General features: G+C 42.5%; 3 protein-coding genes and 2 long non-coding RNA genes across 9 annotated transcripts; 2 read left to right on the plus strand and 3 right to left on the minus strand.

Moving 5' to 3' along the window:
• Positions 1-16289: 16289 nt before the first annotated feature.
• On the minus strand, positions 16290-35964 carry LOC109115890 (uncharacterized). The gene is made up of 2 exons (XM_088895112.1): positions 17704-35964; positions 16290-17596 (listed from the first exon to the last, which is right to left on the minus strand). The coding sequence occupies exons 1-2, from the start codon at positions 18156-18158 to the stop codon at positions 17581-17583; spliced, it is 471 nt and encodes a 156-aa protein (XP_088751238.1). The 5' UTR covers positions 18159-35964; the 3' UTR covers positions 16290-17580.
• Positions 35965-36096: 132 nt separating this feature from the next.
• Positions 36097-70726, minus strand: LOC104613241 (putative calcium-transporting ATPase 13, plasma membrane-type). 4 transcript variants are annotated; one of them, XM_010280977.3, is made up of 3 exons: positions 70287-70726; positions 38343-39461; positions 36097-38264 (listed from the first exon to the last, which is right to left on the minus strand). In XM_010280977.3, exons 1-3 carry the CDS (start codon positions 70388-70390, stop codon positions 36299-36301), a joined length of 3189 nt encoding a protein of 1062 aa, XP_010279279.1. In that variant the 5' UTR covers positions 70391-70726; the 3' UTR covers positions 36097-36298. The 4 variants fall into 4 exon arrangements, with proteins under 4 accessions (XP_010279279.1, XP_088751237.1, XP_010279278.1 ...); XM_088895111.1 differs by having other exon boundaries at positions 38343-39517; positions 70317-70723; XM_010280976.3 differs by having other exon boundaries at positions 36097-39461; positions 70287-70724.
• Positions 70727-79246: 8520 nt separating this feature from the next.
• LOC148804119 (uncharacterized) lies at positions 79247-82567 on the minus strand. Its single transcript, XM_088902041.1, has 3 exons — positions 80407-82567; positions 79920-80332; positions 79247-79839 (listed from the first exon to the last, which is right to left on the minus strand). Exons 1-3 carry the CDS (start codon positions 80708-80710, stop codon positions 79639-79641), a joined length of 918 nt encoding a protein of 305 aa, XP_088758167.1. The 5' UTR covers positions 80711-82567; the 3' UTR covers positions 79247-79638.
• An 8222-nt stretch (positions 82568-90789) lies between these two features.
• LOC104613240 (uncharacterized) lies at positions 90790-98654 on the plus strand. The gene is made up of 3 exons (XR_737917.3): positions 90790-91311; positions 91406-91460; positions 98456-98654. It is a non-coding gene; the product is annotated as an uncharacterized LOC104613240 (long non-coding RNA).
• A 34054-nt stretch (positions 98655-132708) lies between these two features.
• Positions 132709-136070, plus strand: LOC148804120 (uncharacterized). Of its 2 annotated transcripts, XR_016080577.1 has the most exons (3): positions 132720-134880; positions 134996-135233; positions 135323-136070. It is a non-coding gene; the product is annotated as an uncharacterized LOC148804120 (long non-coding RNA). The 2 variants fall into 2 exon arrangements; XR_016080576.1 differs by having other exon boundaries at positions 132709-134880; positions 134996-136070.
• The last annotated feature ends 8109 nt before the right edge of the window (positions 136071-144179 follow it).

Raw genomic sequence — 144179 nt, forward strand, 5'->3', positions numbered from 1 at the left:
CTATTGAAGTGAAGTTTTGCTGAATCCCCATCTTGGCACACCGATTCTGGAATTTGATGTCTTCAAATTGCTTTCCGTTATCCGAAATAAAGACTTTGGACAGTCCAAAATGGCACACGATGCTTTTCTAGAAGAAATTCTGCACATTCTGATCTGTAATGCTTACCAACGATTCGGCTTCCACCCACTTCGTGAAGTAGTCCACTGCCACGACCAAGAACTACCTCTGCCTGGTTGTCGGTGGAAAAGGACCGAGGATGTCGATTCCCCATTGTGCGAAGGGCCATGGGATAGTAAGATACTTCAAATCAGCAACAGGCTGATGGGGGATGCTGGTGTGCCTTTGACATCTGTTGCACTTTTTGACGAGCTCAAGTGCATCTGCCTTCATTGTGGACCAATAGTAGCCCTGTCTTAATGCCTTTTGGGCGAGGACTCTGCCCCCCAAGTGTCCTCCGCATAAACCTTCATGGATATCGCGAAGTACGAGCTCGACTTCTGAGGGTCACAGGCAACGTAGGTAGGGGAGCATGAAGGATCTCCTATACAGCCATCCGTCTATGAGGACGTACTGGGCTGATTGATGCTCTACCCTCCGAGCTGCATTGCGTTCTGTAGGTAGGGTCCCTTGGAGCAGATAATCAATGGGCGGATCAATCCAGTTCGGTTCTGCTTGCAACCCGAGAGCGACCTCTTCTGCCCCCCCGAGGATGCTGGGCCGAGGCAAGTCCTCGCTTGTACTTGCTAGTCGTGATAAGGCATCGGCCTCAACATTCTTGGACCTCGAAATTTTCCTGATGAAACAAGAGCTAAAGCTTGGTAGGATCTTTCTGACTTTGGTCAAGTAGACTGTCATACTCGAGTCACGTGCTTCATAGTCACCATTAACTTGGTTCACCACCAGTTCAGAATCACTATAGCCGATGAGGTGTTTTGTTCCCATTTCCTTCGCCAAGTTCAACCCAGCAATTAGCGCTTCATACTCCGCCTCGTTGTTTGAGGCCTCAAATCCGAACTAGAAAGCGTACTCCAGCTTCACCTCGCTTGGGCCATATAGTATCAGTCCCGCATAGTTTCCTCACTGGTTGGATGAGTTGTCAACATGGAGGATCCAAGGCTCCTCATCCCAGGTCGGTACTGATCTGACCGGGACCGGTGCTGCACTGGTCGACGCCTCTGCATGTTAACAGGCTCAGTCAGTTCAGGAGCTGGTGTGCTAAATGTGCATTATGCTATGAAGTCCACCAAGACTTGGGCTTTGATTGCTAGTAGGGGCTCAGACCGAATATCGTACTCGCTAAGCTCAATAGACCATTTCGTCAATTTTCCTATCACCTCGGGCTTAAGTAGGATGTGCCTCAAAGGTCTATTAGTAAGGATGACGATGGTATGGGCGTAGTTTTCGAGCTGCCACCACCAGCATGTACGCTAGTTTCTTGATATCAGGGTATCTGGTTTCTACATCTTGCAACACTTTTCTCACATAGTAGACGGGTCGTTGAACCGAATCTACCTATCTGATTAGTACCGAGCTGACCACCTCGTCACTCGCGGAGAGGTACAGCTTCAACACATCTTCTTCCTCAGGTCGGGTTAAAATTGGGGCAGTGCTTAGGTACCTTTTTAGCTCATCAAACACAAGCTGTCACTCTTCATTCCATTCGAAAGTCTCAATCTTTTTAATTGCTTTAAAAAAGTGAAGGTAGCAACCTGCCAATTTAGACATAAATCGGTTTAAGGCCACTATCCGGCCAGTTAGTCATTGTACCTCCTTGATTTTCTAGGGTGGTCGAATTTCTAAGATGGCCTTGATTTTGTTTAGGTTTGCTTCGATGCCACGTAGGTTCACTATGTAACCGAGGAACTTGCCCGACGTAACTCCGAAGACACACTTATTTGGGTTTAACTTAATGTTGTATTTCCTTAGAATTTGAAAAACAACATTTAAATCGTCGATTAAAGATCTAGAAATTTGGGTCTTCACGACCATGTCATCAACATAACATTCTACTTTATTACCAATCAATGTTTACAAGTGCTGGAAAGTTGCTCCACCATTTTTCAAACCAAATGGCATAACTTTATAATAGTATAGCCCGAGTTCAGTTACAAAAGCAGCTTTGTCTTGGTCAGCTGTGTCCATCCTAATTTGATTATAGCCGAAGTAGGCACATGAAACTCAGCAACTCATGCCCTGAGGTCGCGTCTACCAGGCAAGGGGAAACAATCCTTTGGGCAAACTCTATTCAGGTCGGTGTAGTCGATGCACATGCGCCACTTGCCATTGGCTTTCTTCACAAGCACGGGGTTAGCGACCCAGCTCGGGTAATGGACCTCCTTGATGAAGTCTGCGGCGAGGAGCTTCCCGACCTCCTCATCGACTACCCTCCACCATTCCAGGGCGAGGTTGCGTTTTCTTTGTCTAACTGGCTTGACTAAAGGGTCCACATTAAGTTTATGAGTTATTATACTAGAGTCAATTCTAGGCATTTCTGCCGCAGACCAAGCCAACACATCTAAATTGTTAGGTAAGAAACTTACTACTATGTTTGGAGCGGTTCGCTTATTAGTGAACCGATTTGGAGAGTCTTGGTCAGTTCGATCGCGGACATAGGTATGTGGACCGTCTCTTCCATCGGGGTAGCTCGCTCCTCGGTGTAGTCTACAAGTCGCTCCAGTTTGACACCTTCTACCAGTTTTGCCTTTCCTTGGAGGGCAGCCATATAACACTTCCGTGGCTCGACTTGATCGCCTCGTATCACCCCTACTCCGTACTTTGTCGGGAACTTCATCGCGAGATAGTAAGTTGATACTATTGCGCGTAAAACATGCATAATAGGCTGACCTATGATCGCGTTGTAGGGGGATGGAGTCATGACCACCAAGAATGTGTGCTCGAACCCGGACAATATTCGTTCACGTGCCTGATAACTTTGTATTTTGATGCCTTAGGGGCATCATTTCAGGGCTATTTTCGGCCTTAGAATAGTCAAAATGTCCCATTTTTCCAATTAAATTCAATATTGTGACCTCTAAGGGTCTTTGTGCAAATCTTGGGGAAAACTGGGGAATTTCAAGGCTGAAATGCAGTTTTTGGGAAGTTGGTGTGAAGTCCAACTGAGAGAGAGGGTGTTTTTGTGAAAATTTGTTGATCAGTGGCTCGAACAATCGGTTTACAAGTCTTTGAAAAGTTGCCCCGACATTTTTCAGCCTAAACGGCATGACCTTGTAGCAGTACAGGCCTAGTTTGGTTATGAAGGCCATTTTTCCCTCATTGGCAGGGTCCATTCTGATCTGATTGTAGCCTGAGTAAGCATCCAAGAAACTCAGCAACTCATGCCCTGAGGTTGCGTCCACCAAATGGTCTATCTTGGGAAGTGGGAAGCAGTCATTTGGGCAAGCTCGATTCAGGTCGGTATAATCAACGCACATGTGCCATTTACTGTTGGCATTTTTTTCCAGAACGGGGTTGATTACCCAGCTCGGGTAATGGACTTCCCTAATAAAATTGGCTGCGAGGAGCTTCCCGACCTCCTCGTCGACTGCTATCCAACACTCTGGGGCTAGGTTGCGTTTCTTTTGTCTAACGGGTCTAACTACAGGATCAATGTTCAGTTTGTGAATAATGACTCTGGGGTCTATGTCGAACATCTCTTCCGCGGACCATGTAAAAACATCTAAATTTTTAAGTAGAAAGCTTACTAGCTGAGATCGTAGAGGCTCCTCGACTGAAGCACCGATCTAGAGAGTCCGAGCTGGATCGTCTGTCAAAGTAGGTACAACAACCGTGTCTTCTATGGGTGTAGCTCGCTCTTCATGCTGTTCCGTAGGTCGCTCCAAATCGAGGTCGTCAGCCACCTTGGCTTTCCCTTTTAGGGCGGCGACGTAGCATTTGCGAGACTCAAGCTGGTCGCCCCACACTACCCCTACTCCGAAGTCCGTTGGGAACTTCATAGCCAAGTAATAGGTGGACACCACTGCGCGTAAAGCGTGGGTGATTGGCCGACCTATTATGGCATTGTACGGGGAGGGAGTCACGACCACTAGAAAAGGGTGGTCAAATCTCGCAATACTAGGCCATGATCTCGACCTCCACAGGTACTTTAACTCTCCCCAGGAGCCTGACTTCCTCTCCGCTGAAGCCCACCAAGGGAGTGTTCGCGGGCTTGAGGTCGCTTTCCCGAAGCTGAAGTTTGTCAAATGCGACCTTGAAGTGTATATTCGTCGAACTGCCAGAGTCAACAAGGATGCGGCTTACCTCGAAATCATTGATTCTCATTTTTACAACGAGCATGTCATCGTGGGGGTACTGGACTCCATGCGCATCATCTTCGGTGAAGAAAATTGGTTCCTCTACCCTTTGGCCGCTTTGGGGGATTCCGTTCTTCTCTTTCAATCTCCCGAGCCGAGGTCCTTGCTGCAGCTGAGGTGCAGCCCGCGACGATCAATCCGCTGGTGATCATTTGGATTGTTCCCTGAACTGGCCTCTCTTCGGGTGGCTGCCTCTATGGTTGCTCATTCTGCCTGTTGCTGGACTCGAGAGCATCTCTACCTTGCTCCCCCTGCCGTCCTGTTTTATTATCACTTTGTACAAAATTTCTTAAATACCTGCAACGGATGAGTTCTTCTATATCATCGCGGAGGTTTTTACAATTTTCAGTGCTATGACCGTGATCTCTATGAAAATGACAATACAGATTTTTATTTCTAGTATTTGGGTCTCCTCTCATCTGAGGTGGCCACTTCACATAAGATGCGTCCTTGATTTCCATGAGGATTTCTGCTCGCTTCGCGTTCATGGGCGTGTAGTTCATCCTTTCAGCTGGAGGAGCTCAGAAAGACTGGTCCGGCTTTCCTCCCCGAGTTGGTTCTTTCTTCCTCTTATTGTCCCCGTTAGTCGAGATCTCACCTTCTCTTTTCCTCTTCTCCGGTGGGTTCTCGTTTTTCTGGTTCATCTCCTCTTCTATTCCGATGAATCGGTCCGCAAGTTTGAGGAACTCGGTTACATCCTTGGGCTTGTTGGCAACTACATGCCACTTGAACTCTTTGTGGGTTATGCCTCTTTTGGCGGCCGTGAGCTTCACTGCGGGGTCTAGATTAGGTATCTACAGACATGCATCATTGAACATCTTGATGTAGCTACGGATAGATTCCCCCTCCCTCTGGACTATGCCGAGAAGGCTTTCTTGGGACCTCAGACACCTCTTGCTGGTGATGAAGTGTGAGGTGAAAATCTGCACGAACTGCGCCCAACTCTTGATTGTCCCAGGCATGAGGTTTCTATACCATGTGCGAGCTACCCCCTTAAACGTAGTAGAGAAAGCTACACACATGCAAGACTCACCTGCCCTGGCTAAGTGCATCTGTGACTGAAAAGAATCTACATGATCATTCAGACCGAATGATCCATCATACTTGTCCAAGGGAGGTACCTTGAAATCTTTTGGCATCGGGACGGCCAGAAGTTCGGGAGACAGGGGGGATGGCACAGAGAGGAGTAGAGTGGCTTTCACTGCTCCTGAGCTCGCTTCTTCCTTTCCTTTGAGGAGTTCGGGCAAGTTTTGGGTTGTAGCTCGATGAGCTCAGCAGCTCGATGAGCTCAGCAGCATCTCCGTTGCTTATTGGTCGGCTCCGCATTGGTGCTGCTGGTTTCCATGTTGTCCGGCACAGTTCTTGCGGGGAGTGGCTCGGACTACTGGCGGTGGCTGTGGATTGAGGGACCTTGTCTAGAGTCTGCGGCCAGGACCTCGAACTGATTTTCTATGAGCGGGATCTCGAACTCTGAAAGCCGAGGTGATGCAGGTTTGTTAGGCTGAGAATCTCCCGTCCTGACCATGCGCGGTGAGGTGGGAGTAACTGGTTTCTCCCTCGCGGGACAAGACTTGGCTCCTAGGGGGATTCTGGGTTTGGGAGGTTTCTCCCCGGCGAGAGGGGCGTTCGCTCCGGCGGTGAAGCTTAGCTTGCTGTGCGGCCGGATGCTGGGGTGGAACCGGCTGTTGGTTCTGAGGCAGTGCTGGAAACTGTTGTTGGTACTAATGCTGATAAACCTGGTGTAGCACTTGCTGCTGATACAGTTGGAATTGTTGGACTTGTTGCATTTGATCTTGCATAGCTTGCATGTAGTGTAAGAAGTCTTCAAATTGGTTTTGTCCGGTCATTGGGGGAACAATAGATGGTTCAGAGAAGGTTGCACCCGCCATGGAGGGGAGTAGAGCGTTCACAGGTGCCATGATCTGGGGCACGTTCAGAGTAGGAACTCTATCCATAGAGAGTGGCAGGGTGAATAGACCAACGCACACTGTCGGGATTTGAGGTTGCTCCTCGGAAGCATTCATGTTTGCACTGTGTCCGGCGTTGCTAGAGGAAGCCATGGAAATTGAACTTGAAGAATTTGGTGGAAGAAGGCTTTGCGAAGCGTTTCCCACAGACGGCGCCAATTGATGGTGCACGATCTGGTCACTCCTAGCTGGAAGTGGCTACGCTCCTAGCTGGTGTCGGACAAGAGGTACCTGCGAGGAAGAAGATGAAGGAACCTGGGGGCTCACCCGGCAGGAACACTCCGACGGTTAAGTTAGTGACCAGACTGAAATCTGGGAGAGAGAGAGAGAGAGAGTTGCAGAGAAATTAAAGAGCTAGAGTGATGATCACGCAATTACCTTCACCTCTGGGGGTCGGGGTCCTTATATACTAGTATCCTGACATGTCAGGTACAACCGCCTCTGAATCTCTACGGTGGCAATCTGTTATCAAATAACGGCTTGGAGTGGTTGGTCGTTATTTGTCAGAGCTGAGCTATCGGGCATAGGTGATCACTGCAGAGTACGGTCCTTCCAGACAAGAAACAACCTCCAGGGTTGGCAGGCACGACGCCGCCAGGCGAGAGTCGTGGGTGCAGTCTCCAGGTTTGGCAGGTACGGTTGTCAGGCAGAAAATCCCATGCGATACTCCGTACTGCTCTGCAGCGAGCTACCTTACACTGAGCTGCTGGTGATGTGCCGATGTGCTTCTACCCGAGGTAGATCTCCGAGGTAGTCTACTTAGTTTTGGACAGGAGCGAGCTTATTCAAGTTAGGGAGCTGACGAGCTTGCAGGAATCGAAAAGTTGGTGTACGCACTAGTTGTTGTAGCTCGGAGACTTCGATCATACTTCCAAGCTCATACGATCATCGTCCTCACCAATAAGCCTCTGAGGCAAGTCTTGCTCAAGCTCGAGGTCTCCGGTAGGTTGACGAAGTGGGCCATCGAACTCAACGAGTATGACATCCAGTACAAGCCGCGAACTGCTATCAAGGCCCAAGCCTTAGCCGACTTTCTCGCAGAATGCACTTTCAGCACCGAAGTCCCCACGTCGGACGAGCCCGAGCACAGCGAGGAAGCTTCAATCAGTGCGGCCTCTCTCCTGGTCAGACCGAACCCGACCTGGGATGAGGAGCCCTGGATCATCCATGTGGATGGCTCATCAAATCAGCCGGGTAGCGGGGCTGGACTCGTTATGTACGGGCCAAGCGGTGTGAAATTGGAGTATACGCTACGCTTTGAGTTCGCTGCGTCCAACAATGAAGTGGAGTACGAGGCATTGATAACCGGGCTGGCTCTAGCAAATGAAGTAAAAGCTAAGCACATCGTTATCTGCAGCGACTCCCAACTCATGGTCAACCAGGTCGCCGGCAAATTTGAAGCTCGCGAACCAACTATGGCCGCCTACTTAGCCAAAGCAGAGAGGCTCTGCTCAATTTTCAGCCCTACTTCATCAAGCAGATCTTGAGATCCGAGAACGCTGAGGCCGATGCCCTGTCCCGATTAGCCAGCACAAGAGATAACACCATGAGAACCGTGTACATAGAGAACCTGCCTCGGCCTAGAATTCTCAGGGGGGCAAAGGAGGTCGCTCCTGTCGTACAAGCAGAGCTGAGCGGGGTTGATCAACTCGCGAGCTACCTGCTACACGGGACCCTCCCTGCATATCACAATGCTACCAGAAGGGTAGAGCGTCAGGCAGCCAAATACGTCATGATAGATGGGCGACTGTACCGAAGATCCTATACGCTCCCTTATCTGTGCTGCTTACGACCTTCCGAAGCTGAGCTCGTGCTCCGCGACACTCATGAGGTTTGTGCGAAGGACACATGGCGGGTAGGGCTCTCGCCCAGAAGGCACTATGACAGGGATATTATTGGCCAAGGATGAAGGCAGATGCGATTGAGTTCGTGAGAAGATGTGACAAGTGTCTGAAGCATGCCAACATCCACCACCAGCCTGCTATCGACCTCAAGTACCTCACCGGCCCGTGTCCCTTTGCACAGTGGGGGATCGATATACTCGGACCGTTTCCACCAGCAACAGGACAGAGGAGGTTCTTAGTGGTAGCAGTTGATTATTTCACTAAGTGGGTGGAGGCCGAACCTCTCGCAATGATCACAACGCGAAGTGTGCAGAATTTCTTCTGGAAGAATATAGTTTGTTGTTTCGGACTACCCCGAGTGCTCATCTCTGATAACGGCAAACAATTTAAGGACATTAAGTTCCAGAACTGGTGTAAAGACATAGGAATACAACAAAATTTCACCTCGGTGGTGCACCCTCAAGCAAACGGTCAAATGGAGGTCACAAACAAAGCCATTCTCCGTGGACTGAAGGCACGTCTAGCCCGAGCTAAGGGGCTGTGGGTAGACGAGCTGCCCAACTTATTATGGACCTATCGAATCACGGTGAATACCGCAATGGGCGAGACCCCCTTCAACCTCACTTACGACATGGAGGCAGTGATCCCAGCCGAGATTGAGGTCCCTACACTCCGCCTGGAAGCATACGACGACGAAGCAAACCAGGATGAACTACGCACCAACCTCGACTTACTTGATGAGGTACGAGACCTCGCATACATTAGGACCATGGCCTACAGCAGAGAGTAGCTCGGTACTATAACGCTAGGGTCAAGAAGCGGAACCTCCGCGTCGGAGACGTGGTTCTTCGTAAAGTCATGGTACCCGAGCCCGGTGTTGGTAAGCTCAGGCCAAATTGGGAAGGACCCTACCGAGTAAAGCGGGTACTTGGGGAAGGAACATATGAGCTCGAAACCATAGAAGGGAAGCAGGTACCTCGGGCATGGAATATTGTCAACCTAAGGCAATATTACTTGTAATTACCGAGCTGAGTGGACTACAAGTCACTCCTCGAGCCTAAGGGCCAAAGCGCCGAGCTAATAAAAGAACCTCGGCACTATATAAGACCCAACTGCCTCCTTGGCATGGGCGAACTCCAGAAGTGAGTGGACCACAAGTCGCTCCTCGAGCCTAAAGGCCAAAATGCCGAGCTAAACCTTAACACTACAAGACCCAATCGCCTCCTTGGCATGGGCGAACTCTAGAAGTGAGTGGACCACAAGTCGTTCCTTAAGCCTAAGGGCCAAAGTGCCAAGCTAAACCTCGACAATACAAGACCCAGTCGCCTCCTTGGCATGGGCGAACTCCAGAAGTGAGTGGACCACAAGTCGATCCTTGAGCCTGAGGGCCAAAGCGCCGAGCTAATAAAAGAACCTTGACACTATATAAGACCCAGTCGCCTCTTTGGCATGGGCGAGCTCCAAAGAGTGGACTATAAGTCACTCCCTCAGCCTAAGGGCTAAAATACCAAGCTAATAAAGGACCCCGGCACCGTTAAAGACCTACTCGCCTCTTTGGCATAGGCGAAGTGCCAAGGCACCCCCAGCTCAGGTATGAATACCTGTAATGGTTGTTACGACATGTAGCTTGTGGGCAGATAGGTCGAGCGTATACCTTACAATATCGCTCACTTCGGCAAATTACTCCAAAGTACGAGGTGGTAGTTCGGGGTAACAGCTAAGGAACCCCTACTTCGGTCATCTAGCAAGATAGTTCAACAGTTCAAAAAAAAATCACCATGATCAGAAGATCAATTGCACAATACTTAACAAAAAATGTATTTCATTATAAAGAGTTCATTACAAAAGGGGGAAAGAAGAAAAAGAAGCTGAGCTCGTAGGCTCACAGTACAAAAGACTACTTGGGACACTCGTTGCTCTTACACGAAGCCTCGGTGGAGGAGCCAACCTTGTCATCGGCATTGGTCTCTGCAATGTCGTCACCGTCGCTCTCCGCTTCCGAGTCTGGGTCTTTAGCAGCTTCAAGGGCTACCTCCTTTGTGATTTGCGAGGTAGTGATGGCACTCACATCGAGCTGCGGGAACTCGCGCTTGATCAACCATCTACTGAGCTTGAAGCCTTTGCGGTAGCCCTCCGCCCCAGCCTCGACCAACTCTCCCTCGAACTCCTCCGAGCTCTTATAATCCTGGACGGCCTTGACCTTGGCCTCCTCCATGGACTGAAGAAAGATTTCAGTCCGCTCCATGACATCCGTCTTGAGGTTCTCCACCTTACGCTCCAGATCTGCCTTCTCTGACATCAGTGTCTCGATGAGCTTCTTTTGAGCTCGCACACTGTTCTCTAGATGATGGATCTTTCCGCGAGCTAAATTCAGTTCAGTATGAGCCTCATGAGATGAACTCTCAGCAGCTAGAGCCCACTTTAAGTGCTGCTCAGACTGGTAGGTCAAGGCATGCACGACTGAGTTCACCTGCCAAGAATATAAGTTAGTGCCGCCAAGGCTACAGATACAAAAAAAAAAATCGAAGTAAAACAAGACTTACCACCATGCAGTGGGTAGCCGCCCGAGCTCCGAGCTGAGTAGGCGTTAGCTCAGCCCAACTGGCGACCTCCTCGGAGTATATAGCCTCTTTGATCTTTTGAAGGCTATATTGTAGGGTCAAGATACTCCGAATTGATCCTTCGCTCCTCGAAGAAGCAACGATTGTCGTAGGGGCAGGTCCCGAAGATGTCTCGAATGCACGAGGTGGGACCTTCTCCGACTCCAAGTCGATCACTGGAGGCGCATTGGAAGGTTGTTCTGGCTCAGGGACGACGGGCTCTAGAGACTCAGTACGAGCTCTTTTAGTAGCTTGCTTCATCTTCTTTCCCTTCATCTGCCCAAGAAGCTTGTCTGCATTGAGATGCATGGGAGCTGCAACAAGACCTGGCGTTAGCAACGTCAACAAGAATGAAATACCGTCCAAAATAACTCTAAACCAAAGAGGACCTACTAGGACTCAAGCCAGCCTGCACGATCTTATCTTCGGCAAGGTAGTCCTTGCAGTGGAAGCCGAGCTCTACCCACGATTGGAGCGTCTCCCTTGTCTTCAGGTCCAGCCTAACACCGGATTCCTGAATGGCAGCCCTCCAATGAGTAGGGAAAGGTCACCCTGTGGGATTACGAACTACAAAATAACTTCGCTTCCAGGCCGGGATCCTATTGGGCAGTTCGTGTAAAAGTTTAAAGCTCAGGCGAGATGACAGGTAATAGGTTCGCCTATGTTCGGGAAGGACGCAGGAAGGAAGAATATTTCTTGATTGATAAAATAGAAGAAAAGATGTTGAGGTCAAGAGGTAGACAGTACTCATAAAAAAGAGAGATCGTCCCTACTACATTCCAAATTGAGTTCGGGTGTAATTGGTCTATAGTAATGTTGAAGAACTTCAGGACCTCGATGATCAAGGGATGTAAAGGTAAGCGAAGACCAGCCACGAGCTGCTCTTCGAAGATTACGATCTCATTATGATCGTGCTCCCAAGGGAAGTTAGTGATGGGGAGACTGTAGGTGTACTCTTCCGGGAGGTGGTATCGACCTATCAAAGCCCTATATCTACAGTCAGCGTCGAAGGACCGAACCTGTCTGATGCCTGATCTCGATGAGTAGACGCTGGATTATTCGTGGCCTCTCATGCCTCCCAGGATGACTCCACCTCGGGAGGACCGACCCGAGCCGAGGTACCTTCCTCGGGCTCATCCAAGAGACTATCAAAACTAAATTGCGACATAACTACGAATTGAACCAAAACTGAAAAAGAAAAGCTAGGGGAGACTCACCAAGAAGAGAGACCGACTGGAAGATTGACGAACTAGAAAACCCGAGCTGAGGACTCTAACTGCGACCTCAAGGTGAATGCTTGTGAACTTATGGCGGAGAAAATGACTGGGGTCCCCTCATATTTATAGCCGCAAGGTCTGGGATCAATGGTCGAGATCAAGAAGATCTGACGGTTCCTAAGAAAACCGGTTGCACGACTCTCAAGGTCAAAATCAGTTTAGCGCCTTTTTTGGCGTCTGTGGAGTCTATAGATCACGTGACGTCTGCGCGTAAACTGCACGCGACCTAGGTTATACTTGGTTGAGCCAAGCAGCCGAACTGGTCCGACTGGCGAACTGTCTGACTGGACGGCCTGAACCTCGACCCAAATCTACCCATGTCACCGTGAACTTCCTACACCAGGTCAGGACCCCTGGCCCGGGGAGTGGGGGGCAACTGATGGAGGGTGATTTGGCCTGACCTTGTAATGAGGGGACACGTGGATGTGACTCGACATAAGTGACAATTCAGCATAACGAGCTCGCTCCAACTCAGCATAACGAGCTCGCTATTACCCAACCTGACAGCTCGCCATGAATGGCAGCTCGCTACAAGATAATACTCCGTTGCCCCGAGCTAAGAGTCCCCCAAGTAGGGAGCACCTTGAGGTAAGACTCCCCAAGTAGGGAGCACCCTGAGCTAAGATTCTCCCAAGTTGGGAGAATCCCGAACTGAAGACACTTTGGGTTAAGCTCGTCAGCTCCCTAACTAGAATAAGCTCGCTCCTGTCCAAAACTAAGTAGACTATCTCGGAGATCTACCTCGGGTAGAAGCACCTCGGCACATCACCAGCAACTCGGTGTAAGGTAGCTCGCTGCAGAGCAGTACGACGTATCGCAGGGGATTTTCTGCCTGACAACCGTACCTGCCAAACCTAGAGACTGCACCCACGTCTCTTGCCTGGCGGCGTCGTGCCTGCCAACCCTGGAGGTTGTTTCTTGTCTGGCAGGACCGTACTCTGCAGCGATCACCTCTGCCCGACAGCTCAGCTCTGACAAATAATGGCCAGCCACTCCAAGACGTTATTAGATAGCAGATCGCCGCCGCAGAGATTCAAAGGCAGTTGCACCTGACATGTCAAGATACTAGTATATAAGGACCTCGACCCCCAGAGGCGAAGGTAATTGCGTGATCATCACTCTAGCTCTTTAATTTCTCTGCAACTCTCTCTCTCTCTCCCAGCTTTCAATCTGGTTACTAACTTAACCGTCGCAGTGTTCCTGCCGGGTGAGCCCCTCGGGTTCCTTCATCTTCTTCCTCGCAGGTACCTCTTGTCCAACACCAGCTAGGAGCGCAGCCACTTCCAGCTTGGAGTGACCAAATCATGCACCATCATTTCTCTTTCCTTCTTCTTCTTTCATCTCTCTTTTCTCTCCTATTGTACTTTCTCCATTGGCCACCTGTTTGTTGAAGATGCTCTATTCCTTGGATACATGTCGAAAGAGCTGAGGTGGGATTCTATCCAAAGTTTAGTGAATCAGACCATCCATAAAAATTGGAAAAGGGAGAGGTTCAACTGGGGTTAAATTGTGATGATGTCATATATACATATATATACTATCAGTCATATAAATACTTTATATAATATATTTTACAAATTTTATTATATTAAAATATGGTGGATGGATAACAAGTTCCTTAATTTTTAAAGCAAATGACCACGGTTCAAGTCCCATAGTTTACATTTTCTTTAATTAACATAAATAAAGAAGTGGGACCATGGGTTCAACTTTTGTAACATGCATTTTGAAATTTCAATTACTTAATGACTTAGATGGTTTCATGAAATTGGGACTAGTTCATCAATTTTTAGTTGAATTTAAACAATTTTGATTAGGCTAGGTTTGGAAAGGGGGTAAATACAAAATTGAAAGGTGTAAATTAACATTCCACTGGTTTGAAAAATACAAATCGGTTTATTTTTGCATGACTAATTTATGCTTTTCGCGTTTGACACCAAGATGTAAAACATTCGATGTAAAAAAAATGATCGTTTGATTATGGATTGTGCCATTTAACATCTTAACATATGCCTATAACATTTCTGGACCGTTACAGTTTGATTGTGGATTGTGGATTGTGCACTTTAGAGATGGCTCACAAACCTGCCTCCAAGGTTGCTGCCCAGTCCCTAGATCTGAATTTGACAGAATACTACCACCGTCACCCTTAAGCCCAATTCTAAGCCCTCCAACACCATAGCCGCTTCCCGAAACAACTTTGCCACCGTCACCACTTCCTCTCTTTTCCTCAACACCCAATTCACCAATCATGAGTCTCTCCCTTCCTTCTCAGAGTATTTCTCTCACTTCAACAAGGCCTACCCTGATTTCTCCTAAACCCATCTAGCTGACCGCATCAGAGCCCAGGAATACTCAAGGTTCTAAATATTGACACGGGCCGGTACGCCAGTGTCACTGTTTTTTTTATGTTTCATATTTTTTTAAAATTGGTTCAGAGGGGCCGGTTTAAGGCCCAACTACCCTTTAAACCAGTGGCTGACTCGATACAACCCTTGTAGGGGAGTATCAGGAAGCCATTGACACGATACATATCAGTCGATACGGGCTGATACGTGTCAATACTTTGAACCTTGGGAATATTACCACCATCACCATTTCACTGAAATATTCACTAAAATTCAACAGAAAAATGAACTAGAATTCATCCAAAATTCACTGAAATTTCACATAAATATTCACTGAAATTCTATAAAAAAATGAACTAAAATTCTACAAAAATCTACTGAAATTCCACATAAAAATTCAGAGGACTGTTCACTAAAATTCTACAGAAAAATCAAGTAACGTTCCACAAGAATCTATTGGATTTTCAAGATTATGATTCGGATTCGAATTATTTGATCTAATCTGATTTGATATAATAAAAAACTACATGATATAATATAAATAAACAGATAAACTTTTCCAATTCAATTTGATTTGTTGTGTTTAGGGTGGGGGGGTGGGGGTGTTCAAATCAGCTCTTACCAGATCAACTTTGGATTCGGTTCAGATCTGATCCGACTTATGTACAGCCCTACTTTGGGTCCGTCCCATAGAATTCTTGGCATTTGCCATTTGGCAAATGGTGGGCCCTTTTCAGGTTGGACACAGCTTTGTATTGGGCCATTTGCCAAGTCTAAGTGTGTATTTTATTTTTGGGTAAATTACAAAGACCTCCCTGTACTATGGGTTCTGTGACAAAGACCCCCTGTATTTTGTTTTGCGACAAAGACCCCGTTTTACTATGACCGCGAGACAAAAACCCCTTTCTGTTAGTTTTCCGTTAAAATCCGCCATTGCAATATTTTTTAATCCCTATATTACCCTTGTAAGAAAAACACTGTTCATTTTCTCCGATCTCACGATACAGGAACAGCAGCGGTGGTAATCCCTTCTACCTCAGATTCCTTCACATTTCTCTCTATCTCCCTCTCTCTCTCCCTCGATCTCTCTTCTTCCCCTTCCCTTTTGTCAGACTCTCCTTGGTCTTCTCTCTCCACCGCCTGAGCTAAGCTTTGGTTCTGCGATTCCGTCATGAGAAAAGCAAGAAAAGGAAGCTGCTCTTCAATTTTCTTTGTTTTTGGATTTTCTTGTTAATGTTTTGGGTCATGTGGGTTCTGAAACTGGCAACACGACAACTTTCGGTTAATGGGTTTTATCAAGTTTCAATTGAATTAACTCTGTTCTTTCCAAATTTTACTAATTATTTTGCAGGAGTATGCATAAAGTGGGTTAATTTCTTTTTTTGTTCCTCTATTTTTCCTTTTTTAATCATGCTTGCTTGTACTTTGTGAGCTTGGTCCTGTGTTTACCGCAACTTAGATGGATTTGATACTCCAGAACTGGGTTCCCATTCCTAGTAACTAGAGCGTTGTACAATGTTTTTGTTGGGTGATTCCACAATTGGGACGGATTTGGATTTGTCAAAGAGAAAGAATAAACCAACCATGGAATGATGGAATCTATTGAAAGCTTTTTTTTTTCCTTAGTGTTTACTGATTGAAATTTGGTTTTGACAGTTCTCGTTCGCAATAGGGACAGGAAGCGAACGATCGCGAGGTTTTCATTAAGGAGATCGAAGATCGGGTGGTGGGGAGAGGTTTGAATTTGATTATAAGGGAATGGGCCTCACAAGTCCCAATACCGAACCATACAACCGTCGCTGCTGTTCGGCATGTTCCTGTATCGTGAAATCGGAGGAGATGAATAGTGTTTTTCTTATAAAGATAGTGTGGGGATTAAAAAATATTGTAACAACGGATTTCAACAGAAAGTTAATAGAAGGGGGTCTATGTCTCACAATCATAGTACAAAGGGGGTCTTTGTCACAAAACAAAGTACAGGGGGGTCTTTGTCATAGACCCCATAGTACAGGGGGGTTTTGTAATTTACCCTTTATTTTTTTTGAGGATAAATCAGCTACTCTCGTGAAATCACAACCTTGCATTGTGTTTGTGAACCAAATACAACCAACGTTTTGTTGCAAATCAGGGTTCATGAACTAGAAAAATCCTCATTTTTTAATACTATTAAAGATAGCTTTTTGCAATGTTCAAAGAACCGGACTTGTCATAGAACTGACAAAGGGAGAGGTTCACGGGTCAAAGGTTCAACCGGAGTTAAACCAGAGGTCGAATCATGATGATGTGGCATATATGTATATATATTATGGGTTATATAAATACTATATATAATACATTTTACAGCTTTTAATATTCTTAAATATGGTGAATGGATGGCAAATTCTTTAATTTTTAAGGCAAATGACCAAAGTTCAAGTCTCTTAGTTTATACTTTCTTTAAAATATGTATAATAAAATAATATATATAATAAAGAGTCATTAAATAACATAAGTACAGAGGTGGATTAATGGTAATTAAGCAATATATGAGATTCATGGTTCAAGTTTTATTACACTCATTTTAGAATTGCAATTACTTAGTGACCCAAGTGGTTTCATAAAACTAGGACTGATTCACCAGTTTTTTGGTTAAACTGGATGGTCAGCTGGTTTTCACCAATATTTTAGACATTACGGCTCTTGGGGTGTAACTGAACCAGCCAGGGTCCTAGGTCATGGTTCAACCGGTCCGGCCAACCTAGTTCGGTTTTAACACTGGCTTTTTGAACACAACCCCATGGTCAAAAAGAAGGCTGATGTGGTCAAGTGATCCTATGTATCTCTAGCCATATTCCTATATTGTATAAAGTGCAATAGATATTTTATACACCTGAAAAATGTATAATTATATATACTTATTAACATATGTATTTTCACATGTTATATTATATTTTTAAGGGAAAATTCCCGATAGGTACCCTGTACTTTAGGCTGAGTGCCAATTTGTTACCTGAACTTTAAAGCACGACAATCTAGTTGGCGTTAACCATCCATTAAGTGGAATACAATAAGACAAAAATGTCCTTCGATCTGCCATCTCCCTCGCCTTCACCAAAATAGGCTTGTTCTCTCCGGTAACAAATTCTCCGACAAGAGTCTCTTTGAGTTTCCCATATCAGTTCTGCACAGAGTGACAACATTTTGGTCTGATGGGTTTGCTAGGATTGCTCTCCCACAGTACTCTTCGGCTTTAGCTAGATCACCCCGAACCTGTTTCCAATTAATCAAACAAAAGTCTGTCAAGATTGATTCCTTTCTTTTCTTTCTCTATAAAGAAAAAACAAGAATTGAATGGGTTCGTTTCCTCTTTTAAGAACCTCGCGTAATTCCCCAGAAGAAGTGCATTTGCAGGGTTCGCCTCGATCATCTTTTGATAATAAACATTTGTGCAATCATTCCCATAATTCGAATTTGAAAACCCAGAACCCCTTTCACCGTCTCCACCATTTGATCCTCCTCCTCCTCCTCCACCACCACATATCCGGCCACAATCACTCCCAACTCCACCGCCCACAGGAAGAGTTGCCAACCCATTATCCTTCACCCCAACAGCACACCCCTCATCCATGGCTTCCGTAGCTTCCCCCAAACTAGAGCTCGAAAGCAGCCGCTCCAAAGACGAAGCCCTTGACTTGATTCCCACCTCTTGTTCTTCCTCTTCTTCCACCGAAATTGAAGGCAGCCTAGTAAGGTTCCTCCCTAATGTTATCTTTTTCAACACCGCATGCTCCCGGAGATCAGTCTCCGACAGAGCTCTGCTCATCTTCTTCATGGAATCACCTTCTTATTAATTAATTATATAATTATATATACTTATTAACATATGTATTTTCACATGTTATATTATATTTTTAAGGAAAATTTCTCGATATGTACCCTGTATTTTAGGCCGAGTGTCAATTTAGTACCCGAACTTTAAAACGTGACAATCTAGTTGGCGTTAACCATCCGTTAAGTAGAATGCGAAAAGATAAAAATGCCCTTTGATCTGCCATCTCCCCCACCTTCATCTGCAGAGGCTTGTTCTCTCCGATAACAAATTTTCCAGCAAGAGTCTCTTTGAGTTTCCCATATCAGTTCTACATAGAGTGACAAAACATTCTTTGGCTTTAGCTATTCTTTGGCTTTAGCTAGATCACCCTAAACCTGTTTCCAATTAATCGAACAAAAGTCTGTCAAGATTGATTCCTTTCTTTTCTTTCTCTATAAAGAAAAAACAAGAATTGGATGGGTTCATTTCCTCTTTTAAGAACCTCGCGTAATTCCCCAGAAGAAGTGCATTTGCAGGGTTTGCCTCGATCATCTTCTAATAATAAACATCTGTGCGATCGTTCCCATGATTCGAATATGAAAACCCAGAACCCCCTTCATTGTCTCCACCATTTGATCCTCCTCGTCCTCCTCCACCACCACATATCCGACCACCATCACTCCCAACTCCATTGCCCACAGGAAGAGTTGCCAACCTGATGGTGCGCGATCTGGATACTCCTAACTAGAAGATGATCTGAACACAAGTTGCGTGACAAGCTGGACCAAGCTGCAAGATAATAGATCAGAGAACCCAGGGTGACTAAACCGGCGAGGTCGCTCCAATGCTTAAGTCAGTACTATATTATGGATGCAAGTTGAATACTTGAATGCTAAAGTGCTAGTGAGCAAATAATTGCGCATACCTCTCTTTTTTCTCCTCTCTGGGTCTTTGGGGTTGGTGGCTTTATATAGCATTGTTCAGTGTGGGCCTCGCGCACCATATCCGAGATTTCTGGGAGATCGTGCCTAACCAGTCCGAAATCCTTGGAGGTAAACATCATGCACATTGACCACCCTCTGGAACGTTCAGTACGTGGGCCAACTTCCAAGAATCGTGGGAGTGTCGGGATATGCATGCCAAATTTGTCGGCGAGCACATCTCGCAAGTTGCCACCTAGACCTCAGTCAGGCCGGGACACCCTTGAGGGAGGTTGCACCTTGCATCGAGGTCACTTCGGCCAGTGACGAGGTACTGCATGTCGGCCCTGGATGAGGTGCTTTTAACCAACCTGAGTTGTGGTTGAGGTCGCCAGGTCTGGGCGAAGAGAAACCATGATCTGGGACTCCGTCATTGCTTAGGTGGTGTCTATGTGTCAACTAGTTGTTCCAAGATGCCATGTTGTCATGGGAGTAGTTCTACTGCGGAAGAAACCCATGGGGCGTCCAAGCCAAGGTAGGCCAGGACAAGCCTTTGTGTGACACGAGGCTAGGAGTTGCCCGATGAGATGGCTGCACCAAGGTCAGTAGCACTGGATCATGACCTCAAGTCGCATGGCCGGGTTACTCGGCTAAAGCGGGACGACCATGATGAGAGGCGAGTGGGCGCCAATAAGAAGGAACTTCTGTATGCCGATGATGTAGGCACCTGGTGCCAATGATGATAGGCAATTGCTTGGGCCGGAATACACCCGTGCGCTATGGGCAACGGGGTAGCTCATTCAGCTTGGGCAAGGGGCTGGCGTGGTGAAGGGTCATACTTGAGCTAGGCCCGCTTGCCAAGCCTCCATTGAGTGTCGGTAGCGCAATGTCGGTCCATACATTGTTCCCATGAGCATGTATGCGGCCATGAGGAACCCTGGTAGCCATGCTAGCCATTAACCAAGGCTGCCCCGCAAGTGATGTTGGTCTAGGAGTGCCAAGGTTAGGCACCCAAGGAGGTCGACCACCCCTCCTCAAAGAGTACGTTAAGCTCTTGGAGGTCTGCCTGAAGATAACATCACTTTTCCCAAAAATCTTATAGGCGAAAATGACGGTGGTGTCCCTTAACGTAAGCCTGCCAAGCGTAGGCAAGGCTAAGCCTGTGTCAGACCGTGACAGGCTCCCCCACTCAATCCCTTGTCGTCCTCGACTATGGTCCTTCTGTGAATAGGCGCCTGTGTCCCGTGCCATCCACTTGTCTGCCAGTTCCTGGGCTCGCCTGGCCAACTCGGGTCTTGCCTATGTTGGTGTCCATTTATGGGGACAAAACCATATCACCATGTCGGCCTGCCTAGACTTCACCCCCTGTGTTGAGGTTACTCAAATCACGCAATGGCTATGCCGTTGAAATGTGTGAGAAGGGCCCTCGAAGAAATTGTGTGTGGTGCTTCGCGGAGGTTCACCCCATGTATCATCTTCACCTCAAGGCTCGACCGTCTTCTTGGTAGTTTTTCAGTAGTGCTACCGAACACGATGCGATAGGTCTACTCCTGCTATTGGCGTGTGTCCTGGGTGTACCCTTTCACCATGCTGGTCTGTAGACTTCACCTCGCTGTTTGCGGGTTAATCAAACCTAGCCATTGTGTTGCTGCCTCAAGGAGATCTAACCGCTTTGTGTGCGAGTGGTGGCAACTTTTACCCATGATGTTGCCGAACATGCACTCGCCTTGTGATGAGCTATTGTTGCTGCAAGTGTTCCACCTGTTTGTAGAACTGAGCATGTCCTCCGATGCATTGCTAGTGTAGGGCCGCCATGCTCCAACAACTAGTGTACCCACATTCCTATCATTCCATATTGTGGCTTCAACCGAGGACCCATTCTGTGCAAAAATGCCACTTCAGTGATATTCCTTGACCCACCGTCGACACAAACTAATTCGGACTGTTGTCCATGCCATAGTAGTGCCTTTGACAAACTACAGAACAATGACTCATCCGTCATGAAACCAAGATGTAGGCACACCACCCACAACTCACTAAAATGAACAACAACTGATGTCCGTGAGGAAGCATGGCACTCCCCCACTCAAACCACCACAATATACCTTCCATGAAAAGGCTCATGCTTCTGCCCCCGCATGAGCACAGCAACCAATGCGTCTGCCCCCGCAAGGGCGCTGTTTTGGGGTCATTGGAATGAGGACACGAATGAATGGCCTCTTGCCAGGCCTGATGCGAAGATGCTTGCTTGTGCCCAAGTGGAAGTGCCTAGGGACCACACCCCACGATGTGCTGCTTGTCGAGATGACCGCTTCAACTAGCTCTATGCTAATCTACTTTGACACCAACTACGGCAGTAGTTGGCTAGCTTGCTCTGATACCAATTGCGGCAGCAGTTGGCTAACTCACTCTGATACCAACTGTCATGAGGGTAGTTCTATAGCGGAAGAAACCCGTGCGGCGTCCAGGCCAAGGTAGGCCAGGACAAACCTTTGTGTGACGTGAGGCTAGGAGTTGCTCGATGAAATGGCTCCACCAAGGTCAGTAGCACTGGATCATGACCTCAAGTCGCATGGCCGGGGCACTTGGCTGGCTCTGGTCGGTCCATGGGAGGCGCCTCTTACGTGCTAAAGGGTGACGGCCATGATGAAAGGCGAGTGGGCGTCGATGAGAAGGGACTCTTGTATGCCGATGATGTAGGCACCTGTGTGCCAATGATGATAGGCAATCGCTTGGGCCAGAACACACCTGTGTGCTATGGGCAACAGGGTAGCTCATTTAGCTTGAGCAAGGGGCTGGCGTGGTGAAGGGTCATACTTGAGCCAGGTCCGCATGCCAAGCCTCCCTCGAGTGTTGGTAGCGCAGTGTCGGTCCATGCACTGTCCCCATGAGTATGTGTGCGCCCATGAGGAACCCTGGTAGCCATGCTAGCCATTAACCAGGGCCGCCCTGCAAGGGATGTTGGTCTAGGAGTGCCAAGGTTAGGCACCCAAAGAGGTCGACCACCCCTCCTCAAAGAGTACGTTAAGCTTTTAGAGGTCTACCTGAAAATAACATCACTTTTCCCAAAAATCTTACAGGCGAAAATAACGGTGGTGTCCCTTAACGTAAGCTTGCCAAGTGTAGGCAAGGCTAAGCCTGTGTCAGACTGTGACAATGTGTCATGATGTCATTGGAGGGCCAAATCCGCCCTCATCAATTGCCCCCCACTCCCAAGCTGAGAGTAGCTCGGCGAAGGGAGGAGATTGCTCCTTTTGGCCCAAGATGACTGATTCGATCAATTTGTAGTCGCAAGCGTTGGTCTGATTTACTTCTCAGATCGGAATAGTTCGAGTGTTTGCTGCCTTACGCAGGACCTTGTTGCCTTGATTCTCGGGCACGAAAGCGAACTCATCCTCTCAATGAGAGGTGAAGTAGGTACCCCGAGGACATCTACCTTATTAGGGATGTAACCGTCAAGGGGTTCTGCAATCCGACCATTACCTCGAAAGTGAAGCTTACCATGCTGTCCTCAAAGGGGTGTTCTAACTGCGTGATTGCTTTATTAGGTCACTCCACCTAGGTAGACTTTGACGCAGTGTCACTTGAACTGGTTCTCAAAAGAGTAGACAATGAGTTCGATGCGGATCCTAAAACCAAGGTAGAGGTCTACTGTGAAGAGATTAGCCAAGTTTGCATTTGTCATGGTGCCGAACTAGTATGCACACCGATGAGGCTAAACACGAATAGCTTTTTTATTTTTCCCTTGCCAAAGAGGTGACTAGGTATATGCCCGAGCTGACGTCAATAAGTGTCGATTACTAACGAAGTGTCGGGCTAACGAGCTAGGTGAAGGGATGAGAGATCCATCATATGGATGGCCAAACCCTGAAAGAAGATTGGGTGAAATTTAAAAAATTTCTCTTTCCCATGTGGGACCCAAACATTGATCTACACATCAGCCACATGGGTTTAGCCCAGCCTCTGTTACAAGGCCTGGCCGAATTCACTGTAGGAAACAATGAACCCCTGAGTCCATCACCATGGGCTCTTAATGGGCCCAACATTTACACTAAATGGTCATTGGGTCAAGCCATATTATAAAAACCCAAGGACTGTGGGCGGATGTGAGATTAGCCCATCAGGTATTACCCTCAATGGTCTTACACTTAACCTCTCATCCTATAATGATCAAACACTACCCGACAAGAGAGGACCTCTCCCTCGGCTACAAGGTACAGTGTTGCACTCTCTACTCACATGAATCCGGGAATTAAAACCTTTTGCAAACATTTTGAAACCATAATATATATATATATATATGTATATCTCTATATAAATATATTTTGCAAAACAAATTTCAACGGTTGAAATCAACTGTCAGCAGTTTTGGTTTCCATCAGAGAGACTGCATTCCTGATCATTTACTTTGTCCGACAAAGGGGCTGATTCTGTCACTATGATCACCCACTCATATGAATTCTCGGACTGTCCCAACATACCTAGGTTTTGACCCCCTCTAAGGATCTCACTGATTGACATATCTAAGCCAGCCCAATCCAACACTTAGTGCAGTATCATAATCGAGTCTAGGGGTTAGGTGTAACATTCCAGTTTTGCCCATTTATCTCCAAGGTCCAGGGCAATACTGGAATTCTAGTCCGGTTCAGGGTTTCAAGAAAACCCACACTGCATGTACCTTAGGACTCACCCTGGCAGTTGAGACAAGCCACCCCAACCAACTTGGTGGCACATCAGTGTCAACCTTGGCAAGATAAATCTCCCCAGATCTATCCAACGGATATGAAGATTTTAAACTAACACGAGTCTCATAAGTGTCTAATTTAAGAGTATTACACAAAAACACACCATAATAACATGAATCAAATATGTACTTTATTCATTTACATTAAATGTCATAATGTACATCATTCTGATTGGAGCTAAGGGCATACACTGTCTAACAACTCCCACTTGCACTTAGGTCCAATCGGGTATAAGCCAGAGTCCCATGCTTTCCACGTGTTTCTCAAACACTTTCTATGTCAGTGGCTTAGTCAATGGGTCTGCTATATTTTCCGCTGATGCTACCTTCTGAATCAGGATGTCCCCTCTTCCAACTATCTCCCGCAGTACATGGTACTTCCTCTCGATGTACTTCGACTTCGAGTGGGCTCGTGGCTCCTTAGCCTGAGCAATGGCTCCAGTGTTGTCACACAACAATGGAATGGGTGATGTGCTGGGTGGAACTACTCCCAATTCCTGAATGAACTTCTTTATCCATACGGCTTCTTTGACAGCTTCACTTGCGGCAATGTATTCGGTTTCAGTTGTGGAATCCACTGTGAACCCTTATTTGTTGCTTTTCCAGCAAATAGCACATGATCCTATCATGAAGATATAACCAGATGTAGACTTTCTATCATCTGGATCTGATTGAAAATTGGCATCAGTATACTCCTGGATCTGTAGTGAACTACCATCGAACACTAGACAAAACTCTTTTGTCCTTTGAAGGTATTTTAGTATGTTTTTCACTGCGGTCCAATGCTCTTGCCCTGGGTTAGACTGGTATCTGCTTACCACACTCACTGCCTGAGAAATATCAAGACGAGTGCACAGCATGGCATACATGATGCTTCCTACGGCTGAGGCATAGGGAACCTCTGGAGAGAGTGACTTCATGCCTGAAAGGAACATTTCCTTTCTTGGAGTTCTACATGTTGTATCTTTTGATTATTTTGTCAATGTAAGCAGACTGGGATAATCCTATTATCCTCTTCGATCTATCTCTATAGAGTCGAAGACCCAGTATATAGGAGGCTTCTCCAAGATCTTTCATGGAGAATTGCTGTGAAAGCCATACTTTCACTGTAGTTAACATTCCTACATCATTCCTAATGAATAGAATGTCATGTACATACAGAACCAAGAACGTAACCTTATCACCACTGGTTTTCCTATAGACACATGGTTCATCTGGATTTTGCTCAAAGTCAAACTGTTTGACGGTAGAGTCAAACTGTTTGACGGTAGAGTCAAACCGGATGTTCTAACTCCTAGAAGTTTGCTTAAGTTCATATATGGATTGGTTTATTTTACATACCATGTGTTCCTGACCCGCAGCTATGACACCTTGCGGTTGCTGCATATAGATATCTTCAGTAAGATCTCCATTCAGGAACGCAGTTTTGACATCCATTTGCCAAATTTCGTAATCATGGTACGCTACTATAGCTAGCAGAATCCTAATGGATTTAAGCATAGCCACGAGTGAAAATGTTTCCTCATAATCGATTCATTCTTTCTAAGTGTACCCTTTCGCCACAAAACGAGCCTTGTAGGTCTCAACCTTACCATCAGGGCCCTTCTTCCTCTTATAGATCCATTTGCAAACAATTGATTTTACCCCAAGGGGCGAATCTACCAGAGTCCAGACTCCATTGGTCTCCATTGAGTCCATCTCAGCTCTCATGGCATCTACCAACTTCAAGGAATCTATGTTCAACATGGCTTCCGTATAAGTCACGGGATCCTCCTCATTGGTTGTGGCTTCCACCAAGTAGCTTTCTTGATCATAGCCAAAATGAACTGGAGGCCTGGAAACCCGGATAGATCTCCTAGGTTGGTTATTTTCTGGAACTGGTGGGACATCTCCTACTACCCCTGGGCTCTCATCATCAAGAACAACTTCCTGATGATGATTATCCAGGATATAATCTTCTTCTAAGAAGTGGGCATTTCGACTACAAAACACCTTTTGCTCTTTTGGATCATAGAATAAGTAACCCACAGAGCCTTTGAGGTAGCTTATAAATAGGCAACGATTGGTCTTGGATTCCAATTTGTCAGCACCTGTTCCTTTAACATGTGCCGGACAACCCCAAATCTTCAAGTGTCTCACACTTGGTTTCTTACTAGTCCAAAACTCATAGGGAGTATTCGGAACGGATTTGGTTGGAACCCGGTTCAGCACGTATATCGTAGTCTCTAATGCGTAACCCCAAAAGGATGTGGGTAGCTCTGAGTGTACGAGAAGTGATCAGACCATATCCAATAAAGTCTGGTTCCTCCTTTCTAACACACCGTTTAGCTGTGGTGTTGTAGGAGGAGCTAGTTGTGATACTATCCCATTGTCCTTTAAGTAGATTCTGAATTCGTCAAAGAGATACTCATCACCTCGATCTGATCGAAGGGTCTTAATTTCTCTCCCTAACTGTTTCTCGACCTCTTGTCTGAATTCTTTGAACTTTTCAAAAGATTCAGACTTATGTCTCATTAGGTACACGTAACCATACCGTGAGTAATCATCGGTAAAGGTTATGAAATAAACATGCTGGTTACGTGTCCTAACATTTAGGGGACCACATACATCAGTATGTATAAGGTCAAGTGTGCATGTACATCTTTTAGGCTTACTATTAAATGATCGTTTCATCATCTTACCCTGAAGGCAATGTTCACAAGTTGGAAGGTCTACTACAGATAGAAAATCCAAAGGACCATCCTTTACCAACCTTGTGATACGATCTATATTAATGTGGCCAAGTCGGTAATGACATAGGCACGTGGGATTCACTATATCACGGGTTCTCTTCTTGGGGATTATTTCCGACGTAGTTTCGGTAAGGTTCATTTCTAGAGAAGGATGGAGAACATAGAGACCATTCTCAAGTTCTTTGTATGCGAGAAATTTGTTATTCCGTTTAATAGTAATCACATTACTGAATAAGATAGAATAACCATCCATGCACAATTTTGATACAAAAATCAAATTTTTTCTTAAATTTGGTACGAAAAGACAATCTTTTAGTACAATAATTCCTTCTTTGAAAACTAATTCTACAGTTCCTATGGTTGTAGTTGCAATTGTTGCAGAAGTCCCCAAGTAGAGTGTCACTTCTCCGTCACTCAGTCTTCTGCTTATCTTGAACCCCTGCAGTGTGTTACACGCATGAGTTGAAACCCTAGAGTCAATACACCAGGAAGCAGAAGGGACCAACAAATTGGTCTCTGTGATAAAAGATTCGAAATTACATTTCTTCTTAGTCTCCAGAAATTGAGGACAGTTCCTCTTCTAGTGGTCGGCCTGTTTGTAGAAGTGACAGGCATCCGATGCCTTATCCTTTTTCTACTTCTTAACTTTGTTATTTCTCTTCTGAGCCTTCCCTTTAGCCTTTTGCTTTCTCTTGCCCGATTTGCCACCTTCAACAAGCATGGCTATCGGCTTATCCTTCTTAATCAATTCTCCAGCCCTCTACAACATATTGTTGAGTTCCTGAAGGCTAACATTTAGCTTATTCATGTTATAGTTCATGGTAAACTAATTGAAGAAGGGAGACAAGGAATTGAGGATAGCATCAATTTTAGTGGCATGGTCTAGCCCTGACTCGAGAGCCTCCAGTTCATTAATATAACCTATCATCTTTAGACAATGGTCATGAACCTGTTGGTTCTCGATCATCTGTGCGGTCATAAACAACTTTAAGACCTTCTGACGAGTAGAACGGTTCTGCTCCTCATACATAGTCTTTAGACTATCCAATATGTCCTTGGACACTTCGATCTTATCAAATTATCGCTGTATCGGATTATCCAAAGAGGCTATAATATAACACCGGATAAGAGAATTTTTTCTCCTCCCATTTTTTATACTCTCTCCATCTGGCCTCAGAAGCCCTGTCACCCGGATGATCCGAAACAGGGTTTTTAGCAATTTTGTCCAATTTCTCGGACATTAGGACCAGCATAAGGTTACGAAACCAGTTAGCATAATTTGGGCCCTTAAGCTTGTTGTTGTCAAATAGTTTAGTGAATTGACTGTTTGCCATTTCTGATAAAGGGCAAAGCAAATATTAGTCCACAACCTTATTTGATTCATGTTACCTACATAGATATGGCTTTTAATCTATGTTTCACTTCCATTTATTCATCTCTGAGATTTCCCTCCTATCTCAGTGACGGAGACTGCGAATTATGTCTCTAGAAATGTGAGAAATCACATAGGGTGCATGGAGCCAACTATTTCAGCTGCATAACCCCACCACCTTTCTGTGAAGGATCATATCCACTCATCTTATGAGCTTTCCCTTTGGCCTCTGTCAGACAAGGTTCATTGCCATTTTATGTTAAACCTTTCTGTCCAGTGAGTGCTCATCCATCATATTTGTGAACGCCAAGGTACTGTGAGAGAGTCTACCATTTTAGGATAGGCCTCTCCCACATCAATCTATGACGCCCCTATCATCTTATGAAACAATCCAACAGATCCAGCAGCAAATGCATAGCCTAATTTTATGGTGCGTTTCCTCATTACTGAAGGACTCATCTTCATGTTAATGATGGAAGGCCTTTAGAGAGTTCATCATATAAATCTCCCTATCACATGCACTTATATTTTAGTGGAGGGAACGAAATATTATGCCCTAATTTAATTTAGGTCAAACCAAAGTGTATCCCACTAACTTTCATAAAGTCAGGTTTAGATGGGCCCTACATGGCTAGGGTTCCGCACGGCTCCTCTTGGGGAGGAAGCTGGAGTGAGGCCCACCACGAAGGGAGATCATCCAATGATCTGAAGGACACCATAGCAATGATGTGCACAAAAGCCACTATCGAATCAGCATGGGCCAAGTACTTATGGCCCATGAACGTTGCACATCACACATCCATACATCACATGCATGAAAAACATAATCGATCAAATCAATTAAATAACTATAAAACCCATAATTAAAGCCCATAAATTTTCATAATATTACTGATTAATATTATCTAGGTATATGGGCTGAATTGCAAAGAGCAGTTCGGCCCATATAGCTTTTATGTTGAAATTGGCTAAAGCAGTTTTAACATATTAAAACTGGGTTTTATAGATGTGGGTTGAATTGCATCTTGCAATTAACCATCAACTCCTGGACCCATGAGTGAAAAATTAGGGTTGAGAATAGCCCCCATCGAACCACAGATTCGGTCCAACCAGTTTGGTCCAATCTGGTTCGAATGGATCTAGGGTTTGATTTTTAATTCAAGATTTAATTCAAGAAAATTTGATCTGAAATTAAATAACTGAAACAAGACAATCAATAATCAGTAGGAGGGTTGTTCGTAGGACTGTTACCCTACAAAACAAAAATTAGATCGCAGCATGCAGTTTCCAAAACTGCAAACCGCAGATGGCTGAACCCATATCTGCGAAAATCTTTCCTCTACGCTTTCTACTTCAACTTCGAATGGAATAAAATAGAAAAACCTATTTTCTATTAACAATACATCAAACTTGAATTCCTATACATTCTGTTTAAAATTTTAAAAAAATTAATTACAGACCAAGAATGAATAGAACAACAGGTGCGTAGTTTTCTTACGCCATTAAAGAATTCGATCTCCACCATACGAACAGCCCAAAAATCAAGAAAAATATATAGAACAATTTTAAATATAAATCAGATTTAAAAATATTTAATTTCAGATCAATCACCCAAAAAACTAGGAACCATTTTCCCAAAAAATGCTAATTTGCGTAGATTCAGATCTGGTTAATTTTGGTTCAAGATTTGAACCTGGCTTTGATACCATTGAAAGGATGAGAGATCCATCATATAGATGGCCGAACCCTGCAGGAAGGTTCGGCGAAATTTCAAAAATTTATCTCTCTCCCATGTGGGAATCACATTCCCTATTTTAGAAAACTGCATTTTCAATTATCAATCTTGAAACAAAACCGGACCAGATCTGAAACCAAAAGGGAGTAAAGGGATATACGTGATACGGAGTAACAGTAACTCCCAATGAAGGTGTTCACGTCCAAGGAGAAAACCAAAGACTGCTTCCACCGAAGATGGCACGGTGCAGGATGAAGCATAATCAGCAGGACGGCTCTTCAGCAAGAACCGAATTCTTCAACAAGAACCGAATTCTTCAACAAGAATGTGATGGAGGGCTGATGAGCACGACTTTAGATTACCTTTTCTACCAAAAGGCAATATCAAAAACCTTTATTGATCACTCCCACAACTGGAGATTGAACTGATAGGAGCGGCAAGAGCAGGAAAGAGCAGAAGACAGGAGCAGTCAAATTGCAAATTCTTCTCTCTGTGTAATCTGCAAACTGAGTGTTGTATCTTGGACGTTCGCCCTACTCCTCTATTTATAGCCTTTAAAGAGAGCATCTCCTAATCCCATTAGGAGTTTCCTAATCCAAATCTTGTATTTGAATGTGGACTCTCTTTAAGAGATAAGGATAATCCCTTATCTTATCTACAGATAAAGATCAACCTTCCTAATCAAATTAAGAGTTTCCTTATCCAAATCTTTATTTGGATCTGGACTCTCTGAGTAGATAGGGATAATCCCTTATCCTATCTGCTGATCTAAATCCCAGAACCGCCCCAAATTAATTAATCTTATTAAGCCAGTTTGAATTGGGCTTTAGGCCCATTAAGTCTATGTGCTCACTTAACCTCCTAACTACTACCCAGTTGGCTGTCCTTGTATGGCATGTGACCTAAACATTGATCTACACATCTGTCACATGGGTTCAACCTAGCCTCTATTACAAGGCTTGGCCGAATTCACTGTAGGAAACAACGAACCCCAAAGTCCATCACCATGGGCTCTTAATGGGCCCAACATTTACACTAAATAGTCCTTGGGTCAAGGCAGCTTATAAAATCTCAAGGACTGTGGGTAGATGCAAGATTAGCCCATCAGGTATTATCCTCAATGGTCTTACACTTAACCTCTCAGCCCATAATGATCAAACACTACCCGACAAGAGATGACCTCTCCCTCGGTTGCAAGGTACAGTGCTGCACTCTCTACTCACATGGATCCCGGGAATTAAAACATTTTGCAAACATTTTGAAACCATAATATATATATGTATATCTCTATATAAATATATTTTGCAAAACAAATTTCAACGGCTGAAATCAACTACCGGCAATTTTGGTTTCCATCAAAGAGAGTGCATTCCTGATCATTTACTTTGTTCGACAAAGGGGATGATTCTGTCACTATGATCACCCACTCAGATGAATTCTCGGACTGTCCCAACATACCCAGGTTTTGACCCCCTCTAAGGATCTCACTGATTAACATATCAAAGACAGTCCAATCCGACACCTAGTGCAATATCATAATCGAGTCTAGGGGTCAGGTGTAACATTCCAGTTTTGCCCATCTATCTCCAAGGTCCGGGGCAATACTAGAATTCTTGTTCGGTTCAGGGTTTCAAGAAAATGCACACTGCATGTACCTCAGGTCTCACCCTGGTAGCTGAGACAAACCACCCCAACCAACTTGGTGGCACATCAGTGTCAACCTTGGTAGGATAAATCTCCCCAGATTTATCCAACGGCTGTGAAGATTCTAAGCTAACACGAGTCTCATAAGTGTCCAATTTAAGGGTATTACACAAAAACACACCATAACAACATGAATCAAATATGTACTTTATTCATTTACATTAAATGTTATAATGTACATCATTCTGATTTGAGCTAAGGGCATACACTGTCTAACACTAGTTTTTAATAGGAATAACCCGATCTCAATGTACGCCGAAGTAAATAGACATTGTAGGGTATGTGCCCATCCTACCTGCGCACAAGTTACTTTTTTATTTGCCCATGCTGAAGAGGCAACTAGGTCTCATGTGGTGTTGAGATCTTTTATCAACTCGACACCTTAGCCCTTGGGCTCTGGGAGCGACTCGCAGTCTACTCTCCTTATCCTTATTTAGCCGACGTGCGACCTGACATTTCTGCCTAAGCGGGTGGTCATTCTATAATAACTTCTCATATAGTTGCTTCTACGTCATCTTGTAGGATTATCTTCTTGGGTGAGTGCTTGCGAGACCATAACGTACATGTTATGCCCCCTTTGCGAGGGCATAATGTTGTTGTCGGTGTGATTTGGCAGTTTAGGGCCATGACTACACTACATCAGCCTCGTTAGTGACACCGGTCATCCACTCCTACAAGAAGCCACTGGGAGCTTGACCTACGGGGGCAGCACTATTGACTTTAGGTCACCAGCTCGCACAGGAGCCTTGGAAGGCTCAACTTGCAAGGGCGTCCATGCAGTCCGTTGGCCGCCAACTCCTGCGGAAGCCACGAAGAACTCATCTTGTAGAGGCGACCTCACGAAACAGGGCTGATGAGGCCTCATCCTGGCTGACTGCTATTGAGGATGAGTTGAGGATGTTCTGTTGTTGTCTACATCGGGCTTCTCCCATGCTCAGATCTGGAAATTCATAATTCATCTCATAGAACTGCTACGCTTCAACCCCGGCAGGAACCACTAATGGCTGTACCGTGGGGAGAGGGGCGTTCACATGCAATAACGGTGTATTTATCTTGGGCACTAGGGATGCTGAGTTTAGCCTGAACTTGTCTGCTTGTCACAGGGGAGTTCTCCAGGTTCATCATAGGTGTTTTTGTCCCCCAATAATCGGTATTCGTTCTGGGTGTTGATGCTGCTCAAAAGTGCCTTTGAGTTCATAAAAAATGGAAATTAGAAAGTGAGAACTTTAGTTTCTAAAAGGCGGGATCTTAGCTTTTTGGAAGAATAGGACTTAGCCTTTTAGAAGGTGAGAATTTAGCTTCTTGTAGCGTTTCTCACAGACGGCATCAATTGATAGTGCGCGATCTAGATACTCCTAACTGGAAGATGATTTGAACACTAGTTGCGTGACGAGCTGGATCAGACTACAAGATAATAGATTAGAGAACCTGGAGTGGCTAACCCGGCGAGGTCGCTCCGATGCTTAAGTTAGTACTATATTATGGATGCAAGCTGAATACTTGAATGCTAGAGTGCTAGTGAGCAAATAATCATACGTACCTATCTTTTTTCTCCTCTCTGGGTCTTTGGGGTTGGTGCCTTTATATAGGCATTGTTCAATGTGGGCCTCACGCACCGCATCCAAGATTTCTAGGAGATCGTACCTAACCGGTCCAAAATCCTTAGAGGTAAACATCATGCACATTGACCACCCTCCGAAATGTTCGGTATGTGGGCCAACTTCTATGAATCGTGGGAGTATCGGGTATGCATGCCGAATTTGTCACATCTCACAAGTCGCCACCTAGACCTCAGTCAAGTCAACATGCCCTCGAAGGAAGTTCGGCCAGTGACGAAAGGGTGCAAGTCGGCCTTGAACAAAGTACTTTTAACCAACCTGAATTGTGGTCGAAGTCGCCAGGTTAGCGGTGAAGGCAAGCCACTAGGTGAAAAACCACAATAAACCACAATTTGAGACTCCAAGTCATTGCTTAAGTGGTGTGTATGTATCAACTAGATGTTCCAAGATAACATATATGTGATGTCATTAGAGAGCCAAAATCCGCCCTCGTCACAACCCGTTATCCTTCGCCCCTTCACCCAACACCCCTCATCCATCGCTTCCACAGCTTCCCCCAAACCCCCAAACTCGAAAGCAGCCGCTCCAACGACGAAGCCCTTGACTTGATTCCCACCTCTTGTTCCTCCTCTTCTTCCACCGAAATTGAAGGCAGCCTAGTAAGGTTCCTCCCTAATGTCTTCTTTTTCAACACCGCATGCTCCCGGAGATCAGTCTCCGACAGAGCTCTGCTCATCTTCTTCATGGAATCGTCGCCAAGAGGCACCGAAGCCGATGAGGCAGTCAATGTGATCGGTCGAGTTTTCGGTATATGAAGAAACAGGTTAGATTCCGGCAACGACTCCTTTGACTACGGAATCCATGAATTCAAGATCGGCGTTGAAGCGCTTCGAAGAAGCATCTTTTTTGTTCTTTCCCAAAATAAAATGAGAAAAAAAAAAAAAAGAAATCTTCGACAAGAGAGAGAGCTTCAAGTGAGTGGGCGAAGAGGCAAGAAGACCTCCTCGATTAACAGAGAGAGCTCGCCAGTCGCTTTATATACATATATACAGAGAGACCGAGTGGGTGAGTACAGAGAGAGAGAGTGTGTGTGAGTGAGAGAGGATTTATAAGCAGGACAGAATCTAGACCGTTGATTCGAGTAAGGAAGTGGACGGAGGAGATATGGGAGCTACGCATGTGCCTTATAATTCAGAAATGGCGTCTATACAAGAGGACGAGTGGACGACGACGTTCTTTGAGGTGATTCCACGTTGAGCAGTGAATCACGTGACGTTGGGTCCTTGTGGACCGTCTGATTTGTTTAGTAGCGCAGTTTCGACGGTGAGTATTAGCTCCAACCACGTGAAGATAAAGTAGCTGCATCTGCTTGAACATGTGGCAGTTTACATGAATCTGAAACAACCCACGAAAGACTTATAATCCAAAGATTTCTTTCCTCCCTGCAAAAGGCAAATGATGGAAAAGAAACTCCAACTACAAGTAAAACAAAGTAGGGGGCAGAGCAAGTTAAGAAAGAAAATTTCTTGTTTTTCTAATCAAATTGAAAACCCCACTTGTGATAAAAGATTACAGAGCTGAACTGCAGAACGGACAGAAGCTGAACTCGGGTTCAACAACGTGAGAGCAAGAATGGCAGCGAAGAATATCGGAGAGGGACGGAGAGAAGTCGAGGACGGATGGGGAGGGAGGGAGAAGGATTGAGGGAAGAAGAGGGAGCAGCTGTTGTAGTACATGGCTGGCTCTTTGCCGGACCAACGCCACACCGGAACGAAGAACACCTTCAGGACCTTCTCGTACTCCACCAAACCCGCCGCCGAGCCGCAGTTGGTGCAGCGTCCACAAAGAAGAAAAACATCTCTTCTGCTTTCTTCCGTTAATTCTGAAAACTGATCACAGGTTCACAGCTACCGAACGAAACGGGTCGTGTCGTGTCGTTCTCTTCTCCTTTATCGAACCTATTTGTTATCTTTCCTTTTGCTTCCCTCGACTTCGTTCTTCTCGACTGGAATTTGAAGAATGAAGAGTCGGTTACAACTTCGAACAGCACCGGAGTTTCTCAAGTTTTCAGATCATTGGGAGATTTGGTTTTGGGTTCTCGTCGCACTTGTAATTGTAAACCAGTCCACCTTTTTTATGATATGTAAGTAAAAACAATACGTTTCCAAGTATTGTACCTCTTCAATCATCATCATTTCTCCGGTCTCTCTGTAATCTGTGATGGTGGCGCTTTCTTTCTTCAATCGGTAAACAAGATGAGAGGTGAGGAGAATTCCGTTCGGAGGTGGAATGTTTTCTTATTTGTTTTTTGTTCGGGGAGGATTCGGATTTGGATATTCGATGAGCGAGGCCGGAGCCATTGCTGCAAGCATTCTAAGCATTCTTCGGTGCGGAGAAGAACGTCTGGCTGGTTGGTGGATGGAGCTTCACCTCCATCGAGAGATCGAGAGATTTGGAGGTTAGCCGTTAGTATTAAAGCCGTTGCCAAACTCTTATGGTCATGGATCTTGAATTGCATTAAACAAAAGGGAATGGCGAAACAGAATCCAATATAATTAATTCTATATAGTTGAAAGAAGATGATGATAATGATGATGATGACGACGACGACAATATGAATGAACAAAATTGCAATATGTAAAAATATTTATCAAACCAAAGGAAACCACTGTCTGGAGCTCTGCAGTGGTTAGAGCAATGAATATTTTTTAATTATTTCTTTAGCGGTAAACGGAAATTAGAATGGGAATCGGGCAACTTATCTATTCTGGGACCCTGAACAAGCAGTAAGCAGGTGGATGGCCAGTGGAGATGCCAAGCTCCTTTCTGCTCACATATATTATCTTATTCATTTTCCTAGCCCACATAGATATTTCCAATGTAAGCAGACTTAAGGCTGCATTTGGCATTTCTTATTTTCAGGATTTATCTTCTTTTTTGCGGTTAAAATGTCCTTATAAATATCGAGTTTTTAACTGTAAAAAGAACATAAGTCCTTAAAATAAGGAATGCCAAATGCAGTCTAACAATGTCCTGGCTCCTACCATAGCACACTGCATGCCTGGGGAGAGACCTCCCAGCTAAGTGACGTGCCACTTTTGGTTATTGGAATTTACTTGAGGTAAGGAAAAATATCCTTTCAAGTGGTTGAGTTATTATACTAGGCTAACAGATACAGTGCTCTAATTGCATCTTACAGGAACAGTTCCACCAATAGAAGGAAATATTTTCAAATTACAAGTACAAGAAAAGAAACTAAGACAAAAGCTCTATAAATAAGTGGTATCTGCTATGTCCAAGAGATTGTAAGAACATCTTATCAAATGCTTAAGCAAACGACAAGATGTATGCGAGATCGCATTACAATCACACTAAAGTAAGATACAGATCCTAGTCTAATTTAAGACTGTGATGAGGTACATGTACACCTTATTGATTGGGAAGGCTGAGAAACAGTTTACCAACCAAGCGATCACCCAAGATACGGATGCAAATCCTATACTTGCAACCCATTGAATCCAATTCAGCCTCTCAGTGTTGGCAATCCTCTTGGCAAACTCCACCATTACCACTTGAAGAACAACTGTAATCCCAATGATCACTGAAAACAACCGGTTCTTAAATATCCCCTTAAATATATTCTTCTTCCCATGCTTCCTTGCATTGAAAAGATTAAATACTTGGCATAGGACAAAAATATTGAAGATAAGGGTGTCCTTAATTTTTTCATTGACACCAAAGACAGACCTTCCCTTGAATTGTAGGATGAGAAAGATAGTCACTTGATACAAGGCTTGAAAGATGAGATTTCCCCACATGGCATGAGTTATAAGTGGCTGGTTTTGAACCACAGGAAGCCTCTCCATGAGCTCCCCGGTTGGCTGTTCAGCAGCCAGGGCTATGGCCCCCAATGCATCCATGATTAAGTTCACCCATAACAGTTGTACTGCCGTCAGTGGTGCTTCACCAGAAAAAACTGCCACTATGAGGTTGATAGAAAGGGAAGAGATATTGACCGTGAACTGAAATTGGATAAACATTTGAATGTTATTGTATAAGCACCTCCCCCACCCCAAAGCTGCTGCTACAGAGGTGAAGCTATTATTTAAGACGATGATGTCTGAACTCTCTTTCACCACCTCAGCACCTTGAATCCCAACAGCAAAACCAATGTCTGCTTCTTTGAGTGCTTGAACATCATTTATTCCATTGCCGGTTACTGCAACAACATGGCCTTTTCGTTTCAAGCATTGTACCATTAGAAGCTTATCAGAGGGGGATGACCTTGCCATCACCTGAATTCTATCAATCTTATCCATTCTTTCTTCCTCTGAGTAATTTCGGAACTCTGCTCCTTCAACTACTGCTTCATTATTCAATTCCACATCAGATTGAAGTATCCCACATTCAATGGCTGAAGCTTTTGCAGCAACTACATGGTCTCCAGTGATCATCTTGATGTTGATTCCAGCATTTCTGCAAACCTCAACAGCCTTGCTAACCCCAGTTTGGCATGGGTCCTTCAAACCCAACAGGCCTAATAAGGTCTGGTTCTCTTCTTCAAGCTTGAGGTGGACCTTGGTGTTATCGTTGTCTTCTGTTTCCGGAATTTTTTTGTGGGATAATGCAATACATCGAAGGCCTTTAGCTGCCATGTCTTCAATAGTTTGCTCAAATTTATTCCGTTTGTCTTCATCAATGGCTTTTACACTACCAGATCTCAAATAATAACTAGAACACATTTCCAGTATCACCTCAGCATCTCCCTTCCAATGAATGTTAATCATCTTTTCATCCCCCTTCCTTATCAAAATTCCACTTCGTTTCTTCGCTGTATCAAAGGCTTCAACATGGAGGACTGTGCAACACTGCCTTACTTCATCCATATCCATCTTTAACTCCATAGCCCAAGATAGAATGGCTTTCTCAGTGGGACTACTAGAAAACTCTGACATCAATACCGAAGGACAATTTCGAACACCATCAGTTGTGTTCAGACAGACTCCTTGTCGTAGCAATTCAGTAACTTCAGGGGCTATTTCTGAGGTGCCATCCTTCATTGCTTCTTCACCAAGCCAAAACTCAGCAACCTTCATTTGGTTCAGTGTAAGTGTGCCTGTTTTGTCTGCACAGATGACAGTAACTGAGCTCATAATCTCACAGGCAGCAGGTTCACGAACAATCACTTGATCAGCCTTCATTCTCTTAATACAATAAAATAAAGTGAGAGTGAAAATTAATGGCAAGCCTTCAGGGATTGCTGCTACTACAATGGTAACTGTAGACATGGTATTTACTGGCAAAAACCCACGGATGCCCAACAATGCATTTGTTGTATCTTTAATATAGTATCCTGGGCACCTGAAGAAATGCACCAGCATGACCACAAAAAAAGGGAATGCAACAATAAAACCAATAATTGCTAAATTAGAGGCCAACCTATTCAGCCGAGCTTGTAGTGGTGTGTGCTTTGCTGAACCATGGCCTTTTGAGCTCATCATCTCACCCCATGCTGTGTTCATGCCCACAGCAGTGACAAGCATTCGACCATCTCTATCTGCCACCTTGTTCCCAGAGAATAGAAGCAGACTCTCACTACTGTTGATGTCAACATGATCACTCTCCCCTGTCAAAAAACTGGATCCATTCACTTGTACATGTGAGAAGGGGACATCTAACAGCAATCCATCTGCTGGAACCTGATCTCCAATCTTCAGACGGACAACATCTCCAACCACTATGTCAAAGATGGAGACCTGTTTCCGCTTTCCTCCTCTGACAACATCCACCCTGATGATTTCGCTCTCATCTGAAATACTGTCAAATAATCTTGATTGCCAAAATGTGCTCACTGCAGAGAGACTGACAATGACTAAAATAGAAAGAATTATACTTGCAAAACTGTATAAACTTTTTCTCAGCCCGTAAGTAGTAAAAACCCCAAGATAGAAAGGGCTGCAGATTAAAATGACGAGGACAGTAGTCTCCTTGAAACCTTCCACCACAAAATGGAAGAAGCCTTTTGCAGGAAGCCTCTTGTATGTATTCAAACCAAACACATTTTGCCTGTTCCTAAGATCCTTGGTGTCACCATGAATTCCATTATTCACATCAGTTTGAAGAAGCTTAGCAAGTCCTTCAACCCCACCAAACTGATGAAGATACTCCAGTTTTTTCTCCTTTACCAAATCAATAAGTCTTGTCTGGTCAACATTGGCAAAAGGTTCGATGTTGTCATTTCCACCACCACCATCATGAGGAGATACATCAATGGCAGTGTAAGATTGCATACGTAATATGCTGGGAAAGAGTTGATTCTTCATTGCGAAAATATCTCCAGTAAGAGTAATGAAAACTCGGCAAGAGTAGATGGTTGCATAAGCCAAGCGCCATCTCTTGTGAGATTTGGTGAGGGTAGGATTGTTAGGGAAGAACAGAGTAGCAGAGTCAAAGCCTTGAGCACAAAGCGGATCACTGGACATCACCAAGATTAAAACAATGAAGAGGAACAAGAGGGACAATATGCGCTTTCTCTGGAAGAAGCAGGTTGTGGAAGAACTATTTTACATGTCAAAGGAACATGAGCTAATTCGTGGAAGCATCATTTTTATAAACTGAAATGTGAAAACCAAAAATTTCTGTTACTGATGGCAATGAACATCTTCATATTGTTCTAATAAAAACCAGAACACAAGCACATGCAGTTAAAACTTAACAATATATTTATGCACTCAAGTTAAGGTTATTTATCCAAATGAAGTTCACTTTTGTTTCACTATCCATGTATAGAAACACGGATTTTAACATGTTTGATGAGTTAAAATGTGTATGTTTAAATGTACAGATATGGTACCAAGATACCTGTGCATGCTTGGCATTCCAATGTTTGTAATCAATACAACACAACAAATTGCATGTACACTTACAGAGTTCTCATAGCTTGAAGCACTTCTAAAATATGTAATTTTATATTTTAACAAATCAATACTGTTGTTAGCTAGCTGTTAGTTTTTGTTAATTTTTTACTGTTTATTCTTTGATTTATGCCTCAGGGGTATATTTGTCTTTTTTATTTCTTTTATTATTTTGTCTCGTCCCTAGAATAAATAATAAAAAAGGACAGCCAAGATGGTTTTCTTTTGTCTCTTCTTTTTCTAGTCTCCCTTTCTCTCTTATCTCTTCTTTATTTTTCTAATTTCTGGGTTGAGATCAGGTATCAGAGCAAATCTGTGGGAGATAGAAGCACTTAGACCGCAGTTTTCTCTCTTTTCTGTACCCAGAATTCTTGGTTTTGAACTGTGACAGTTTCCTTTTTGGGGCTTGCACCTTCATGTATGTGCTGTGAAGGGGTTGTGCGATCCCTTCTTGAGTAAGTAGAGGAGGTTCTCTAGTGCTGCATGTAGTGTGTGTTGAGGGTGATTGGAGATTGATTTTCTGGGTAGTATAGTTGCTGTAGGTGATTGGAGACTGATTTTCTGGGACAGTACAGTTGCTGTAGGTGATACTGATTTTCTTAGGCAAGTACAGTTGCTGTAGGTGGTCTTTCAACCTTTTTCTTGGAGTTTCAGCAGTTCGACAGTTCCTCTTATTGAGGTGTGATCAGTCACAGAAGTGTTGTTGTGGTTTAGGTGTTTGATGATTTTCCCCAATGGCGATTGATGAGTTTGTCTCTTCCGGATATCTACCCTAGGAACAACTAGTGTGGGTGAAGATAGTATGAACTTTCCTATGCCAGTTACTCCGTTGAATGAACTAAATTACATGGATTGGTCCACGGGTATCGAACTCTATGTTAGAGCTAGGGGTAAAGCTGGATACATCAATGGGAAGGTGAAGGAGCCTAAGAGTGGTACTGCAGAACATGACCGGTGGGATCAAGAAAATAGTATGGTCATGTCTTGGTTTTTGGTACCTATGGAACCTGAGGTGAGGAAAAATTTTATGTGGGCTGACATGCTAGTGAGATATGGGAACAAGCGAAATCCACTTACTCCGATCAAAGGCATTATGCCAAGATCTATCAGTAACAAGCCGAGCCCTCCACTTGTAAGCAGGGAGATCATAGTTTGTTAGCTTACTACTCAGCCCTCACATTAGTTTGGAAGGAGTTGGATCACTACCAAGCAGTTGACTAGAAACATGATGATGATGTTGATGCCAAGGCTTATAAGGAATTGGTCTCTCAGCAGTGGATCTTTGCCTTTTTGTTGGGACTAAATCCTATATACAAGCCTCTTAGGGTTCAGATTTGGGGAGTAGTGAGCTGCCTTCAATTCAAGAGGTGTATTCCCTGGTTCAATGTGAGGAAAGTAGGCAGAGTTTGCTGGTTATTGCTAAAGGGGAGCAGCAACAAAGTGCTTTAGCTACAAAAGGGAGTAATATGATGAAGAAAAGTGATAACAATGTTAGAGAGTGTACGCCCTTAGATCCAATCAGATTGATGTACAAATACATTTATCATAAATAAATAAAAGTACATCATTGTTTCATGTTGATATTGGTATGTATCTATGAAATTACCCCTTAAACTAGACATTTATGAGACTCTTGTTAGTTTAGAATGTTCTCAGCCGTTGGATAGACTTTGGGAGTTTATCTTGCCAAGGTTGACACTGATATTCTTCCAAAGAAATTGGGGCAGTTTGTCTCAGCTGCTACGGTGAGACCCAAAGCACATGTAGTGTGTGTTTGGTTGAAACACTGAACCCGGACCATTTTCTATTTATGCCCTGGACTTTGGGGATTGATGGGCAAAACCAGAAAGTAAAACATAACACCTAGACTTGATTATGGTACTATATTAGGTGCCAGATTGGGCTGTCTTTGTTATGCCAATCAGTGAAATCCTTTGTGGGTCAAAACCTCGGTATGTTGGAACAGTTTGAGAATTCACTTAAGTGGGTGATCATAGTAATAGGATCAGCCCCTTTGTCGAACAAAGTGAATGATCAGGTTTGTACTCTCTCTAATGGAAACCTAAACTACTGGTAGTGGATTTCAACTGTGTTTGAGATTTGGTTTTGCAAAATATATATATATATATATAAAGTGTGCAAAAATGTTTTAATTCCTGGGATCCATCTGAGCAAAGTGTGACACTACACCTTGTAGCCAGGGGAGAGGTCTTTCCCTGTCGGGCAATGTTTTATCATTATGGGCTAAGAGGTTAAGTGTAACAGACCATTAAGGGCTAATTACCTGATGGGCTTTATCTTACTTAAGTCCATTACCCTTGGATCTTCATAGGATGGCTAGATTCAAGGATCATTTAATTGTAAATGTTGGGCCCATTTTGAACCCATAGTGATGAGTTCAAGGGTTCACTATGTTTAGCAGTGAATTCGACCAAGTGTTTTCACAGAGGTTGGGCCGAACCCATGTGGGCTTATGTGAGGTCATTATGGGGTCCCACACCATACAAATCAAACCTAAATTGGCCAAGCAACACTCTTGGGTCGTAAGCCATATAGTTAATGGGCCTAAGGCCCATAATTAATATGATTAACTAACATGTCACATGACAGCTTAAGTTGTCATGTGACATGGGGTGAATCTGGGTTCGGAAATGGGTATGGAGCACCCATCCTCTTAAGAGGATGAGTTTTATCTTTTAATAGAGTACAGATCCATATAAAGATTTGGATAATCTCCTAATTTGATTATGATAAGTGCTCCATAAAGAGATAAAAGAGAAGAGGGTAAACTGATCTAGATAACCTCTCAATTCTGCTCTCTCTCTTCTTCTTTTGTCTTCCAAGAAACCCTAGTTCGACTACAACTTTTTGGGACTGATAAAGATTAGTTCCTTCTCTGATTTTTGCAAGAAAAAATCAGAGAAATTTCGTTCTCACCTCCCCAGTTAACCAAACAGTTGGATTGCAGTTTTGCTGAAAACTACGTTGCTGAACCGGCTTTAAGATCAAGCTGCACCATCTTCATTGGAAGCTGGTTTTAGGAACTGATTTGGGCGTGAACTTCCACCTTGGGATCTACACTTGTAGTATCCGTATCAGGTATACATCTCCCTCTTTGTTTGGTTTCAAATCTGGTCCGGTTCTGTGCAAGACCAATCCTAGAAAAATGCAGTTTTTCGAAATTTAGGGAATACGATTCCCAGAAGGTCTGGAAATTTTTGAAATTTCGCCCAACCATCTAGCATGGTTCGGCCATCCATATGATGGATTCTAAACCTTCCTTTAGTGGTATCAGAGCCTCAGGTTCAGCCTTGAACCAAACCAAATCAGATTTGAAACCAAAACTCAAATCGGCTAGAAACTCAAATCGGCAAGGACTAGTCTAGCTGATTTGAGCAACTAGCACTTTTTCTGAGAAATCGGTTCTCAGAAATTGGGCAAATTATCTGAAATTTTCATGATTATATTCTGATATATTTTAGAATTGTTCTATTGTGAATTCTTGAATTTTTGCGCTAAATGTGTGATGGAGATCGAAATCTTTGTGGCGCCAAATTCTGTGTATTCGATATTCATTATTCCGGTTATCTGGTCTATAATAATTTTTTTCTTTTTAGAAAAATTGTATTAGGTTTTTCCTTATGTAAGTAATAAAAATTAGGGTTTTTTCTATTTTTTTTTACATCAGAAAAATCACTAGAGCGCGCGGAGAAGACGGAATCTGCAAATGAACGACAATCTGCAAATTGTAGTTTTTGCGAGGTTGCAGTTTTGTTCGGATCAGATTCGGACCATCACACTATCCGCCCTAGCTTTATTATTTGTTGTTTGATTGCTGCTTTGATTGTGAATCTTAGCTGAGAAATTTCAGATCATTAATCATAAGAATTGTTGCATTTTTTGGACACCAAACCCTAGGCCAATTTGACCTAGTTTTGGTTCAATCTAGTTGGGCCGAACCTATGGTTCCTTGGGGTCTAACCACAGCCCCTTGGATCATGGTTTGAGTGACTCAAAATCGGTTTTGGGCCAAGGGTTTGATGGCCCATTGCGTGGACCAATTCGGCCCTCACTTGAAAAACCCCTTTTGTGTTAGATTAAAGCAAGACCAACCCATTTTAGCATGGACTGCTATATGGGATAAACTGCCTTTCGCAGTTTAGCCCATATACCAAGTTAAAATTACTAGATAATTTGGTCCATTGATGGGCTGATCATGTGTTAATCTAAATGAATATGGGTTGTACAAGTCTTGAATTGATTTTGATCAATTTTGTGTGTGTATGTGATGTGCTGAATGGATGTGATTCATTCGTGGGCCATAAGTGCTTGGCCCATGTATTGACTTATGTGGCTCTCTGCGTACATCATGACTGAATGCACATCATTGCCATGATGCCCATAGATCATTGCATGATCTCCCTTTTCAATGGCCCCCTGATTAGCTTCCTCCCCAAGAGGAACTTTGTGGAACCCTAGCCCTTTATGGGCCCATTTGAATCTGACTTTATGAAAGTCAGTGGGAGCCCCTGTGGAATGACCTAAATCTGACCTAGGGACTGATATACACGTTCCCTCCGGATTAATATAAGTGCAATAAGATAGGGAATATCATAAGATGATTTCTCTAAAGGCCTTCCGTCATTAACATGAAAACGGGCTGAATTGGTGGGTGGAGATGCACCATGAAATTGGGCTATCCATTTCACTCCACGGTACCTTGGGGCTCACAATATGATTACCAAACAGAAAGGTTTAACCTAAAATGGCAATGAACATTGTTTGATGGAGGCCAAAGGAAAAGCTCATTGGATGGGTGGATATGTGATCCTTCACAGAAAGTGGTGGGATTATGCAATTGAAACAATTGGCCCCATGCACCTATGTGATTTCCCACATTTTCAGGAACATGAACTGTGCCCTCATCATTGAGATAGGAGGGAAATCTCATAGATGAATAAATGGATATGGAATATAGATAAAAGTCCATTCTATGAAAGATAACATGAAACAATAATAAGGCCGTGGACTAATTAATTCTTTCCTTTTATTAGAAATGGCACACAGACAGTTCACTAAATTGTTAGACGACAACAAACTGAAAGGACCCAATTATGCAGGCTGGTACCGTAACCTCCATCTACTCAGAAAGGTTTTCATTGCTTTGATTAAGTCACCCACAAGTACTTTGTTTCTATGAATGTCTTTTTCTGAGTCTAAACCTTTCTACCATGTTTCTCCTTAGGAGGAGAGTGGTGTGGAGGAGAAGCAAGTCCGTTAGGTCCATCTTCCTACCAATTTGGACCCGAAACCTTTCCATGTCTTCTTATGTAAACTTTGTAAAGATCAACAATGTTCTAAAGATGTGAAATTTCTAGACACATGCAACCGACACCGTCAAACTTGCAGGAGGTAAGTTTATCTCAACCAAGTACTCTTGTGCCAGTTGACTCATCCATTCCTCTTTTTGTTGATTGTGTGGATGACTTTGATATTCCTATTGCTCACAAGAAGGGTGTCAAGTCATGCACCATGAAACACCCCATTACCCACTATATATCTTATAAGCATCTTTCTCCCTCTTATCGCTCTTTTTTGTCTACTGTTGACAATATCCCTATATCCAAAAATGTTGTAGAGGCTTTAAAATTTCCTAAATTGATAGATGCTATAAAGGAGGTGATCAATGTCATCCATAAAAATAATACTTGGGAGTTGGTGGACCCTTCGAAAGGGAAGGATCTAGTAGAAAAGAAGGAACAGTAAAAAGGTATAAGGCAAGGATGGTGGAAAAAGGGTACACTTAGGTATACGGTATTGATTATGCTAAGACTTTTGCCCTAGTATCAAAGATGAACTCCATTCAGTCCTTCTTTCATTGGCTGCTAACTTGGACTATGAGTTACACCAACTTGATATCAAAAATGCATTCTTGAATGGTGATTTGGAGGAGGAAGTGTACATGGTTCAACCATCAAGTTTTCGTGCTAAAGGGAAGGAAGACAAGGTGTGTAAGTTAAAGAAGTCCTTGTATGGGTTGAAGTAGTCTCCCAAAGCCTGATTTAGCAGGTTTCATAAGGCAGTTCAACAAGTAGGGTTCAAGTAGTGCCAATTTGATTACACCCTCCTTGTTAAAAAGTGTTAGGATAAGGTGGCAATGTTGATAGTTGTTAGAGTTAGCCGAATAAGGGTAGATTAGTCAACTCACCTTGGTTAGGTTATGAGCTTATGTGGCAGTCTTATTAGAGGTTCTCTGTCCCATACTTAAGTAGGGGCAGTTTATTCCTTGTACATTTAATTAGAGCCTAACCACTATTAAGAGGTCGACTGATAGGGTTTAGCTATTAGGTTCGACAGTTCTTTCATCTTCTTCTTCTTCTCCTCTTCTTCTTCTTCTCCTTCTTCTCCTTCTCTTTCTTCTTCTCCTTACTGGTTTGGACTACTGTAGCAACAGTAGAAACATGGTATCAGAGCAAGGTTCGTGACCTGTTTCAGTTCATGACAACTTCAGTTCGTAAATCAGTTCTCTCCTTTTCTTCTCTGGGCTATCAATGGAGAAAAGTGGTTCGTCCCAGGCCTGAAACATCTCAGCTCTTCTTTTTTTCTGGTGCGCAGAACCTCCTTTCCTAAGAAAACAACTTCAGCAGTGAATGGTTGGCTGAAGCTCTCAAACGAAGGTTGGTTATCTCTTCTCTTTGTGCTGTTGGTATTCTTGGGTTGAAAATCTTCAAGAACTTGAGAGGACTGATCAGGACCTAGAAAACTAGGTTGGTTGTTGCCCTGGTTCTTGGAAAAATTCCAAGAACAGGCTGTGTTTACAGTGACCAAATAGTGTAAGGGTTGCTGCTGGTGGCCGAATGGTGTAGGGGCTACTGTAGGTGGCCGAATGGTGCAAGGTGTAATGCAATGGTACTAGTTGAGTTCTTGTTGGTCTTGTGGTGCCCTCTTAAAAGCGTTAAAGCAGGTCTGTATTGTGTGTGACAGCTATGGCTGTGTGGTGGTGCTTGTGATGCACAAACTCTGTTGAGTAGTTGTAAGAGAGCTTGCATGTGGTTAGTAAGTGCTGAATTAATGTCGGTGTAGTCTGTGTTTTTTTGTGAAATCAGTAGTGGTGTGGATAAGAACAAAGGCGTGTGTATCTATCATTGTGTTTAGGGACTGCTGTAGGTTCTGGAACATCAAACTCTTGACAGCAGCACTTAGTTGGTGATTGGGAAGTCAGATTAGAGGCAGCATTGAAAGAGTATCATGGCAGCAATGGGAGATGGCTGTAGTGATCAGAAACCTAGTGTGGTGGTTTCCTCTGACTATTTAGGTGTACAGATGACCTCAATTAAACTGAATGGTGAGAACTATGTTCCATGGGCCAAGTCGGTGGAAGTTTTTTTCAAGGCAAAGAGAAAAGTGAAGCATGTGAAAGAAGATAAACCACCGGCTGACTCTCCAGGGTTTGATGATTGGGAACAGAAGGATGCTCAAATCATGATATGGCTATGGAACAGTATGGAACCCAAAATAAGTAACAACTTCATGTTCTTAGATACAGCTAAGGACATATGGGAACATGCCAAGAAGCTGTATTCTGGGCAAGATAATACTACAAGGGTATATCGGCTCTATCAGGAGTACTTTGATCTGCAACAAGGAAATAAAACCCTAGAAGAGTACTATGCCAGTATGAAGAACCTCAGAAATGAACTCAATGTCTATCATCCTCTCACTCCAGATGTTAAGGGTACAAGTGTTACAATCCCATTACTCGGAAGTGTTATGTCTGTCCTGATGTCACCTTTTTTGAGTCTATTCCCTTCTTCTCAGGAACTGAAGCATCTTCGTCTCCACCTTTACTTCCTCTTCCTCTTCCGGTCAATGATCCCGTTCCGGGTGTTCCTGTTGGAGTTGACTCGTCACCTCATCCAGTGCAGATACCTACTGAACGACCACCAATTCGGCAAGTGTATAGATGTCGAACGACCCCGGCCTCTCCTCCAGCTTCTACCTTGTCCGCGGATCCTATCGTTGCTCCTGTTGCTGAACCCTCAGGACTTGATCTACCCATTGCCTTACGGAAAGGTAAACGTAGTTCTACTCTCCATCCCATTTCCAATGTTGTTTCAGTATCTCGCCTTTTCACATCGCCAGTTTGTTTCACTATTGTCATCTATTTCCATACCTAACAATGTCCAAGAGGCTCTTAGTTCACCTGGGTGGAGGCAGGCAGTGGAGGAGGAACTCTCTGCTCTTCAGCATACTCACACGTGGGAGCTCACTACTCTTCCTCTTGGTAAGCATGTTGTGGGTTATAAATGGGTGTATACTGTTAAATACTTGCCAGATGATAGTGTGGAGCGTCTGAAAGCCAGACTTGTTGCTAAAGGTGGTTATTCACAGTTGTATGGAGTGGACTATATGGAGACCTTCTCTCCAGTGGCTAAGATTAGCTCTGTCCGTGTGTTAATTTCCCTGGCAGTTATGTATGATTGGCCCCTATTTCAACTTGACATAAAAAATGCCTTCCTTCATGGTGTCCTTATAGAGGAGGTATATATGGAGCAACCACCTGGTTTGTTGCTCAGGGGGAGGCTGGTAAGGTGTGCAGACTGAAAAAGGCAATTTATGGGTTGAAACAATCGCCTCGTGCTTGGTTCGGGAAGTTTAGTGAAGTGGTGAAGAATTTTGGAATGAAACAATGCCAGGTTGATCACTCAGTGAAAGATTTTATTAGTGGTCTATGTGGATGATATTGTCATAACTGGCAATGACAAATTGGGGATCGACAAACTAAAGGTCTTTCTGCAAAATCATTTTCAAACAAAAGACCTTGGGACATTGAAGTATTTCTTGGGTATAGAAGTTGCTAGATCAAGACAAGGTGTAAACCTGTGCCAAAGAAAATATGTTCTCGATCTATTGGACGAAACAGGACTGTTAGGTGCAAAACCGGCTGAGACTCCTATGGAACCAAATGTTTAGTTGAGCAGTGATACAGGGGAAATATTTGATGATCCTGGAAGGTATAGACGACTAGTGGGGAAGCTGAACTATTTGACTATCACGAGACCAGACATCTCCTTTGCAGTCAGTGTGGTGAGCCAATTTATGCAGAACCCCCGTATATCTCACTGGGATGTAGTTCTTAGAATTGTAAGATATCTGAAGGGAGCTCCGGGCTATGGGCTAATGTATAAACCAGGAGGAAAACTTGAAGTAGTTGGGTACACGGATGCAGATTGGGCGGGCTTTGTGTCTGATAGAAGATCTACTACAGGTTACTGCACATTTCTTGGAGGAAATCTTGTGACGTGGAAGAGTAAAAAGCAGACGGTTGTGGCTAGAGGCAGTGTTGAAGCCGAGTATAGAGCCATGGCACACACTACATGTGAATTAGTGTGGTTGAGGAATCTCCTACAAGAAATCGGGTTCACATGGATAAACCTATGAAGTTGTACTGTGACAATCAAGTTGCGCTCCATATCTCATCCAACCCTGTTTTTCATTAGAGAACAAAGCACATAGAGATTGATTGCCACTTTGTGAGGGAGAAGGTTCTTACTGGAGAGATAAGCACAAAACATGTAGGCTCAGGTGATCAGTGGGTAGATTTGTTTACAAAAGCCTTAAGCTCAGGGAGAGTGAACTATATATGTAACAAGCTGGGATTATATGACATATATTCTCCAGCTTGAGGGGGAGTGTTAGAGTTAGCCGAATAAGGGTAGATTAGTCAACTCACCTTGGTTAAGTTATGAGCTTATGTGGTAGTCTTATTAGAGATTCTCTGTCCCATACTTAAGTAGGGGTAGTTTAGTCCTTGTACATTTAATTAGAGCCTAATCACTATTAAGAGGTCGACTGATAGGGTTTAGCTATCAGGTTCGACAGTTCTTTCATCTTCTTCTTCTCCTCTTCTTCTTCTTCTCCTTCTCTTTCTTCTTCTCCTTACTGGTTCGGACTACTGTAGCAACAGTAGAAACAATAGTATATGTGGAAGGCATCATAGTCACAAGAAACTAGAGTTCAGAGATACAAAAGTTGAACTTTTGGCTACCCAATTTGAAGTGAAGGATCTAGGACCCTTACGATATTTCCTTGGAATTGAGGTTGCTCACAATCAAAAGGGCCTTTGTTTCACCAAGGAAATGCATCCTACACCTCTTATAAGATATAGATAAGTTGGGTGACAAGCCAGCCTATACCCCCCATCAATGTCAATCATAGATTGGGTAATTGTGATGGTGAACCATTAAAGGATGTGAGACAGCTCCAAAGGTTAGTGTTGAGTTTTGGACTGATATCACTTGTTTTTATTTACATAGCACAGTTAGGGAGTTATTGGGCCCAAGGCACATTAGTTTATGTTTTAAGTTAAGAGTGTTTATTTAGATTTTACAAGTAGCCGACTTACTAAGGGCATACTTGTCTTTGTATTCAGTTTTTATTTGTGAGTATATAAGCTAATGAAAGGGTGGCTAGACCTAATTTTTGGCTTCTCCCGTTCTCTTCAATTTCTCTCATCTTCTCTGCATAAACCTTCTTTTCTCTTTCTTACACAGGTTTTATATCAAAACAGATCTTCTAAACTTTTCTACTTGGTATCAGAGCTAATTTAGAGATTGTTTGAGATGTTCCATTATGCAGCCCTAGATCAACTGATTGCATGATAAGGTAAAGAGCTGATTGAGGACTTCAGGTAAGCCCAGTTTTTGGATTTTTTTTGGTGGATTTGCAATACCTTGTAGTTGGTCTAGGGTTTAGCACCAAAATCAAGAAGAACTGGAGAAAGAGGAAGAGTCTTGATTTAGTAGGACTCTTCAATTTTGACATAGGAAGTGGTGCTCTGGTTTTTTAGGATTTCTTGAGGTTTTCTGAAGAGGGTGGTTCAAGTCCCAACCTTTTTGGAGGCCTCCGGAGGGAGCGACAGTGTCTTCTCTTTCTTCTCCTGCTCCCATGGAAAAAGGGAATCTTTAGAGGGAGGGGCTTCTAGGGTACTAGGAAGGTGTTTGAGGTTTCTAAAGGAGATAAATCTCTTTCTTTTCATCTCAAATTGATTCCCTAATCTGTTCTAGGTGTTACGGAGGGTTGTAGAGGTGAAAACAAATTTGCAGGTGAAATGGGACCAGGGAGAGGAGGTGTTGGTGATCTCTTCGAGGCTGAGACCATCACTACAGTCAATCTGGATGGTACAAACTACTTAGAATGGTCACAATCTACAAAGATTGCCATTAGAGCTCGTGGGAAATTGGGGTATGTCACCAATGAAGTAAGAACTTCATTTAAGTAAGAACTTTTTATAGGCTAACACAGCTAAGGAGATTTGGGATGGAGTAGCAAAAACTAATTCACAGAATGAGAATGTAGCTAGAGCCTACTAGTTGAGAAACCAGGTGATTGCTACTATGCAGGGAGATAAGCCTATTGCCATTTATTTTTCAGCCCTTAAACCTTATGGCAGGATATAGGTCATTTGGATACTGTGGTTTGGGAAAGTAGCAAAAATGCAACAACTTATCAGAAGTTGGTAGAGAAGAATAGGGTTTTTGAGTTTCTAGCAGTACTTAACCCTGAATATGACATTACATGGTAGCATATTCTCTCCCGAGACAATGTAACTCTCTCTCTCACTCAGGCATTTGCCTTTGTGTCTGGACAGGAGAGTAGGAGGAATGTAGTGATGAGGAACCCAGGCCTTGAGCAATCAGCTATGGTTAGCACAATGAAGCTAAGCCAAGTGGTGATAAGGGTGGAAATGAACCGAGGAAGGAGGACAAGAAGGATCTAATATGTGACTACTGTAAGAAACCTAAACATACTAGATATAGTTGTTGGAAGCTTTACCCACACCTTATACCGAGCCGACTCAGAAACAAGAAGGGAAATGTGAATATGACAGTGACTTTATCAAGACCACCTACTACAACTTCTCTAGTCTGTTGCAGCGGCTGTAGTGAGGGCCGACTTGGGGAGATATGGGCAGTTTCTGAATTAGAGGGATACAACCAGTTCCAGCTCATTATTAGGTGGACAACAAGGTGTAGGTGGATCAGGAGGTAGCCATTCTACTTCGTTTGGGCATACAAGTAGTTCACATGCCACCGCAAATTATGCATCCACTACAGGAAAGGGGGGACCTCCCTGGATTATAGACTCAGGAGCCTCAGAACATATGGCCAACATTCCACCATCTTCTCCTCATACCACCTCCTCATCACTCTGTCAAGATAACTGATACCATTACCCTACCTTCTGTCCTTCATGTCCCTAGACTGAGCATTAATCTTTTATCTATTAGTAGTTTGACAAAGAATTTGAACTGTTCAGTGATTTTTTCTCCTGGTCATTGTGTTTTGCAAGATCTAAAATCAAAGAGGACGATTGGGAATGGTCATGAGGTGAATGGAATCTATCTTCTTGATGTGCTTCCCAGTCATCAAAGTGATCATACCAAATAGGAACGTTGAGTCAGAGTCAGTGGGTCAGATTATGCCTTGGCATAATTAGTTAGGGCATTTGTCTTTTGCTTCTTTGCGATTTTTGTTTCCAAAATTGTTTGTCTGTCAGTTTGTTCAAGTTGGAGTGTGAGGGTTGCCAACTTGGAAAGCATTGTAGACATTCTTTTAAAGCGAGCAATAAAAGATGTTCCTTTGTTTCTTATATTGTTCATACTAATGTGTGGGGGCCATACCATATTTCCTTTATGGGTGGCTATCGGTATTTTCTGTTTGTGGATGATTATTCTCGACGCTCTTGGGTATATTTAATGAGATCCCTTGATGAGGTATCGTCTTTGGTTCAACAGTTCCATCAAATGATGTTGATGCAGTTTGGGGTACAAGTGAAAGTGTTTAGATTAGATAATGTCAGGGAATACTTTGAAAGAAACCTGACATCATACCTATTAGAGCATGTAGTCCATCAGAGTTGGTATACATACACTCCACAACAAAATGGTGTAGTAGAAAGGAAGAACAAACATATTGTGGAAGTAGCAAGAAGCATGATGTTGAGCTCTACAATTCCAGTTCGTTTTTGGGTGACATAGTTCTTATAGTAGTTTTTTTGATTAATCAGGTGCCTTCTCATGTTCTTGGATGTAGCACTCTGTTTAGCCTTCTTTTTTCTGAGGGGGAGATGTTCCATATTCATCTAAGGGTTTTTGGATGTGTATGCTTTGTCCATGTTCTTGGTCCTCACTGCTTAAAGCTGGACCCTAAGGCGAAGAAGTGTGTCTTCCTTGGTTATGTAGGAAACCAGAAGGGTATTGTTGTTATGATCCAGTCTCCGGGAGTTGGTATGTTACCATGGATGTCACCTTTTTTGAGTCCACACCTTTTTTTTTTCCGGGGGGATTCTTCTCAAGGGGATGTTTTGGGGAAGGAAGTGAGCAATCTATACCACTTCCTATTCCAACTCCTTTGTCCACTGCAGTGTCTAACCCACCTACTCCACCCACTTTTCCACCTCCACCTCTCACTGTTTTACACAACAACGCCTACGACAACACAGGGAGGTTGATTCCACAATAGAGGAACCCACATCACTCCCTATCGACTTATCGAAGCTTCTAGGTTCGACTGACACAGACCCAGGTATGCCTCTTGTTTCCTTTGATGGTTTAGTTCCTATTGATACTACTACCCCTGCTCCTAACACCATTGCAGATGACCTAGATTTCCCTATCGCACTCTGAAAAGGGAAGAGGAAGTGTACTACTCATTGCATCTCACACTATCTTTCTTACAGTGGATTATCTCCTTCTTACTGGGCCTTCCTTTCATCCCTTGACTCTGTCTCTATACCCGAGAGTATTAGTGAGGCTCTTTCCAAACCTGAGTGGAAGGCAACTATGCAGGAGGAAATGAAAGCATTGATTAAAAATCGGATATGGGAGATTGTGGATTTACCTAATGGCAAGGAGACAGTTGGATGTAGATGGGATTATACAATGAAGTACAAGGCTGATGGAAGTATAAAAGGTACAAGGCAAGGCTGGTTGCAAAAGGGTACACTCAGACTTATGGCATAGATTACTTGGAGACTTTTGCAATAATGACAAAGATGAGCTCAATTCGGATTCTTCTATCACTAGCAGCTACATACTCTTGGCCACTCTTCCAACTTGATGTGAAGAATGCTTTTCTTAATGGGGACTTGCAAGAGGAGGTGTACATGGATCTTTCAGCTAGTTTTTACAATGATGTGGATGAAAGAAAGGTATGTAGATTGAAGAAGTCTCTATATGGTTTGAAACAATCACCCAAAGCTTGGTTTGACAAGTTTAGAAGTGCATTGGTTGTATTTGGCTATACTCAAACTCAATCTAATCATACTCTTTTTGTGAAAATGAGGGGGGTCACCAGTGTTAATTTTGATAGTTTACGTGGATGACATTGTAGTCACAGGAAATGATCTAAGTGAGATTGATACCTTGAAGAAGAACCTGCACAAAGTGTTTGAGATTAAGGATATTGGTGAGCTGAAATACTTTCTAGGCATTGAAGTGGCAAGGTCCAAGCATGGGATCTTCATCTCATAGAGGAAGTATGTTTTGGATCTACTGTAGGAGACAAGAAAACTTGGGGCAATGGCAGCTTATACACCTATTGATTAGAACCACCGGATAAATGCTTTAGAAGGTGAGCTAGTGAAGGATGTTGGAAAGTATCAGAGATTAGTGGGCCAGTTGCTATACTTATGTATGGCAAAACTAGACATCTCTTATGCAATGAGTGTGGTGAATCAATACATGCATACCCCACGAGTTCAACATTGGGAGGCCATTGACAAGATAATTTCCTATTTGAAGGGACACCAAGGTAGAGGCATATTGTTTGCTGACCATGGATAGTTGAAGTTAGAGGCTTACACAGATGCTGATTGGGAAGGGTGCCTAGAGAACAGGAGATCTACATCAAGAGTTTGCACTCTTGTTGGAGGTAATCTAGTTTCATGGAAGAGTAAGAAACCAATAGTTGTGGCAAGGTCAAGTGCAGAAGCTGAATACAGAGCCATGGCACATGGTGTTTCAGAGCTCCTTTGGGTCCAATTCCTTGTTAGGGGAGATTGAAGTTAAGGCTGGAGAACCTATGATACTATACTGCGACAATCAAGCATCAATTAACATTGCCCACAACCCAGTTCAACATGATAGGATGGAGCATATAGAATTGGATAGACACTTTATAAGGGAAAGGGTGACATGCAAAGAAGTGTGTTTACCATATGTTGCATCTAACTTGCAGCTTGCTAATGTTCTTACAAAAGGTGTTGAAGAAACAAGCTTGAGCATGATCCACACAAGTTGGGAATGTGTGACATCTATTCCCAACTTGAGGGGGAGTGTTGAGTTTTGGGCTGGCATCACTTGTTTTTATTTACATAACATAGTTAGGGAGTTATTGAGCCCAAGACCCATTAGTTTATGTTTAAGTTAAGAGTGTTTATTTAGATTTTACAAGTAGTCGACTTACTAAGGGCATAGTTGTCTTTGTATTCAGTTTTTATTTGTGCGTATATAAGCTAATGAAAGGGGTGGTCAGACCTAATTTTTGGCTTTTCCAATCCTCTTCAATTTCTCTCCTCTTTTCTTCTCTACATAAACCTTCTCTTCTCTTTCTTTTCTCTTTCTTACATAGGTTTTATATCAAAACAGATCTTCTAAACTTTTATACTGTTAGTAGGGAGATTGTTGTACTTGTCAATGACCCGCTCTGATATTGCCTATGTTGTAGGAGTTTTGAGTCAATACATGCATTCACCTAAAGTGCCATACATGGAAGCTGCTAAGAGGGTTCTCAGATACTTGGAAAAATACTCTAAAACAGGATTTTTTAAGAAGCATGATCACTTAAGGGTGGAGATGTATACAAATGCTGATTGGGGAGGTCCAATGAATGATAGGAAGCCCACCGGTGGGTATTGTACCTTTGTGGATGGAAATCTAGTAACATGGAGGAGTAAGAAGCAAAGTGTAGTAGCAAAGTCTAATGTTATGGATGCCTTCCTCGGGAAGACGTACCATCGCCGCCAGCAGCAACAGGCCCCGGGCCCACCGCCAGCAGCAACAAGGATTCAGTGATGCTCATCCTACCCAGTTCGGCAACAGCAGCCTTATCTAGATTAGATTAGCTCATTTTGCTTGTTCTTATCTCTTATCTTATCTTGTTAATAGCTTATCAGATTAGGATTAGCTTAGCTTATCTTATCTTGTTAGTAGCTTATCAGATTAGGATTAGCTTATCTTATCAGATTAGGATTAGCTTAGCTTATCTTATCTTGTTAGTAGCTTATCAGATTAGGATTAGCTTATCTTATCCTTAGCAAGATAAAACTGGAAGTCTCCCTATTCAGCAAGGAGACTCCCTTTGATTAGGACTCTTGTAATCTCCTATTTAAGGAGACCCCATTATTGAATGAGATATCAAATTATTCAGTCAAGAGTGAGTTAGGAGAGTTGGTGATCTCTTGGACAAATCACCGAAGGTGCCAAGATAGGTTCATCATGAGCAGGAAGGAACAAGGGAAAACAGGAGGTTTTCCCCGTGGACCGACCCGTGACGAGATCCTATTCCCGGGCCCGCAACAACTTGGTATCAGAGCAAGGCGTCATGGGAGATCTGGAGCAGCTACCTTCCAGGGTCCACGACCTCGAGCACCAACTCGTGGAGACCAGCTCCGAAGTTCGTGAGATCAAAGGTGAAGTGCGAGAACTGCGACGACTAATGGAGATGTTTCTTTCCAGCAGGGAAAGGAACTCTGACGGAGGAACAGCAGCTAACGACCGCCGGCCAGATCTGCCAGAGTCTTCCGGCGAACAGCAGTCCGTCGTCCACCGAACTCGTGGGTGCCCCCAAGACCAGCAGCAACGACCCCCTCTTCTGCTACCAGCCGGGAAATGAAGCCTCCCACGACCACCACCTCTAGAGCAGTGACAAGTACAGGCAGTAACATGGTCACTCCTCCCATCAAGCGCTTGACCAGGGCAGAAATGGCAGAGCGCCAAGCGAGAGGTCAATGTTTCAACTGTGATGACCTCTACTCGGCAGGACATAGATGCAAGAGGCTTTTTCGCCTTCTCATAGATGAGCAAGAGGAGGAGGAAGGGGAACCCGTCACATTCGAACCAGAGATCTCTCTCCATGCGATCACCGGTATTAAAACCTCTCAGACCATGCAGTTACAGGCACAGATCACAGGTCAGCCGGTGCGCATTCTCGTCGATTCAGGGAGCACACACAACTTCATAAGTGAACATGCAGCCCTGCAGTTAAAACTACCAATGGAACTCCGGCCGCGACTACAGGTAGCCGTCGCAAATGGTGAAAAAGTTCACAGTCCAGGGATTTGTAAGGACGTCCCAGTACAGGTCAATTCTGAACTAATTCTTGTTGATTTATTTGTACTCTCATTGGATGGGTTTGATATTGTTCTTGGGGTCAAATGGTTAATTACCCTAGGCCCGATTTTGTGGGACTTCAGCGCACTCACCATGACCTTCCACCTAAATGGCAAGCAAGTTTCATGGCATGGTTGCAGGGTTAAAGAAAAGACACCGCAGGTTCATGCACTCCAGACAGAACCGGCAGCCATGGAAAAACTTCTCGCCGAGTTTTCAGATCTGTTCCAGGAACCAAAGGGCCTTCCCCCTTCCCGAGCTTGCGACCATCGTATTCCTTTGGTGGCGGGTTCAGCACCAGTTGTTGTCAGGCCTTATCGCTACCCTCACTTACAGAAGGATGAGATAGAAAAACAATGTACAGCGATGCTGAACCAAGGGATCATACGCAAAAGTCACTCCCCCTTCCCTTCGCCGGTTCTGTTGGTGGCGAAGCAGGATGGAACGTGGAGGTTCTGTGTTGACTATAGAGAACTCAATGACCGGACGATCAAAGATAAGTTCCCTATTCCCGTTGTTGACGAACTGCTGGACGAGTCGCATGGTGCCCAGTATTTCTCTAAGTTGGACCTCAGGTCCGGATATTTCCAAGTTCGCATGGCTCCCGGTGACGTGAAGAAGACTGCTTTTCGCACCCACCATGGCCACTTCGAATTTTTAGTCATGCCATTCGGACTCTCCAATGCACCATCTACATTTCAGTCACTAATGAACGAGGTATTCCAGCCCCATCTGCGCAAATTTGTTTTAGTTTTCTTTGATGATATCCTCGTTTACAGCAAATCATGGGTAGAGCATGTCCACCATCTGAGGACCGTTTTCGTACTCCTACGCCAACACAGCTTATTCCTAAAACGGTCCAAGTGCTCCTTCGGGGAGCGACAGGTTCTTTACCTCGGCCACATCATCCATGGGCAGGGTGTAACAGTTGATAGTTCCAAGATTCAGGCTATAACAGAATGGCCCAAACCTCAATCCGCCAAGGCCTTACGCGGGTTCCTCGGTTTAACGGGTTACTACCGCAAATTTGTACAGAACTATGGAGTGTTGGCAGCCCCGTTAACCAACCTGTTGAAGAGAAACTCCTTCCGGTGGGACGACGCAGCTGATGAAGATTTTCTGTCACTGCGAAATGCACTGTCTTCAACCCCTGTCCTGCAATTACCTAATTTCGCCCTCGAATTTACAGTCGAGTGCGATGCTTCCGGAGTGGGTATCGGAGCCGTACTACAGCAGCAAGGGCACCCGATCGCTTTCTTCAGCCGCAGATTGGCTGACCGGCATCTGAAGCTTCCAGCCTATGAGCGCGAACTAATCAGCCTTGCCCGAGCCATCCAGCACTGGAGGCCGTATTTGTGGGGGCGGTCGTTCATCATCAAAACTGATCATTACAGCCTCAAATACCTGTTAGAGCAGCGTCTCACCACTTCCCCTCAGCAGCATTGGGTTAGCAAACTGCTCGGGTTTGACTTCCGGGTGGAATATAAGGCGGGATCCTCTAATCGTGCAGCTGATGCCTTGTCTAGGCGAGAAGAAGACGTGATGGTTCTATGTAGCATTTCCCAACCTCGGATCTCTCTATTTGATGACATTAAGAAGGCAGCACCACAGTCCCCAGAATGGTCGCTCTTACTGCAGAAGATCCAGACCGGCACGGCCGACCCCGATTGGTCACTTCACGACGGGTTGGTACTGTATAAGGGACAAGTCCATCTTCCAGCAGATTGCCCGTTGATTCCCACCATCATCACCAGCATCCATAACTCCACCCACGAGGGCATTCAAAAAACACTATACCGCGTCCGGACTGATTTCCATTGGCGAGGTATGAAGACTTCTATTCGAGATTTTGTCCAGAATTGCTCCACATGCCAACAGCACAAATGGGAAAACCTACACCCGGCAGGCCTCCTTCAGCCCCTTTCCATCCCATCGCAGATCTGGGCCGACATCTCCATGGACTTCATTGAGGGACTTCCCAAGGTAGGGGGCAAATCAGTTCTCTTTGTGGTAGTCGACCGCTTCTCTAAATACACGCACTTCATTCCTCTATCACATCCGTACAGTGCCACTTCGGTTTCCCTCGCCTTCTTTACACATATCTTTCGCTTACATGGGTTGCCGGAATCCATCGTCAGCGATAGAGACCCGGTCTTCACTAGTGCCTTCTAGAAAGAGTTATTTCGACTACACGGCACCACCCTAGCCTACTCATCAGCTTACCGGCCACAAACCGACGGTCAGACGGAAGTGGTTAACCGCACTATCGAGATGTATCTCCGCTGTTTCGTAGGCGATCAACCTCGACGGTGGTTGGAATGGCTTCCTTGGGCCGAGTACTGCTACAACACAGCCTACCATTCCTCCCTCGGCATGACTCCCTTTCGCGTCGTTTACGGCAGGGATCCTCCCCGCTTGCTGTCCTACGAGCCTGGATCTACTCGCTTGGACGCAATCGATCACTCCTTACAGGACCGCGACGCCCTCCTCGCCGACGTCCACATTCGCTTACAGCAGGCCCAGCTCCGCATGAAGCTCCACTATGATAAGCACCACCGGGAACTATCGTTCGATCCAGGACAATTTGTTTGGTTGAAGCTCCAGCCCTACCGGCAGCGCTCCTTGCGCCACAAGGCTGCCCCGAAGCTGGCCCCTAAGTACTATGGGCCCTACAAGGTTCTGCGACGGACTGGCAGTGTGGCCTACCAGCTGGAATTGCCAGAGACTAGCCGAATTCATGATGTCTTCCACATCTCCTTGCTGAAACCATTTACAGGTGTTCCCCCGGACCAAGTTCCCTCCCTGCCACCCTTGAAAGATGGCAAACTGGTCCCCCAGCCTAAAACTGTCACCCGCTCTCGTTTTAATCGTGGAATCTTTGAAGTCTTGGTGGAATGGTGTGATCTACCACCAACAGAAGCCACATGGATCCCATTGGCAGAGTTCCAAGCCACATATCCAGCTTTCGAGCTTGAGGACAAGCTCGTAGTCCAGGAGGGGAGTAATGTTATGGACGCCTTCCTCGGGAAGACGTACCATCGCCGCCGGCAGCAACAGGCCCCGGGCCCACCGCCAGCAGCAACAAGGATTCAGTGATGCTCATCCTACCCAGTTCGGCAACAGCAGCCTTATCTAGATTAGATTAGCTCATTTTGCTTGTTCTTATCTCTTATCTTATCTTGTTAATAGCTTATCAGATTAGGATTAGCTTAGCTTATCTTATCTTGTTAGTAGCTTATCAGATTAGGATTAACTTATCTTATCAGATTAGGATTAGCTTAGCTTAGCTTATCTTATCTTGTTAGTAGCTTATCAGATTAGGATTAGCTTATCTTATCCTTAGCAAGATAAAACTGGAAGTCTCCCTATTCAGCAAGGAGACTCCCTTTGATTAGGACTCTTGTAATCTCCTATTTAAGGAGACTCCATTATTGAATGAGATATCAAATTATTCAGTCAAGAGTGAGTTAGGAGAGTTGGTGATCTCTTGGACAAATCACCGAAGGTGCCAAGATAGGTTCATCACGAGCAGGAAGGAACAAGGGAAAACAGGAGGTTTTCCCCGTGGACCGACCCGTGACGAGATCCTATTCCCGGGCCCGCAACATCTAATGTTGGAGCCGAATATAGCCATGGCACATGGGGTTGCTGAAGTGCTTTGGATAAAAAATCTGTTGGGAGAGAGTGTTAATAGCCCTATGTCACTCTAATGCGACAATAAGGCAGCCATAAATATTGCATCTAACTCTGTCCTCCATAAGTAGAGAGAAGCTTGAGAGAGGTGATGTGTGCACTCCTTATTGTCAACATCAAGGATTAACTTCCGGATGTTCTTACCTTTTTTTTTCTTTGGTAACCAAGATGTTCTTACTAAGGGACTCCATTGTTATCTCTTTTGTTTCCACCCCTCGTAGTGTTATAGAGGCAATGCAGTCCCATCACTAGAAGGAAGCTATGAACCAAGCGATAGAGGCCCTAATAAAGAACCAAACTTGGGAGATTGTTCCTTGTCCTAAGTATAAGATTCTCATTGGGTGTAAGTGGGTTTACACTATTAAGCACAAGGCAGATGGCTCAATTGAGAGGTACAAAGCTCGACTTGTAGCCAAAGGATATACTCAAGCTTATGGAATTGATTATCTAGAAACCTTTGCTCTAGTTGCTAAAATGAACTCTATTCATGTGATCATATCTTTTGCTACCTATTACTCTTGGCCTTTATATCAAATGGATGTAAAGAATGCCTTCCTTAATGGAGACTTACAAGAAGAAGTGTATATAGACTTACCACATGGGGTAAGCTTTCCTAACAGTGAAGGAAAAGTTTGCCACTTGAATAAGTTCTTATATGGGCTCAAGCAGTCCCCTAGAGCCTAGTTTGAGAGGTTCAAAAATGCTACCTTAAATATTGGATTTTTTCAATCTCAGGCAAACCACACCCTATTTATAAGAAGAGGTGATGGTAGGGTAACAATGTTGATAATATATGTTGATAACATTGTTGTGACAGGCAACGATATCATGGGTATCGCTTAGTTAAAGTCTTTCCTTGCTTCTGAATTTGAGATTAAGGATCTTGGTGATCTCTGATACTTTCTTGGCATTGAAGTTGCAAGATCCAAGAAGGGAATTTTTCTATCACAAAGGAAGTATGTCCTTGACTTGCTTTATGAAGTTGGGAAATTAGGGTGTAAGCCTATAGAAACTCCAATTGATCCCAACCACAAGTTGAGTGCTACTGAAGGAGAAGTTCTTCCAGATAAAAGGATATATCAGAGATTGGTGGGTTGTCTCCTGTATCTCTATTTGACTAGACCTGACATGTCCTATGTTGTTGGAGTAGTTAGCCAATATATGCATAAACCCAGGACATCTCATATGCAATCAGTTAATAGAATTTTAGCCTACCTAAAAGGATGCCCTGGTAAAGGGATGTTCTATTCCAATCATGGCCATCTAAAGATTGAAGTTTATATAGATGTTGACTAGGTAGGGTCCATTAATGATAGAAGATCTACATCTGGTTATTGTGCCTTAGTTGGAGGCAATGTGGTTTCATGGAGAAGAAACAATCTGTAGTTTCTCGTTTTAGTGCTGAGGCAGAGTATAGGGCAATGGCTCATGGAGTGTCTGAACTACTTTGGTTGAAAACCTTATTGACTGAAATGGGCATCCAAGCAGATACCCCAATGAGATTATATTGTGACAATCAAGCAGCCATAAATATTGTTCATAATCCTATTCAACATGATTGTACAAAGCATATTGAGGTGGACAAACACTTTATTAGAGAAAATTGCTAGCGGAGAGGTTTTCCTTCCTTTCCTAAAGTCGGAAGACCAACTAGTTGATTGTCTCACTAAAGGTGTTCACTATCCAAAGTAAGAACCTTGTCAAGTTGGACATGATTGACATATATGTTCAACATGAGGGGGAGTGTCAAGAATGTTTAGACAAGGGTGTTTTACTCTTTCCTCATCATTTTGTATTTGGGCACCCAAGTATGGGCTTTCTTATAATTTTTCTTTCAAAATATAAAGAGCACTTTTAAGGGTGTGAACAGTGAACACACACACCTCTCCTCTTCTACAAACCCTAGATTTACAACTGGTACTAATTATGTACCATGGGCTAAATCTATGGAAGTTGAAATATGTTAAGGAAGATCAACCCAAGAGTGAGTTTGAAGGGTGAAGTGACTAGGTACAAGAAAATATGGCTGCCTTATGGAACCGTATGAAAAACAATATTAGTGTTAACTTATGTTTTTGGACACCACTAAGGAAATCTAGGAGCATGCCTAACAGTTGTATTCAAGGCAGGACAATGTAACAAGGATTTACCAACCTTACCAGGATTATTTCTCTCTTCAACAAGGTGATAAAAGTGTTAAAGAATATTAGGCTACCTTAAAAAGTCTACCGAATGAGTTGAATGTTTACCAACCTCTTTCCCCTGATTTGAAGGTACAACAAGCTCAACGGGAGCATTTAGATGTTCATATTCTTGTCAGGATTGAAGTCTGAATTTGAACATGTGAGGGCTCAAATCCTGGGTAGTAGTGATCTCCCCTCCCTACCAGAGGTGTTTTCTTGTATTCAGAGGATATGTCAACCCCATAATGATCATTCTACTACTTTAGAGAGGTCATCTTTAGTAGCGGCCAGAGGTGGTAGTGGCAGAGATGTTAGGGGAAGAAATGCAATTAAAGGTGCCAGCCGTGGTTTTAGGGGTGGTCATGGTACAATTAGAGAGTACACACATTGTGGTCGTGAGGGACACATTGTAGCCTTCTGTTATGAGTTGCATGGTCTACCATCTTCATGGGCCAATCATGTCATAGTTGAGGATGATTCTGGAATTAATGACTTTACTAATGAGTTGTCTGCCATAGGAGTTGGTAAGAGTAATGAGTTGGTCTCCATCACTCGTGAGGAATATGAGAGACTTCGTTAAGCTTTTTTTGTGCCTTCCAAGTCCACTACCACTCTTAAGTCAAGCACAACTTGTTTACTTTCCAGTTCTAGCCATTCACCATGGGTGATTGATTCTGGAGCTTCAAATCATATGATTGGATCTTTAGATCTTTTTGAGTCCTTGTCTACTCCTTCCACTATCCAAACAATTACCTTAATGATGTCACTTCTCCTATTAATGGTCTTGGTAATATTTCCCTTGGATCTGATATTAGTCTCAACTCTGCCTTTTGCATTCCAAAGTTTCATTTTAGTCTCTTGTCTGTAAGTAAACTCATGAAGTAATTAAACTGTTTAGTCACTTCCTTTCCTTCCTATTGTGTTTTCCAGGATCTTACAACGAGAAAGATGATTGGTGGAGGTCGTAAAGTTGGAAGACTACACTACCTAGTTGTCAATGGTTTGTCATGAGCTCTTCACTCATCCTTTACTCCTCACCAATGGCATTGCCGTTTGGGTCATCCTTCACTTCGTATTTTGAAGAAGCTAGTTCCTAGTTTGCCGTTAGTGTCTCAATTGGTTTTGAATCATGTCAACTCAGCAAGCATCACAAAGTTACTTTTGTTCCAGGGAAGATAATAGAGCCATGAGTCTTTTTGATCTTGTTCACTCAGATGTTTGGACTCCTAGTCATATGTCACCATACAATGGATTTCAATATTTTGTAACCTTTATTGATGATTATTCACAAATGACATGGATATATTTAATAAAAGAACGTTTAGAATTGTTTTCTATTTTTCTTTCCTTTCATGTTGAAATTCACAATCAGTTTGGTGTTTGTATTAAAGTGTTTCGTTTTGATAATGCAAAAGAGTACTTTCATAGTTCAGTTCAAGCTTATTTTGACACTCATGGTATTATACATCAATCATCTTGTTCCCACACTCCATAACAAAATGGTGTAGCAGAACGAATGAATCGACACATTATTGAGACAGCTCATGCATTATTACTCCAAATGGCTATTCCTAAAACCTACTGGAGTGATATTGTTCTCACTTCACGCTTCTTGATTAATAGTATGCCTACATCTGTCCTTGTTGGTGATTCTCCGTTTTCTATCATGTTCCCTACAGGATCTCCCTTTTCTCTCCCTCCTCATGTTTTCAAATGTGTTTGTTTTGTCCATAGGTTGGGCCCTGGACATGATAAACTTGAGTCCCAAGCAATCCAGTGTGTCTTCCTTGGCTAATCTCACACCCAAAAGGGTACAAATGTTAATGATCCTATCCTCCATAAGTCGTCTGTTGCTCCTAATGTCACCTTCTTTGAGAGTCTTCCTTATTTTTCTGGACAGGAACCCTCTCCCTCTATTCCTCTCCCATCTGCCTCTAGTGATGTGTTTATTCCCCTTCCCACTCTCAAAGAGCCTATTCGATCATCAATTCATAGAGTGTACATTAGACGTGCTTGGGAGCTTGCATTAGATTCTATGCCAGCTAAGACTCTAACTTCCGATCTTCCACCATCATCTGAACCGGTAGCAAATCATCCTCCATCAGAACTTGATCTTCCCATTGCATTACTTAAGGGTAAGCATGCTTGTACTAACCACCCTGCCTCTCGTTATTGCTCTCTTGCTCACTTATTTGTTGCCCACCAAAAATTTGTGTTCTATCTCTATTCCTAGGTTTGTTCCAGAAGCCCTTAACTCAACTGATTGGAAGGAAGCAATGGATGATTGATTTCACGCTCTCCAGTCTAACCACACATGGGACCTTACCCTCTTACCCCCTAGAAAACAAGCAATTGGATGTCGGTGGGTGTATATAATCAAACACAAACAAGATGGAAGTATTGAGAAGCTTAAAGCCCACTTGGTAGCCAAAGGCTATACCTAGACTCATGGTGTTGATTACTCTGAGACTTTCTCCCCAATAGCTAAGTTGTCATCTTTACGAGTTATTATTTCTCTTGTTGTCCACTTTGACTGGCCCTTGTACCAACTTGATGTCAAGAATGCCTTTCTTAATGGTGACCTTTAGGAGGAGGTGTACATGGAGCAACCTCCAAGGTATGCTGCTCAGGGGGAGGCTGGAAAGGTTTGTAAGTTGCACAAGGCCATTTATGGGCTAAAGCAGCCACCACGGGCATGGTATGGTAGATTCAGCAGTAGTAGTGTTGAGGTTGAGTACAGAGCAATGGCCCTACCACTTGTGAGTTGATGTGGCTGAAACATCTACTCCAAGAGGTAGGCATTCCTGTAGAGGAGCCTATCAAGTTGTTTTGTGATAATCAAGCTGCTATTCATATTGCTTCCAATCCGGGCTTTCATGAGAGGACCAAGCATATAGAAGTTGAGTGTCACTTTGTAAGAGAAAATGTGACAAATGGTGAGATTGTTACTCCTTATGTCAAGTCGGAAAATCAACTAGCAGATTTTCTTACCAAGAGCTTGTGTCGTACTAGAATGGATTATATTTGTAACAAGCTAGAGCTTTATAACATATATGCTCCAGCTTGAGGGGGAGTGTTGAAATATATTCCCATGAGGGGTATTTTTGTCTTTCGATATAACCTTGTATTTCCCCTGTTAAGAATCACTTAACAGGGGCATCTTTGTAACTTTACAATTGCTAAAACAGTGAATATCAGTTCAGGTCGATGGGGGAGAAGATGCATGTATCCATATCCATCTCTTGGATTTCAAGGAACAGGGGGGTGTATCCCCATCTCCCATATCTATATCCATATTTGTACATAGGGAATGAAACTTAGGCTAGGTTAGCCTGAACCAACTTAGAAAAAGTCAGGTTGGGCTGAACATTGTGTCAGGGTTGAAAAATGGCAACCTGGAGTTAAAATCTGTTGGAGGCCTCAAGCACCTTGACCAGACCCAAAGTTATACATGTAGATATAGATATTATGTATGTAATATATGTACCAAAATTTCCCCTTTAAAGACTATGATCTGTGGTGCAGTAATGTTATCTATTTAGATAAACTATAGCAAGTTTCAAAGAATTGAATGGTAGAAACTTCTTTTTAAAACCAAAAAGAGGTGAAGAAACCTGAGCCAACCTGAGTCCAGACTGACTAAACCCAACCTGATGTCTACCTTTGGGTTGGATTAAGGATTGATTGAAGAATAATAGATTGGGTTGGTTTAAGGTTTATCTTATGGAGTTGAAGGTCAAGTTGGGTTAAGGTGAGAGTATAGGGGATTTCGCACTTTGGATTGGGCTAGGGTTGACCTCAACCCAACCTAACCTGGTCCAAGTTGCACTTTATTTGTAAGCATCTTATAGAGGCACAACAATGGGTAATTTCTGATTTCTGCCTCATGGAGGGTTGGCAGAAAGGTTCATAGTGCCCAATTAATGAGGGACTTTCTAGACTAGCTTATTGTTTATTTTCCAGTCCAACCCACCAAGTATTGCATCTTTCCCCAAAAATAGTTCACAAATTTACTGATTTTTTTTTCAAATAAACATGAGACAAATGACCTTTTTCCACATGGCAAATAATCTATTTATTTAATTTTTTTTGGTAAAAAAAAAAGGAGCTACACAAGATGGTGGGGTAGCTCAACCCCAAACATAAAACCACCAAATAAAGGCTAAAGAGAAAGGCAGATCAGCACTAAAGAAGGAGGAGCATCCAGAGAGGAGAGAGCTTCCTGTGCTGCTCAGTTTGCTGCTAGGTTGGCTTCATGGAAAACATGATGGTATGTCACTCTGCAGTCCAACAGTTCACTAGACTTCCAGCATTCCTCGATAATGATTTTCGGTCTTCAAGGCACTTCAGGCTTCCTCTTCAGACACAATGTTTAGTTAAATTTTCTAATAAAGAGTGGGGGAACATGGACAATCATATGGACACATTTTGGGTGATACCTACCAAAGATGACCAAGAAACTTCCAACAGCCAGAATTCTCAAATTATTTGGCCTGAATAACAAAACCTAATAGTACAGACTCCATTTCATCATTCCACCTTACCAAAGGCCATATCCTCTCTTAGGTTTTGTGTCTTCAGCTCCTTTCTCAGTTCCTCAACCCATGTTCCTTTTAAGCTTTAGCCTACTCCTAGATCCTCTAAATCCCCAAAAATTACTCTTCACGGACTTCACCTATACAATAAATGTTGTTCTGTGTCCAAACCATCTAAGTCTACCCTTATTTTGTAACCTATTGTGGATACTCTTATATTCCTATCACATTCATTTCTATGTTTATGATTACGGAACATCCCTTTTCTTTTTTATAAACCGGGCAAAACCCTGGTAAAAAGACAAAGAAGCCACCGCCAGTTATGACAAAAGTCAAAACATGGGTGTATTTTTGTCTTTAAATACAGCCACTTTTTGAGTAGCAAAGTGCCCCTTTACTAAAAATATGATGTGCCAAATCACACCCCTTTTCTAATTCTATGCTGTATAGCCTTGCATTTGTACTGGTGTAGCGTCTCTCAATGCAATGGTTGATTTTCACTGTTTCAACATATTTCTTGTTGCTTTTAGGGAAACTCATAAGGTAAACTGAACTAAGCTAAGGTGTATGGTACAAAGGTTGGAGGCAGTTTGTGATTTGGAAGAGAGCATTTAGCAGGTTAGATGCTACAAAGAGAACATTGGCCAGGACATCTCGTATAACTTTTTTGCTGGAGCTTGGAGTCCCCATTAGAATGCATGAAGATTTTGGGAATCAGATCCACATGGATGTCTTTTCCAGAACTATTTAGGTACAAATATTTATGCAGGATAAACAATAGCAGGTGTACCCTCCAACTTTCTACCCAGTTAATTAGCCATGAGACATTATCAGCTATGCATGCAATCAGTGAATAGCATTTTTCATCCTCATTTTAGGAAATGGTCTACATGGCTTGTCCTCTGGTGAGTTGGTGAAAGATTGTTTGGTTTAGATGCTGTAGAGCATGAAGTTTTATGGATGCAATCAGTGAAGAGCAGCTCTCATCCTCATCTTAGGAAACGGTCTGCATGGCTTGTCCTCTGGTGAGTTGGTGAAAGCTTGTCTAGTTTTAGTGACTTGATTTGCCTTCATCACCAAGACAGTACATGAGAAGCCCTCCTTTCACTCAATTGAAACTAATCTAATGGAGAAGGGAAAATCTATTTCATGCAGTAACAAGTTCTTAAGGTAGCCTTATCCGCCAAAATGCTATCTTTTGGTTCCTCTAAATGAATAATCATCGAGTCCTTTTTCTGGATGATACATACAAAGAGACCCACATAGCAGTAAAGTAATTAGTGAATCTCCAACAGATATTTATAATTACTTCCTTTGTTTCCTGTTAACAAAAAACAGTAAAGGGTAGAATGTAGAGGGATATACAAGAAGTATACAGGGCATCTTGCTGATAGACACAGAAAGGTCAAGTCAGAGTCCTATGTTGAACAATAGCAGGGAGTAACACCAACTAGCAAACTACCCTGTACTCTGTCAGAGGCAACTGTAAATATTCAGCCTTAATGAAATTCTAATCTTATGAATATGGTTATCTTTACCGTGGTGTACCCAAATAGGACCTAGTACTAATAAAGTCCTAAAACTAGGTAATCAAGTACAGTTGACACTGTTAACTCAACATTCAAATGGAATAGCTAAAACAAATGTAAAGATGCCAACTTGATGCCTAACTAATGCTTAAATGATTCAAATGATTCATGATGACAAAATCTTTCTGTTTTTTTTTTTTTTTTTTTTTGGGGGGTGGAGGGGGAGGGTTGGAGGTTTGGGGGTTATGACAAATAGGGTTGTGAAATCAAACGCAGGGTTTAATTCATTTCTTTCTTTTTTTCATTTTCATGTTTGAATGTTACATGCATAGTGATACACAAGTAACAGCACGCCAATTATAGCTGGAGAGGTACTAACCACTAATAAGGTCGATATATATTTTGTTATTTTTAAATAAGTATAAATTGGTGCAAAAGCCCTTACAAAACCAGTTATTTCCTGGTAAAACGTTTTCAAAACCATGATACATCACAAAATAACGAGTCCGGATCTGCAACAGAGTACAGACGACGGTTGGGACATTTTGAAGGAACAGGGGAAGAAAACAATATCCTTTTTCTTATGAAAGATAATCAATTTTCAGTTTTTAGGTAATTTAAACAGTAAGATAGGAAATAAATAATAACCAAAGTTTTCCAGAGAAACTAAAAACAAATTATCCTTTTTAACAAAGAAGAAAAAAAAAAGAATAATATTCCAATCTTCTGTCCAACCAAACATAAGAAAGGAAAACGAATTTGTCTTACAGAAAGATCTTCAGAAGTTGTTTCCAAGCAAATGAAAAGCGGTACAACTAATAACTATTTTCCTTCAAACATCTTTCAGAAACATATTCGAAAGAACGAAGATTTTAAAACCAGAAAAGAAAAAAAAAAAACAAACTTTAATTTCACAACAATCGGATGGAAGGAGAAATGAGGCCAAATGAAAGAACAGCCCTAAAGATAGCAACGTAAAGGAAACAGCAGAACAAAATAATGAATACAGTAACGACCTGCTTAATTACTTACTGTACATTTATTAATCGTTATCAAGCTAGAACAGTTTAAACGATAAATTTATAAAAACGAAACGTATACAGAATAAAATGTGCAAAAGAATAAAGCAGAGGATACGTGATGTTATTTTGATGAGCTATATAACACCTTTTGTTCTTTTCACCAGTCTTAGGCAACCAGGTGGGATGAATTGAATAGAAAATGGCGGAACGCGCGAACATCCAGAGAAATCAGAAAAGGAGAACCATACTCCACTGATGTGATTCTTCAGTCAACAGAAAGCCATCACCAAGCCACGGTTATTTCCACTACGCTCCGATACTCCCCTTTTCATTCAATAGAAGTGAAGCAGAGTAGGAACTACGGATCACGGAACTAAAAGAAGGAAAAAAAAGAACAATTACCGAACCAGGCAACAGACGAGGGTTCCCTCCAGGAATCTTCCTAAAATGGTAAAATAATTCGTATCTTTCAATGGACGTGACGATAGTATATGACGTGTATGCATTGAAGAAGAATAATTCGTATATCCTTGCTACTTTAGTTCTTTTGATGAAAGTTTTGTACAAGTTAACATATGGACCTCACCACGGAACAAATCCTCAATGGAGAATAGTAATTTCAGAAGATGCATTTTTAAGATGGCTAGTTTTTGGTTGATGAATTGTTTTAAAGATTAATTAGTTACTTAGATTTAAGAGAGAATAGCAAAAAAAGAAAATAGAGAAAATTTGGTAGGGTATTTTAGTAATTTAACGGTTTTTGTTATCTAACTTAACGGTGAAAGAGGTATTTACCGCAATGTAAAAATTTAAGGGGACTTTTGTTGCAAATTAAAGTACAGGAGAGTTTATGGCAGACCTATAGTACAAGGGAGGTCTTTATAATTTATCCAAAAAAACGTTGATCCGCTCTGCGACACTGGCCCTAAGAGTGCAAATCGGTTGATCCGATTTAACAGTTTATACTGTTTCGGACTCCAACTTCGTGTTGCCTATTGAAATTTTGACAACGTTGCACCTATCTGTGAGCCACCAATTTAATGCAACGCTTTTTGCTTAAAAAGAATGTCTGAGACCCAATCCTCATCCCACCTGATGTAACAAAGTTTATTATAATAAATTCAATATTACATATTTATATAATCATTAGATATAGAAGTAAAAAACAAAAAGTAATCCATTTTATAAAGAAATATGAAACGGACTCGGATTAGCTCCACCCTAGATCTGATAGGATTTTGCATTGGAATCAGATTTTAATTGGATTGAAATCGGAAGTGGCTGTACTTGATCCGAATCCAACCCATTTACAGCTCTAGTGCCATAGATACAATCAGTTTAATTTATTATCTGAGAAGTACGTTTCTTCTATAGCAAGCACAAAATTCTATTTAAAAGTCTTTAAAGCAAAGGCACAGATGAATAAGATGGTAATAAATTAAATTAAATCCATATAAATATGTTTTTTTTTCATCTTCTTATATCAAGTTAAAGTTAGCAGCTCTCCAAATTGTAACCATGTCATCCCAAGCTCGCAGATGTAACACTCTTTTCCAAAATCAAGGCTCTTCCTATGCGACACCCTAGTTCACCCAACAATCCCAGCGTCAAAGGTTCAATGTTGTGTTTTTTCTTTTAATTTTTTTCTTTCTTTTTTTTTCAAATTTTGTTCAATAGGGCTACACTAGGGGTGGGGTGGACATGAAATTGATTTTTTCTCAAGATGTTTGAATTCAATTCAAAAAAAGTTTGATTTAATTTGAACCAATTCGAGATTCAAGCTAAGCGTGAGCCTCTCTCTCTATATATATATATATTATTGATGGATTTGAGATTGAGCTCAAGCCAAGCAAAACATATAAAATTTTGAGCCAAGCTGAATTCGAGTCAGAAATGCTATGTCAAACTGAAATACCAATGTTTTAAAAACCGGTTCAGAGGTTGAACCATTTTTGCCTCTGATTCGCGGTACACCAGTTCAATCGGCGGGGTCAAACGGTTCAGACCATGCCATGTCATCATATATACATACATGCATGCATATATATATATATATATATATATATATATATATATATATATACATATATGTGTATAATTATATATTTTATCAATAAATAATATATAAATATGTTTTAGATATGTTATATGTATTTTTATATTTAATTTATGTTTTTTAATTCAGTTTTAAATTTAATTTATATATATAATTTTTTTTGTAAAAATAGCAAGACCTGAGCTCCCTACTAAGGACGAGCTCCCTACTAGGAGCCCGAGCTCCCTACTAAGGACCTGAGCTCCCTACTAAGGACCTGAGCTCCCTACAAGGAGCCCGAACTCGCTACTAAGGACCCGACCTCCCTACAAGGAGCCCGAGCTCTCTCCTGGGCCATAAACCTCACCAGGCCGTGACCCGAGCTGGCCCATGGAAGCTCGGAGCATTCCCCAAACCGAACTCAAGACTTTGTCCCCCCCGTTACTCCGGCACTTCGCCTCCGAAACGCCAGACTAACCAAGCATACCATACCTGACACCAAGGATGTCCGTTTCCAAGGGCGGCGCACCTGACTGATTTGGGATCTGACGCTTGACAGCTGCACTTCAAACGGCCTCCTGCCACCGCCACCTGCCACCGTCGTCACCAGCCGCAGAAACGACTCCGACAAAAGGAGTAGTGGCGGTTCTGCCCGGACAGAAGGGATGACATCCAAACTGGTAGGAACTCAGAGATAGTCAGGTGCGATCTGACAGAAGCCTGGAAGTGAGTGCGCGAGGTGGTTATAAAAGGCTCCCTACCCCCAAGAACAAGGTATGCAAACTTTGCGCTATCTGGTTTATCTTGCCTTTGAAGGATTCTAACTTGAGCTTCGGAGCCTCTACATCGGGTTCTCCCCGGAGCTTCTTCATCTCCCCCGTTTTAGGTCCCCAATTACTCAATTCAGAGGCAAGGTCGTTGATAGCTAAGACCGGCCGGATTGCGCATCATCAATTAGCGCCGTCTGTGGGAACATGCTTCAAAAAGCCTCCCTCCAAACTCTCATACCCCCTTTTTTCTTCTTCAAAAAACCCAACGCTCATGGCCTCTTCCAGCAACGCCGGACGCGGCACAGAGACAAACACCACCGGGGAACAGCTTCAAGTTCCCGTGGTGTGCGTTGGACAGTTCACCATCCCCCTTTCGGTGGATGGAATCCCCAATTTAAGTACGCCACAAGCAGTGGCGCCCATAAACCTCCCTGCCACAAACATCCCCTTTCCTCCCTCTATTGAGACAACCTTTACTGAACCGACTGCCGTCCCCCTGGCAGCCAGCCAAAACCGGTTAGATGACCTGATGCAGTGCATGCGGGCAATGCAAGCCCAAATGCAACAGTTTTAGCAACACCAGCTTCACCAGCACCAGGTGCTGCACAACATCTCCCAGTATCACTATCAACAGCAGTTCCCCCAACTGCCACTGAACCAACCATTACTTCCACCTCGCCACCCCTGCTCCGAGGCCGGCCAAGGCCTCCCCGCAGGATGGACGCCCCCACCAAGGCAAGGCCTCCAGGCCCCAGAACCCCCCTAATAGCCAGGCCTCTTCCCCAGGCCGAAGAAAGAAAAAAGTCATCCCCGCCTCGCAGCTCGTAGGCGGGTCGGGCACCTCGCCCGCGAGATCGGCACCTTGGCGCTCCAAGCCCGAGTTCCCACTCGCGAGAAACCGATTCAGCGCACTGGCAGCAGCGGACTACCAGCATTCCAGGCCCATCGAGCTCGGCAGCATGGAGGCCAGCAGTGCAGGTACAAGGCCCACTCAACAGCGAAGGCGTCGTCGAAGTCGCCGAACCGCCACCCGTGTCCTGTCAGAGCTCAGAGGCAAAGAGACGAGCTCGGACGAGGCAAAAGTCACCCCGATTCTCTCAGTTCCCTCCCCCCTCGCCTCAGAACTCCTAGCGGTCCCCCTGCCCAGAGATTTCAAGCTCCCGCCTCTGGACAAGTATGACGAGTCCTTCGACCCCAACGACCACGTTGACGCTTTCTAGTCCCAAATGCACCTCACCAGGGCCAGCGAATCATGCATGTGCGTGGCCTTCACCACCACCCTCCGGGGGGAAGACCGCACTTGGTACAGGAACCTGGCCCCCGGGTCGATAAAGTGCTGGGCTCAATTCGTGCAGGTCTTCACCGCACACTTTGTCACCAGCAAACAGTGTCCCATAGCAGAGGAAAGCATCTTCGGAGTAGTCCAAAGGGAAGGAGAATCCATACGGGGCTACATCAAGCGATTCAACGAAGCATGCTTGCAGATACCGCGGTTAGACCCCGCGGTGCAGCTCGCGGCAGCAAAAAGAGGGGTAACGCACAAAGAATTCAAATGGCACATGGTAGCTAATCAGCCCGCAACCGTGACCGAATTCCTCAAGCTCGCGGACAAGTTCATGAGGACAGAGGAAGAAATCAACCAACGAATCGAGGGCGGAAACGAGAAAAGAAAGAGGGAAGGCGAGCCCTCTAACCCAGTCGACCGGAAAAACCCGGCCCGAGAGCCAAAGCCGAACCAGTCATTTCGAGCTCCCCTAGCAGTTCAGACGGATTACACGCCACTGAACACAAGGCGGACCGAGATCTTAATGACGATCAAGGATGCCCCATGCGTGAAGTGGCCACCCCGCCTAAAGGGAAATCCGAACGAAAGAAATAAGAATTTGTATTGTAATTTCCATAGAGATCATGGTCACAGTACCGAGCAGTGCAATTTGTATTGTAATTTCCATAGAGATCATGGTCACAGTACCGAGCAGTGCAATAATCTCCGGGACGAGATAGAGGGGCTCATCCGTCGCGGATACTTGAGAAACTTTGTCCAGCACAACAATAATAATAAGGCAGATCGGACAGGGGAGCACGAAAAGGATGCCCCCGAATCTAGCAGCAGGCCTGCCGAACCATTACAGCGACAGCCTCCGGTGGAGAGGCCAGTTCAGGGAACCATCCATGTAATTGTGAGAGGTTCGGTGGTAGCAGGGTGTACCTCGGCAGCAGCTCGAACTTCAGTTCGCGAAGCGGCCCTCGAGGAACGGAACCCTCCAAAGAGACCAAAGACCGAAGAACCAATCTTCTTCACGGAGGACGACGCGCGAGGAGTCCGCTACCCCCACGATGACGCGCTTGTCATTAAACTAAGGATCGGCGACTTCGAGGTCAGACGCGTACTCGTAGACTCGGGCAACTCGACAGACATCCTCTTTAAATCAGCGTTTGACCAGCTACAGCTACGAAGGAGCGAACTAAAGCCCGCGAACACTTCCCTGGTGGGTTTCAGCGGAGAGGAAGTCAGGCCCCTCGGGAAAATAACAGTACCTGTGGAAGTCGGCACATGGCCTTGCGCGGTCAGGCTCAACCATGACTTTCTGGTGGTCGCGACCCCCTCCCCATACAATGCCATAATAGGGCGGCTGATCACGCATATCCTACGGGCGGTGGTCTCCACCTACTATTTGGCCATGAAGTTCCCTACAGACTTCGGTGTGGGGGTAGCACGGGGCGACCAGCTCGAGTCCCGCAAGTGTTATGTTGCCGCCCTGAAGGGAAAAACCAAGGCAGCCGGCGACCTCGATCTGGAGCGGCCTGCGGAGCAAGGCGAGGAACGAGCTTCGCCCACAGAAGAAACAGTCGCAATCCCAACTTCGCCTACGGACCCAGCTCGCACACTCCAGATTGGTGCTTCCATCATCGAACCCCTACAGACCGAACTGGTGAGTTTTTTATTTCAAAATTTAGATATTTTTGCATGGTCCGTGGCCGATATGCCCGGTATTGACCCTGGCCTTATAACTCACAAACTCAACACTGACCCTATAGTCAGACCCGTTAGACAGAAGAAACGCAACTTAGCCCCAGAGCGCTGGAGGGCGGTCGACGAGGAGGTCGAGAAGCTCCTCGCAGCAGACTTCGTAAGGGAGGTTCATTACCCGAGCTGGTTGGCCAACCCTGTGCTGGTAAAAAAGGCGAACGGCAAGTGGCGCATGTGCGTCGACTACACCGACCTGAACTGAGCTTGCCCGAAAGATTGCTTCCCCCTCCCCAGAATTGACCGCCTAGTGGATGCGACCTCGGGACATGAGTTGCTAAGCTTCCTGGACGCTTACTCAGGCTACAACCAAATCCGGATGGACCAATCCGATGAGGAAAAACCAGCTTCATAACCGAGTTCGGGCTGTACTGTTACAAGGTCATGCCCTTCGGATTAAAAAATGCCCGGGCGACCTTCCAAAGACTTGTAAATAGGCTATTTCGACCCCTGATTGGCACCAAGATAGAGTGCTATGTAGACGACGTGGTCGTCAAGACATAGTTTTCACAAGAATTAATACAAGACTTAGATTCTGTCTTCCAAACCCTGCGTCAGTTTAGCATGAAATTGAACCCCAACAAATGTGTCTTTGGCGTCACCTCGGGCAAATTCCTGGGCTACGTTGTCAATTAGCCTGGTATTGAGGCCAACCCGGACAAGATAAAAGCCATCCTAGATATGAGACCACCTCGGAAAGTAAAAGAAGTTCAGAGGCTAAACAGCCGCATAGCCGCTCTAAGCCGCTTCATGTCCAAGTCAGCAGACTGCTGCCTACCTTTTTTCAAAGCAATCAAAGGCAAAGGGTTCGAGTGGACCCAAGACCGCTAGCTTGCGTTTGACGAGCTAAAAGGTTACCTCGCCAGTGTGCCAACCTTAGCCCGGCCCGAGGAGGGCGAGGTCTTAGAACTGTACCTCTCGGCAAGCGACGAGGTGGTCAGTTCGGTACTAATAAAGGAAATAGACCGGGTCCAGCGACCCATATATTATGTTAGTAAAATTTTGCAGGGAGTAGAGACAAGGTACCCGCAGATAGAAAAGCTAGCATATGCACTGGTGATAGCAGCTCGGAAACTCCGCCCGTACTTCCAGGTTCACACCGTCATCGTCTTGACCAACAAACCTCTAAGACAAGTTTTACTCAAACCCAAGGTTTCCGGTCGACTGACGAAGTGGGCCATCGAACTCAGCGAGTACGATCTCCAGTACAAGCCGAGAACTGCCATTAAGGCCCAAACCTTGGTAGATTTTGTCGCAGAATGCACGTTTAGCCCCGAAGCCCCTGAGCCGGTCGAGCCCGAGGTCCCCAGTTCGGGCGAGCTCGGAGCTCCCAAGACAATCGAGCCCGAACCTCATGGAGTAGCAGGCGGCATAGCATCTCTCCTGGTTAGACCAAGCGCGAACTGGGATGAGGAGCCCTGGATCCTTCACGTAGATGGCTCCTCGAACCAGCAAGGCAGCGGGGCTGGAATAGTGTTACGCGGCCCGAGCGAGACAAGGTTGGAATACACACTACGCTTTGAGTTCGCGGCGTCCAACAACGAGGCGGAGTACGAGGCACTGATAGCCGGGCTGAACCTAGCACACAAGGTTGGAGCAAAGCACGTAGTTATCTGTAGTGATTCCCAGCTCGTGGTCAACTAGGTTACGGGCGAATATGATGCACATGAGTTCACTATGATTGCATACTTAGCAAAAGTAAAGGAGACTCTGCTCAACTTCCAGTCACACTTCATCAGGCAAATCCCGAGGTCAGAGAACACCGAGGCCGACGCCCTGTCCCGGTTAGCCAGCACGAGTCACAACGCCATGAGAACCATGTACATAGAGGACTTACCTCGGCCCAGCATTCTCAGTGGGGCAGGAGAGGTCGCTCCCGTCACTGAAGCAGAGCCGAGCTGGATCGACCCACTCGCGAACTTCCTGCTAGATGGAACCCTCCCCGTAGATCGCAACACAGCCAAGAGGGTGCAGCGCCAGGCAGCCAAATACGTCATGATAGACGAACGGTTGTACCAACGATCCTACACGCTCCCCTACCTACGGTGCTTGCGCCCAGCCGAAGCCGAGCTAGTACTCCGCGACACTCATGAAGGCTTGTGCGGCAGACACCTGGGGGGCAGAGCCCTCGCCCAAAAAGCACTACGACAAGGATACTACTGGCCAACGATGAAGACCGAAGCCATCGAGCTCGTCAGAAAATGCGACAAGTGTCAGAAGCATGCCAATATCCACCATCAGCCCGCTGCCGACCTCAAATACCTCACCAGTCCATGGCCCTTCGCCCAATGGGGCATCGACCTTCTGGGGCCATTCCCACCAGCGACAGGTGGGAGAAAATTCCTAGTGGTGGCAGTAGATTACTTCACAAAGTGGATAGAAGCTGAACCTCTGGCAACAGTTACAGCACGAAACATACAGAACTTCTTTGGAAGAACATAGTATGTCGCTTCGGGCTACCTCGGGTACTGATCTCCGACAACGGCAAACAGTTCAAGGATATCAAGTTCCAAGAATGGTGCCAAAGTATGGGAATTAGTTAGAACTTCACGTCGGTTGCACACCCGCAGGTAAATGGCCAAACAGAAGTAATGAACAGAGCCATCCTCCGCGGACTGAAAGCACGACTAGACCGAGCCAAAGGGTTATGGGCAGACGAACTACCAAGTGTTCTATGGGCTCACCGAACCACGGAAAAAACCGCCACAGGAGAGAACCCCTTTAACCTTACCTACGGCACCGAGGCGGTGATCCCAACGGAAATCGAAGTACCTACACTGCGATTAGAAGCATACGACGAGCAGACAAACGAAGGCGAGTTGCGCACCAACCTCGACCTACTGGACGAGGTGAGAGACCTCGCGCACATCCGAACTGCGGCCTACCAGCAAAAAGTAGCTCGGTACTATAACGCCAGAGTAAAGAAGAGGAACTTCCGCGTCGGCGACCTGGTTCTCCGTAAGGTCATGGTGCCCGAACCCGACGTAGGGAAACTTGGACCAAATTGGGAAGGACCCTACAGAGTAAAGAAAGCAATCGGGGGGCATACGAGCTTGAAACCCTAGAGGGAAAACGAGTACCCCGAGCATGGAACATTGTCAACCTAAGGCGATACTACCTATAGACCGCCAAGTACCCCGAAGCCGAGGTAGAAAACGAACTAGTAGAGGACCGAAATAGTCTGTTCGGCAAAAAACACAGCTCAAAGACAGGACAACCAACACTTGAGCAAAAAGGCCATTTCATTTCAGATATTGAGGTGTACAAAAAAAAAAAAAAAAGAGAAGCCATTTCATTTCATTTTTTACAAGTCCGGGGCTACTTCTTCGTTATCAGAAGCCACTTTGACGATACCCAAAGGCCCTGCCTCCCCCTCGGAGTCCGGTTCACCATTCGCAGCGTTGGCCATCTCCTGAGTAATACGCGAAGTGGATATGGCGCTGATGTCGAGCTCGGGGTACGTATTCCGGATCATCCACTGGCTTAGCTTGAAACCCCTCCTGTAGGAGTCCACCATCAGATCATCGAAGTCCGGCGAAGCAATATAATCACTAACAGCTTTCTTCTTCGCATCTTCGATGCCTTGAGAGAAGATCTGAGTCCTCTCCCTGATATCCTCCTGAAGATACTCGACCTAATGCTGTAGGTCCAGCTTCAATTCCACCATATGTTTCACAATCACTCCCATAGCCTCAGCATCTTTCTGAGACCTCGCCTGCCTAGACCGCGCGAGGCGAGCAACCTCCTCAGCAGCACGAGCAGCCTCCTCGGCAGCTCGCGCCTGCCTCGAGCTCCTCTCCACCTGGTTCGCCAAGGCGTGAATAGAAGAGTTCACCTATCGAAAGGAAACAAGTGATCAGAGGAACAAATAGAAGAATAAAAGCCGAAGAACTCTAAAAAAGGGAGATCACTTACCACCATGGCATGGGTAACGGCACGGCAGGCCACTTGGTGCAGAGGAAGATTGGTCCACGCTGCAACTTCCTCGGGGAAAATGGCCTCCTTACTCCTCTGAAGAGCGTGAGTAGGCGACAACACACTCCTAAAGTCCCCCGGGGCCCCCGAGCCTGATGGCCCAGCTCGCATTTGGGCAGACTCGGAGTAGGCGGGAGCCCCCGTGTGAGTAGTTTCGGCGTAAGGAGCCCCCGCCGGCTCCTGCATAGGAGGAACCATCTCGGGCTCCATAGGCTGATCCTCCACCGAATAGTCCGGCACCTCGGGCTCCGCACCCTGGGGTAGCTCAGCGTGAGTTCGCTTAGCCACCTGTTTTCTCCTCATCATGCCCTGGAACAAGTGCCCACCTCGGGTCCCTCGAGAGTCCATCGCACCTGCGAAAAGTAGTTCGGCATCAGTAAAACAAGCAAGAGAAGAGCAAGACAGGATCGCTAGGGGAAGAACCTACCCGAACTCAGGCCCGCAGCAACGAGCTTGGCCTCCGTCAGATACTGTTGACACTTCAACCTAAGCCGCGCCCATTGACGGAGGCCCTTCACCGTCTCTTTGTCAAGTGTGACGCCAGAGTCGGGAGCGGTCATCCCCCAGCCGGTCTGAAACGGCCACCCCAGCGCACTTTGCACCCCGAAATAGTCCCGCTTCCACATCGGGACCTTACTAGGGAGTTCGTGTAAGAGCTTGAAGCCAGGGCGAGGAGACAGGTAGTATGCCCGCCTACGCCCAGGAAGGGGACCCGCTTGCTTTTTAAGCATTAAAATAGAAGAAAAAATCTCCAAGTCCAAAGAAAAGTTCTCCTCGCAGAATAGGGAGATCGTCCCCACTAAATTCCTAATGGAGTTCGGGTGAAGCTAGCCGACCGTCACACCGAAGTGGTTCAGGACCTCGACAAGAAGATGATGGAAAGGCAGCCGCAGCCCCGCAGCGAGCTGCTCCTGGAATATCTCGATCTCATCAGGACCGTGTTCCCAAGGAAAGCTACCCGTAGGGATAAAGTAGGCGAACTCCCCGGGCAAGTTATAGTAGTTTATGAGGGATTGGAGTCTCTCAGGAATCATGGTCGAAGGTCCGAACTAGTCTGGAGCCCAACCCCGATGACAGGTGGATGCAAAACTACACGAGGCCCCTCGACCTATGGGTTCAACCTCTTCCTCAAGATCTACATCAGGCTCGCTAGAACTATCGGGGGATGCAAAACGATTCGTAGAACCTGCATCAGATCCGCTTGGACTGTCTGAGCCATCCGAGCTAGACATCAGGGGGTAGAAGACAGGTTCCAGGAAAAGAACTCACCCGGGAAGAAGACTGGAGTAGACCACGAAAGCTCAAACAAGAGGAACCTGGGACGCGAGCTGAAGAGCCTGGACGCGAACTGAAACTTTGACGCGAGCTCGAGAGGTACAGTAGCGGCGACTGGGGTCCCCCCCCGCTATTTATATCCACAGCAACCGGAAAACGATGATCCAGATCGAAGCCGATCCAACGGCCCACAATCACGCTGACCGCACATCCTCCGAAGCCGAGACGTGACCAGCGCACGCCTTTTTGAAACTGACAGGGTGTCAGTGCACGTCTCCCCACAGTAAAAGTGGTTGCAACACGATTCCCGAAATTTGAGAAAAACGGCTACCGTCACGTCTCCCAAACGCGCGTCTTTTTGAAAAATCAAACCAAAGTGCGCGCCACCAGTTGAATAAAATTCAAATTACGGGCCAAAATCCTCCCGCCTTAGGAACTCCCCGCGCCAAGACCCTTGGCGCAGGGAGTGGGGGGCAATTGATGAAGGAAAATTTGGCCCAACCTCGCCATCACTCGACGCGTGGCAAAAGCGAACAGCTCGGGGCAACAGAGCGCCCAAAACACAAGCACCAAAAGAAAAAGGAGCACGAGCTCCCTACTAGGAGCCCGAGCTCCCTACTAAGGACCCGAGCTCCCTACAAGGAGCCCGAGCTCGCTACTAAGGACCCGACCTCCCTACAAGGAGCCCAAGCTCTCTCCTAGGCCATAAACCTCACCAGGTCGTGACCCGAGCTGGCCCATGGAAGCTCGGAGCATTCCCCAAACCGAACTCAAGACTTTGTCCCCTCCGTTACTCCAGCACTTCGCCTCCGAAACGCCAGGCTAACCAAGTGTACCATACCTGACACCAAGGATGTCCGTTTCCAAGGGCGGCACACCTGAATGATTTGGGATTTGATGCTTGATAGCCGCACTTCAAACGGCCTCCTGCCACCGCCACCTGCCACCGTCGTCACCAGCCGCAGAAACGGCTCCGACAAAAGGAGCAGTGGCGGTTCTGCCCGAACAGAAGGGATGACATCCAAACTGGCAGGAGCTCAGAGATAGTCAGGCCAATCTGACAGAAGCCTGGAAGTGAGTGCGCGAGGTGGTTATAAAAGGCTCCCTACCCCCAAGAACAAGGTATGCAAACTTTGCGCTATCTATTTTATCTTGCCTTTGAAGGATTCTAACTTGAGCTTCGGAGCCTCTACACCGGATTCTCCTCGGAGCTTCTTCATCGCCCCCATTTCAGGTCCCCAGTTACTCAATTCAGAGGCAAGGTCGTTGACAGCTAAGACCGGCCGGATTGCACATCATCAAATATAAAGGAGCTAGGAGCCTAGGACGTTGTTGACAGATTGAAGCCTAGATATTGAATTTAAATAGCCAAATTTATTCTCATTCCTTTTTATTTCCACAATGCGTGTTCTCTCTCTTTCCTTACTACACCCCACTAGTGGTACTATTCCTACTTTTTTCTACCATCGTTATCTCGTTATCAAATTATCAAGTCAAAGATAAGGGTGATATAGAGGAAAGGACAGAGTCTCAACAGCGAGAGGGAGAAGTAAGGAATGGTTGTTAGCGTGTAGCAAGTTAGCAACTAGCAACCGCATATATAAATTTTACTATTTTAGAACTGATTTGCACAACCTCAATCTTTTATAGAATTTAAATGTATGACATCGCGCTACAGACAGGAGTTCTTCTTTCTTTGGTTCAAAGCCGCGTGGTAAAGGAAAAGAATAAAAAGCCAGACATTAAATTCACACTGAGATGGAGGGTTTAGCTCTTTTTTTTAGTTTAATACCATTGCCCAAAACACGTTGGATTTATTATGTATAGCCAAGCTCTGCAGCCATAGAATTCTTCTTTCTTTAGTTCAAAGCCGCGTCCCGCGTGGTGGCGAAGAAAAAAAAGCAAGACAACACGCATTTGAGTTCACACTACAAGATAGATAGGCTTAGCTCCCTTTTCTTTTATGCCCCGTTTTCTTTTTGGTAAATTATTTATTCGGATAAATGCATGCAAGTCTTGGAAAGATTTATTTGGGTAAGTGCATTTATCCATGTTATTTTATTTCCCATGTAAATAAGGCAATGACCATTTTATCCATGAAATTCAATTATTAAAAGGGGCATTTTTGTCCCATTCAAGTGTTGACAACTTCTCCAGGTGGGAAAGTTATTTATCCGCCTAGGATATTGGTAAGTGATACCCAGAAAAATAAACTTTCTCTTATCCCCACATAAATCTAAAAAAAGAACATTGGTTTCTTGATCAATGAGAATAAAAAAAGAACGCCCCCTTAATACCATTGCTTGAGAAACAAAAAATATAGGGTCATTTACTAGAACATCCCCTATAGTTTCATAGACTGATTTAAAACTTACCCTATAGTTTGCATTTTACTAAAACTTCCCTTATGATTTGCACCAATTTACTTAACCAACCTTTCATTAAGAACTATTTGTTTTTCCATATGAAAATAGTAACATGATCACCTAAATTAAGTGGAAAATGTTTAAGGGCATCATGTACCCTTGATTGTTTAGTCCAAAAGTACCCTTAAATTGAGTGAAAAATGTTCAAGGGTATGGATCCATTGTTGTTTATTACTAAAGTACCCCTAACATGTTTTTGTATAGAAAACAAAATTGATCAAATAGAGAAAAATATAGTGGTTGTCTGTGTTTTACTAGGGGCAAAAATGGAAGGTCAATTAGTGTTAAAATTGTCATTTTCCACTTTCATCTAATGAAATGTCAATTAATTAAATTGATTGCAAAATGTAGGGGATGTTTTATAAAACACAAACTATAGGGTAGTTTTTAGTAAATCCATAAAACTATAGGGGGTGTTTTAGTAAATGACCCAAAAATATACTATGTATATGTAGGGTCACATGTAATAACCATGAATCCTCTCTCTATGGTTGAAAGTGTAGTAGGGGTATTTGCAAATTCACATAATACGAGGAATTAAAGATGATTACAGTAATATGGCTTTACTTTTTTTTTTTGGTATTAAACATAACACATTAATAACTTACAGAGGTAAGTGGTAATAGCGGATTCAAATATGCACATCTGCTAAGACTACTTAGACAATATACCAACTGGCCACCACTCAATTGGTGGGATAATATGGGTTGTAAGACCATCCCTATCTTTTCAAAATGAACTAAGACTTCCCCTATTAGGTGATGTCATCACACAAAGACCTCCCTTCTATCAACAAATCGTTAATATCCAATTGCACGTGATCTCAAATGTGGTTTAAATTTCTTTTCAAAAACCGAATATTTCCCTTCCAACGTAAGCATTTTGTTGTTGGTTGGCATTTTTCCGCTTCAATGCCTATTTTTTTTTGGTAAAAACAAAGTTATTACATTAGAGGATAAGGGGAAACCCTTGAAGAGTCACAATACAAATCCCATCTATTACAAATAGCCTGATGGTCATCAGGAAATAAAACCATTGACCATTCCTACATGCTTGACTAGCAAGAAAATGGGCATATGCTACTTTACTCCAGGAGACATGAGACCAAAAAACAGATGTAAACTTCCTCAAAACCTGTTTTATATAATGAACTACAATCCAAACCTCAATTGGGATTGGCTCGTTCTTCTCTATCATATTCACCAACTGGGTACTGTCAGACTCTACAATCACTTGAGATAGTTGGAGGGTCGCTACCAGTTTCAGGCCTTCAAGGGCTGCATGGGCTTAAGAGAATAGGGGAGACCGAGGCAAATCAGATTTGGAGGAGGCTGCCAAAAAAATTCCCATCCTCCTTATAAATGATGCAACCATAACCATCATATGAAGATTTTGAGAGTGCTCCATCCACTAAAACTTTGGCAAAACTTGCATGGGTCACTCTTAGATGACTATTATCAGCTTTAGTGTGGTAGATTGGGGAGGTTGTTACCTCCATTCTTGCTTCCTCCATTTCTAGCAAAAGCCTGTTGACTCTTGACAATATTTGAGAAAAGTGAGTACAGGTACCTTCATACACAACATTACTATCCACAAAAGCCAAGCCATACAATAAGCAAAGAATGAGCATAGCCTAAAATTTTCAGCCATTAACAGATTGTTGTCACCCACTAGATTAAGGAAAACTTGAGAGACTGTGAGGTTCACATCATTGTCCATATATAGGCCCAATGGGCTGTTAGACCAGGTTGCTCGAGTTAAAGGGCACTGGAGTAGTAAATGGGTAAGAGATTCATCACTGCTCTCACAAATTGGATACGGGGCCGAAATGTTTATACCCCTATTGATCAGATTGGCTCTTACTACCACACTATTGTTTAAAATTCTCATAGGAAGAACTTTATCTTGGGCATAATGGGAAGCTTCCACACCATTTTTCCAGACTTTTGGGGCATTTGGGTCATGGTTGTTTGATCATCTAGACTTTTTGCAAAGTGGTAAGCTGATTTGATTGACATAATACCAGATTTGGTATGGACCTAAACAATCTTGTCTTCCATGGGGAAAAGGGGGATATAGATGTTTTCAATTTCATGTCTTATGTCATCTGGGAACCATTGCCTTAGAGTCTCGTCTCTCCATCTATGTTTTTCGATATCAAGGAGATTAGCTACTGTCTGGAAGGGACAATCAAAGGATTTATTATATCCAATCAAACTGCCTTGTCTCCCTTTTAACGAGAGATTAGCCCAAATGTTGACTTGCTCCCCATTTCCTATTACATAAAGGCAACCTCTTTTTAGTGATTCTTTCCCAACCTATAAGCTTTTCCATCCCCAAGAGGCTAAGTTTCCCTTCTTTGCATGAATAATACTACAGCAAGGGAAATATCTACCTTTAAGGATTCTGACCATAAGGTATTTGGTTGTTGTATGACCCTCCAAGATTTCTTTGCCAACAAGGCCAAGTTGAAGCATTTGAAATCTTTGAAACCCAAACCTCCCTCCTGTTTCCTTCTGCATAGATTGGACCATTTAACCCAATTAATTTTCTTATCATTGATCCCAGAGCTCCACCAGAATCTCCTTTACTTCCTAGAAGCAACATCAGAAATAGATTTGGGGAGAAGGAAACACGACATGGAATATGCTAGAAGGGCATAACTAACTGACTTGATGAGAACTTCCTTCCCAGTTGGTGTGAGGTATTGTTTCTTCCAACCTTGAACTTTATTTTTTATTCTATCTCAAATGTACTGAAAGGCTTCTAATTTGGACTTTTCCACTTCTACAGGTAAGCCTAAGTACACACTAGGCTTCCCAACTCTTCTCACTCTAAGGATTTGAGAGATTATTCTCTGAAATTTCCTTAGAGTATTAGGGTTGAAGTACGCCTTAGACTTCTCTAAATGAACTTTTTGTCTAGATTCAACTTCTAATTGCTCAAGGATGTCTAGAATCTGGTGACTCTCATAATAGAAGCCTTAGAGAATATGTAACAATCATATGCAAATAATAGATGAGAGGCTACTGGGCACATATGGTTCATTTTAATTCCAAAGGTCCTCTTTTGTTCTTGTTTCACAGTAAAGGTGGATGACAAAGCTTCAGCTACCAACAAAAACAGGAAAGGGGATAAGGGATCTCCTTGGTGGAGACCTCTTGAGAGATGGATGACCCTTCTGAGTAAGCCATTTACTAAAAGTATATAAGAAACCGTAGACTTACATTGATAGATCCAACCCCTCTATTTATCACCAAAACCCATTTTTGCTAAGACTGCATCCACAAAACTCCATTCCACCTTGTCATACGCCTTATTCATGTCCAATTTCAAGGCCATAAAATTGGATTTCCATTTGGTTCTCTTCATATAATGGAGAAGCTCATGTGCCACTAATATATTATCAGAGATTTGTCTCCCTTGGATGAAGGCACTTAGGAAAGGTCCTACAAGATTGTCAATGACCCTCTTTAATCTATTGACTAGGACATTGGCTATGATTTTGTAGGAGGTGTTACAGAGGTTGATAAGCCTAAACTAAGTAATTTCCTTTGGGTTTTTCACCTTAGGAATGAGGGTGATAAGGGTGTTGTTCAATTCTTTAAGCATTGCCCTTGAATAGAAAAACTCTTTGATTGCCTCATAGACTTTTGGTCCTATTCCCCCCCCCCCCCCAATACTTCTGATAAAAATAATTGGGGAAGTCGTCTGGGCCAAGAGCTTTGTGGGGATGCATTTGATTCAAGGCTTGAGTTATCTCTTCCTCAGTGACATCTTGCTCTAGCATTCTTGCTTGGTCTGGAATGGGGGAGGCTTTGATATTTTCTATACTTTGATACTTACTCCTCCCACCAATGCTCTTCAATAACTTAAAAAATTTGAGATGAAGTTACTTAAGTTGCTCTGTCCTTCAACTCAGTTCCCTTCTGAATCCTTGATTTTGTCATTTTTGTTACTAGACCTTCTCTAGACTATGGAGGCATGGAAGAACTTGGTGTTTCAATCTCCCCAATTTAACCATCTGACTCTAGACTTTTGGGCCCATAACATCTCTTCTTTCAGTAGCTCAAGGTCTAATTTCTTTTCAAGAGTCCAGATTTGTTCCATTCTGTTGTGCCCCTTCTCATTTTGATTCAGCTAATATAGTTTGGATTTGATAGCCTCTATGTTTCTAGATATATTCCCAAAAGTTGATTTATTCCACTGTTTGAGTTTACCTCTAGTTCTCTCCATGTGTTATGCCATCTGGAACATCTTGGAATCCCTCTCATTAGAATTCCACACATTAGAAACTATTTCCTTACAGCCCTCATGAGTGCTCTAGGCTACTTCAAAGAATGGTCTTGGAAACCAAGTTTGGTTAGGGTCCGAGTCTAAGAGAATGGGACAATGATCATACATTGCTTGGGTGAGGTGGACCAGTTATCCATTTTCATGCTAAAGTCTCCAATCAGCTGAAACAAAGGCTTTATCTAGTCTTTCCTCTACTAGACCTCTTTCCCTCTTGTTAGACCAGGTGAAAAGGTATCCTGTAAAACCAAGGTCCTGGAGTCTGCAACTATTAATAACATCCATGATCTCCTCAATTTCCCTTCTACGGAGGTAAGTACCATCTTTCTTCTCGTTACTGTTCATAAGACAATTCCAGTCCCCGATACAAACCCAGGGAATAGAACTATTATGCCCCAAGTCTAAGAGATAATTGAAGAAATCTCTTCACTAATTATCATAGGGGGGTCCATAAACTAAGGTACAAGCCCAATTATTGCCAATCCTTCTTTCAATTTCCACATGAAAGCCAAAGGAAGAAGACTTAATCATTGTTAAATTAATTGACTTCTGCGCCACATGAGAATGAGGCCTCCTGCTCTGCTCATAGGGTCTACAAAGGCAAAATTCTAGGCAGAAGGCAAACGAAATTTCTTCATATGGTTAAAACAGTTATATGTTTCCATCATAAACCATATTTGGGGTTTATGTGTCCCAATTAGGGACTTAAGATACCAAACTGTCTGAGGCTCCCCTAACCCCTAACAGTTCCAGGCTAGAGACAACATTGTTCCCTGTGGGGCTGATTTGGGGCAGCCACCCACACCCCTTGAATGCAGATTCCATAACTATATGAATCAATTGTGTTATTTTGGGTAGGAGCAACAATGAAACAACCAACAATCTTGCTATAAGCAATGGACCCAATCGAGTTTAGTATGTTGTGGTGTAATGCACTATAGGAAAATGAGGCTATAGCTACGACACTTTAGCTACGATAAAAAAAACCATAGCTAAAACATGGGATATAACCACAGACAATTTGATGTCCATGGCAAAAGGTTGAGCTTTAGCTACAGACAATTTGTCTGTGGTTAAAGTTATTCTATCCATAGCTAAAGGATATTTATAATCACGGTTATAATGTATCCATAGCTATAAGTTACAAAAGCATAAGTTGACTTGTAGCTACGGTCATTTTGTTTGTGGCTAAAGAGCTATTTATCACTATAGCCACGGATAACTAAAATTCTGTGGCTATAACTAATAAGTTAATTATCTTTAGCTACAATCATTTTATTCCTAGCTCATAAATAATAATCATATAATATTCATTTAAAATATTTGTTATTTATTAATTACTTTTTATAGTAAATTAATAATTAAGAATTTATTAGAGTAAATGTATATAATTAATAATTAACAAATTATTAGCTCATTACTATTGCATAACAATAATAATTAGTGATTACTATTTAATAATAATTAAACTAGAAAATAAATTATTAATAATTTCATAAGTACATTAATAAAAAGATAATAATTTCTAAAATAGAAATAAATAAGTATTAATTATTATATGATTAATTAAAACTAATCATCAAAAATTAATTTAATTATTTATGTAAATTAATAATTAATAGAAAATAATAAATTAAACATGAAAACCACTAATAGTAAATTAATTAATTACTTATGAATGAAAATAATATTGAAAATTAAAATAAATTATTTGAATGCATAAATAAATTATTAATAAAGTAATAGTTATACAATATAGATAATTATTAATTATTATTTTATTAATTCAATAATAGCTAATAATTTATTTAATAAATTAATACTTATTTAATAAATTATTTCAACCACTTTACCAAATTATTTTTGGCTCAAAGTGTAATTTTTAACTTTTTTTATTTGTGAAAGATGAAAAACTAAAATAAAATATAAATAAATCGATATATATATATATATATATATATATATATTCTACATATATATATATATATATAAATATGTAACACTAACCAATGTTTAGAATATATATATATATATATATATATATATATTCTACATATTTATATATATATTCTACATATTTCAAAATAACATTATTTATTCTATATATAATAAAACATATAACACTAACCAATGTTTAGAAAGTTGGACGAGACTAGCTAATCAGATTATTGTTAAACCATGACCCAACCCTTAACCAATTTGATCATACACCTAACCCTATTTTCTCTAAAAAAAAGCCAAAACTATCACCCAAAGTGGTCTAACCCAAGAACTAATGAATTGGTCTTGAGTAACTTTTTTGCTACTTATGTGTTTTAAAGTACTAATCAAGGCACCTTAGGTGCCTTGCTATTTTTGCCATAAAAACAAGGGTGATCATTTTAGCAAGTTGAAAAATTTTGCTCTTGGACCTAGATTTTGTGTTTAAGCCATGGCCAAGGCTGGAGCCCTCATTAGAGCCCCAAATTTTAGGGTTAAACCCTAGCCAGAGTGTATCATATCAAAATTTTGATCATTGATTATAGCCACAAATGTTAGTCATTGGTGGCTATATATTGATTATAAAATATTAAAAATAATAAAATAATAAATATTTTAATAAAAATATAAAAATTTATAAATACTGAAATATTTACTAAAATGATTAGAAATTCATGTAATGCATGGAAATTAATAATTAAGAAATATTTATTATTTATTAATTACTATTAATAGAAAATTAATAATTAAGAAATTATTAAAATAAATAAATTAAATATTAAACAAATGTATAATTAATAGCAAATATGGTCGGACCGTCATCAGTTGGAAAACATTGGCGCCTAGTCCATTATCACCCCGCGGGAAATCTTCACTCCCAGTATAGTCGAATTTTCCATCGTCCCCTTCTCTCTTACTCTAAAGAATCGCTTGATCGAGCTGCAAGATCTCCCCCGTTCTGACTCGAACGAACGCCCATACTCGGATTTTCTCCATCATCCCCTTCTCTTCCACTCTATCATCAAGAATTGATTTTATTAGGCCTGCAACATCAAGAATCATCCCCTTCTCTTTCACTCCGTCCTCTCTCTATCTTTCTATTTTTGATTTGAGTGTCTTTCTTGGGAAAACCCTAGTGGCATTACGACACCATTGCCGCCGGAAGAGTTGTGGTCACTCCCCCTTCTCTCTCACTCTATCAATAAGCAGTTGATGGAGCGTGCAACATCTCCCCTGCTCTCACTCAAACGATCTCCAGCTTGCTAAAACCACTGTCTCTCTCTATCTTTCTTTTTGTAACCGAATGTCCTTCTTGAGAGAATCGGCATTACGGCACCATTGCCGCTGGAAGAGTTGTGGTAAGATACAGCCGCACGTTGCTTCTCATTTTCCTTATTCCCTCAAACATGGCTAATGGTTAATTGTACTAAGTGTGTTATTGTGCTTGAACAGGCTTTAGGCTTGGTTGAAGGTGGATTTATCTATTTGTGGCATTTGGAAAGGCAAGGTAATTTGTTCCTATTAGTTTAGTTGATTTTTTTTTTTTTTTTTGTGTATTTTCATGCTTTAGTTTAATTGGTCTGAGATAGAATTTATTATTGATGCTTTACTTCTCACCTCTGTGAGGGATGCTTTAGCATTTGGTTGCCGCCATTATTGCCATTGGGAGAATGCATAAGTTTGTGGTTTAGCAATCTGTTGAAGAAAACAAAAGAATGTGATGATGTAATGTAATTGAAAACTCTCAACTTGAACACCCAACTTAATTCAACAATTTCAACCTCCATCTGCACATTTTTCTTTGTGCCATTATATTTTAGCAGCCCTTGCTTTAGCAGGACTTGATGCCAATATATTTAGAAGAATCAGTGCTTCCCTCATGAACAAGGTCCTATACAGGGCAACATTCTGTTGTGTGGTCTTTGTGGACTATTGCCTGAATCCAAAGGCCAGCTTTGTATCCACTGTCCTATCTCCTCTAGAGTGTGGGACCATTTTCTCAGGGCTGCTGGAATTTGCTGGGTCATGCCAAGTTTAGTCAAAGACCTTCTATTTAGCTGCGAGATTTCAGGCCTGAAGAAAAAAGGGAAATTAATATGGAAGACAATTCCTATGGCTGTTCTTTGGGTAACCTAGTCAGAGAGGAATAGGTGAGTCTTTTGCAACAAGACAAAGAGTACTGATGAGGAGGCAATCAGCAAGCTGATTTCTTGGGTGTCTGTATCTCCTGAATTTAAGAACCTGAATGTATCCGAATTAATAAAATTTTTCCTTACCTTTCAAAAAAAACAAAAAAATAGAAATGGTTTGGTTATGTGCATCAAGGACCAATTAGAGTGCCAGTAAGAAGTGATTTAGTGTAAGCCAAAGCTCCAAGGGGACAAAAAAAGGATGTAGTTGAGGCAGTCAGACTTCATGTCCTTCCATTTAACAAAACATATGGCCCTAGAAACTATCAAACCTTGACAACTGAATTTGACAACCAAAATGTCAACCTGCATTCAAAAGAAAACTTAATCAGTTAGAGCATCAGAGGAAATAAGTTTAGTGGTGCACCCTTAGAAACTATCAAACCTTGACAGTTCCACATTTATAAAGTGGAAGGTTTGTCTTTCAGGAAATCTGGGCAGACCAGATTTTTGGTTTGGGGACATTAGCTATGAATGTCCCACTTGGACTCAGAATCCACTTCCCACTTAACTATAGATAACCTGCTTGGTGCTTATATATAAGAAGATGAGAAGATTAGAGGAGAGATTGAAGAAAGAAAGTTGAACACGTGGCTAGCCTAGACATCTAAAATAGAACCCTATCTTTACTAAATCAAGTACCCCCAAAGGAAAAAAAAATCTTTACTAAATCTTATCGATTTCCTCACAATTAATGCCAAAAGGTGCCCCAAATGGTATTTGAATATCCCAATTGCTTGTTTTGCAAGGCCCTTTATCCCCTAACATAAACCCTTTTTGCTGTACAAAGAAACCAAACCCCTTATCACATGCCTTATTTTGTGTGGGTCCAACCCTACAGAGACAAGTTATTGTTTCTTTTTGAGAAATCCAAGTCGGTCCACTGATGCTCCATATCAGTTTTGGTGGTTCTTGGATGTCCATGGATGTGAGATTAGTACTAGCTAATCTATCATTAATGACTGACAATTAATGATAAAAAATTGTTTATTCTGAACTTGTACTAATCAAATTCTGATCTCCTTAACAAATTCCAATGTCACTTGAATCGATTGAAAATTTTCAAATAGGCTTATGAAGCTTTGGATTGTCACAACTCTGATGGGCACCAAATTTTACAGCTAGCCTATTTAAAGGCTTTGATATGAGTGCACCTGGTCTTTTACGTGGCAATGAATTTGACCACACTAGATTTGCTAATCTTTAGAGGTCTAGTCATTCCAAAACCTGTTGATTCTTCACTTACATCCTGTATTTCCATTTCCACCACCCAAATCCAAAGACAGGCTTAGGGAAATCTCCAAATGTATTGTGATTCTAATTATGATATTGGAAAGTTCAATTGGTTTTCTATAGTGAACTTGTTGTCATTGAAAAGATAGTGAGTATAGACTCCTTGAAGAACTTGGAAGAGATCATTCAGATATCAGATGGAACCATGGTGGCAAGAAGAGATCTAGGTGCTCAGATCCCATTGGAGCAAGTCTCATCAGCCCAACAAAATATAGTCAAGTTATGCAGACAGCTAAACAAGCCTGTCATTGTTGCCTCTCAGCTTCTTGAGTCAATGATTTAATACCCTACACCCACCAGAGTTAAAGTGGCGGATGTTTCTAAACCAATTAGACAACAGGAAGATGCTTTTTGGTGAGTCTACAATGGGTCAGTACCCAGAGAAAGCATTGACAGTACTGAGAAGTGTCAGCCTGAGAATTGAAAGGTAGTGGAGGGAAGAGAAACACCATGAAGCTATGGAATTCCCAGACATCTTTGCTTCATTTGTAGACAGGATTTCAGAGGAGATATTCAAGTCTGCTGCTAAGATGGGGATAGGGGGAGTAAAGTTCCATGGACGGAAAAATACATGGTCAATGAGGCATATTATTGTGCAGAAACTCATACAGCCTTACAGGAAAAAGACGGATAGGAATTGAAGCTTTCTAAAAGCTTTAGATTGAATCCCTTCTAGCTCCTTTAATAAGCATGTATCTGATTGACTTGAAATGTGAATGGGTTTTCTCTGAAAAAATGTCAATATTTCTTTCATGGCATATACTCTCTCTGAAGTGGACATTAAGGTCTTTTCTCCAGTGAGAGCTTCATTTGGGCTACTCTGTCAAGGGTCATTACCCTATGTTGGTCATGGCTATCAAGGGTCTTGGGTGGGGTGGACTGAATATTGACATAATTTTTACATAATTTATAGAGTTACTCTACTCTGTTAGCTGTTCCATAGTTACATCAGATATGACTTTAAACATACATTAGCATATTCCCACCAGGGAAGGAATCAACAAACTTTATTTGGTGTGTGTACCTAATTGAGTAAATCGGCATTGCTTTAGCTTAGGGAGGACTAAAACTTAGGTTAAATCGGCATTGCTTTATAGAAGAAAATGTCAAGTTTGTAGTGTATATTTGTATTTTATTCTTTTTTAATAAATAAATGCACCACCAATTACCAATAAAAAAGAATTTTGAACTGAAGGCTAGCCGGTTGCTGAAATAAACAGATTTTTCTTATTGTCAGTATCATGTGCAAAAAATTTGGGGAAAACAAATCACATGGTTCTTGTTGATTTTATGGTGTGGTAATCTGTTATTTTATTTGTAATCATTATTGTTGAAGTGCTCCTGCTGCTTTGATGCTTGATGGGTATGGACCTGTTTGATGAGGGTAGAATTGTGATCTTAGCCAACGATCTAGAGGTGGATGCACTTTTTGTTTATAGAAAGACAGGTCACATGGCATCTCTCCTGGTCACATTGCCGACCTAACTGCCCAATCTTTGCCTTACTTCAGTAAGGAGGCTTCTGAACCTTCAATCGGATTTAATACCATTCCGTTTGAGCTTCTCTAATGATATGGGGAGCAACCTCAGTAGATCCTTCTCTGTGCTAAAGGCAAGGCGGATGATCCTGTCCTGTGACCTTGTCATAGCTCTCTCTGATATGTTGCAATCCATTCAAGTGATCATGTCCCTTGAAGAACAACAGTCAAGTGAAGATTCAACAACTTGGTTGTTGCTAGAAACTCAGAGTGAGAAGCCGTCTTTGATCAAATCCAATAATCTTGAAACCGATGTGCAACCCCAATTGTACTATATCTGGCTAAATGTGAAAAGGATGATTAAATCCAATAATCTGGAAACTGCAATCTCATATAGTTGCAATGGAAAAGACCTTAAAAGATCAGAGATACAAGAAAATATTCTGGTATCCTTTTCTATCCATCTGAAAATTGCAAACATGTATTCACACTTCTGTATTTAAATAGAAAGCTTTTATTGTTTATTCTGTTTTCTTTTTTCTTTTAATTTTGGTGAAGGAACTGGATTGATAAATTGTTGAACCTCAACATCATCCAATAATAATAAGAAACAGAGCACCACCCAACCAAAGAGGTTAAACCTTACCATTTTCTTTACAGAGGACCTTTCTTCTCAGTGTTCAGACACGTTACTACGTGCCCATTGGCTTATCATGCTACCATTTAGGCCTACATGTAATGATCGGTGGTCCTGCTAGGGCTGGTAGCCAACACCTAAATCAAAGAGTATGGCATTGAATGCAGGCTAGCCTTCACGTGAAATAGAAGGAATTCTGGAATTGATTCCTCCTCCCTCCCTCCCCCCCCCACTGATGCAAAATTTGCTCCACTTTCATTTTCCTTCATACAAAGCAGGGACCATATCAAGAAGAATAGTCGTAAGATAAGTAAATTTTACTTTCCTCAGCTAAGTTATATAGGAATTTTGTTTTTGATCTAAGCAAATTTTCTTACTTTATCCTATTTGCATCATTATCATGCCTCTTGAATCTTGTATTTTAAATATAGAGTAATTTGTTAGTTATTTGAGCCTTTCTATTTGATGTAGTTAATTTTCATGTCTATTGTTTTGCTTCTATGTGAAGAAAATTGAGGAAGTTGCAGAAAAGAGTAAACAAACTAAGCTTGTTCTATTGGTGTTACGGAATCGCCTTGGTCTTGCTTGGCGTGATGTGAATCTTCCTTTCCTTCTTTCTTTCTTAATTTGGTCCATGCATGAATTAATGGAGAACAAGTAAATCATCATAATTCTTACTTTTACTAAATGCTTTACTGAAAATTGAAAAATCACCAATGACTTTAATTTGTATTTAAGGAATCAATGCTTAGAGATGTGTAAATACTTGTTAATTTGTTTAGCTTTCCTAGGGGGGAGATAGAGAATGGATAATAAATATAGGAAACATAGAGCAGAGCACATTAATTGTTTTCCCTTTCCCAAGGTTGGATAGGTTGAAGAAAGAATGAAAGATGACTGCAGACCTGAAGTACAAGATGAGGCATGCAAGGGCCTTGAAGTGTTATTGGTCTGATGAGAAATCTGAATTCTGATGGAATTTCTACTGTGGTAGATGGAACCTTGCGTGCAGCTTTCCATGCAGCTTGAAATGCCTGTATTAGAGAGATCACCATACACATGTTAGAACTTAGAAGTAGTTAGAACTCTCTCTCTCTCTCTCTCACCTTGGAATCATCGGAAATTCCATCACCCTTAGCTCCAAATGATAGAATGCCATAAATGGTTGAGTGGCTCGGATACGAACTGTAGTAAGGAGCTGGGGCAGGTGCAGGGCCTGGAGCATTGCCACTGTTGTCACTTCTTCTTTGTTTCTGATTCTTGGGACTTCTGCTCTTCATTCTGTGGTTCTTCCTAGCCTCAACTGAAATTGTAGAAAAAGCAATGAATGTCATGATCAGGAAAACCAGCAAAAAGAGGAGGGATCTGTTCTTATTTTTCTTCATTTCTTTAGCCTTCTCTCCTAACAGAGATTGTCAACTGTTCTCTGATGAATTTCAGGAGAAACTAACTCTGCCTGGAACAGTGGGAATGAAGAAGGTAGCTAAATGCAGTTTATATAGAGAGAGTAAGAGATTGCACAAAGAGGGAGGCTGTGGTTTTGAATTGCAAGTACAACCATCATTAATTACAAAAAAACACCCATGCTTTTCAAAATTTAGTTTTCTGAACTCTAGAATTTGGATAAAACTCTTTCTGCAAATGAGAAGCAAGCTTGACTTCAACCAGTCAATAATTAACTTGACCACTATCATCATACATTCATACCCATCAGAAAAAAATATGAAAAAGGGAAACCATCATCATGATTCATGAAAAATGTTGTCTGAGTCATGGATGATCAATCTCAGCCACTCAAAAGTCAGGCCTATTCATTGTAAATCCTTTTACAAGATGATGAAGAGTGATAATAAACATGATTTTCCATTCAAAGTAATATGGGCACTGCTGCACCCTCTAAGGAAATGTTGGTGAGGAAAGGCATGAACCTAGCTGACACATCATGCCTCTTGTGCAACATGGATCTGAATTGGCTAGCAAATAGCCACCTATATTTTACATTGCAGATACTGCAGAATTTGGGAACACATAACAAAAGCTTTCCCATATTTCTAGTGCATGAGCATTTCTGTCAAAGACCTAATGGCTGGATGGCATATCTTTGGCATGAACAAGAGGGGTAGACTTGTGTGGTCATCTATTCCCATTAGCAGTCCTGGACAAAGAAAAAAACTTATGTTGTACTAAAAAAAGATGAATTATCTGCTTCTTTTTAAACAATTGACTTTTTTGGAGGTCCTAAAATGTTGATTGGATGTATAGATTATTTGCTTCTTTTGTATGTTTTTTTTTCAGTTAATACAAAAAAACTTTTACCTTCTCTCTCTCAGAAAAAAAAGGAGAAAGATCCAAGAACTTAAAGCAAGATTTTGGCTTAAGGAGGTATAAAATGAGAAATGACAACTTAGATACTTTGGTTGATAAAAGAATGAAGTAAAGCTATGCACTAGCAATAAGTGGAGTTGTAATAGGGAAGCTTTGTGATGGGGTTTATGAGGTCCTAGGAATGATCTATAAAATGCTTGTGACTTTATAGGTTTTTGTGTGTCAGCTTGTGGTTGTATGTGCTATCTTATAATCACCCTTCATTTCAAACACCTTGAAATGCTAGGGATTGCCTTTTCCTTCTACCATATTAGTGCCCATTTGGGAGGGATTTCGGTACACAACTTCTTGTGTTTCGGGCCTGGCCCTACATAGAATTCATAAATGCTGTTGTGTTTAGTGAAAATCCAGAATTCATAAAAGCTGTATTTGATCTCAATCCTTACATTTGTCATTTGTTTAACATTAGGCTTGGAAAGTAGGCAAGTTTATATTGCATATATACTTAATTAAATTTTCATACATGATTTTATATCTCTAAAAATGTGATTTCTAACTTATTTTCTATTATTTTCATATAGGTTGAACATGGTAAAGGAGGATACTTCACATGTGTAGATGGAGACATTTGATCAAATTTTACATGACAATTTTTTTTTTTTTTTGGATCGAGTTTCATGTATTCAAGAAACTTGAATTTGTAGCAAACACATGGATGTTAAAGCACCTTGAGATATAGTTCATGCATTGAAGAACCTTTTAATGGAATTTTAAATTCAATTCCCATCTTATATTACGAGTTAGCTGTGCTTATCAATACAGGGAAGTAGGCTTCGCTACAGTCAACGAAAACCGTTTCTAAAGGGTTTTTAGCTAACTACACACATAGCTATAGATTGTTTCTCTTCTGCTACTGACAACATCAACCGTAGCTATAGGTAATTTTTTCTAACTACGGCCATAACTATAGATTGATGACTTTTGCTATGGACAACTTGGGTTCGTAGCTATAAATAGCTAAAAAGTCAAATTTATAGCTATGGATAACTTAAAAAACGTAGCTACAAATGCATTTGTAGTTATTTAGGTTAGGCTTTAGCTACGGGCATAAACCGTAGTTATAGGTTAGTTGTAGCTATGTATACGTTCAACCGTAGCTATTGCCTATAGCCACCGCGATTGTAGCTACCGTTTCTTGATCTTAGCCAGTCCATAGCTATAGACCTATAGCTACGGTTTTGTTCGTAGCTATAAGTGTATTTTCTTGTAATGATGGTTGTAGAGGGGCGGTTTGATGGAGGGATTGTGGAATGATAGTTTGATTTTGTAGTGATCAATGCTCCTTAGTTTGGTTCAGTTATAGAAGCAAGAGATATAATGAAAGAAAGAAGAAGAAGAAGACAAGAGAGAGAGAGAGAGAAGTAGCATAGTAGAGAAGAAAAACAAAGGAGAACAAAATTTGGTATGGATGCCATTATCATCAATGACGAGGATGCCCCATAATGACCGATACTAAGTGAACCAGAGCCTAAAATGCTGAGGGTGTTAGCGATTATGTCTTTAATGCTCAATAGATGGTGGCTTGGAATGATTGCCTCGAATAGGTTGTAGCCAAAAGGCCCAAAACGAAATTGAGGGATTCAATACATCTAAGGAGGTCTAGGGAGGTGAGTAGGGTCTAGCATTTACAAAGCCCTCCTTGAACCTGTTCCGTTGCCATCCCTAAGTAGATCCAGAAGGGGACTCAACATGTTCCATGGAGTATGAAACCAAGTATTAATATGTCGAGTACCTAGAGATCAAGCATGTACTATTTTTGGTTGAAAGAAAATTTGAATTAAAACAAAGAGTTTGTTGCTTAGTAGTTGCAAGGTTGTTTGGTTGGTTAACATCTTCCCTCCCCCATTAAATCCCAATTTCCTTTTAAATCTCTCTAATTCTCTTAATCCCTTGTGGCTCTCTCTAAATCCAAACCTAACCAAATTTCTATTCAAGTCCACACACTGCATGGGTTTAGTTAAATCCAAATGAACTTCATATTTGTATGTATAACTATCATATAAACATGTATTTATGCAAGTTACGTATGTATGTATATGGAATTATGCATCTATAATATGTATGCATTTTTTTGTTATATGTATCTATGCATTTATGTATGTATTTTAAGCTTAAACAAATCTACGCATTTATGTATGTATGCATATTGTATGTCAAAAATTTGAAGTTTACCCAGTTGTGTAGCCCTATGAAGTGAAAAAAATACGTGGGAAAAATGTTTCCAAAACATGACAATAATATTCTTTTACACATAATAATGCTAAAATTGAATTAAGTTGCAATCTTTAAAAAAAACTTCCAATCAGGATTGTTGAATAATTTAAGAAATAAGAACATTTGATCAAAAGAAACATGATAATAATATTCTTTTACACATACAGTGTCATTAATTATCCAGAAGGGGTGGTTGCCTACCATCGAATTTCCACCTATGGTCGAGAGTGCCTCCTCAAACACAGTGGCTGGTTTAATGAACTCCATTATGTTGCAGCCTGTGGAGTCATTATCATGGTCTTTATTCACCTGATGGTTGAAGACATGTGTTTCCTTTGCTGCGATGGTCTTTCAGATGGAGCGTATCGAAGAGCAAATGATTCACATGGCTCATGTGTTCTGGAAGACCGATCATAAGGAGTCCAACCCATTGTCTTCCATGGTCCTAGATGAACTCCGTATGCGGTTTGAAGATTGTGGATGCTTGCTTCTCGAAGACTGAGGAGAAGATAGCAACTCTTCTTAATGAAGCCACACATCATTAGAAGGGATTACTGTAGCTACAGGAGATCGTCAAGATTCAGGAGCATAGGGCAAAGTTAGAGGAACTCACCATGATACGCGAGTGGTTTAGCCTGAGTTAGATAAATGATTTGTATCCAGTAGTTTGATATTTTGTCATTTTTGCCATCTACATGTACAACTTGTTTATACTACTTAATGAAAGCACCCTTTTCTCACATGGGTCGTTTTGCTTTCTTATTGCTTTTTATTGTGTATGTTTCATTATTCCCATTGGTCAGGTAACTTACTATTTATTGGGAGCATGATAAAGTTCTGGAGTGATGTCAGCACATGTAAGCACTGCTTAATGAGTGAAAGAATAATTAAGGCTTACACTTAGTGTCATGTCGGTGGTGTATGTGGAGTACATGTGTTTTCGATGAATGTAGATTGTTGTCCAACCCTTGCGATGGGCCTTTAAGATCTCTCAAATCGGTGGTAGGCTTAGTTTGCAATTGGTGCATTGCGGTCATTTCTTTTTAGTTATGAGTATTTGTTGTTGTGCTTGAGTTGTGCTCGTGTGATATGGGCTGAACCCCCCATTGGTTAAGTCATGATCAATTGATTCTCTTTGTATAAGCAAAGCCTCACAGTCTTCATGCCTATCTGTTTGCGATGACTGGTTGGGCTGCGTAAGGTTTTCCTATTTGCTATATCATGTGCATAGCTCTGCTCTGGTATTATGGTGTTGTCAGAGGCGAGTGGTTGCTTGCGATCGCTGTGTCTTGTGTGAACTATTCGGCCAGGGTTGTCAGAACCTTCCTAGTGTTTGTCAAGAGGTGTGAACTCACATCTAGGGTTATCAGGGAATGTAGGATCGCTCCTGGGGTTGCCAGGGTGTGTAAAATCACTCTTAGGGTTGTCAGTGTGTGTAAGATCACTCTTAGGGTTGCCAGGGTATGTAATATCGCTCTTGAGGTTGCCAGGGTATGTAAGATTGCTCCTAGGTTTGCTAAGGTCTTCCTGGGGTTGCCAGGGTGTGTAAGATTGCTCTTAGGGTTGCCAGGGTATGTAAGATCGCTCTTGGGGTTACCAGGGTTTGTAAGATTGCTCCTAGGGTTGCAAGGGCATTTCTGGGAATGCCAAGGTGTGTAAGATCGCTCATGGGTTTTTCAGGGTATGTAAAATCCCTCATAGGATTGCTAGGGCCTTCCTGGGATTGCCAAGGTATATAAGAGGGCTCCTGAGGTTTCCAGGGTGTTGTGTAATTTATGCACAATTAATTCAGACAAGTGTACCTTAGTCAAATGTGCGTATAATGATGAGAAAAGTGTCGATCCCAGAGAGACTATATCACAATACCAAATCAATTTTAAACTAACCTAAGTTGAACTCGTGAATCAATTGAATGAATAAAAACTAAAAGAATTAATGCAAATCCAAGAACTTAATAAAAACTGAATTGATGGATGAATGCAGGTAGGGTTTAGATTTCATTAAATCAAGGTTACATAATTACCTATTTAATCCAACTCAAGATCGAAATTACCCTATGGTATATTAAAGTTATTTGCATGTGATGGTGGATTTCCCTAAATTAATTAATAAGCTTTCTCAAGTCATATTAATCCTTTATTAATCCAATTATACCATCAAATTTCTAAGTGGTTGTCAAAAGGAAAAATAAACATTAATTTCTTTGGAAACCTCTAATCGTAGAAGGGGATTTGACTCACTAAACTTCCTTGATTCCCACACATGAGCTAATTATCTTTCGATATCATAGTCTATCATGCGATTTTTATTGCCTAGAGATCTAATTCATAACAATCATTTGGTCAGCAATGCATGAATCATCAAGTCATTAAAAGATTGACCAATTCTTTTAAAGCATTAAGCATAACAATAAAAATTCCTCATGCAAATAATAAAGGTCTTGAATTGAATTAAACAAATAATTATATGATCTTAAGATCAAAATCCATCTAAACCCTAGTTAAGAGAATTTAGCTAGACATCATTAAATTCAACATACTCAAGAAAATTAAAGGGGAAACACAACAAGAATACATCAAAGGATGAATAGAATAACAAGAAAACTTTAGCCTTTGAAGGTAGAAGACAAGTGCAGCAACTAAGCCTTTCTCCCTCTTGAATTCAGAATCTTCCTCTCCTTCTCTGGCATGCTGAAATTGTTTCCTCTTCTCTTCTGATGTGCTGAGATTGCTTCCTCTTCTCTTCTCTGCTGAATTCTCTTTAAGGATGTGCCCCCTTGCCTTGAGTCTATGGTCATTTTTATAGTGTAGCCTCCCCTCAATTGCTTCTCAATGCAAACTCCTAATTCAACACAAATTAAGTCTATTAGTCTTTATCTCAATTGAATTCCTATCTCTTCTGCACTGACAACTGCTAGACCCGAAACTTGTAGCTCGAATTGCACTTGGTTGGCGGCGGAATTAGGTTGAGTGATAAACATAAGAGTTGTATCCCTATCTCTTAGCTTTAATTAGCCATTTGAATCACCTCAATCCGAGTTGTAGGCATAAAGTTATGCCCAAAATACGGGAACTATATCAAAACAGGAAATATCCCGATTTTTGTGTTTACATATCAAATCCGATTTCAATGGATTCTCTCCTTCATGGCTACATCATGGAGCATCATTGCTGCATGGTCCTTCCTCTATGATTGTCTTGATCAATTAAATCGAATTCCTTCTTAAAATTGCACAATTAAGCTCCAAATCATCTTGCAAGACAATTTCATCATAATTAGTGCAATACCATGCTAATTCCAAAAACATTTTTACCAAAATCATCAAGTTAGAGGTATGAAAATATGTACAAATATAGGCTTATCATAGGGTATGTAAGATCGCTCCAAAGGTTGCTAGGGTGTGCAAGATATTCATTGATTTGGACATGTCAAACAGTTAGTAGCAAAAGATAGACATTATGCTTCCTATAATGATTCAATTATCACATGTTTGTGGTGGATGCATGATGAGGTGATATATGATTGAAGGGAATAAGATTTGATGTTGGTTCGATACGCATAGAATTGAGAAAAAGAGAACTTCATTATCGGATGCATGATGGTTCATTATAAATGGATAAAAAAGAAAATAGGGTAACCACATTATTCATTATACAATTTGAGCCAATGGCCATTTATTGTTTCATCCTGTTCGTTTATGTGTGGATCCCATAGTACATAATATCCAGTCATGTGTGCTTCTTTGATGATGTATGGTCCGACCTAGTTGGGTGAAAACTTTCCAGCTGATTTGCCTTGTCACACATGTAGGGCTGTCTTTAACACGTTGTCCCCTTGAACTTTCAAAGTTTGACTAGCTTGTTGAAATTTGAAGCCATGAGTTGTTTGTATTTAATTTTCTTTTGGGGAGACTTTTCTCTATCCTCATCTACAAATTCAAGCTTATCGTAGAGTGTATGATTCAATTCTTCCATCTGGAAATGTTTTCCCATCATATAAGCCACTCTGGCTAAGACTATTTGTATTTCTACCATTAAGACCACCTCTTGTCTGTAGACTAAGGGATAGGGTGTTGCATATGTACTCTTCCTAAATGATGTGTGGTACACCCATAGTGTTTTAGATAATTTATTGGCCTAGTCTTTTTAGTTGTCGGTGGCCATTTTACTCAGCATTTTTAATAGCGTTTTGTTGGTCGCTTCTACCTGTCCATTTCCTTGTGGGTAGTATGTTGTCGAGGTTTCCAATCGTGCCCCGTATTGCCCCAATAGATCATAGACCTCTTGGTTTTTGATTGACAACCCATTATCAATGAGCATTTTCATAGGGACCCCGAATCTATGGACAGCATGCTGCCCCAAAAAGTTGGCCATGTTCTCGGCGCAGATTCGTCTCAATGATATGGCCTCTGCCTACTTAGTGAAGTAATCTATGGTGACTATTATGAAGCAATATCCCTTGGAAGGTGGGTGGATTTTGCCTATCAAGTCGACACCCCAGGTGTGGAAGGGTCATGGTGCTATGATGGGATGGAGCTCGTTGACTGATTAATGTATTCTCTGGCCGTGTATTTGGCATGTGTGACGCCGCCTTACATGCCCTTGAGTATCCTCTAGTATAGTGGGCCAATAGAAGCCCAAGTGCAGTAGGTGATTATGCAAAGCCATTTGTCCCTGATGGGTGGCTGGCTTAGAGCTATGGGCTGCTTCTAGGGCCTCTTCTATTTCATCACTGGCTAAGCATCGTAGGGGTTTCCTTGTGTAGGATTTTCTATATAGTAGATCATCTTGTAGGTAGAACCTTTTGATCTTGGATAGGATCTTTTTCCACGATGGGGGATCAGGGAGTAAGACACCATCTTTGAGGTAGGCTATGTATGCGTCTCTCTAGTCTGCATTGCCTACAACAAGGCATTCCTTCTTGTCAGTCTCTGGTATGCACTTATCACAATCATTTTGTGCCTTGGCTATGACTTTTTTTATCTCAGGCAAGTAGTATCCTAATCTTTGTAGTCTGTTGTATAATGAAGCTGTGATATCTCCGCACTAGGTTTCATGGGTCTTCCTCAACACTATTGCTGCTTCTATGGATCCTAGGCACCTAGCCCTAACTCCGTCTACCATATTGTGATATAGTATCCCATTCACTAATTGATAGTGCAATAGCACCTTGCTATCTCGTACTGTGGATGTTGGGTTTTTGAGTTTTTCAATGATGGCCTGTCTCTAGTCACCTTTTTTTATAGTGTCTCTGGACTCCACCTAGTGCGCCAATCTTTCTTTTGACGGTTCACCTTGCATCTGGATAGTTATGTTGATTGGGCATTTACTCGATTGAATTTTAGAACATAGTGTGGCTAAGGCATCTACATATATGTTCTTGGCTCTACTTTGGTGTTCGTAATTCACCTCCAAGTACTTAGCCAGATTTTGTATCAAAGTTCTATATGGCAGAATTGTCAACTCTTTCACCGTGGAGTTTCCTCCCATATATCCTATTACTATCTTTGAATTCCCAATTACTTTTACCTTCTTTGCTCCAGAGTCCCTTGCGATTATTAAGCCCAATACTAGGGCTTCATATTTTGCAATATTGTGTGTAGACCAGAGTCCCTGTTCATGGGCCGGGCCGGGCTAGGCTTTCATTTTGTATTAACAAATTTTTCTAAGGCCCGAGCCCGACCATCGGGCCTACAACTTGGGCTCGAGCTCGGCCCTCATAAAAAGCCCGAAGCCCGGGCCTAGGCCCGAGCCCGAAAATTAGCCCATGCTGTTACTATTGTTGAAGCGGCTATATATATATATATATATATATAGAGAGAGAGAGAGAGAGAGAGAGAGAGAAATTATAAAGATATATATTTTAATAAATATTATATTATTTACATATTTTATATAATATATAAAATACATATTATGTATTATATAAAATATATAATATTGAGTCGGGCCGGGCCGGGCTCAGGTCGGGCTTTTTTGACAAATCCTGAGCCTGACCCGAAACATAGTTGGGCTTACTGTGTTAGGCCCAAGGTCAGGCCCGCGAGCCTAATTACATGACCAAGCTTGACCGAGGTGTGGGCCGGGCTGGGCTGGGCCATCGGGCAGCCCATGAACAGGTCTAATTGTGTGAGTAGGGGAATTTCGTTGGTGGGGGAGGTTAAGGGGACCCTGATGCCTACGGAAGAATTGGTACTACTGCCATCAAAGGATAAGGTCCACTCAATATTTTCTACTATTGCAATGAGGGGGAGGTCGTCAGGTATTTCTTTAGAGATAAGAAAGTCGTTATTAGATGGGAAATCTACTAGGAGATCAGTGATGGCTTGACACTTGATTGCTTTGGGTTCTGTGTACTCAATGTTGTACTCAATTGCATCATCCACTTGACTAGTTTCTTGGATAGTGGTGGTCTATTGATGAAATATTTGAGTGGACCACTTCTTGCTATTCTCACCTAATATATAATGCCTAAACTTTTGGAAGCAAAGACCAATGCTAGACATTGTTGTTCCATGTGAGAGTAGTTCTTCTCTGTAGGTTTTAGTGTCATGCTAGCATAGTAGATGGAGCATTCTACCTTATTCTCATTTTCCTGAGCTAACAGGAACCCTATGCCTTCTAGGTTGGATGCGATGTATAATTAGAACTCTTGGCCATTCTTTGGTGGGGACATGGACACATGGTTGGTTCCTTATCTAGGGCCTATGTTATTTGGTCAAAAGCATTCTGATGTTGTGACGACCATTTGTATTCTACGGATTTCTTTGTGAGCTTGATACTTTCCCTAGGAACGTCTTCAATTGCGATTCAGTGCCTGGGGGAGGGAGCTTGAGGACCGCTTTCACCTATCCTTTTTCTGGGTAGATTCTAGTATGGTCAACCCGATAGCCTAAAAATTTTTCTAATTGCACTCCAAACGCACACTTGAAGGGGTTAAGTTTCAAGTTGAAGGCTCAACAATGTGTGAATACTTTCCTTAGTACCTTTGCATGATCCTCTTTTCTCTTGGCTTTCATGACGATATCATCCACGTAGAATTCTGTCTCTTTGTGCATCATATGATGGAAGACACTTATCATGGCTCTTTAGTAGGTGGTTCCAACATTCTTCAAACCGAAGGGCATCATTTTGTGAATCTGAATGCTGTGTGGGGTGCATCTATGGGTTCCATGTAAATATGATTATAGCTGCTATAGGCATCTAGGAAGGAGAACAATTGGTTTCCAGTTGTGGCATCGATAAGGATCTTCATGTTGGGCAATGGGAATTCATCCTTGGGGTAGGCTTTATTTAAATCCTTGAAGTCTACACAACACCTAGGTTGTTTAGAAGGAAGCAAGGCGTTATGTGATGGCTTTACGAACACTAAGGCGATGAGGTTTGGGTGTGCATATTAACCTTAGCTGCCCATTCTTCTTTTTGATTGGGATGACATTGGCTAGCCAATATAGGTGTGTGATGGGTTTTATGAAGCCTACTTTTAGGAGTCATTCAACTTCTTCTTTGATCTTTAGGGCAACTTGTAGTTTGAGGACTCGTTGTGGTTGTTTCATTGGTCCGATCTTGGGGTCGATGTAGAGCGAGTGATTGACTAAGGCCGGGTCTAGCCCCAACATCTAGTTGTACGACCAGGTGAAAACATCCTAGAATTCTACCAATTACAGAGGAAGAAAGTGACTTAGTAAGATTTATAGTAGGGTTTCTAGTTTGTTTGTGATTGGTATGTAAGTTTTGGTACCTTTCAGGAAACCTATCAACTTTGTCTTTTCTTCCTGGCTCATTTTGGTTGATATGTACAATGGCCTTTTCTCTCTTTCTCCAATGGCCATGTCAACCTCTTCCAATGGTTCCTCCACTACGCTATTTTTATATTGCATATGCTTGGGCCACACGTTGATTTCATCATAATATTTTATCATTTCTTTTGGTTGGTCCTATCGTAAGTGGGATTTCAACTGTTTATTTGTAATTGCTTATTATTTTCCTTAGTGGAATTGAGTGTTGTGTTTTCTACCTTCTAATTTGTTATGTTCTATTGCGATGAGTTGTGTTCTATTTGCCATGTGAGCATCGCATTGTTATTGTTTGGCAATTCCAGTAACGCATTTTTGATGAAATGACTTTGGGCACAGGGACATAATGTATTTATTGAAAAAGATGTACTATTATAATGACTATTGAACTTAGTGCATGTGCAAATTAATTGTAGATCATACCTCTGGAATGATTTTCTTTGTGACAGGAGGTCTAACTTCTTCGTATTCTTCGATGATTGTGTAATAACTTTTATCGTTTTCGTCGGTCACCTTTATGCATCTGGATTACTTCTTCCTCTCCACTACTGCCTGGGGCTCGCTCGACTGCTTTGGTAATTACAATACCTCGACTTTAGCCACTCGGGTTTTTCCATCCTCGACAAGACTAGTGTAGTAAATCACATCTTGTAGGTGGGTTTTGACTTCTTGAACGGGACGCAAGTAGTCAGTATCCTAACAGTCCTACCTTTGTATTTGGCTTTGATGCACTGGTGGTAGACCTATTCATGGGCTGGGTCGGGCCAGGCTTTTACTGTGTATTAACAAATTTTTCTAAGGCCCGAGCCCGAGCCCGGCCCGACCATCGGGCCTATAACTTGGGCTCGAGCCCGGCCCTCATAAAAAGCCCGATGCCCAAGCCTGGGTCCGGGCCCGAAATTTAGCCTATACTATTACTATTATTAATGTTGAAGCGGCTGAATATAGAGAGAGAGATATTGAAATTATATAGAAAAGAATAATATATATATATATATATTAAATTATAAATAGATATTTTAATAAATATTATATTATTTATATATTTTATATGAGATATAAAATACATATTATATATTTTATAAAATATATAATATTGAGTCAGGCCGGGCCGAGCTCAGTCCGGGCTTTTTTCACAAATCTCGAGCCCGGCCCGAAACACAGTCAGGCTTACTGTGTTAGGCCCAAGGTCAGGCCCGCGGGCCTAATTATATGACCAAGCTCGACCGGGGTGTGGGCCGGGCTATCGGGCTACCCGGTCCATGAACAGGTCTAACTGGTGGTAAGTGGATGGGACCAATGCTAAGCCATGTATTAGTGGGCGTCCGAGTAAGGTATGGTAGGAAGTTTTCTGCACACCACTTGAAATTCCTACTCTACGTAGAAAGGACCGATGGCTACCGATAGCATGAGGGAGCCTTTCCATTAAAATCAGTAACTTCCACGAACAATCATTTGACAGCGTCGCGGGGTATGTTCATTAGCTGAAGGTGTGGACAGTGATTATGTTCATAGAGCTACCTTGGTCAACCAAGGATCGTCATATCTCGTAGCCCCCTATTTTAGCTGTTATGTATAAGGGGCAGTTGTGGTGTAGGTTTGTAGCAAGCATGTCTTCTGGTGTGAATTCCACCTACAGTTTATCTATGCAATGCGGTCCCAGGGGTTTCCTGAATGCTTCTGTAAGTGCCCTGACAGCGAGTCTTCTAATTGTATTGTTTTCCCCATGCTTGCTAAAAAACTGTTCGAGTTCGGTGTTCTAGTCAAATCACTGGATTAACATGTCTCCATCGCCACTAGCTTGCGTCCCAACCACATTGATGCTGCCCCCCTGTGGATGTGTTGGGAGGGGATCAGTTTCTACTTGGGCGGGTTTCCTCTAGACATAGTCGCCTAGTTTGACTTTCTGTGCGAAGAGGTACCACAAGGTGAAGCAGTGCATGAGATAATGGTTTGGCAACTGATGGAAATTGCACCTTTGGGGTCTGAGTTTGTCCTTCTCAGGGTTGATTCCAGCTGGTGGCAGCGATAGGTTAATGATGCGATCTTCCACTAGCTTTTTCATGATCATGATTACCTTGCTTTTACTACAAGGGAATGCTGATGGTGGCGGCAGAAGTGAGTTGTTTCATCGGTTACTGCTGTGATAATATGGCGTTGGGTTGGGTCCTATCGCGCCACGAGGCTTGTGGTCTACTGCATATGCTTTTGGCTTAGTGTAGGGTAGCCTTTGTGTAGCGATAGTTGTTTTGGGGGTGGCCACTATTCATGTTGTCATCTCAGCACACATCCAAAATTGACTAAAGGTCTCAACTTCCACATTTTTTATGTTGATTCTGTAGTTGGGGTGCATCCCTTGTATGCATTATTCTACAAAATCTTTCTTCGTCCCATGTTCCTCGAAGACTGAGTGGGTGAACTTTTAAAATTGCATGGCATAGACCAGGAGGTCTTCCTCGGTGCGTTGCTCTGTGCTGCGAAGGTTGGACATGGTTAGTCTCCGTTCCAGGGAGAACCATTTAGACAAAAATTTCTTTGTGAGCTCTGCCCACGAGTCAATGCTCCCTGTCGTCAAGTTGACAAATCAGGAATAAGCCAATCTGGTTAGGGATTTGGAGAATTCCCAGACTTCAGATCTCCATCAAGAGTGAATGTACCTAGCATGTCCTTGAACTTGTTAATGTGTTCCTACAGGCTTCCTTTCTACCCGTCATATTGGGGCCACTGTTGTATAGGGATGTAGTTGGTTGGGTAAGGCTTATACAAGATACGGTTGGAGTAGGGCTTTTGCAAGGTAAGGCGGCCTAGGTTTTGTCTGGCTTTCTTCTATTAGGCCCTGGATGTATTCCTTGATCTCCAACCGACTGACGGGTACATTGGTTATTATTGGGTTCTTTGGGCTATGGTGGGTACAGATGGATGGTCAGTTTCAAATGAGTGCCACTCAACTGAAGCTAGGGGACAGTTGGGAGAGGTTGGTATAGGAGGGTCCGTAGGGGCGAATGGGGGATGTTCGGGCATCGTCGACCTCTACGATAGCAGCTGCAAGGTACTTCTCATCTCGGCTTGCAACTACTCTATTCAGTCAAAACAGGACTTGATGCTATAGACTTTGTGGGAGAGGATGGCGATGTCCACCTGCTCTGTTGTCTCTTGATTGTCCTGGTCTTTAAGTTCTATGTTATAGTTGTCAGGGTTCTCATGTTACTCTTCTGGAATGGGGGAAAGGTTGATTCTTCGGGTAGCCATTCTTCGTGACCAAGGACGAAACCAGATATTCTAATGTAAGTACGGTGGTGAGGCTAAGCACAGTAGTCTCCCTAAAGGATGAAGAAAGGCTGAGGGGTATCGGGTAGCAAAGTTAAGCAAGGGGTCCAAGAATTAATAATCCCCTTGATCGCGGCTTATTCCCCTTTTTATAAGGGGAGACCCTAAGGCCCCGAAGGATAGGAGCCAAAAGAGGTTTGATTCCTATCTGGAAAAGGGGATCTTTGATTCGATGTCGATTGTCAACAGGATACTGCTAGGGGTTAGCCATGTGTCACATGGGATCTTTCTATGACAAAGTTTTCTTTCATCCGAGGATTCCCGTAGTGCACACGCGTTACTTCCCCTTGCAGGTCCCTTATATCGACGCGGCACGAGTGATATCAAAGTTAGTCTGACATGTTTTTGCTTAGTTTGCTAGGTGTCTTGTCTGACGTGGCATGGGTGACGCCAGAGTATGACGTGTTTTTTCTTAGTTTGCTAGGTGTCCTGTCGTAAGCAACTTTGGCTCATTGTACTTGGGTGGCAGCCCTTTTGTCCATTACAGGTCCGTGATGGCTTCGAGCTCATTGCAACCTGGGATAGCTTGTGGGCTCATCATAGGCCTTCAATGGTTTCTGTAGTTATGGTTTGATGCCTTCATTGCAATTATGGATGTAGAGAACCACATGTACTTACAACAAGATTTCCTATGCCCTACCACTTGAGATTCATATAAACTATACATTTCAAATAATAAACTATTAGCTTCTTCTATTTTATTTCCAATTTCAATATTCATATTTTCACAATATGATTCAAGTAAAATTTCTAAACCATATTTTCTAATCTTAGGATCTAATATTATAACTAAGCAATAAAGGGGAGAAATTTTCTCCCAATATTTTTTAAATTTATTTTCCATTATTTCAAAGATGCTTTGAAATTGTGGATTTTTCCTTTATTTTGCAAAACATTCACTAATTATAAATAATTGATTAACTAAAAGACAACTAGTTGAGTAATAAACACTTGAAAATTCATTAGTTGCATCATAAAAAATTTGTAGAAAAAGCTTTTGTACAAATTGTCATTTCCCAAATCTTCCTCAAGTATAGGATCGTGTGGCATTTTTGCATTATAAAAATCACTAAGAATGTATTTGTAAGCAATACAATTTTCTAACATAGAATATATAGAATTCCATCTATGTTAAACATCTAATACAAAATTTTTATATTTTAAATTATAATTGTTACATAAAATATTTAAATTCTTCTTTTTTCTTGCTCTAGAACTTTTAATATATATTATACAATTTCTAATTTTAGAAATATGATGAGAAATAATATTTAAAGCATCTTGAATGCATAAATTTAAGATGTGACATGCACATCTAATGTGAAATAATTTACCATTTAAACATTGTTTTAATTGAGATTTTAAAATATTTATTGTTGAATCATTATTACTAACATTATCAAAACTAATAAAAAAAGTTTATTTTCAATTCCATAAATATGTAAAGTGTTTAAAATACTTACAACAATAATTGGGCTAGTATGTAGCCGCCATTCAAGCCTAGTAAAACTTAAAATTCTTTTATGTAAAAGCCATTTTTCATCAATAAAATGACCGGTAACACAAATATAATTTATGTTAAATCTAGATGTCCAAATATCAAAAGTAATTGCGATTTTAGAATTAAGATTTGATAACATAGAAATTAAATTTTGTTTATATGAATAAAAAATTTTTAAAGCATCTATTCTAATACTATTTCTAGAAACTTTTTTAAATTGTGGATTTACAGATCCAGGTAAAAATCTTTCAAGTTTAGTATTTTCAGCTAATAAAAATGGATGTTCGGCATGCACAATATATTTTGCTAATTCTTGCCTCATTTTTTCTTGGGAATATTTAAAAGTACAAAAGCATCACTTCTTATTTGTGCTTGTGATTTTTCTTTCCTTTCTTCTTTCTTCATCATATGGCATTTCAAATATCTGCCCAAGTGGCCAGTACCACCACTACTACTATCAGCAGTATCCATATTTTTGACAAATGGCTCTCTTTTCCTTCCCCCAACCTCCTCTATTTTAAATATTGTCCAAACCTTGCTAATCAATCTAGTGTTCTCATTTTTCTTTCCCCTACCTCTAGTAGCAATATTAGGGGTGGGAGTGTAAAAAATATCAGCAATATCCATATCGGCGTTAGCGCTATCATATTGCAACTGAACATTGACATCGTCAACATTGACCATGTTGGGGAATTGGTGTCGAGAGCGAGAGGAAGAATCAACCATTTTTTTTTAATTATAAAAAAATAAAATTAATTTAATTGCACTTACCCAGATTGTCGGTTCAGAATTTCAACTTGATTTCAATAGTTGAAGCCTCCAAGTCTCCCAAATTGCTAACTTAAGATACCCGAGCAAACCTTCTTCTTCTCATCACATCAATTCTCATACTCTTTCAAATCTCAATCTCTTCTCATACATTATACTCTCATACATTATACTCCTCCATCGAGTGTTCTTGCAATGTGAAGCCATGGATCAGCAATGTCACAAGGCTATCCAAGGCGTCTTGGTACACCTCCTTGCACACATTGGAGGTCTTCTTTCCATTAGGACTTTTAGTCTTCATGAGATTAAAGGACCCCAGAGTTTTCCCGACTGATTTGAAGAATAGCGACATGGGCGGCCGGAGGTCAAAGAAGAGTTGGAAATTTCGGATTTGAAGAGTGGAGGCACCTTGGTACACTTCCGCCCTTGACCAAAGGTTGAAGAAGAGTACAAAACTTCAGATTTAAAAAACATAGGCTCACTTTAACAAATCAATTTTGTTGCAAATGGCTAAGGTTTGAAGAAGAAAGAGAGGTATGCAATCGTTTATTAATGGTGTCTACCCAGCCCAGCCAAGGTTTGGTTTGCAAAATATTTCCCTATTTTGTTACCCCTCGAACTTTGGTAGTCAAAATTTCCTTCATTCACTTTTTCTCTATTTTTAAGTTAATAAATATAAAAGAAAATAGAGGAAAGTAAAGAACTTACTGTTTAATAAGACTCGCACATGTGAGTTGAGGCAACATGTAAAGTTAGACGTGTCTAAATATGATTTGTACTTCACCCTGGCAGACACCAAGCCGTGTGTAGGAAGAACTGGATGAAGGTCGACGTCCTATCATAATCACAATTCACAATCACAACACTCAAGCCTATCATTCTCATCCAAAGTGTATGAACATGGCTTTACATTTCTATCCACTTGAAAACAGTTTTCATCGTTGATTGCCGATTCAACAACTCATTACAGCACTAAATGTAGAACTTACAAAAGTCTACTAAACCAGAAGATGGTACAGTAGAATCCTATGCAAAATTCTTTATATATCGTGATGGTTCTGATGATGTGCATTTTGACAGCTATCAGCTGGCATGTGATTCGGATTCTTGGCTGAATAATTCCTACTTGGAATGTGGCTTGGACGTCTAGCTGAATTGTCCCTACTTGGAAGGTGGCTCTGATGCCTAGCTGAATGGTGATGAGCTGGAGAGGTGGCTCTGATGCCTAATTGAGTGGTGACGAGCTGGAGAAGTGGCTCTAATGCCTAACTGAGTGGTGATGAGCTAGAGAGGTGGCTCTGATGCCTAACTGAATGGTGACGAGCTGGAGAGGTGGCTCTGATGCCTAACTGAGTGGTGACGAGCTGGAGAGGTGGCTCTGATGCTTAGCTGAGTGGTGACGAGCTGGAGAAGTGACTCTGATGCCTAACTGAGTGGTGACGAGCTGGAGAGGTGCCTCTGATGCCTAATTGAGTGGTGACGAGCTGGAGAGGTGACTCTAATGCGACCTGCAAGGAAACAATGTCAGAGTGCCCAGGTTGCTTTACCCGGGGTGGGCACTCCGATGCTTAAGTTAGCAAATCAGAGATTTTAAGATAGCTAAATGTGAGAGAGCTGGAGAGCTGCAAGAACTAAATTGCACATCTACCTGGGTCTCAGGGGTTGACGCCCTTATATAGTTAGGCTGCCCTGGGTCTCACGAAACTCTCCCGGAATCCTCGGCCCACGACGTAGGGGTCTGTTCCGCTTTGGAAGGAAGATAATGTGCCAGTTAATAAGGCTTACCATTTCCCTCCGATTCAGGCGGGATGAAGATAAGGCCTACGGTTACGTGGTGTGGTCCCGAAAGGTTCGGCGACAACTGGCAAGCTTCTAGAGAGGTAGGTCGCCAGGTCGGCGATAGAGGCAGATCACTAGGTCGCCAGGTTGGCGACAGAGGCAGGTCGCTAGGTCGGCAACAGATGCAGGTCGCTAGGTCGGCGGAAAAAGTAGGTCGCCAGGTCGGTGGCAGAGGTAGGTCGCCAGGTTAGCAGTAGAAGTAGGTTGCTAGGTCGGCGGCAGAGGCAGGTCGCTAGTTGGGACCCCATTTTGGCTAAGGCAAGTTGTCGCCTAGGTGATGATGGGATGTGGTCCAGCTGTTCTGATATGCCATGTGTCATGATGTGTGGAGGGCCAAATCTGCCCTCATCAAGTTCATTTAAGGCAAATTAGGTCAATGGATTGGATTATCTTGGACCATCATCATTGTTTTGTTGGGTCTAGGGGTGGAAATAAATTGAGACTAGTTATTTGAGCTTGGCTTGTGAAAATCTCAAATTGGCTCGATTTAAACTAAACTTTGAGCCAAGCTTGAGCACAATGAAGCTCGGGTCATGAGTCTCACGAGCCTATACATGCATACATACATACATACATACATACACATATATATAATTTTTATAATTCTTATTTTTTATATGTAAAATAAAAATAATTTTTTACTTTTTATATGTTAAATAATAAATCGTTTTTATAATTCTTAATATTTTGTATGTAAAATAAAAAATAATTTTTATATGTATACCTTTTACCCTTTTATAGGAAAGTTGTCTCATAGTCAAGCTTGAGTCAAGCAGAGCCGAGCCAATTCGAGCTCGAGCTCAAATAGCTAGATATTCGACTTGGCTTGGCTTGAATGCACCCCTAGTTGGGACTGGTTTTGATTCCATTCAAGCATTAGATGCAGAACTTAAGAAAGCTATGCTATACCTGGTGCTATACAACACGTAGAGAAGTCCATAACTTGGAAGATATCTCTCTTTAGTCTAGGAGATATCCTCACCAACCTGTACTTCTGGTTTTCTTTCTATTTAATGAAAGCCTATTTCTAGTAGGGAAAAAAGTGTGTGAAGGGAGGAAGTTCAATGTGTTGTCGTATAATTATAAATGCGATTAATTGGAAAGAGAAAAGAGGAGATGTAGGGATTCATCATTGAGAAATTGGAAAACATACCATCACGTCTCATGTTTTGAGTCATAGAGAGGGCTATAGAGTGAAAGTCACCAAAGAAAAAGGGTTACCTGTGGCCAGAGTGCAAGATATCGTTGAGAGGGCTACCTATCACTAGAGTGAGAACTTCCTAGAGTGAAGCTGCCGAGATATGGACTAGATAAGCATGGTGGTATGTTACGATCATAAATGTTTAAGTGATTGACTTGACACGTTTCATTAGTCTTAATACCGAGAGACTTTCCCCTTCTCAGTGTTATTTTCCCTTTAAGCTTCTTTAACTCCACTCCCCTTCCTTCCCTCCTTTCTTCCTTGACCTGAACTTCTATGTTCACAAATCTTTGAAAGTCGCCAAACCCATTTATTTAGTAATTCAAAATTTATCTTGCATTTTGTCATTGCATATTAGATTTTGTTACTTAGCTTCCTTTACATTTTTTCATTGTATATTGCACATTTAATTAAATCATCAAAGTAATCGTTGTTTTGGTTTTTCTTTGTAGGTTAAACATGCAATGAGCGACTCTTAATGCATGGCTAAAGACAATGGATAATTCTTTTATATTTAAAATTTCTCTCTCTTTTTTAAGGTCATGTAAACTTTAATATGTATTACATATTAAAGGGAAATTTGACATTTATAATACATTTTAAACAATGATGTATTCAAATTATACGTGGCATGTAATTTCTTGTTACAATAATATAACCATTTGTTAGAAATTATTATATAATTTCCATGTGATGTATGAATGAAACGTGTATTACTTTAAACTTTAAAGTGGTGGTTTCAATTGTCACTATTTTTTTACTACATTAATTATATTGGAATATATCCACCATTAAAAAAAAACCGCAGCTATAGATTAATATGGTTTTGTAAGAAATAGTAGCTATAGATTTCAATTTTTAGCCATGGTTTGTTAAAAATGGTAGCTAATAGGTTAAAACAATTAACTACAGTTTTGTAAGAAACTGTGGTTATAGAATGCATCTTTTAGCTACGGTTTGTCAAAAAAGCTGTAGTTATAAGTTAAATATTTAGTTTCAGTTTTGTACCATGGCTATAAGTTTGGTACATTTAGCTACGGTTTTGTAATAATCCGTGGCTATTTATAGAAGATTTTAGCCATGATTTTGTGAAAATCTATGGTTTTAGATTTGGATATATAGGTACAGATAATTTAAAAGCCTTAACTATATGCATCTTTTAACTATAGTTTAGCCTGTGGTTAAAATGCTTATATGGTTTGCATCGGTCTTTTAGCTGTAAATAGATATTGTAACTATAGATGGACTATGGCCACTGATTAGTTGAACTGTAGTTATAGGCTATAGCCACATGAACATAAGCTACAACTTTTTGTCTGTAGCTAGCTAAGCTGTAGCTATAAATCTCTAACTACAGTTTTTATGACCTTAGCCAAGGTTTTGTCCATAGCTGAAGGTCATATTTCTTGTAGTGAAGCATCCATGTTACAATGATATAATGTAGGAAACTTGGTTCACAAGAACAAGTATAGACACTTTCTACAGAGCAAGCAAACTTTGCCATGCTATGTGTCGTGTAAGTAGAACATCTATAAACAAATGAGAAAGCACAATTAGTAAAGGAAGGCAACAAACATTTGTAGTCATCTACTAGAGGTGGGAAGCACCAAAAGGAATTTTTTCTGTCAACAGAAACTGGACCAAGGATAAACAATCATTTTCAACAAGGATTCGTGATAAGCCAAGTTACGAAGCAAATCTCAACGCATAGAGCAAGGCATAGGCTTCAGCTGTTCTAGTAGAGAGTAGAGACCAAGGGTAATTTAACAACTCTCCTAAAACCAAATTTCCTAAAAGAATGTCTAATAACGATACATGCCATTAACACTATGGCACACCGGAGCAAGAAGGAGCCCACAAGTTCATTCTGAAGTGATCCAATGCATGAACCACACTCTAAAACACCAATCTATGAGTAAAGTGGTTCAAGCACCAAACCACACGAGTTTCATAACTGAGCACCTGAAAAATCGGTATTCCAACGTTTCTTCATCCTCACCACACACTGGGCAGGGAGCGTCTAAGGTGGAAGAGAATTACATTTTGAAAGATTTTTCATTAAAACAAGTATACCTTTCAAGCAACACACATAAATTAACATGATCAGGTGGTAAGTTTTCGAGACACCAAAAATCTTTCAGTAATTGACAACCCCATGTACAGTAGAAGATCAGGTACCTATATCTTGCACCAGTAACTTGTAGGCTGAAGAACATGAAAATAACCCTGATCTTGTTATGGTCCAAATGATAGAACCAAACGTAGATGATGAACAGTTCATTTTGCGAGCGGTTTCTTTCTTTCTTTCTTCTCCAAGCTGCAACATGTTGATTGTGCTTACAATACATCTACAAATATGTTATTTGTAGATGATGAACAATTCATCTTTTCTTTTGTTCAATCTCCAGGGTTACAATACATCTACAAATATGTTATTTTCCTTCTTCTAAAGCTCCAACTTCTTGATTCTATGGTCTTTCTTTTCTTCTCATCTTGAGCTTACAATACATTTTATATATAGCATAGTTATGTTCTTTTATTTTTTGGTCCTTTTTCTTTTCAATAGTTTTGTTTAGTCTTCAGCAAGGTTCAAAGTATTGACATGTGTCGGCCTGCATTGGCCGATATGTATTGTTCCGGTTCAGAGGGGTCGAGCCTTAAACCAGCCCCTGAACCGATTTCAAAAGAAATAAAAAAAAAACTATAAAAAACAGTATTGATATCGCCCGATATACCCCTACCAACATATCGGAGGGCATATCAATATTTTGAACCTTGGTGTTGTGCTTAAACAGTATCTCATCCGTCTCTATTTCTTCTTCTTTTCTGTAACTTTGTTTTAGTTTTCATTGTCTCTTTTGAAATAGTCAAGACGGGTGGGGCAAATTTGAAAATCCTTATTGTTCCCAGTAGAGACAAGGATGGGATAGTCCTACCAAGGTACAAGGTGCGGTATGTATATTCGAGGTAGGAAATAGGGTGTGCAAAAACTGGCTTTTCCCCACATAATTGCCATTATACATCAAACCGATCAATCCTGAATTAAAATAATCTGCTTCTCACACCAATCTCACAGTCACATCCCACCTTATGTGTATTGAGAACATGGAGATATTCCGAATACATGATGGATGTACTTATGAGGTCGATTTGAGGAACAGAGCCAGACTCATCATGACCATGTGTAGTACAGCAATACAACTATACTCAACCTAGCCTTACAATCTAACATCCTTGTTGAAAAACCACTCTGGATATCCTATGCAAAAACTGTTCCCACATCATAGTCACAAAATGTTCTTGCCGTGTAATGGAAAGTGGAAACTACTCCCCATGAATGACAAAACAGATATTCCCAATGCACACATATAGTATCTTTTGGTATGAATGTGGAAATGAGTTTCGAGATAGCCCAAAACTTACCATGTGTCTCTGCCCTGATTAAGATGGCCCAAGACCCAACTTGAAGATAAATCAGGATATACCTAGGGCTCTTAGGAAAGGAATTGGGATATATTCTGAATCAACGACCCTAGATTTGATAGGATTTTGCAATATTGGAATCATATTCAATTTTCGATAATTGGATGTGGCTTGATCCAATCCGAATTCAGCCCATTTACAACCTTAAACCCGTATGTGACATGTTAGTACATCGGTGTTTATTCTACAGCAAATACAAAAAAATTTTACGTAAGGTCTTTCAAATTTCAAAGCAATATGGAGATGTATCGTTATCTCATTCTCAAATCTCAATCTTATTTCCATGTATCAAAAAAAAAAAAAAAAAAAATTCTCAATCTGCAATAAGGGAGGCAGGGCTCTTTCACCATAGTCCTCACACGTAGGTCTCTCCATTCTCAGCTCTGCACGTGTGGGTTTGAAATTTCTTTAATCAGCTGGTTTTCTCATTGAGGTACAACTTTAGATGAAGGAATGCTCTGCTTCCTCTAGGCTGACTCTGATTCTTTGCCCCTTTTGTAACGGTAGTAGCTTTTATATTTCTCAGTTAATTTGTTAGGTTAGTAATGGCTCTCTGCGTATAGGCCTCTGTAAGTTCACCATTACATATACGCCTTTGTAGGTTAGTAACGGTTTTGGAGAACACGGGTTGCTAGGATTTTCCTGCTACACTCCCCCCACTTGCGGAAGACCACTTTTGGACGCTAATCTCTGCAACCAATGAGATTCCCCTCTGTATTGTAGAGGAGGAAGAGACTGCCCACATTCTCTACAAGGGAAGGGGATTTCTCCTCTGTTTTGGACAACCGAAGAGGATGTCATTCTCTACAGTCGCAGTTCGCAGACCCGGATCTGGCATGGTAGAGATTGTTGCATACCAATCTCCACAGAGCATTCTTCCCCTGTTTTGGACGACCTAAACGGCGATGCATGTCTGTACCATTGCTTCAACATCTACAAGACTACGAGGGTGGGCCGATCGGCTACAACAAGACCTATTCCTCCAAGTGGGCCAATGACGTCCTCGAGCAAGTGAAGGTGTGGAAGGTAGAGATACAACAAAAGTAGTCTTTAAAGATGCCACAATGAAGGAGCAATAGAAATCAAGCGGTTATTCATGTAATTAACTCCATCTTTCATTATGTAAAGTCTACTTGGTGTGAGTATAGAAAAAGAAAAGTTTGCTGCGAGGCGAGTTGAGTTGGATTGTCCATCATCTCATTAATGGTTGGTCCTATAATTGTAATCTTCCAAGAGAGAATGTCAAATGAGGGCTTGATTGGTCAATTACATGAGAAATTGCATCTACTTGATTTAAAAATCAATTTTTTTTTTACAAAAACCCAGTTTTGAATTTGTCTCATATTGAAAAATTATAAGTTTTGTTTTAGGAGCTGATTTACACTCCTTAGAATTAGTAGAAGAGAGTATGGGGATTCGATACTGCGCAATGCGCACGCATGCGTGTACGACGCAATGAGGCGCTTCAGAGACGCACTTTGCTTGCACCCACGTGGCTCGCGATGGGTGGATTTGGTTTTGGTGCATTGCTGACCATTTATCACCGTTGATGAGATCAACGGTCACGATTCGATCGGGTGTGATCAAGAGACACAATTCAAAGTTAACAGTCACAAACTGTTAACTACTTTTTGAACAGTCACAATGTTTGAAATTGTGACTGTTCAAGGTGCCTTCTCTAAACCAACACCCACCTTTTCCTCATACCTCTTCACAAATTATTTAATGAGCATGAATCAGACTCCAAAGCACACAATTTTCGAAATTCACTCACTCTCTCTCTCTCTCGGTCCGGTCTGCTACAGTCTCACAGAAGGTTTCTCTAGAGACTCTTCAACTTTGCTGGTTGTAGATTCTCGCCTAAGGCTCTGTTGTATTCTGGGAACGAATTTGCCTGTAACCCAACAACAAACTCAATAAAACTGAATAGGGGCAAATAACGTTCTAAAGACAATGTCTTCAGATGCGCCTCAGAGCTTCTCCTTCAAAGTTACAGTGACCCCAAATTCTCCAACACTTTACAATAAGAAAAGATTGTTTACAAAAAGCAACAACGCCCTCTTCGGCCCCCTGTTTTGGACGACTAAAAAGGAGGCCAGTCTCAGATTCTCAATCAAGTGGAGTTTCCTAACAAATCAGTCCCAAACGTAAGTTCTTCCCGTCCAGTTATGCTCTTAGTTTGATCTTCTTTTAGTTTTTTTAGAAAGGAAACAAATGATAACTGGCTGTTTTTTATTTTATAATGACTAGCGAAGTCGCCGAACGGCGTTTAGGAGTGAAACAAGGGTGAATATCTCATCCCGGTTTCAATTACTTCCTCCTATGTGAACCTTGCTTCATAGTTTCCGGGTTAGGAAGATGGTATTAATGGATCAAATTCTGGATAGTCCACTCCAAATTAGATCCCCAAACCCATTACTTAAAACAACAAGAACCGGTTCATCTTTGGTCTAACCATGCCAGTTTTGCTCCTTTTCAACAAGCCGGTCCAATCCAGTCAAGCAGATATTCACCCGTCTGGTTCATTTTTTTAACCAGTCCGATATTTTGTTTCAAATTTCAATTATTTATAATATTTGTTGATAAGTATCAATTCTCCGTATTTTTGCTAAAATTATTTCTCCACTTAAAATTACTGAAAACTTTCAATAACATTGAAAATTGATATTTTTAACAGGCTAAAAGCAAATTATCAGAAATTATTGTAATTATAATTATTTAATATTTATTTTTTTATTTTAATTTACTGCTATTTTCTGATTTTTATCATTAATTATTAAAAATCAGTGTAATTCATTGTTATTTAAAAACATCATTTTCAGTAAATTAAAACAAATAATAATTATTATTTACTAAAATTAATTTTTCATAACTACTAAAACAAATAATATTAATATTAATTCACTATAATTTATTATGATTATTATTTCTCCCTAATTTTTTTGGTGAAAAATAAATTTCCATTGAAAAATTACTGAATTTTTTAATAATATTGAAAGTTGATATTTTAACAGGTTGAACGAAAATTATCAAAATTTAGTGTAATTTATTGTTATCTAATATTTAAACTTTTATTGTAATTTACTATTATTTTCTAATTTTTATCATCAATTATTGAAAATTAGTGTAATTCATTGTTGTTTAAAAATATCATTTTTAAGTTAAAGCATATTAGCGCAACTAAAACAAATAATTTAAGTTATTTCATAGTTTCAGTAAAATAATTCTAGAAAATTAATTATTATTAGTTATTTAAAATAACTGATAATTTCCCAAAATTTGTAATTACACTAATTAATAATTATTAGTTATTTAAAAACCTTCTCATATTTGTAGTGCAATTTCTTAATTTTATAACATTTATGTATAAATCTGCAACGGTTACCCCTCTCTCTGTCAAGTATATCATTGAAATAAATTTTTCATGTATCTAACACTTAATATATCATTTTCATACTTTTTGTTATGAAATTGGACATTAAGTTTTTTTGTGTAACACATGGGTCCCCACTAGTATATCCAGAAGGATAAAAAGAAGATAAGGTGATTGAGAAAAAGGAATAAAGTCCCAACAACATGCAATTCAGTGGTGTCTCTCTTTGAACAAACACATTGACACGGATAGACTTTTAGGCTATGTTTGGGAGTGCTTAAAAATAAGTGTTTATTTGGGCCAAGACACCATTAAGCATTTATTGGTGTTTGGGAAATAAGTTCAAAATAAGTGTTTATCTTAAAAATAAGGGCTTATTTTTTAAGCCCAAATCTTCAGCCCTTTTTTAAAGCATTTATTCAATTTTTTTCTTACAAAATTATCTCTAGTTGAATTTTATGAAAGTGCTTTCGTAAGTGTTTTTTATAAAAAATACTTTTCATAAAAGTACTTTTACAAAAGTATTTTTATAAAAATAATTTAATAAAAGTACTTTCATAAGAGTATATTTTGAAAATTTAAAAGAATAAAAGACAATAATTACAAATGCTTATTTAAATACTTATTAGAGAAAAAGACTATCAAACACCCAATATAAAACAAGTACTTATATTTTAAAATAAACATAAATACCAAATACAAATGAATATTAAAAATAACATTTATTCAATAAGCACTTATTTTTATCATAAGCACTCCCAAACATGGGGTGCCGTCCCTTAAATTGTATTCAGCACTTATGAATGAAGATGGTGGGTCAATTGGTACTTTGGAAGGTTCTATTGCTGCTTGTAGTGGGTCAGTTGACACGGTTTGTTTTTGTTGGGCCCAATCCATACCGATAGGTAGGAAGACTGGAGAGAACAAGTCCAACATTCCAACTTGACGCCATTAACAATGGACATAGAGTGGAAACTGCGGTGTGTGTCACGTGTAAGTGCTATCGTGCTCAGATTTCCACCTCCCGTCTTGGTCTTGCTTTATAGTGCAGTAGTGCTTACACAGGAGGACAGCGGCTTGTCGTTGGACTGGTTGTGAACTTGTGATGTGTATCCAGGGAAGAAAGACTGGTGGACCTGGACCGCCTGGTCAATGGTTTTCTGCCTCCTCGATTGTTTTACATCTTACGCGGGAGGATGAGGATCCTGGACTCGCACGCCAATCCCAAGGCTCACTCGAATTCATATCTGCGCTGCGCCCCACAGCATTTCCAACCGTGCATGGAAAACATCTCCACTGACAATCTTACGAGATGTTCCTAATGCACGTTGAGATGTAAATGTGAGGCGCAGATGTGATATCGGCTCATTTCTCGCTGACGTTTCCCTCTTACTTGCATAGTTGCATTAATTTTGTCCGTTTCTTTCAAGATTCCCACGCCCCGCCTGGTCAATGGTTTTCTGCCTCGCCGATTGTTTTACATCTTACGCGGGAAGATGAGGACTCTGCACCTGCACGTCAATCCCAAGGCTCATTCGAATTCACATATGCGCCCCTTATCATTCTCAACCGTGTAGACAATTTTAGGAGATGTATTAATATATGTAGAGATGTGCATGTGGGGCACGGATGTGATATCGGCTCATTAGTCTGCTGGCGTCCCCTTCTATTTGCATAATTGTATTAATTAATTTTGTCCGTTTCTTTGAAGATTCCCACGCCCCCGGCCCAACCCAATGAGGCCGAAGAGAGTTCACATCCTCATAACGTCTCACGGTACATCCCATCGTGTATTGGGAATATCTCTCGATAATGATATTAATATTTTTGATACTATCATCGAAAGATGTTCTTAATAAATGGCAGAGATGTGTTGTGGAACGTTGTGGGGTGCAGATGTAAACTTGGCCACAGAAGATCAACCATGCATTACATCTTTTTTACTGTTGTCTCTCACTTTGTGGAAATTCTTCTTCTTCTTATTGCCTTATTTTGAAAGGTACATCCCTATATATACAAATAGGAGTCTCACTTTCACTAGGAGTTGATTGTTCAAATACATCTAGGAATACAGAGCACCCACCGAAGGTTGCGTTTTGGTAGGAAGGTTACGTGCAAATATGGTTTCCCAATACTCCCCCTCAAATTGGTGCATGTAGATTCCGGATGCCCAATTTGCCAAGGAAATATGCGAATTTCTCTTTTCCCAGAGCCTTTGTCAGGATATCAGCCAACTGCTCTATGGTTCGAACATGGCAAGTAACAATGTTCCCACGCCGTAGCTCATCACGAACAAAATGACAGTCGACCTCAATATGCTTTTTTCGCTCGTGGAACACTGGATTTGCGGCTATGTGCAAAGCTGCCTGATTGTCACAATACAAACGCGCGGGTTCATCATGCGCCACCCCAAAGGACAAAAGAAGTTTCTTCATCCACTTCAGCTCACAGCTTGTCATAGCCATTGAACGATATTCGGCTTCTGTAGAGGAGCGCAACACGGTATGTTGTTTTTTCGTTTTCTAAGAAACCGGTGACTGCCCCAGCAGAACAAAATAACCAGTCAGCGATCGTCGTGTCAATGGGCAGCTTGCCCAATTAGAGTCGCAATAGGCATATAGATGCAGATCGCTATCAGATCGGTACAATAGACCTTGTCCTGGATATCCTTTCATATAACGTACTACGCGCAGAGCTGCATCCCAATGTTCTTGTCGTGGACTTTGCATGAACTGAGCTAGGATATGAACACAATAGCACAACTCAAGCCGTGTAATAGTCAAGTAGATCAACCGTCCCACTAACCGTCGATACCGATTTGGATTCTCCATCAAAGCACCCTTTGCCAACGCAAGATGATGATTCTGTTCAATGGGCACGGATGTTGGTTTGGCTCCCATGAGTCCACATTCGGAGATGATGTCTAGGGAATACTTCCGTTGAGACAAAAATATTCCCTCAGGGCCACGAGCTACTTCAATCCCTAGGAAATATTTGAGTGGGCCCAGGTCTTTCATACGGAAGCACCGATGGAGATACTCTTTGAATTTCACAATGGCAGCAGTATCATTTCCCCCAATAATCAGGTCATCAACATATATCAGCATGTGCAAACGAACATTGTGTTTGCAATAGGTGAACAAAGAGTAGTCAGGATACGTTTGAGCAAACCCAAACTGTATCAAGACCATTGTTAACTTTGAGAACCAACATCTGGGAGCTTGACGCAGTCCATAGAGAGATTTCTTCAGTTTGCACACTTTTGTTCGATCCTTAGATTTAAATCCTGGCGGCAACTGCATGTATACTTCCTCATTCAAATCCCCATGTAAAAAAGCATTATGTACATCCATCTGATGCAACTCCCAATTCCTAGCGGCTGCCAGGGCTAAGAAGGTTCGAACTGTTGTCAGTTTGGCCATGGGAGCAAAAGTCTCATTGTAATCCAATCCTTCAACCTGTCTATTCCCGAGAATAACTAGGTGTGCCTTATACCGTTCAATCATCCCATCTGAATTATATTTGATCTTATAGACCCATTTACTCCCTATGGTCTTTTTTCCGGGAGGTAGAGACTCCAATGTCCATGTATCATGATCCTCCAGAGCCTGGATTTCCTTCCTCATAGCTTCTCTCCATTTCTCACTTTTTACTACCTCAGAAAAACTGGTAGGCTCGGCTCCTGCAGTGACTACAGGTAAGAAAGCTTGATGTTTAGCGGAGAAGTTAGTACATGTCACATAATTTGCTATGGATAGGGAGTCATACCTGAGGACTTTGATTTAGAGTTGGCTTGAGTGCGAATGGGGTCTTTCAGACATCGAGCAGTGTAGGTTACATAGGGCTTTAATAAAACAGACGGTGTGCGATGTCGATGTCCCCTGCCAAGTTGCTCTTTTGGTGCTGTTTGTGGTGCTGGATCCACACTAATTCTGTCATCACCGCCATTAGCTTCCACTTCCCACACATCCCCTCCATTGCCTTGCTCCTCCTCTCTTCTATTAGTATGTTGAAAGCTCTTCCTATCATTCGCACAGATATCCTCTTCGTCACTCCCCCTGTTTTTATTTCCTCTGTGGTTGTGATTAACATCATCATCAACTATAGCCGCAATTGCCGGGCCAGGGTTGTTTTCAAGAGGTACTTCTAAATCATCGGCATATGGAAATATATCTTCATGGAAGATTACATTGCGGGAAACGAAATATCCACCGCTCTCAACATCATATACGCGCCAACCTTTCTTCCCGTAGGGATAGTCTACAAAAACACATTTCCTACTCCTCGCTCCAAACTTATCCTTATCTCGAGGGCTCCAACTGGCATAGCAGAGACAGCCAAACACTCTCATTTGCTCGTACCGAGGTGTCGTCTCGAACAGTACCTCATACGGAGTCTTCCCGTCAAGTACGGAAGAAGGTGTCCTATTTATCAAGTATCCAGCAGTCAAGACACACTCTCCCCAGAAACGAATAGGCAAACCTGCTTGAAACCTCAATGCTCTCGCAACATTCAAAATATGCCTGTGCTTTCTCTCCACTCGACCATTCTGTTGTGGCGTTCCAACATAGGAAGTTTGGTGCAGAATGCCATGAGTCTCAAAGTACGACTTCAGGCTTTTAAACTCTGTTCCATTATCACTTCGAACAGTTCTGACTTGTTTGCCAAATTGGCGTTCTGCCATGGCACAGAAATTCTCAACAATATGTGCTACTTCACTTTTTCCAAGTAACAGGTAAACCTACATAGCACGAGAATAATCATCAACAATGGTTAGAAAGTAAACGGCACCACAAGAAGCAGGTACTCTATAAGCACCCCATGTATCACAATGAATTAGAGAAAAGCAATCATCAGCTTTATGTTTACTTTCAGGAAAAACTTCCCTAGTTTGTTTTGCTCTGTAACAAACATCACATGGCTTATCACTTTCAGGTTTACTGTTCAATTTATCTACTTTAGGAAGAGGAGATAATATCCGTTTAGACGGATGCCCTAATCTGCGATGCCACAACTCCCATTCACTTATTCCACTTGTCCGATTTGCTCGAACCGGCGCTGCTCCTCTGAACAAATAGATCCCATCACACTGCTCACCCGCTCCAATCAGAGTCCTTGAGGTTTGGTCCTGTATCACGCACAACTTGTCAGTAAAAGCGACAGTACAATTTATCTCTTGCAATAATTTAGCTACAAAAATAAGAGTGCAGTTCATTCTTGGTAAGAAAAGCACACGATGCAAATAAATATTTCCACCCAAATGCAAAGTCCCTTCCTTCACTGCGGTAGTTTACTTCCCATTAGGAAGTTCAACCGGACACGGTGTAATATTGCGGACTTCAATCAACAAATTAATGTCTCCAGTCATATGGTGCGACGCCCCAGAATCAATTATCCAATCAGTAAAACTTTTCTTACCGGAAAGTTTTTCACCAGATTTATGTGAATTCAGAATATTGAGAAGGGTTGTCCATTGATCTCCGCTCAGCCCCGGAAACCCGCTGCGATCATGATCATTTGTGGTTCCAACTTTCTGTCCTCCACTCTCATTTCCCGCTGCTTGGGCAGCATTTTCTCTTGCCTTGTTTCCTCGTCCTCGTCCGCCCGAACCACTTCGCCTGCGGCCTCCTCCTTTCCCGGTTGAGCGTGGTCTATCTCCCCACCATTCCGGATATCCAATCACCTGGAAACAGTCCTTTGCGTCATGTCCGAATTTTCCACAGTGTGTACAGCTCACGCTTTTATCCTTTGTACGTGCAGCAGCTGCTTTTGCATCAGCATGTACTACAAAACCCACAGCATCACTTCGTTCTTCTTTGCTCTTGGCTATACTTTGATGCCTTTCCTCAAATGAATAAAAGTGCATATTTGATTCATGTTCCCTTGGTATGTTTATGTTTCCGTGTAATACCCTTAAACTGGACACTTAATGAGACTCGTGTTAGTTTAGAATGTTCACAGCCAGTGGGTCGGTCTGGGGAGACCTATCCTGACAAGGCTGACACTGTGGTGCCACCAAGTCGGTTGGGGTGGCCTGTCTCAGCTACTAGGGTGAGACCCTAGGCACATACAGTGTAGGATTAATTGAATCTATGAACTGGACCAGATTTCTAGTATTGCCCTGGACTTTGGAGATTGATGGGCAAAACTGGAAAGTTACACCCAACCCCTAGACTCGATTATGATACTGCACTAGGTGTCGGATTGGGCTGTCTTTCATGTACCAATCAGTGAGATCCTTAGCGGGGGTCAAAACCTGGGTATGTTGGGACAGTCTGAGAATTCATCTGAGTGAGTGATCATAGTGATAGGATCAGCCCCTTTATCGGACAAAGGTAATGATCGGGGATGCACTCTTACTGATGGAAACCAAGACTGCCGGCAGCCGATTTCAATCATTGAGATTTGTTTTGCAAAGTATATTTTATATGAGATATAAAAGTATATATATATTATGGTTTCTAAGATGTTTGCAAGAAGGTTTTAATTCCCGGGATCCATATAAGTAGAGAGTGCAACACTGTTCCTTGCAGCCGAGGGAGAGGTCCTCTCTTGTCGGGCAATGTATGATTATTATGGGCTGAGAGGTTAAGTGTAAGACCATTGAGGATAATACCTGATGGGCTAATCTTGCATCTGCCCACAGTCCCTGGGTGTTACAAGGTGGCTTGGCCCAGGGACCACTTAGGGTAAGTGTTGGGCCCATAGAGCCCATTTGATGGGTTTCAGGGGGTGCACTATCCATAACAGTGTATTCGGCCAGGCCTTGTAACAAAGGCTGGGTTGAACCCATGTGGCTGATGTGTAGATCAATGTTTGGGTCCCACGCCATACAAGGAAGCCCAACTGGGCAGCAGTTAGGAAGGTTAAGTGAGCACATAAGCTTAATGGGCTTATAGCCCATTTCGAACTGGGCTATTTATTTAGTCAATTATGGGGCAAATTCTGAGATGGATTAGCAGATAGGATAGGGTCTTGACCCTATCCACTCAGAGAGTCCAGATCTGAATCACATTCAGATCTAGAAACCTCATTATGAGATTAGGAGAAAGCTGATCTAATCTTCAGATAAGATAAGGGTTTATCCTTATCACCTAAAGAGAAGGCTAATCCAAATATGATTTGGATAAGCATCTCCTAATTGGATTAGGAGCTGATCTTTTTAGGTTAACAAAAGAAAGAAGGGGGCAGCAGCTTTTAGCAGACACAGATTGAGATCCTCTTGAGTGCTCACAAGAAGAGAGAATTCTGCACCCTGCGAATCCTCTCCTGCCGCCTCCTTACTGCCGTCGCCATTACCTTCAGTTCGATGTCCAGTTCTTGGGAGAAATGAAGATCTGATCTTGATACCAATCTTTTGGGAAAAGATTGATTGGAGCTGTATTCACAAGCCATCCAGTTGATTCTTGCGAAGGGTCAAGTTCTTTTGGAAGAACATTGCTGATTCTGCTCCATTCTGCACTGCGCCATTTTCAGTGGGAGCAGATTTTGGATCCTTCCTTAGGCGTGAACACCTCCATTGGTAGATACTATTTCTCCGTATCAGGTATAATTCTCTCCTACTCCTTTTGGTTTAGATTTGGTTCAGTTTATGGTTCAAGAATGATCCTTGAAAATATGATTTTCTAAAATAGGGAATGCGATTCCCAGTTGAAGGGAGAGAAAAATTTTTGAAATTCGCCCCCTTATTCCGCAACTTTTGGGCGTCCATACGATGGATCTCTCATCCCTTCACAAATCACCTGGAAACAGTCCTTTGCTTCATGTCCGGATTTTCCACAGTGTGTACAGCTCACGCTTTTATCCTTTGTACGTGCAGCAGCTGCTTTTGCACCAGCATGTACTGCAAAACCCACAGCATCACTTCGTTCTTCTTTGCTCTTGGCTATACTTTGATGCCTTTCCTCTTGAATGACCATTGCATAGACGCGGTTTAAATTCGGCAACGGCTCTATGCTCAAAATATTCGAATGTACGGTGTCATAAGTTGCATCATCAAGACCCATCAAGAACTGATGTACCCTCTCTTCTTCTTGCTTCTTTTCAAGTATGGTCGCAATTTTGCAGTTGCAACCGCTACAGCGACACGCGGGTACTGGATCATATTCTGCCAGTTCGTCCCACATGACCTTTAACTTCCCGTAGTAAGCCATCACTACTTGTCCCTGTTGTTTACAAGCGGCCAAATCTGCCTTCAATTGATGAATTCGCGGTCCTTTCCCAATGGAGAATCTCTGTCGCAGATCCGCCCACAAGTCTTTCACACTCTCCGTATATGATATAGTGGTTCACAAGGTTGGTTCGATTGTGTTGAAAATCCATGCAACTAGCATTGAATTTACCATCCACCAATCTTCAATATCGGTCGAATCATTTGTTGGTTTATCCAACTTTCCGTCAATGAACTCGAGCTTTCTCTTTGCTCTAAGGGCGTTCCTCATAGATCTCACCCACTCCTCATAGTTCTCACCTTTCAATTGGATAGGTGAAATGATCATTCCAGGGTTGTTAGACGGGTGCAAGTAGTATGGCGAGAAGATGACCATGTCCCTCCCTGCACCTTTCCTGCTGTCTTCTTCTCCACCGGTCATGGTGGAAAAACTGTTGACAGAAATCTCCTGGCCGCGGTAGGCGAGTCTGGACTCGTCCAAGTCTTCGATCTCAAGGAACAAATTCCCCTATGTCAGCTGCGCGGCCACTCTCACTCAGTCCGACTCGTTCGGTACCCCGGACTGGGTAACCTCTATTTGTTCTTAGGTGTGGCGATGATACCCTCGTCGAGTTCTGGGATTGCCGCGATCGGGCTCGGCTTTAATGGTTTTTGGCACCAAGATTCTTCTGCACGCCTTGATAACCAACACTGTGTCCGATGGGGGGTTGCTTCGCCTAGGAAGAGTGTAGCGAACGGTTACAGGTGCGCCGCTGCTCTGTTTCTGTTTGTCGACAGAGAGACGACGACAATGGTGCCTGAAAATGGCACTCTCGCGCCGCTTGCAGACCTTCTTCGCTTCAGAGACCGAACCGTTTCACAGGGCTTCGTTCGATGGGGGTTGCTTCGCCCAAGAAGAGTGCAGCACACAATTACAGGTGCGCCACTGCTATGTTTTTGTTTGCCGACAGAGGAACGACGACATACCTTCCTCTTCTATTTCTCGAAGCAACCTCGCTCTGATACCATGAAAACTTTGTGGAAATTCTTCTTCTTCTTATTGCCTTATTTTGAAAGGTACATCCCTATATATACAAATAGGAGCCTCACCTTCACTAGGAATTGATTGTTCAAATACATCTAGGAATACAGAGCACCCACCGAAGATTGCGTTTCGGTAGGAAGGTTACGTGCAGATCTGGTTTCCCAATATCTACCCTCTTTCTTATCTCAAACGGAAAATAAGAATGGTGAGGGATCGATAAAGTGATCTTCAGGTTTCTGAGGCTCCGAGTTTGCACTAGGTAATGGACCAAGCCACCGCCACCTGAACCTCATGTACGCTCGCCATTAACCAAATGAAGGTTTTAGTTGGTTCGCCCTGGAGGCTATAAGCAAATCCAATTCATGAACGTACAATGCGTATGTGTTGTGTTGCCTGATGAGTACTGCTCTTGTAGCCAAATGGATCGGAAGCAGATTCTCTAATTATGGGCAGCGTTAGAATTGATGAACATGCATGGATATATATATATGGATAGAAGAACTGAAGAATTGATCCATTCTGTTTCCATGATGAAATTAAGCCTCTGATTTGGGGAGGGGGAATCATACAACTCTTCTTCATTCTCCTGCAGAAGAATGAAGAAATTCCGACTACAGTCGGACTGTCGGAGCAATTGGTGGAGAGGCATCCTTGCTCATCATAGCTTTCTGGGCTGTTCAAAACTGAAACAACTTCATTTGGTTCATGGTGAGCGTACTTGTTTTCATCGGTGAGAATTGAGAAGAAACTCAAAGCGGTCGTGGCAATATTGAATTCTCTTCAGTCCACCGGTGAATTGCTCGATGGAGAATGCTCTTTGGTTATCGGTGATAAAGTTTCCTTCCAAGTTCCAAGCCAAGCTTTTTGGTGCCATGGCATGTTGTTCACTTAGCTTGTACTTCTTGTTATTAATTAGTCCTGTAATATTCGACTCATCAAATTGATTGCATGACTTTAAGAAAAAGACAGGAACTCTGCAAGAAGACTGCAGGAGATTAGCTTAGCTGCAGGTAATTTCATCTCAAAATTTGCTCAAAATCTTAAATCTCCTTTGGGCAGGTCAGAGATGAGTGGGATGGGCCAGAAACGAGGAATTCGCACAAGGAGATGTTCCCCTTCCCCATGCACACTGAAATGTGCATGTGGGGTACCGGATCTGCTCCCTCACACATGTGCCTTACACCGATCTCACATGCACACTGAAACGTCCCACAAATACATTCTACCGTACATTGAAATCCGTATTTATGTGTTATTATCCCTATTGAAATCTAAAAGTTGCGCTATTATCCCTATTATTTACCAGAAATAGGAGTAGATCCCGTTCCTTCCCAATGCACCTTGGTCGCAGTAAGATATGGAGCGCCCTGTGTCAAGAGCAGATCTCAATTCCATGTGAGGTGCCTGTGGGACGTACTGTGGGGGCAAATGCGAACTCCGAAACCGAAAATGGCAATAACAACGGAGAGAGCACGGGCTCTCCACTTAGAGCGCCCCACAGCAAGATCCATCCGTACACTGGAAATATCTCCCCAAACTGTCATCGGAAGATGTTCAGAATGCACGGATGAATCGTGTAGTCGGGGTGGGGAATGGGGAGTCCATCGGGACAAGTTAAACTAGTTGGAGAGTACATAGCCTTCCCTAACTTTTTCAATATTTCAAACTAAATAGTATTCATTTTACTTCTCAAAGAAAAAAAAAAACCAATAAGATTGTGAAGCCCTTGAACTAACCCAATTTCGCAGTTACTGAAAATGGAGAGCAGCACTTAGAAGGTAGAAGAGAATAGATTTCTCCGACTTTGGTTTCGTTAAAGAACATGTTTCATCTTGGAGATCCAGCCATTAGAAGTCTATTTGCTTGAAAGTCTATACGGAACGATCTAGTTAAGCCCGCCTGAAATCGCGTCTCTAGAGGCTCTTTCAGCGGCAGTTCCCGAGTGTTCCGAGGCTTTCATCGACTGAGAAGTCGGCCTTTGTGAACAGCAGTATAACAAAGATGCTACTAACAACAACGGTTGGGAGCCGACTTCTGTGTGTTTGGCCAAGCTGTTTCAGAACTTCAGAAAAGATAACAATCTGTGTGTTTAGCCAAGATGGTTCAGCTCTTCATTGAAGAGAATAACGAAAAGTACTCCTCAACTGCAAAATGAGGACGAATTCGATGCAATTGCTTCAAAGAAAACTGCAATTGTTTTGGTGAACCGACGACGGCGGCTTCTTGTGGCGATGCCTGAGAAATTTTCAAGGTATCTGATTTTCTAGAATCCATTTGAATTCTCGTATCTTTTAATATATTCAGCTACTGAAGAGAACCTTTGTATGTCTTATTTTTAAATGAAAATTTGCCCTTTGCTTGTACAGAGCTTGGCTCCTCGTGCAAGTGTTGCCAAGAGAAATCTCTTAGCAGACGCTTCACCACCGGTCAAGCCAGGCCCAGATCGAAACCAAAAGGAAGAACAAACCATACTCGGTGAAGCCAAACAATTCCGATTAAAATTCCAATTCCTCTGTTGAGTTCGATCATCTTTTCGGGGAGGAATACTCGTCGACGGTAACGGAATCCGCCAGCTGTGTCACCTGTGTGTTGGTTGGCTTTTCGGCGAGTATCATCTTTTCAAGTAAATACCTTTTCTTTTTCTTTTTTTCTCTTAAGGCTGTGTCACCTGTGTGTTGGTTGCCTGGTTGCAGTGCAGCTTATTTGTACTAGTACAAATGCATGAAAGTGCAAATGAATGCAATGCGGAGAGGGAGCGATTTGTACTAGTACAAATCCATTGCGAGCTCGATCGGACTCGGGGCGAGCTCCTTCACACCCGCAAGGGGAGCGAATCCGAGGAGCTGCTTGTCCGAGACCAGGAGGCACAGATTGCCTGGCTTTCTGAAGAGAGTGCGCGCTACAGGGAGGAGTCGTTGAGGGTGGCAGCGGAGAGGGAGCTCCTTCGCCAACAGGTTCGGAACTTGGAGTCCACTCTTCTGGACCGAACTCGGAACTTCGACAACATGGTGGAGGCCGAGCGGGAGAGAGCGGTCTGGGACTTCAAGGACTCCCAGGAGTATCACGACCTCCAGGTGGAGTATGGCTCGAGCTCATACCGCTCCGGATTCAAGCTCTGCCGCTGGTTGGTCCGAAAGAAATTTTTCGGGTTCAATCTTGACGGCATCACTATGAAGGGCATGTCTCCCGAGACGGCAGACCTGGCGGAGGAGGAAGAGCCTGACTCCCCAGAGGATGAGGACGAGGTGGAGGAGGTGGACCCCTAAGGCCGGCGACGTCAATTTTCTGCTTTGATTTCTGGTGGCTCCTGGGTGCCATAAACCCGGTCTTGAAAAGATCATTGTTGGGCGGTTGTGCCCTTTTTACCTTCTACTGAACTTTCTCAAGCTATTTTGCTCGTTTTTTTTTTAAACAGTAATGAAATTTCTTTTCTTCTTCTAAGTATGGTGTGCTCTTTTTATTTTTTGCTAAAGCGATCTCATCACTTCCAGCTGTTAGGGCTACATACCCGAAATAAGACCTTTTGGCAGTTACGTTTAAGTCATCCCTATAGTATACCGCGTAGTGGTTACCATGTATGCCCGAACTATACGTTTGTTGCTTATACCTTGGTTCAACCAATGTGCCGAGACGAGCCATGCTTCGAGGGGTTTAAACCCGAGCTGCCTACGCCTCTGATATTCCATACTTTGCCTTCGCCACTAAAGCGGCTAAGTCTTTTCTGATGCCGAGGTCTTTGTTAGCTCGGTGTTTTAGCCCTTAGGTTGAGGGGGTGACATAGTCTGCCCTTGAAGTTTGCCCATGCCATGGAGGTGACTGGGTCTTGTTGCACCGAGGTCGTGTTAGATCGACATTTTAGTCCTTAGGCTCTGGGAGTGACTCATGGTCTACTTTGTAGTTCGCCCATGCCATAGAGGCGACTGGGTCTTATTGCACCGAGGTCATGTTAGCTCGGTATTTTGGCCATTAGGCTCTGGGAGTGACTCATGGTATACTCAGTAGTTATTGGTAATATTGCCTTAAGTTGACAATATTCCATGCCCGAGGTACTTGTTTCCCTTCAAGGGTTTCAAGCTCGTATGTTTCTTCCCCGAGAACTCGTTTCACTCGGTAAGGTCCTTCCCAATTCGGTCCGAGCTTACCAACGCCGGGTTAAGGTACCATAATTTTTCGAAGGACCAAGTCGCCAACGCGGAGGTTCCGCTTCTTGACCCTAGCGTTATAGTACCGAGCTACTCTTTGTTGATAAGTTGCGGTCCTGATATATGCAAGGTCCCTTACTTCATCGAGTAGGTCGAGGTTGGTACGTAGCTCGTCTTCATTTGCCTTGTCGTCGTACGCTACCAGTCGTACCGAGGGAACCTCGATCTCAGCCGGGATGACTGCCACTGAAGATGGCACAATGCAGGATGGAGCAGAATCAGCAGTGTTCTTCCCCAAGAACTCTGTCCTTCGCAAGAATCAGTAGAATGGTACGTGAGCACAACTTCCTTTCAATCCTTTCTCAAAGAACTGATGTCAAGATCCAATCTTGACTTCTCCCACAACTAGAGATCGAACTGGCAAACAGGGCGGCAAGAACAGGAAGGCGACAAGAGAGTATTCACAGGGTGCAAAATTCTCTCTTCTTGTTTTCAGCACTAAAGGAAATCTAATGTGTTGTCTCTTGGCTGCCGCCCCCTTCTTTTGTTAACCTAAAAGATCAACTCCTAATCCAATTAGGAACAGCTTATCCAAATCATATTTGGATGAGACTTCTCTTTAGGTGATAGGGATAAACCCTTATCTTATCTGCATATTAGATTAGCTTTCTCCTAATCTCATTAGGAGGTTTCTAAATCTGAATCACATTCAGATCTGGACTCTCTGAGTGGATAGGGTGAAGACCTTATCCTATCTGCTAATCCAACTCAGAATTCGCCCCTTTAATTAACTAAATGAATAGCCCAATTCGAAATGGGCTTTAAGCCCATTAAGCTTATGTGCTCACTTAACCTTCCTAACTGCTGCCCAGTTGGGCTTTCTTGTATGGCGTGGGACCCAAGCATTGATCTACACATCAGCCACATGGGTTCGGCCCAGCCTTTGTTACAAGGCCTGGCTGAATACACTGTTAAAGACAATGCACCCCCTGAAACCCATCGAATGGGCTCTATGGGCCCAACACTTACACTAAGTGGTCCCTGGGCCAAGCCACCTTGTAACACCCAGGGACTATGGGCAGATGCAAGATTAGCCCATCAGGTATTATCCTCAATGGTCTTATACTTAACCTCTCAGCCCATAATGATCACACACTGCCCGACAAGAGAGGACCTCTCCCTCGGCTACAAGGAACAGTGTTGCACTCTCCACTTATATGGATCCCGGGAATTAAAACCTTTTTGCAAACATTTGAGAAACCATAATATATATATACTTTTATATCTCATACAAAATATACTTTGCAAAACAAATCTCAACGGTTGAAATTGGCTGCCGGCAGTCTTGGTTTCCATCAGTGAGAGTGCATCCCCGATCATTACCTTTGTCCGACAAAGGGGCTGATCCTGTCACTATGATCACCCACTCAGATGAATTCTCGGACTGCCCCAACATACCCAGGTTTTGACCCCCGCTTAGGATCTCACTGATTGGTATATCAAAGACAGCTCAATCCGACACCTAGTGCAGTATCATAATCGAGTCTAGGGGTCGGGTGTAACTTTCCAGTTTTGCCCATCAATCTCCAAGGTCCAGGGCAATACTGGAAATTTGGTCCAGTTCATAGATTCAATTAATGCTACACTGTATGTGCCTAGGGTCTCACCCTGGCAGCTGAGACAGGCCACCCCAACCGACTTGGTGGCACCATAGTGTCAGCCTTGTCAGGATAGGTCTCCCTAGACCAACCCACTGGCTGTGAACATTCTAAACTAACACGAGTCTCATTAAGTGTCCAATTTAAGGGAATCAAATATGCACTTTTATTCATTTACAATAAACTCATAAAGTACATCATTCTGATTGAAGCTAAAGGCATTCAAAACTGTCTAACACTTTCTTTTTTCTAGGGCCTGCTCGCCCTTCTGGTTGATCTCCTCCTCAGTCCCAATAAACCGATCCGCGACCTTAAGGAACTCGGTTACGGTTTTGGGTTGGTTGACAACTACGTGCCACTTGAACTCCTTATGGGTGATACCTTGCTTTGCTGTTCTGAGGTGAACTGCGAGATCCAGGTCGGGTATCTGCAAACAAGCGTCATTGAACCGCTTGATGTAGCTCCGGATGGACTCCCCTTCCTTTTGCACTATGCCGAGGAGACTCTCCTGAGTTCGCGGGCATCTCTTGTTGGTGATGAAGTGGGAGGTGAAAACCTGCACGAATTGCGCCCAACTTCTTATCGAGCCGGGCGCAAGGTTTCGGTACCAGATGCGGGCCACTCCTTTGAAGGTAGTGGAAAAAGCCTCGCACATGCAGGACTCGCTAGCTCGTGCCAGGTGCATCTGGGACTGGAAGGCGTCCACATGGTCATTTGGATCGAAAGACCCATCATACTTGTCTAGAGGAGGGAGCTTGAAATCCTTTGGCATGGGGACAGCAAGGAGTTCTGGAGATAGTGGGGAAGTAACTGAGAGGAGGGGGTAGCTTTCACTTCAGCTGAGCATACCTCCACTTTTCCTTTGAGCTCGGGAGAGGCTCTAGAAGCAGTTCGACGAGCTCGCCGACATCTTCGCTGCTGCTTTGCTAGTTCGGCGTTGGTGCTCGACGCCTCGGTGTTGCCGAGCTCGATAGACTCGGACTACTGGTGACGACTTTGGACCGAAGGGCCCTGTCTGTAGCTCACTGCCAGAGCTTCGAACGGATTGTCCGCTAATGGGAGCTCGAACTGCGAAGGTTGTGGTGACACGGGCTTTGTTGGGTGAGAGGCTCCTGACCCGCCCACAAGCTGCGAGGTGGGTGCCGAGGGGGTAGCTGGCCTCTCCTTCTTGCTACGGGAAGAGGCGTGACTCTTTGCTAGATCCTGGACCTGGGAAGCTTCTCCCCGACGAGGCCGCTCACTCCGGCAGGTTGGCTTGGCTTGCTTCGTGGCCGGGTGCTGAGGGGGAAGCGATGGCTGGGCCTGAGGCAGAGAGGGAAACTATTGCTGGTACTGGTACTGGGAAACCTGGTGCAGCACTTGTTGTTGGTAGAGTTACAATTGTTGGAACTGTTGCATTTGAGCCTGCATGGCCCGCATGCATTGCACTAAGTCCTCCAGTTGGTTCGGGTTGGCTGTTGGGGGCACAACCGAGGGTTCAACAAAGGTTGCTCCTACGGTAGAAGGGAGCGGGGCAACGACGGGTGCCATTGTAAGAGGCACATTCAAACTAGGGACTTCGTCCATGGTAAGGGGGACGGTAAACTGTCCAATGCAGACAGTAGGAAGTTGGGGCTGCTCCCCAGAAGCGTTCTAGCTGTTGCCACGTCCGGCATTGCTGGAAGAAGCCATGAAGAATGCTAAGTTTTTGGAAGAAGGTGCTGTAAAAGCTTGGAGGAAGGCTTTTAGAAGCGTTTCCACAGACGGCGCCAAATGATGCGGCACGATCCGGGCACTCCTAGCTGGCTGCTGACTGGCTCCTTGTTGGCAACGAACGGCACATGAGAAGATGAAGAAGAAGGATTTCTGAGGATTTGCCCGGCGGGAATACTCCGAAGCTTAAGTTAGAACAGTGGGGAGGAAGAAGAGAGAGTATAAAAGGCTAAGAGTGTAGGTCGCGCTAGATCACTATGTCTCGAGATTAGCTCGTGAGCAAGTAAGAGTGCAAGCTCAGATCTAATTCGAGAGAGAGTCTGTCTCTCCGCTTAAAGGGCTTTTATAGGGGCATTCTTATCAAGTCAGGCGTAACTGCCACTGGGCTCCTATCGCAGCCGTTACCTGCCAGGCTGCGCAGGTGGTTGTTACAATGTACTACCCGCTTGGCTGAGTGACACGTCTTCGAAGGGACAGGCACGCCACCATTTGTCGAGAGACGTGGGGCAGACTGTCAATCGGGCAGGGACTGCGCCGTCAGTCGAGAGACGTGGCGCAGCCTGACGAGTACGGTCTTGTTAGATGGAATCTTCCTAAGAGCATCACATCACAGTCGCAAGTTACTTCGTAGCGGGCTACCCTTGCCGCGAGCTACTTTGTAGCAAGTTCTTAGGGGTACTTCGAGGTAACCCTTATCAAGGTCGGTCTTTGGGGTAGTTCTTCTGCTCAGGTGCTGGAGCGAGCTGGTTTCCTTAACTCGTGATCTGAAATAATCTTGGAGTATTCCCTTCTCAGTAGCTCGGGGGATCTGGAGCTCGCGTTGTAGCGAGCTCCCCCTATAGAGAGCTATGACATAACGAGCTGTTCTACAGATTCGTTACTTGGTCACGGTCAAGCCAGACTACTGAGCTATTGCTCATGCTGAGTCAGGTCCATGTGTCATCATCTCAGTAGGTTGAGTCAAATCATCCTCCATCAGGTAGAAAAAGAAGTCAGCCATTCACAGGCAGAGAACAAACTGATAACGGGCTCGGCGGTATCGGCCCTTGTGTTCTCACCCAAGAAACCAGTGGCGCTTATGCAATGTCGTCGGGGAGTTTCGGCGGCCATGAACGTAGTTCCACGTGCTGGTCTTCTGTCAGATTGTCTTGATGATGCTCTCGGATTTTCCAATCACACCACCGGCCTTAATATTGTGGTAGCAGAGGATGTGATATGTGGCGTAGGTGGAGGAGAGATGTGGTGATGCTCTCGGATTTCCCTTGACAAAGGAGGATATCTCTGCATCAAAAATCTAACAACTTGGCAAACTTAAAGGGAGAGATGTGACCGTTCTGCTGATGCAAAGCATAAAATTAAAAGACGATCATAAAATCAGTACCCTGTCCCAGACGAAGAGTTGATCAAAAAATCGGAGGCGAATGCTTTTTGTCGGAGTTTGCCCTGATGCAGCTGTAGAAGGTGTTGATTCCGTTGCTTTATGGAATTCTATGCCTCCTGGGCAGCTCCGAAAACGTCTGTCGATCTGTGGAGTTGAAGCACGTCCAAGGTGCCACTCTCCGCAGTGTAATTCCGAGGAACCCGGATTTCCCTGCACTTGGTATGGTGTGAGATCTAGTCACGTCCCATTCCACATGCCTTGCCAATTCGCATGTGCAAATGTGGTCTAACGGTAAGGTTAGGGGTGTTAGTCTTCGATTTCCCTTTTTCGATATGTTAAAAATAAGAAAAAGGTGGAGATAAAATAGGAAAGTCGACTGCCCAGTTGAACCAGGAAAGAGGTTAAACAAAAAAAGGAAAGTTCAGCCTTTTCAAATCCAGACGCCATTAACAACCAATTTTTAGAAAAGTGAAAAGTGTTTCTTCTTTGGGCGGCATTGAAAGAAGAGATTTGCTAAGAAACTGTGGAGAGTGGTTCTTTAAGCAGCATTAACAAGAAATTTGGAGGAGTCTTGTTTGAACATTACACAGTTTATGGCTACTATCACTTGGAAGTCTTTTGACAAAAAAAGAAAAAAAAAACTCAACCTAGGAATAGAGATTTGTCAATAGCAACGCTTCAAAAAACGACCCAGAAACAGAACCGTTCTGGCCACTAGTTTCCAGGTCAACATTTTGACAGTCTAGTTCAAATGAATGGCCCATTCTGACAAACAAAATAAAAAATAATTAAAAATAAAAAACAGTCAAAAACCGTTGAACGGGTCGACGGTTCGACCGCTTGGGTCAACGGGTCATTAACTTTTTCAACAGTTTTGACCAAAAACCGGATTTAGGGTAAAACAGAACCGATTGCCTGGACGGTTCCCGGGCCGAACGGTCTGACCATCAGATTCAACAACAGTTCGAAAACCTTGGTCAATAGTAACTATGTTGCAAAGCATCCATGCTCTTGATTGTCAAAGAAATCTTTGTTTCTTCCATGCATGTCTCTCTGTCACCGTTAAAACCATGGTTTTTAAAACCGAACTAGTGACTGAACCAGTAAGGGGTCTAGTTACCAGTTCGAACAGTCTGGCCATTCGACCTGAATGGTCGGCCCGTTTTAACAAAAAAATAAAAAAATAAAAAAAATAAAAAAATGGTCAAAACTGTTCAAATGATTAACCGGCCAGTTCAGCGATTTGCTGACCAAAATCAGTGGTTTTGGGGAAAAACGGAACCGGTTAGGTGATTGGTTCCCGGTTTTTCCGGTCCGACCATCCGATCCGGTTTTAAAAACCATGGTTAAAACATCCAATGCTCTTAAACTGTGCATTGAAAAAAATGCTTTGTAACGATCATTTAATGGATGATAAAATGGGTCATCATGAATTAAGTTATATGCTAGTCAAGCATGTTAGTCTTCAAAAATTCAATAACATTGGTAAAACAAAAGAAAAAGAAAAGAAAATTTGAAATTGGTAATCAAACTTGTTGCTAACAAGACAAATACTCTTGCAAGTTGAATAAAAAAAATACATTTTTACCATTTTTTCTTAGATTCTACCTATTAATACCAAAATAAATGCTACAATGCATTGTAAAAAGAAAATCCTTTAATGTGAATCATTGTTTATGTGTTTGACTTCTATGGTGGGTCCGCATTGCTAGTTTATGCACTGTGTGTAATCCCCAAGAGAAATTCAACCTGAAAGCTAAAAGTTAATAAAATCAAATTAGTGGTCCAATAGTTTAAAACATAGGAAATTTGAGAAAAAAAACTTTTATCAATCAACTTGTGAACACAAACCTTTGGATCGTCATTTCCAACTTCCAAATTGCTATAGGTCATTACTTGTGAATATTCTACAATCCCTGCTAATCCCTGTCAAATAAAATTATGTTATTACACTCATGACTAGAAACTAAAAGATAATTCTTTGAGAAAATAGAAGGCTTGACCTGACTCATATGAGAGTAACCATGTGTAGAGTTTTTAAAAATATTGTTTGATAATTGTGCCTGTAAAAACACATATGATGAATGAATAATTACAACTAAAAAAACAAAAAAAAAAAAAGCGAAAACAACTACAACAAGTTTAGAAAATTAAATAGAGTGGAGTGATCATGCATGCAATAATTCGATAATCGTTGTGACAAAAAATACATATGTATATATAAGAGAGGTACATTTATTATACTAGATAAAATATTGTAGCAATGGTACCAACATTTTGCAAACCAGTTATAATTTCTGTGGTTGGATTCGACCAAAATGTTGAGACAAAAAGTTCTTCTCACTTGAATACTTTTCATTTCATAAAATCTGATTAGAAGAATCCAAGTTTATAAGCTAAGTGATAAAGACCAAGTCTGCCAACTTTATACCTGAACATGATGGAGTGCATTGTTTTTATTCAAGCTATTCTCTTTGAACCACGAATCTTATTAATATAAAAACTTTTAGTATCAAAACAATAGAACACATTCATAATTTAATCAAAGCAATACCTGTCTAGACCGGGGAGGTTCATCAACTTCTTTTGACTTTGTTAGTTTTGTCCTCTTCTTATTTATATCACCTCTACCTCCAAATTTCTACATTGTCACAATTTAATTAGCAATTTAATTAGT

This window comes from Nelumbo nucifera, chromosome 1 (assembly GCF_055504915.1).
Source record: "Nelumbo nucifera cultivar China Antique chromosome 1, China Antique-T2T, whole genome shotgun sequence".
Lineage (NCBI taxonomy): Eukaryota > Viridiplantae > Streptophyta > Magnoliopsida > Proteales > Nelumbonaceae > Nelumbo > Nelumbo nucifera.

What these genes read in the sequence shown, in the direction of transcription:
- LOC109115890 (XM_088895112.1), bottom strand. Translation starts at nt 18,158, where the DNA reads ATGAAGAAGATGAGCAGAGCTCTGTCGGAGACTGATCTCCGGGAGCAT.
- LOC104613241 (XM_010280976.3), bottom strand. Translation starts at nt 70,390, where the DNA reads ATGTTCGCGCGTTCCGCCATTTTCTATTCAATTCATCCCACCTGGTTG. An exon ending in GCTCATCAAAATAACATCAC is followed by an intron (nt 39,462 to 70,286) that starts GTATCCTCTGCT and finishes CATGTAAAATAG; the next exon opens with TTCTTCCACAACCTGCTTCT.
- LOC148804119 (XM_088902041.1), bottom strand. Translation starts at nt 80,710, where the DNA reads ATGCTTAAAAAGCAAGCGGGTCCCCTTCCTGGGCGTAGGCGGGCATAC. An exon ending in TGCTGCGGGCCTGAGTTCGG is followed by an intron (nt 80,333 to 80,406) that starts GTAGGTTCTTCC and finishes TACTTTTCGCAG; the next exon opens with GTGCGATGGACTCTCGAGGG. An exon ending in CCGTTACCCATGCCATGGTG is followed by an intron (nt 79,840 to 79,919) that starts GTAAGTGATCTC and finishes TCCTTTCGATAG; the next exon opens with GTGAACTCTTCTATTCACGC.